This window comes from Gastrolobium bilobum, unplaced genomic scaffold, assembly GCF_033153095.1.
Source record: "Gastrolobium bilobum isolate Gb01-03AN ecotype WA unplaced genomic scaffold, APGP_CSIRO_Gbil_v1 utg10722, whole genome shotgun sequence".
Taxonomy (NCBI): Eukaryota; Viridiplantae; Streptophyta; class Magnoliopsida; order Fabales; family Fabaceae; genus Gastrolobium; species Gastrolobium bilobum.
In genome coordinates, this window is record NW_026895733.1 from 8,245 (window position 1) to 125,472 (window position 117,228).

A 117,228-nucleotide genomic window follows, 5' to 3' on the forward strand; every position below is an offset into this window, starting at 1 on the left:
TAAGAGCGTGAATTTGAGTATGATATAAGAACTTTATTAGTGATGTGATTTGTTGTCCCTCCTATAAATCATTAAAGAAGTTCGGGTTTGATATAATAGAATACCAATATCTAACCCATGTATTAAAATAAAATAAAAACATTTATCCAAATTTAGAGAAATAGAATAATTTTTAAAGATAGGAGGAGAAAAAAACAGGATAATAAACTGTATATAGTAGATAATTATAAATTACAGATATTAAAATAAAGAAATAAAGTTGTGTTTCCGTATATTTGAGCTTTGATGTTCCAAAAAGAAAAGGTATGTGCGTATTAAAAAATAGAAAATAAATTTGATTGGAACAACATTTACGAGAATGAATTATAAATCAATCCGCACGGTTTTGTTTGGTATTGCCAAAATAGAGAAGAGAAAAAAATAAGTGAAAACTTTATTATTTTATTTCTTTTATGGGATTAGTGTTTTTCATGTTGTAAGAAATAAAATTATCTCCTACAAACACATACAAGTTTGTGGGGCGATGCAAAGAGAATAGAGAGGGGAAAAAAACGTGGGCCCGCAGTCATTCAAGCTTACAAATACAAGCACTCAAGAAACCAATGAAACGAAAAAAGAAATCAAAAAGTACACATTCATTTAGTTATTCCCCACTAATCGAGAGATGATGGAGGGGTTCAAGCCCGAGAAGGAAAAACCCTAGAGAGAGAGGAAGATTCTTGGAGGAAGAAGAGCTGCTAGATCGTCGCTAGAGCAAAACTATGACAAAGTTTTGCAATAGCGTGTTTTATTTTTCTCTTATGTTTTTCCATGGATTATTTCTTCTTTTTCTCTGTTTTCTTTTATTCCATGATGAGCTAAATTGCTCCTTAGGTTGGGTGATAAAGTACTTATGTTGTACAACTATAATGGATGCCTAAACTTTGGTTTTATGAATGTTTAATTAGTTTTTCAACATGTTTGCTTATTCATATTCATGTATGCATGTTGAGAGATACATATATGATATTTAGGAGGTTAGGGCCAAGAAGTTCCTGAATCCAGACCCTTGTTGAATTGTGTGGGTTAATTAGGTGAAAAGAAGTAACTTAATTGGGTTAATTAGGTAAAAGTAGAGTAACTTGATTAATTAGGTGAAAAAGAGTAACTTAATTGGTTTGATTAGGTGAAAGAAAAGTAACTTGATTGATTAGTAAAAGACAAGTAGCTTAATTAAGTGGTGAATAGAGATATCATTCACACCAGATAGCCTTAGAACTTGAACTTAATGAATTCGATAATTAATTCGGCTATAAAGAAGTGAGAATTAGTTATTGGATATATATGTTAGGTTGGTCAAAAGCCCCAACATATCTTAGTGTTCGGTTACTAATTAAGCATTAATAGAGCATTTTTATAGCATCATTTCATTATTGTCATATCAGGGATATTAAACATGACCTATATCTCATCCATAACGTTAATACCTTAAATAACTTACTGTTTTCTTAGTTTAATTGTCTTTTATTTTATAAACTCATTCATAAAAATCAATCATTTTTCTAATTTCTTTACTTGAGTAATCTAAGCTTTATAAACTATTTTCGTGGGACGATACTTGGACTCACACATCCCTCTATTACTTGTGACACGTGCACTTGTGTATCTGTATGATTATTTTGATTGCAAAATTGCTCAACAGTTACCTTGTAGTCCTAATTTTTGATGGATTTTATGATGCAGTTCGTCAAATGTTATTTTGTGCTTGATACGTGTGGGCCTTTTCTCGCCTTAAAAACTACACCATGTTGGCCTTCCATTTTTCTAGCATTATAATATAAAACAATACGAATAGAATCAGAATTTGAACTCGTTTTTAAATATATAAACAAAAAACACAAAAGAAAGTATGAATAAGCAAGTGATAATGTATTTGAGAGAAAATAGTTTATGAGGGAGAAGAATTATGGAGAGAGTGTAGAGAGAGAAAGGTTTAAACAAGGGACGACTGGACCAATCGTGCCCAAAATAAGGCGGGTTAGGGGATGGGTCGTGCCTAATACTAAACGCAACAGGTTGGGCGTGACTCAGCTCCGTGTTGCACCTAATATTGGGCGTGACTGACTGCTCTAAATTTATAAATAAGTTAAAAAAATGCAACTTTTTTGTATTTTAAAATTTAATTTGCAATATTTAATTTTTTCTGCCTAATTTCATTAAATAAATAAATAAAATTGTGAATCTTGTTTCCAATAAATGCACTTGTCCTGACCAAAATAAAAATAAAAATGCACTTGTCCTCTTTAAAGAAATCTTAATTGTTAAGTTTATAAATAAAACGTCTTAAGCCATTAAGGCTGCGCATGACAACCATTCTAATTCTTGGCACTGTTTCTGAAAAAAATGATTTTTTTCTATTTCTGTGCTTTGGAAGAGTTCTGAGAATTAGAATTACGTTTGTTAACATATTTGTTTTTATTCCGAGAATCAGAATTACGTTTGTTAACACAATTTTTTTTTTCATTCTGCAATTTCATGTAACACAATTTCTTGTTAACCTGCAATTGGGTTTATTCAGAATTTTGCAATTGGGTTCATTCCAAATGTTTTGGGAGCGAATATTGGGTTCATTCTGCAATTTCATGTAACACATTTTTTTTTTCAGAATTACGTTTATTCCAAAAGAAAATGAGTGAATATGGAGAAAACAAGAGAGATGGAGAAAATGAGAGAAAATTACGTTTTTTCAGAATGTCCTTAACAGATGAGAAAATGAGAGAGATAGAAAACGTAGGACCAAAAGAAGATAGGACCAGATGGATGAATACCAAGTGAGAAACAGAGTAACCATTCAAAAGGGGTTGTTCTGGTACGCTGCCATAGCCAGCGAGTGAGTGATAGTGTGAGAGAAAACTGATTCTTTTTTTGTGCCCAAAATTAGAAAAACAGAAATTTTTTGATTCTTTTTTTTGTTCCCCAGCATAAAAAAAAAACCGGTTCATCCCGGGAACAAAAAAATAAACCGATTTTATCAAACGCATTTCTCATCCATTTTTGTTCCTGGGAACAGAAATTAAAAAAAAAATTCATTCCGAGAAGGTTGTCATGCACACCCTAAAATTAATGCGGGATTTGGATAATTTATATGAAGTCATAGGTTCAAACCTCAATGTCACCCTTCTACATATCATATATATGAGAATATAGTTTCTCATGTTGCATGATATAAAATTATCTCATGCACATATAAAAAAGTATGTGAGACCTATTAAGAATTTTACATTGCTGCCAACATTATAAATATATTTCTTCATCAAGAAAGTGTAGAGATAAAAACTATTATTGAACTCCAAAGGGTGGCACACTTGGTAGAAGCGAAACCTTTTCACTCTAAATCTTGATGGGGGATTAGTCTCATATTCTCCCCGATGACAATTGTCTAATGCATTATCTATTTCAATGAGAAGTTAGCTCTAGGACCGTACTTAGAGGTCAAAGTGACTAGAGGGGATTGAATGAGGATATCTTTTGGTTATAAAAAAACTATTATTCTACCTTCATTCAACATTTTAAAATGAGGAAAGACCCATTTGGGTCCCTGACAAAAAAACACGGTCCCCATATTGGTCCCTCATAAAAATAAATAAGTTTGGAGGTCCCCAACAAAGACAAAGTGGACTTACGTTAGTCCTTTCATTATTCACAATCCCACGGCGTCACTAACGGAGATGATGTGCCACGTTAGTGAGGCAACTCAGCTTCCACGTTGGACTAGAAACGTCGTCATATAGAGAACAACCTCCACGTTGTTGCATAAACCAGTAAAAACCTAAACTTACCCTTCACTTAATTGTTGTTCACTTTACCATTTCAGTGGCTTGAAAGTTCGACATCCAATGTTAAGAAGGAATTGTGAATCACTTTATGGCTATTACACTTTACCTATTTTTTGTTTTGATTCTACAACGCTTCAACACTCACAGGGAATTCGTGCTTTGCGCGCTTGGGTGTAGTACGAGGCTCTTTGTTCGGTTTAAGGTAAGTGTAGTGACTTTTGTAGAGTTTTTTTATTCCAGTGCCCATTTGTTGTTTGTGGTCCCCTGTACTTTTGTTGTGTAATGTGTGTTTTTTTGGTCCATGTTCCCTGGACAATGTGGCCCATGTTTCAGTTTAGGGTTTAAAATAAGCAACTCCCTAAAGTGAGTGGTCCCTGTTTTAGTAAAGTGCTCGAATGTTGACCCAAGTTTTAGTAAAAACCACATGCAAAGTGGACAGAGAATATTTCTTTGTCTGTTTGTTTAATTTTATTATTCCTGGGTTATTATAAATTATTTCCATTATAGTGTGTTGGGAGTTTTGGAATTCATTGGATTAAAGAATGTTATGTTTTTTTTTGTACAGATGGCTGAATATATAGTTATTGTTTATCATCATGGGGGTGTTTTAGTTAGAGATGATGATTGAGTGCTTACCTATGTAAATGGTAGAGTTGACTCGTTGCCTGAGATGGATATTGACTACGTTAATTTGCGTGACCTTGACACTCTATTTAAGTAACTTGGGTATGAAAAATGTAGAAGGATGATGTGGCTAAAGCCTGTGAACTTGATTTAGAGCAAGCTTTAAAACCTCTTAGTAAGGATTCTGATGTATGGCCATGTGTGAGGCTGCCTTAGGTAATGGCAATGAGATACATATCTATTTCAAAGACTGCATTTTGATTCCTGAGTTTGGTTCACCTGGACATGACAGTGCAGAGGATGATGTGGTTAATTCTTATGAGCATGAGAGTGCAAATGATGGATAAGGTGTTTTCTTGTGAAAATATGAGTGCAAAGGATGAAGGGGTGAATTATGAGCATGAGAGTGTAGATGATGATAAGGTGAATTCTGAACATGAGAGTGCAGAGGATGGTGGTCATTCTTCGAAATATGACAGTGCAGAGGATGATATTGCTTCTTCTGATTCATATGAAAGTGCAGAGGATGAGGCATATAAGCCTCCCCTAGGTGTAGAGGACCAAATAGATGATGAAAGAGATAAGTTTGCACATTCTGGAGAAAAGAAAAAGTTGGTAACCCAAAGAAGAAGAAGAGTAAGAAGGATGGCAGCAATGAAGACTCGGAGGAAATTGTTAATGAAGAGGAAGACCGAATGTCATTTGAAGAACATGGATATACTTATCATTCTAAGGAATTAAGGACTCCTCCTTTAAGTGATGATGATGAACCTGTGAGACCTGTATTACCAAATTTTAATGAACATTCTGCCTTTGGCCATGTTTATTTAGAACTTGGCAGGGAGTTTTTGAGTTTGGAGCTTTTTAAATGTGTTGTGAAATACCACAACATTAGTCTTGGGAAACAATTTATCTAGGTAAAGAATAAAAAGATCGGAGTAATGGCAAATGCAGTATTGAAGACTGTGAATGGATGCTATATTGTGCTTGGAACAACAAACTGAGCACATTCCAAGTAAAAATGTTTAATGAGACACATACTTGCTGCAGAGTGTTCCAGAATAAAAGGGCTACTCAATATTGGGTGGCCAAGAAATTAGAGAAAAGGATATTGACACAGCCCAATATGGAAAAGTTGAAGAAAGTTGGCAAGGCTCTTAAAAAAAGCCAAAGCCACAGTTAAAGGTTGTGAGAAGGAACAATATGGAAAATTAAGGGAATATCTTGCAGAGCTATTGAGAAGCAACCCTGGATCCACTTGTCAGATGCAAGTGATACCCCTAAGTGAACATGTCATTACTGCCATTGCTCACAAGAATGAACCTGTAGAAAATCATGTTCATCAGTGGCTCACAGTAGATGCTTTGCATGCCACTTATGAACACACACTCAACCCAGTCAATTCCCAACAGTATGGTCCTCTTGTGTGTACCTAAACCACTACCCCCACAACCGAAAAGGCAAATTGAACGTCCCAAACAGCATCGCAGAAAATATCCTAGCAAAGAGCTTATGAAGAGCAACAAGGAACTGGAAAAGTTTTATACAGTTAAGTGCTCTAAATATGGTCAAACTTGTCACTTTTCGAAGACATCTAAGGGACCTACAGTTCCATCAAAGTCAAAGAAAAAACCAGTCAATGTAACTATTCAATCAAGGCCAGAGGAAGAAATACTAATGACTCAAGGATGCCATGTACCAAAAACAAGCAGCCAGCATGCAACTACACCAGCTCCACCAAGTTCTGCACCATAAAGAGGCAGCAGCCCAGCTCCATCAAATCCAACTGAAGTTGTGTCTAATGAGACAATCATTGCAACAAGAAGTGACACCAGGGCCAGATTCATGAGCTTCATGTCTACACTAGGATTTAAGCCACCAAGGCCAGCCCCATAGAAATGAATAAAATATTGTGTAGTCAATGTGATTAGGCTATTTTTTTATATAACTTTGATATTGGTGAAATATGTAATTAGGTCTTTTTTTGTATACTTTTGGTATTGGCCATGATTAGTAGTTGTAATTAGGCCATTTTTTGGAATACTTTGGTATTGGCCCTGTGGAAATCTGTAATTAGGCCTTTTTTGTATACCTTTGGTATTGGCCATGATTAATACTTGTAATCAGGCCAGTTTTTTTGGAACATTTTGGTATTGGCGCTGTGGAAATATGTAATTAGGCCTTTTTTGTATACCTTTGGTATTGGCCATGATTAGTTCTCATTCTTCTACAATTTTTTTGGAAACTTTGGTATTGGCCTTGTTTATTTGTGTCTATTATGATGTTGTATGGAATACAGGATATTGGTGCTTCTTCTAATATATGCTTTATGTCTGTTTATCAATTGATCATGTTCACTTCTGTCTATCGTGTGCATTTCTAGAATATTGGTCAACATTGTCTGTCATGTGCACATCTATTTGTCACTTCTATCTGTTTATCAATTGATCATGTTCAAATCCATCTGTAATATGAGGTATATATATTGTCTGTGTTGTATCATATGTGTGGCATCATGAGTATCACTGTACTTCTTATCTCTCGGCAATGTATTTTCCTTTTAAATCCTCAACAATTTGTATCGGGGACAATTTCAGTCCTTGTTTTTAATCGTATAGACCTTCTTTGGTCCTCAACAAAATTACCGTGGCCCTTTTTCGTCCTTAATTAAATTGTGCAGTCTTCACACCATTAGGTATCCACACGGGAGTGGCACCATAAGTTGATTATAGCAGTGGCACACTATACCAGGGCAATGAGAATTTTGAAGACAGTAAGTGCCACCATAAATGTTTGCAAGGTGTGAGTATTATAGTGAACTTTGTGCCAATAAACATTAGGTCAAGTATATAATATATAAATATACATATATTGAACAACATTTCATTATATTTCAACTCTGGTCCTTCCATTACAATTCATTACACTTCAAAAGCAATATAACATGTAATGGTACATATACTAGCAATCTCAACAGTAGTACACTTTTTTTCATTCTAGCTTACTTCCAAGATATATACATATGATGAAGACAACAATAATGGATCCAACAAACACCCTAACACACCTACCCACATGCTTAATTTCCTTCTCCATCCTATCAAACTCTGCAAGCATCTTCATTGATAGTTCATTAATCTTTATCTGGTGCTCATTAATCTTCTTTTGCTGGTCATTCACCTCAAGCTGCAGTTCATCATTCAGCTTCATGTCCACATAGTTCAACTTGAATTCTATTTCAGTTACATTCAACTCCGGCTTATTAATTCTCCAATCTTCCAACTCCATCGTATCATTTGTAGCATCATCCACCCCTCTAAAAAAATTGCATTAAGGCTTCTTTTCCTAACACAAAATGAAACCAAGCTCATAATAACATTCAACTTATATAAAAACAAATGAACCTAACTGAAAAAAATGCTCACCTTAAAATTGGGACACCCAAAAAATGCTTTGTTTGGGTTTCTATTAGTTTTGGAGGTGAATATAACACTTGGCCTTCCACATTTACACCTTGGAACAACACTTCTTCTTTGGCTTCTAGCCCCAATTGAATTGCAAGGGCGTGAGCTCCCCATCCCAAAAGAAACATTCATCTCCTCACCTTAGATTACAAAGAACGCACAAAATATTCAGTAAACCCCAAATTGCAACGTACAGACGACGATGGAATCCCCACCTGATGTGTTTCTGTAAACCCTAAACTATTTGACGACGTTGATGGGGAGATATTGAGGGGGAAAAAAACTTCAAATTCAATTGGTTTCTACAATAACTTGGAGTTTGTTCTCTATACGATGATGTTTTTAGTCCAACGTGGAAGCTGAGTTGCCTTACTATGACACATCAACTCTGTTAGTGATGTCGTGAGATTGTGAATAACGGAAGGATTAACGTGGGTCCACTTCGTCTTTGTTGGGGGACCTCCAAACCAAATTATTTTTGTGAAAGACTAATATAAGGATCGTGTTTTTTGTCAGGGACCAAAATAAATATTTATTCTTTGAGTAAATACCCTTTTGGGTCCTTAACAAAAAACACGGTTCCCTCTTTAGTCCTTTACAAAAAAAATAGCCTCGATGTCACTAAGAATTCAAAGTGGACCCATTTAGTTGAAATCGTATTTTCTCATAAATTCAAAAAAGACCCACATTAATCTCTCAAAAAGACTAAAATGGGTTCACTTTAAATTTCTTAAGGAAGCTAATTTTTTTTTTTAAGGAAATAAAGAGGGAATCATATTTTTTTTGTCAGGGACAAAAAAAATATTTTCTCCTATTCTTTAAAATCAATTATCTAAAGCTTTTGACGTTATGTTATACTTGCACGTTTGTTTCCCTACTTTAATAAACATTTATGTTTATTTGTGAGGTAACCGTGCATTGCGTGGGGAATCAGTTACTATATTTATGGAGTAGAAATAAAGAGTATTAAATATATCTCGAAAAAGAAAGAAAGAAAAAACACTGAAACCAATAAGGATGCCAAAAGTAAAGCAATGATCGTAGATTCGTAGTTATTGGATTCGTAGTTATACGCAACTAACCACTTTATTGAAGATAACATGAAAGGACAAGACACCTGTGCCACTTTACCTTATCCCTTAACATATATATATATATATATAGGGAATGGTCATTTGACTCTAGAGTAAGATTTTTAAGTCTTACTCTTCATCTCAGCTCTTGATTTTCATTCATCCAACGGTTATAATTTAGAAAGTCATATTAATTAATTATTAATTATTTTACAAATAACAACCATTGATTTCCGTCTATTAACGGCTAAGATGAGGAGTAAGACTTAAAAGTCTTACTCTGGAGTCAAAAGAATCCTCCCTATATATATATATATATATATATATATATATATATATATATATATATGAAAATGTATCTATTCTTTTAAAGGATATAAACTTATATCATTTAGATCCTAACCGTTGATTTATGTCCATCAACGGTTATAATCTATTGGGTCAAACTTAATGGGCTAAATTTATTATTAATTAATAATAATATTGATCCAATAAATTATAACCGTTGAAAGACGAAAATCAACGGTTAAGATATAAAATGATATAAACTTATATCCTTTAAGATGACAGATGTTATTCCCATATATATATGAAAATAATTTTTTTATGTTGTAAGAAAATAATTATTTTATATTGTAAAAACGAGATTGCAAGTGGGACCCATAGGTAAGAGAAGAGATGAAAAAAAGAAGTGAGACTCATCCATCTTTAATGAATGTAGGAAATTTATGGAGAAGGTTCTATTTACAAACTATTTTCGTTTACAACTTTTTACAACCATATCTTAACCGTTGATTTCAGTCAATCAACGGTTAAGATTTTCGCAAATCAAATTTATTAATTAATTACTAATTCACAATAAATGACAACCGTAGATTGGCGGAAATCAACGGTTAAGATATGATTGTAAGAGTTTGTAAATTATTTGAGTTGTAAATATAACCCCTCCCTATATATATAGGGTTTTATAAAAGTTATGTTGTAAAAAAAGTGATTGTGTAATGTTATAGAGATTCGTTTTGCGTGCCGTAATTTTTTTTTTTGGCTTCTAAAGATGCAGACCCCACAAAATATTGTGTGTGTAGGAAATTTTTTATGGTCATGTTAAATGACAAATGCAAACCCTATATATATGAAAATAGGGAAAAAAATATACTTATCACTAAAAATGTTTACAACCTTTACAACCAACCTAATCACTGTTGATTTCCGTCAATCTAACGGTTATAATTTATAGGAAATTATTGGGTCGCATTTATTAATTAATTATTATTCTCAATAAATTAGAAATGTTAGATTGATGGAAATCAACGGTGATTAGATTGGTTGTAAAAGTTGTAAACTTTTTTGGTGGTAAGTATATCCCGTCCCATGAAAATAATAGCCTCATGTAGCATAAGAGAGTTATCTTATGCCATACATCAATAGAATTCTGTGCCAATTTTTTTTATACATTATCGACCCTACACATAAGAGTATTATCTCATGTAACATGAAATTAGTAAATCTCATATATATATATATATATATATATATATATATATATATATATAGGGAAAAAGAAGTATAATGTTGTAGGAAAGTGTTTAGGTTATGTCATAGAGATAGAAATTGTGGGACCCACACTTCTTTTCAAAAATAAAAAAGTGTAGGTCCCACAATCTCTATCTCTATAACATAACCTAAACAATTTCCTACAACATTATACTTCTATTTCCCATATATATATATATGTATGTATAATATTTCTTAAGCAGTTTGTGATATATTTATCTTCGTTCATCCAAAAAATATGTCTTTTTTATATTAATTGATTCATCTTTGAATGATTATGTTTATCTTTTTTTCTCTCTTTCTTTATATATATATATATATATATATATTTGGATAGAGATAATCATTTGTCTAATCAATTTAATTTCCTTATAAAAATAATATAATATATTTATCCAATTACACTAACTGCTATGTTACTTAATGATTCCCGAAAGGCAATAGAGTTCCCCTTAATATGCACTATTAATAAAGAAAATATTTTTTAAGTGTCTAAAGTTTATATAAATTTGAGTGAGGATATTTTAACTACCAAAAACTGTCACTACTAACTTACTAAACATCACATTATCATTGGATCAAAGAGAGAGAATGTTAAAAAAATTTTGAAGAGAGAGAAAATGTTAATCTAATGGTGATTAGATAGGTAGTAAGTTGGTAGTAGAAATTTTTGGTAGTTAGAATATCCCCCTCTATAAATATATAATAAGTTCTTTTGAAATCCTATGAAATTTGGATTATTATTTTTTTTGGTAAACAAATTTGGTTATTTTAAATGCCTAGGCATAACGCAAAAAATAGCACAGCGATACCTTTATCAAAATGTTGGAAGAGTTGTTCCCTTCATATAAATATACAGTTTATACCAAAATATTCAATAAATAGTTATGAAAGAATCTAACAAGAGAACATCGATTGAATTTATTGCTGGATTTACATTATTCAAATTCTGCTTACAAATATTCGTATTCTTTGTTTTTCATCGCAAAATATAAAAGATTTGTGGTGACTTTACATATAATAAACGGTGAAAGCAACGGATTGCTTCATTGATAATCAAATTTAATTAATCAATATAACCAAAAAACTTAATTTGGCGTATTTTTTTAGAAATAAATAATTAGGATTTGTGTTACGCGCAATAGGCAACTTTAGGCCAGACATGCACAGAAAATAATTATTTAATTTTTGTAATAAATGTATCAAGTTAGCATAGGATTTATACATGAAAAAAAATTAGTCCCAAAATTAAATTTCAGCATATTATTTTATTTCTTTATTTTTATATTATACTTATTAACCTGATTTTATAATGACATTTGAATTTTTTTAGAAACTATTCACCGCAATTTCCAGTTAAGGGTGATGGTGATGATAATGGTGAAACGAAAGAGGAATTAGTTTAGGGGGAACGATCATCTCTATTAAATTCATATAAACATATGTTTCAGACCCCAATAAAAAGAAATATAATATAGCATAAGTTCATTATCTCTCAAGCTTTTTTATCTTTATTTTTTCTCATTTATTGGAAAAACTTTGGGGATTCTTCAACTTTAATTATGTGCTGATCCATTATCATGTTATCGTAAATTAATTATTGTGAATTTTTCCTCTTAATTCTCACAAATTTTCTGACTACTAATTAAGTAAAGTCATTCTCAAATTGACAATTTTAGAATTAAACCTCTCAGACAAAATTTATCTCAGGCCATAATGTACTTCCACTTTGATCAATTATTGTTAAATATTTATTATTAAAATAATTATTTAATCATCTTTTGATGTAAAAAATTACTTAAAATTATGTAATTTAAAATAATTGAGTTAACGTCGAGTCATATATTAATTGAGCTTTTAAGACTCGATTAGTTAGGTTGACTTTGATCAGTTATTGTTAAATATTTATTATTAAAACAATTACTTAATCATCTTTTGATGTAAAATAATTACTTGAAATTATGTAATTTAAAATTAATTGAGTTAACGTCGAGTCATATATTAATTGAACTTTTAAGACTCGATCAGTTAGGTTGAAATTTATAATATATATTTCAATTATAATGTTATTATTATATAAAAATAAGTGTTAATCAGACTAAATCAAAACATTATTATTAGGGTTTGGTATTTGTCATTTTAAATGACATAAGTTATATCATTTTAGGAGAGAGATAAACACAGAAAAACGGAAATCATGGGAGAGAGAAAGTAGATGGTTTTTTTTAATTTAAAATTCAAATTTTCTGTGTCTGTATCTCTCTTGAAATGACATAACTTTCTGTTATTTAAAATGACAAACATGTAATTTTATTATATAATTTAATAACTAATTCACGTAATTATTATTTGATTGGTTGAAGTTAATTTTAATATCTTAAAAATTGAGATTATATTTATAACTTCTTTAACTTATAACCTCTTATAATTAAATTTTAAAAGTTTATTTCCGTAAATTTAATGTTCATAATATATAAATCTATTAATTAATATTATTTTTTAATAAATTATAATTATTTGACCGAAATTAATAATTAAAATGGAGAGATTCACCTACCAACAAAAAAGTTGACAACTCTTACACTACTGTTGATTTTTGTCAATCTAACGGTTATAATTTATTGAGAATTAATAAATGTGACACAATAAATGTTATTAATTCTCAAAAAATTATAACTGTTAGATTGACAAAAATAAACGGTGATTAAATTAATTATAAGAGTTGTAAATTTTTTTGGTGTTAAGTAGATTCGTTCCCTATAAAATAAAAAAGTGGAGAGAGAGAATAACGTGTCAACGGAGGTGGTGGTAGTGGCCCGAACAAAAGAAGAAGAAACGAGAAAGACAGAGAAAGAAGAGGGAAAGTAAGAGAAAAGCAAAAGGATTAGATCGGTGGTTCACCGTCTCTCTCTCTCTCTGTCTATTTCTTACACCTTCCGATTTTTTCTCTTTCTCTTTCTCTCTCTCCAATGCAATGCCCTCACTCTTTTCTCTCTCTCTCTCACCCTTTCCAACCAAACCCAGAGCTGAATAGCTGACACGATTTTCCTTCTTCTTCTTCCTCTTTTCCTTCGTCATAACCTATTTTCCTCTCTTTCATATTCAATCACGCTGATCCATTCCCAGATTTACACTCCCCTTAGGTATTCCTCCTTTTATTAACCACTTCCTTTTTAATTAGGGTTATCCTTCTGATGTCTTTTTTAATTTCATTTCATTTTTTAAAATTTGTATGGATTTATTGAGACATTTTGTCGATTCAATGCAATTCCAGGGAATCGAACCGGTGGCATTATTTAAAGAGATCTCGTCAACATGGGTATCAAGAAAGATATGAATTTGTACCTTAATTAGGGTTTTTTTTTTTTTTTTTTTTTTTTTTTTTGGGGATATTGGGTTGGTGGAGTATCTGATACTCTAATGTGGTTGGAGAACTATATATGAGTTCTGATCAGCCACTGCTTTCGGAACCAGATCTTCCAAGAGTGATTCATCACCGCCATCGGAAATCAGGATCCAGAGGCTGTATCTGCGGCAATGCTTCATTCTCATCTTCCGTCTTTGACGATGCTCTATCTCAGATCAGCGACTTTGACGTGAAGGACAGAGACCGTAACGTTGTGTTGGCTAGAGACTGTAGTTTCCACTCTGCATTTGGTAATAGCTCCTCCTCTTTCTCAGCTGATAGGGACTTCCACTCTTCTGAATCGGGGCAGTTTCCTTTGGAATGCCCCACACGCTTGGTATCATCAAGGGGTGCAATGGAACAACTGCGTGATGCAAATAGCCGTAGTGTGCCCTTTGAAATATCTGCAACTGGAACTGGAACTGGAACTGGAACTTCATCTAGAGTGCATGACAGGTTGAATAAATCTCAGAGGATTCGTCACAAAAGTGTGCATTTTGATGATGTTGCTTTACATGAAGATAGTGCTAGGCTTATCTATATCAATGATCCCAAGAAGACAAATGACAAGTATGAGTTCACTGGGAATGAGATCCGAACTAGTAAATACACCATTGTCACCTTCTTGCCCAAGAATCTCTTTATTCAGTTTCATCGGGTTGCTTATTTGTATTTCCTTGCCATCGCCTTTCTCAATCAGCTTCCTCCCCTGGCTGTGTTTGGGAGAACAGTGTCTCTTTTCCCCCTCTTGTTCGTGCTTTGCGTCACCGCTATTAAGGATGGTTATGAGGATTGGCGGAGGCACAGGTCGGACCGTAATGAAAACAACCGAGAGTCTCTGGTTCTTCAATCCGGGGATTTCCGATCGAAGAAGTGGAAAAAAATACAGGCTGGTGAGATTGTTAAGATCTTTGCCGATGAGACAATCCCAGCTGACATGGTCTTGTTGGGGACAAGTGATCAAAGTGGGCTTGCTTATATTCAGACAATGAATTTGGATGGAGAATCGAATTTGAAGACAAGGTATGCCAAGCAGGAAACAGCTTCAGCAGTTTCATCAGAAACTTGTGCTGTTTTTGGGGTTATTAGATGCGAGCAACCTAACCGGAATATTTATGAGTTCACGGCCAACATGGAGTTCAATGGAGTTAAGTGTTCCCTTAGCCAGTCAAACATTGTTCTGCGTGGTTGCCAACTGAAGAACACGGATTGGATAATTGGTGTTGTAGTTTATGCGGGACAGGAAACAAAAGCAATGATGAACAGTGCAGCTTCTCCTTCCAAGAGAAGCAGATTGGAAAGTTACATGAACAGAGAAACCCTTTGGTTGTCAGTTTTTCTTTTTATTATGTGTTTGGTCGTGGCCCTTGGGATGGGTCTTTGGCTGGTACGCCACAAGAACCAGCTTGATACCTTGCCTTACTACAGAAAAAGTTACTTCAACAATGGGCCAGATAATGGAAACAAATACAAGTATTATGGGATACCGATGGAAGTGTTTTTCTCCTTTTTGAGTTCTGTTATTGTGTTTCAGATAATGATACCGATATCTCTTTACATCACAATGGAGTTGGTTCGTTTGGGTCAGTCATACTTCATGATTGAAGACTTGGATATGTATGATGCTAGGTCTGGATCAAGGTTTCAGTGTAGATCATTAAATATAAATGAAGATTTGGGTCAAATACGCTATGTATTTTCGGACAAGACAGGAACACTAACAGAAAACAAAATGGAATTTCGGAGGGCTAGTGTATATGGGAAGAATTATGGGACCTCATTGCTTATGGCTAATAATAATACAGGTATTCAGTCTCCTCTGAAGATCATTATACTGCTTGATGATGTGGTGCAGTGGAATTATCACTTGTTATGCTATTGCAGTTTGAAATCCTTGTTACTGAAAGGCTAACTTTTATTTATGGCATTGGGGTTGTGAGAAAATTTTGATTTCTTCTGTAAATATATGAAATGCGTTAGTTTTTCCTTTTTTGACTGCCTTCATTCCTGTGATTTAGCTGATGGTTTTCTTTTCCTTGTTCAATTTCGTAATGCTCTTCTGCTTAAATGATGAAATTAGCATTCTCTTCAATAATTTCTTTTTCAATAATTTTCTATTTTGCAGCAGCAGCAGCAACTGTTATTCCTAAACGGAGATGGAAGCTCAAATCTGAAATCGCAGTTGATTCTGAATTGATGACAGTGTTGCAGAAAGACTCAAATAGAGATGAAAGGATTGCTGTTCACGAGTTTTTTCTTACGTTGGCTGCTTGTAATACTGTGATCCCTATACCTAGTGATGGTAGATTTTCCAGTTGTGGAACAAGTGAATCAATTGAAGATATAAAACATATTGACTACCAGGGAGAATCTCCTGATGAGCAAGCTCTAGTTTCTGCTGCCTCTGCATATGGATATACTCTTTTTGAGCGAACATCCGGACATATTGTTATTGATGTCAACGGTGAGAAACTCAGGTAGATAGTGACCTTCTTTTGGTGGGGGACTACATATTTTACTTTTTTCTTTAACAATGTTGGATATGTATAATTAATGAAACTGTATTATGTACATTGGATATTCTAGTACTTTGTGCATATTCTATATCTAGATTATTGAGTAACTTCATTATCTTTGTGTGGTATATAGATTGGACGTATTGGGCCTGCATGAGTTTGATAGTGTGCGAAAGAGAATGTCTGTTGTTATTCGGTTTCCCGACAATGTTGTAAAGGTGTTAGTCAAAGGTGCTGATTCTTCAATGTTTAGCATTTTAGCAAATGGCAGTGAGAGCAACGATAGCATACTACATGCAACTCAGAGCCATTTGAGTGAATATTCTTCCGAAGGTTTGCGCACTCTTGTAGTTGCCTCCAGGGATCTTTCAGATGCTGAACTTGAGGAGTGGCAAAGTAGGTATGAAGAGGCAAGCACTTCATTGACTGACAGAGCTACTAAATTGCGTCAAACAGCAGCTCTTATAGAATGCAATTTAAAGCTACTTGGAGCAACTGGAATTGAGGACAAGCTCCAAGATGGTGTACCAGAAGCCATTGAGTCCCTGCGGCAAGCTGGAATTAAGGTCTGGGTTCTTACAGGTGATAAGCAAGAGACTGCAATTTCTATTGGTCTTTCCTGCAAACTTCTCAGTGCAGATATGCAACGGATTATTATAAATGGCACTTCAGAGACTGAATGCAGAAATCTTTTGGGTGATGCTAAAGCCAAATATTGTGTGACATCTTCAAGTAGAGGGCATCAGAATCTGAAGCACAAAAGCAATGCTGCACATTGTAATCTTGATATTCCCAATGGCTCAAAGTCATTGAGTTTGCCCAAGTGGAATCCAGGAAAGGAAGAAGAAATTAATGCTCCATTGGCACTCATAATTGATGGAAACAGTTTGGTTTATATTTTGGAGAAGGAACTGGAGTCAGAGGTAAGATTATCCTTCCTCAATTGAAGTTTTTATTTGGAATACTTATGTGTATTGGACATCTAAGGATTTCTTTTGTTGTCATAGTTGTTGTAGGTGCATGTACTGGTACTTCAGATCTGAGTTGTTAAATAAAACTTCAGGGTAAATATTGACTGTTTTCCTTTTTCCTTGCAACAGCTTTTCGACCTTGCAACTTCCTGTAGGGTAGTGCTATGTTGTCGTGTTGCACCCTTGCAGAAGGCAGGAATTGTTGATTTGATAAAGAGCCGCACGGATGATATGACACTGGCCATAGGTGATGGTAAGTTCTTTATAATGACATGAAATTGCTCTTACTTTGCATTTGGATTTTCTTGGGGAATTTCATTGATGGTTGACAATAATTTGTCTATAGGTTTAGAACATCAAGCTTTGCACAAGTGTAGCCAGATGCACTTTGAAATAAGCATTGATTTGATATGAACTTAATTTTTTTTGTTTTGAATCCTTCTGACAGGGGCCAATGACGTGTCAATGATCCAAATGGCAGATGTTGGTGTTGGAATATGTGGGCAGGAAGGGCGTCAAGCAGTGATGGCATCAGATTTTGCTATGGGGCAATTTCAGTTCTTGAAAAAATTACTTCTGGTTCATGGGCACTGGAATTATCAGCGTGTTGGTTATTTAGTTCTGTACAACTTCTACCGTAATGCTGTCTTTGTATTGATGTTATTCTGGTATGTATTGTTTTCTTTGGATATTACAGTTGACTTCCTCTTGTGTTTTATATGAGCTTGACTTTCCTTTTTCCTTTCTTTCTTTCTCCCTGATCTCAGACATTTGGGCAAAAGCTTGAACTAGAAACCTGCGATTTTCATTATTTCTGCATATAATATGCTATGGACAGCTAATTGATAGAAGGATTTTTCCATATTTAGATCTTAACTTTTGTCTATACAACCCTGTCTTGTTATATTCTGGTGCCAACATGTCTGGAAATAATACATTTCTTCCTTCTGTATTCTTTTCATGTTGAAATGTGCAATATGTATAGGGTGTATGATAAATTTTTGGGCTCAAACTCAAAGATAGAAGTTATTGGGTTTTAATAATAATTACAGGTTTTATGAGATTTTATACGTTCTAATCTAGTTTCTTCCTTGTCTGTAGGTATATATTATGCACGGCTTTTTCTACAACTTCGGCATTGACGGATTGGAGTAGTGTATTCTATTCTGTGTTATACACATCTGTACCTACTATTATTGTTGGTATTCTGGACAAAGACTTGAGTCATAGGACACTCTTGCAGTATCCTAAATTGTATGGTACAGGTCACAGGCAAGAAGCATACAATATGCAATTATTTTGGATCACAATGATTGATACAGTATGGCAGAGCATTGTTCTCTTTTACACACCGTTGTTCACCTATAAGGACAGCTCAATTGATATATGGAGCATGGGCAGTTTGTGGACAATTGCAGTTGTTATCCTTGTAAATATACACCTGGCTATGGACATCAACCGTTGGGTATTAATTACTCATGTTGCTGTATGGGGATCAATAATCATTACATACGGTTGCATGGTGGTATTGGATTCTATACCTGTATTTCCCAATTACTGGTTAGTTACATGTGTTCTATTAGTATTTGGATTATAGATGAAGCAGTACTTTAGGATATAATATGACTAATGTGTCTCGAAATCTTTGCAGGACTATTTATCATTTGGCAAGGTCCCCTACATATTGGATTACAATTTTGCTTATAATAATCGTGGCATTGCTTCCTCGCTTTACTTGCAAAGTTGTTTGTCAAATCTTTTGGCCTTCTGATATCCAGATAGCTAGAGAAGCTGAGTTGGTGAGAAAAGGACATGATCATTTGCAGTCAAGGCAACAAGTTTCCAGTTAACTTGTGTTACTGATGTTTAGTGTCACTTATATAAACTAAGGAAATCTCAGTTGAAATGGCTTCCCCTGCATTTGTCGTCCACAACGCATTCTTGTGGCAGTCAGTTGTACAGATGACCAGGTAAGGGCATATCATGGTTCGTTTTTTCCATTTTTCTAATATTATTTTCTGTAAACTAGTTTTCCTTGGACGTAGTGGTTGTCTATAGCCAAGAGTTACTTAATTTTAGATTTTTAAATTGTCCATAAACTATCATAAATTAGTCCAATCTTACAAGGATATTCAACATCCCTGTCTTCATAAAAGTGGTGATTTTGATTCTGGTGCTGTAGGTTTTAGAATTTTGAGGTCCTATGCTCTTAACATAAATCTGCTAATAGAGGTAACTGTAGATCTTTGTTGAGAAAAAGCTGTTCATTGTGTTAGGTATAATACACAATTAGAACTTAGGGCTGGTTGAATAAATTATCGCTTGTGCTCTTCTGCCCTCATTTTGTTTGTATTTGGGAGTGAGCACACAATAAATGTACATGCCATTGAAAGAGGTAAGAAGTGGGATAATGGCAGTACTTAAAAGATAAGAAAGTGGAGAGAAAATAGGAGTTTATTTAAATATGGATTTTTTTTAAGAAACTGATTGGCTTGATCTAAGAAACTGATTGATTTTATTTTAACTGTCACAGGGTGTATCCTAGGCATAGATGAATCAATTTTAATTATTAGCTTGGACTCGTAATTTTGTTTACATAAACGGTAATAGATTTTCGCAATGAAAGATGGATGTGTTCCTCCAAAATGCATCTTTGAATTTAGTCAGTTTTCATACAACTTATTCTGAAGGAGGACTAATTGTCATTTGGTAGCTGCTAGTGGTCCAATAGAATTTGCTTCTTCTAGTTGAAACCTGAAACAAGGATCCTTCAATCCTACTGGGTTATGAGGGTTCGATAAAATTTGGTAATAATTAATGCAGTCTGGCGCTGGCTTGAGTTCTGTCGGCCAGTTGTCCATAGGAATCTCAATCGGCTTATTCTAGTTTGGATGATTATTGAACCTCTTTTGGCCAAGGATGGATTTTGTTGGATGCCCTGTGTGAATATCTCTCTTTTATTTTGTCAACAAAACATGTTTGCAGTTGAAGTTTTTTAACGGGCTGATGACTTAGTGATTACCACTGCATGTCACAAATCTGTGTTTTTTAGAAATTTTCATGTAATTAGGGCTTTTTATTTGTCATACAAGAGAGTATGTGTCATTATTTGTGTTTGTTTATATGTAAGGATGTGGAGGGAAGAATGTCATGCACACACTTCTACATGATTAAGATGAGTGAGTCTGTTTCCCATTAAATCTATTTGTGCTCGGTCCTGATCTTTTCTGGTCTAAATTCTCCAGATGAGTTGCAGAAGCACATTGCACTGATGTGAACAAATGCTTGGCATTCTTACATACGATTATATGGCGGGGAAGCAGCACATGGCAAGTTTATGATGCCAAGGATAGTAATTAGCTGGCCTGGCTTTTCGAATGCCTCGAGCCTGGAAGGTAAATAGGAGATAGAGGTTGGAAGAGGCTCAGACTCAGGTATCTCCATCATTTTGATGTGGGTGGAATTTTATCAGTGGAACTGTGGCCACATGATAAAGATCCATGGGTCCATAGAGGAGGGGTATGGGAGAGAGTATAGTGTAACTAAGGAGTATAATAGTTATGTAAAAGTCAGGATTGAAAACGTCCTTAAAGAATAGAATGTCTCAAGAAAAAGATAAAAATGAAAGGAAAGTAAAGTAGACGATAAAGCCACACTTGAACGCACGCCACTCAATTATTCGTTTTGCTATCTAACTAAACTACTAAAAAGCTAAAAATCTAGGCATGGAATTTTTTTTGTTTAACTAGATTCTAAAGTAATAGATATTAAAATTAAAGCACGTTCAAGCAGTAACTCGTTTAAAACATTTTTAAATTAATGCATTATTGGGGAATGACGTGTGCAAAGCACTAAATTAATCCAATTAAAATGATATTTTCTTCATCGGAAGATTGAATTATTAGTCTAATCATCCTTCAAATTAGCCTCAACTGAAAAGAAAATTTAGTTAGTCCCTGAAAAATAATGGACTTCAGTCAAATTTTATCGGAAGTTGCTTTCATTTTCTTGAATGCACTCTCTTGACTTTTGAAATATATATGACTTTTTTTTTTTTTTTTTTAAATTGTAATTAAACTGAATCTGAATGTAGATGGCTTGACTTCAATATAACGGCAAGATTGAATCTTACAACAAAAGTCTTCTGAGCAATTAGTTCACACTTATTGTTTCTTGAATTCACACAATCTAGTGACTAGCTGGTAGTTTTGACAAAAAGTATGTAGAGGTCGTGGCAAAGGTGGTCTTGAACAAATGATAGCAGCAACTTTTAATTGAGTAAATTTAAAGGGACAGAAGTAAATTTATACCAAAGAACTATTATGAGAATCAAGTCATACAAGAGAAAACGGTATAATATATGTAATTAGAAGTAAAGCACGTGTATATATCTACCCGAATCTTTTACGCAGAGGGGGCACGTGACTACATCGGGGTTCCCTAACTCGAGAGAATCTGATGATCATGTGCATAGCCATGAACGGCGGACAAGTAGTTTAAATTTAAACTTGGAATGAAATAGAAGAGTTTCTTATGTTCGACAAATTGTTATACAATAAAAAATGCGTAGATTATATCAATAAGTAATCCACTTTTTATTACATGTTGAATAAATATTTGAATTTTTACATCATACCATTATTTGTAGGGTAAGTTTGTACCAAAAGTTTTTATGTAATGTTTGTGCATAGATGATATTATGATGTGCTCTTTTTTTTTCATGTTGCTAAAAAAAAATTATCTTATCCACCCATTTTAATTATGCAATTCAGAAAATACATAGTTATAATATTAAATTTTTTTTTTATAATTATTTATTTTTTAAAATATATAATTATAATGGATGACATAAGATAATTTTTTTTCCATCAACATAAATATATGATTTTCCTATTAGGGCTTTATTAGTCTCTTTTTACATAAGATAACTATCTTATGTTATAGAGAGAAAATAAATAGGTTTCACAATTACAAAATAAAATAAAATATAAGGTGCGAAAATTATAGTGAAAGAACACAAGAGAAATTACCTTATATAAAAAAAAATAATATTTTTCTATATTGAGGTGCTAAACCGAGAATGATTGATAGCCGTGCGATGAACTGCGTTTGTGATCCTTATCCGATATTGCACTGTGCTTCAGACTCTGATCTGTTAGCTACCCTTTGCTTGTCCGTATTCCCAACTATTATATAAATTATAAAATTCCCAGCCAAGGGCAAGACCGTCTTTCCACCACCAACGTTTCGGGTGGTGACTCAATCCCCAATCAAAGAGCGCCACCTGTCACCACGACGTCACCTAGGGCTCAGCACGCTGACGTCATCCATGCTCCCGTAAGCTTCAAGACCGACGCGCGCCATCCTCCCACGCAGAAATCCCAAACCAGATAGTGCACACGTGGCACAACTTGAATCGCTGTGTGTTGCACGCGTTAAGGTGGAGATGGGAGAAGCTGATTTCGTGTTGAAGGGGCGCATGAACTTTCATGCGAAGGTTCCTGTGGAACTTCGTAGCATGTGCAAAAATTGCAACAACTTGGTTCCACGTTTGTTTTTTCCTCGTAATAAAAAGACCAACCCCATGTAAGAAAGAGTTCACATTTCAGTGTAAGTGCAGCGACAAAAACTTGTGTGACTCCAAAGAGAAGAACAAAGGAAAGGTTTGTGAGAGAATCAATTTTTTTTTTTTCCCAAAGTTCCAATTACATGGGTAGTAAAAGGGTAATTGAGGAACTACTCAGAGGGCGTGATTTGGCCAAACAGCTTAAAAGTGTCATCAACAATGGATGTGATGAAAAACTAGCAGCAACAACAACAACAACCCCATTTGCCGAACATCTTGTGAAGGAGGTGCTCATGTCCTTTTCCAATTCACTCTTGTTCTTGAACAATCCCACTTCTCAATCCCATGATATTAATCCCTCTAACTCTGAGGACTCTCAAGAGAGTAACTGCAAAACTTCCACCCTTAAGGAAAAAAGAGGGTGTTACAAAAGAAGGTAATTTTTTTCATTCTGCATCTACTTAATTACATATATGGTTTCAATAGTATTTTTTCTTCCCCTTTTTGGTTCTTTTTTTTTGGTGGGGTTATGTAAATAAGTACAAATCCTTCCCTTCTTGATTTCAGAAAACATTTTAGTTAGCTGATGCTTTTATTTTTGGAATCCCTTTTTTTATTCCTTACCTAAATTTTACTTCTCTCTGCCCAGAGAATTCAAGTTCGATTCGTTTTAACCATGATTAAATCTCAATTTGAATTAGTCTGATAATCAACTCAAAAAATTAAAATTCATAGGAATGTGCGGAGTGACCCGCTTTAAAGAAGTAATTATGATTAATATAAAAAGAATAAAATAAAAATTGAACTGTTCCTGTTAACATATATGCCTCTTTAATATGATAACCTAAGACTTTGTTATTATTTGTCCTCTAAACATGCGTACAATTGGACCCCATCAATTATTGTTCATTATATATTCACATGCAATGAAGGACTATGTTGTAATTAGGCTTGTCTGTTATTTGTTTGTTCATTTTTCTTTACTCTTTTGGTTTTAGCTTGCACCGTGAAAATGATTGTATATCCTGTTCTAATTGTTTTTGTGTTTTGGGAACTAATCATATAGTTTATCTTATCTAAAATCTGTAATTCATGTTAGCAGAAGAACTTCACAATCGTTGGAGAAGGAATCTGAAACTCCAATTGAAGATGGTCATCAATGGAGGAAGTATGGCCAAAAAGTGATCCTAAATACCAAATATCCAAGGTATAATATATATGTATATTAATTTATGAGATATGATATTGTTACTACCAATTAGTATTACTATTAATATCATTATCAGTTTGTTTCATCGTTAGATTGATTATGCTGATTATGCTGATTCAACGATTATATTTATTTCTACCTAATTACGATTCATATTTGTATTTATTTTCATCTTATGATGGTGTTTCTTCTTGATCTCTCAATATATCTTCTGAGCCTAATTGGGTTTTGTTTTGTGGACAAATTTTCAGGAACTACTACAGATGCACTCACAAATTTGATCAAAGTTGCCAAGCAACAAAACAGGTTCAGAGAATTCAAGATGATCCTCCACTTCACAGGACAACCTATTATGGAAACCACACTTGTAGAAACATGCTAAACCCTGAGATCATACTGGATCCAATTGCTTCTTCTGGCCCTTCTGTATTCCTTAGCTTTGACAACACCCTCCCTAATCCAGCCAAACAAGATTGCCCCTTTCTCTCATCTTCTTTTCCATCATCATCATCAACATCATCATCAGTGAAAAAGGAGTGTAAGGATGAGATTAACCCTCCCTCATCTTCCTCCAATGATTACTTCCTCCCTTCAGAGTTCACTTTTGATAACTCACCAAGTCATGTTATTTCTGATGTCTTATGTGATCCTGCTGAGTTTGATCAAGCCTTTGAGCCCTTTCTTGCATTTAGATGACTACTACCTATGTTTTGGTCTCTAAATCTTTTTTTTTCTTTTATAATTTACTTTAGCGAAAGTTGTGCAATGTATAGTAGTACAAGAGGAGCTAGTTGAGTGTAGGTAGCATGGGTTCTATCTATGGTTGTAAAATCTGTACTGTACTTATCCATTTTCAGTGAATGAGAGGTGAACTAGTTTGGAATTGTTCCATGGTGATTTTGCTTCACTGTTATGGAAAAATATGCCTTCTTTAAAATTAAAGCAACATGCACAATAAGGGCAGGGTAATAATGAATACATGGGTGTCTACTAAAAAATAAAATAAAAATAATAATGAGTATATGGGTAACTTGAAAAGGTTAAGGGTAGGTTCATTGCATGAAATGTGAAAGGGGGACCTAGTTAGCAAGACATGTTATCTTGTGTGTACCTTACTGTGTTGTTGTTTTGTGGAGGGGCTATGGAAACCCAAAAAGGTGATGGAGATGTCCTTTTGATGAATTTGATCACACCCCCTATCCTTAATGAGTACTTAATTAAGCACGATTATCAGGATTGGCAATTTGTACACAAAAGTACTATTAATACGACAACTTTCCCTTTGTCTCTAGATGTTGAGATTCTTGATAGGAATAACAGATCAAATTAATCTTAGTAAAAAGGATATATCTTTAGATCTATGCCTTAAAAGGCTCTTAAAGTTAGCGATGACAATTGGATTAGAATTCAATAAGTACTTACAAAATTTACTCGCAATGGAAAAGATTTTTTTGTGTACCAATGAGTTTGAATCTAGATAATTACTTGCAAAGATTTGTAAGTATGAGTGCGAATTTAAGTGTAATAATAGCTAGTTTTACCAATCTATATCCACCCACATTACTTATAATAAATATATTTATAAAATTATATAATAAAAGAGATAAATGACAATTAAACAATATGTCAAGATGTGATGCATTATCATCACTCTTTAAATGTATTATTTGCACATATCTTTCTTTTTATCTTTCTCTCACACGCATTCTTAACTATATATGTATGGCTAAATATATTATTGCACTCAAGGGGTACAACTGACCCACAATAAATGGATTGTGGTGGTAAGCAATTTCAACTACTTGAGACGAAAATAAAAGTTCAAATGGAAGGGGGAAAAACAGTTTTTTGTGGAGAGGTGGCATAACTCTCATGTTCACGTCACCAAATGAAAATTAATTTTACAGGCAATTCATTAAATGAGTTGAATATATGAAAGTTACTTGTAATTTCAGGGGAAAAAAATGGATGCAAATGTTTGGTGATTGATATGACTGTAAGAAGCAATGAAGTGATAAAGTTAGATCCTCACCAATAACCTACACTTCTAAACATGTGTATAGTGACAGAATTTTAATAAAAAAATTTTCGCAAAATTCATGACTAATTTGATTTTCTTAACAAATTCGATCACAAACCTCGTTTGCAAAAGAATTTATGATAAAAAATAATTGCACGAAAATTTCACATCAATGTCGTCGCTAAACAAATTTTTTTCTAGTAGTGCTATGTTTTATATATAACGACACGTGCTTAAAACTAGTTTTGATGGATTTGCTAAGTGACAAAGGAAATGTTTATGTTAGCCATAAGCAAATTGTCGAATCAAGTGTCAAAGGTACGTCAAGCGTAAGTTTTCATGCTAATTAATTAGTTAGACTTTTAATTAGTACTTAAGAAACTGGTTTTCACATTATGATTTGAACTTTAACCATATATCCAAATCTGTAGTCATTTTAACCACTAAATACCAAATTTTCCAACTTTGACAGACAACAAAAAAGAGTTACTTCTTTGTCATATTTACTGAGCCAACTTCTGCTCGTTAATTATTATATAAATGAAAGAAAATGCTTACACGTCAGTAACAAGTGACATCTCCTCACATCACTATAACTGAAGGAAAAATTAAAATATATAAAAAATGAAGTAGGAATAATTATAATCAAATGTGAATTTTTTTGCAGATAGATGTAATATTATTCTATATGAAAACACTTACGACTAGAAAAACTATTACTTACATATATTAAAATTAGAAAATTGAAAAAGCAACAATTAAGTTAATGTGTTAAATGTAACTTTCTAATAATATATAAAAAGCCAATACGCAAGTTTTCAATGGATAAAAAACTATATATGATATATCACTATTTAGCAATATAGAGTAATGCAAAACAGTAAAAAAAATAAATTACAGAATTCGGTGAGAATTTGTAAAATTTTAAAGAAAATTGTTAGATAAGTTAATCAAAGTGCTAGATATCACTCGCTTATTTAAGAGTAAAAAATAATGCCAATTCACAATTATTTTGCAAAACAAATTGTGGCTTTTATGTTTTCCTTAGCAATATATGAAATTTAAGTCAGAATAGTATTAATTTATGAACAAATTTAAATTGTTAAAAAAATCACGCTTCCTTTTTTATATATATATTTACATAAATCATACTTAAACGGTCATACATAAAGTTTTTGGTCTGCATAAGCTAAAGGGTTTAAAGTTTCAATCTCTAATGATGTGATCTTGTGAAAAATAAAGTATTTGTATGTCAGGTCGTTTTCTAAAGGATTTTAAGCAATGATGATTATCATCGATATTGCATAGATGATTATCATCTAATATAAATGTGAATATACTATTCATGATTAAGAGTGATCCTTCTCTTGTTGTAATAAAATATGAAGTTCATCTAATCTATAGCAATCTTCATTATTGTGGTCGCCATTTTTATCGTTATTATAACCCTATATTTCTTTGTCAAAATCCCAATTCCTGTTATTTTCATAATCATCATCACCATACAATGCCTCTTACGAAGATATAAAACGTGTTTGTTCAAAATCAAAGATAGCAATCAACAAATCAATTAATTGGTAATCTTTAGCCAACAGCACACAAACACACACACATTTATATATAGTTGAAATTTTAAGGTAAATGACTCCAAAAAGTTTATAATTATAGGGAGCATCTGATTTTGACAATGGCTATTACATATCTCTATTAGAGCTTCTTTTGCATATTTTCTTTTTCAATCTAGAAGCTACTTATAAATTAAAGTTTAAAAAAAAAAACTAAAAATTATTTGGTAATTACTCAAAATTTTTAGTTTAAAAATTATTTAAAAGCACATGTTTCAAGAAAACACAAGCACTCTTTCTATTTCAACAACTCTTCATTTCAAAAAAGTACACACAATTCAAAAAAAAGTAAATAACAGCTTCAAAAAAAACTCATCCTTGGAGCTTTTTGTTTTTAGCTTTTTTTATTATAAAAATAGAGATTTTTATTATAAGAGCTCTTCTCAAAATTTATTTGACCTAACTTTACTTATAAATAATTTTTAACTTAAAAAAAAAATCCAAACAGATTCTTAATTAAAGTCTAGATGGGTGGAGAATGTAAATAAGGTGCTTGAGATCTGACAACAATCTAAAGAATAATGACATTGTTTTAAGGAATAAATATAGTTTTTCAAAGTTGTTAATTGCATAAAATATTTGAGTGATTATTAATAGGGATTAATGTTTCTCATATTATAGGAGATAATTTTTTCTCTTACACATATAAAAAAATGTCTGAGACTCATTTTTTTCTCATCATATGACCTAGGGGTGTTCGCGGTCTGAATTGGATCGATTTTGGAAGCAAAACTCATCCGATCCAATCCCTTCGGTTTGATCATGTAATCATCCATTCGGTTTAGATTTTTTTTCAAATCCGATCCGATCCAATCCAATTTTTTTCGGTTTAGATTAGATCGGTTTTCGGTTTTTTGAAAATCCTAAAATAAGTTTCATGATTATTGTGCAAATAACATCTCTTGTATATATTGGCTTTGTAAAAAAAAAAAAAATCTGAAATACAAAAATATCAGTAAACAATACCATAGTTGATGAGACGTGACTAAGTTTTTTTTTGGGTTTAGTTGATGAGTTAATGGGTCTTGAGTTTAGAAATTTTTGGGCTATGATCGGAGAAAGAACAAGTAGGTAGAGAATAATTAATATATTGGATCGGTTTGGATTGGATCGGTTTTCATCAACTCATCCGAAAACCGATCCAATCCAATTAAAATTTGCAGTTTTCTTTCGGTTTCCAATTTTTCGGTTTTCGGTTTATTCGGTTATCGATTTTTCGGTTCGATTTTCGCGGTTTGAATCGGTTTGGATCGGTTGATGAACACCCCTAATATGACCCCACATAGTCCCTATCTATATATATATATATATATATATATATATATATATATATATGAAATAAAATTATATCATGTAATATGAAAAATATTAATTCTTTATTAATAACACTAAGTCAGAAACGTCTTTCTTGGAGAGTCATGAATATCCCATAGTCTAAAAACATCAAATTAATTTAAAAAAAAAAAAAAAAAAACATCAAATTAGTGAATTATCAGTCATGGAAAATTCTACAAATGTTAAAACAGTCTTTTCCCACAGTGTTGGAAAATATACTAATAGTAAATTAATGAAGTTATTCCCTTCAATCAATCATATACATTATGTAGAAGCCAGAATGCAGTTTTTGAAAGCCTATGAACATCTACCACCATTAGCACATTTTGTGTACTGCGAAAATATCTATTTTCTTGCTAAAAAGAAAAAAAAAAGATTTGGCAAAAAATAACCATAACGGCAAAACTAATATAAATATGTTAATATTTCCCCCCGTATTTGGTGAAGGATATAACGTACTTTTTTTTTTTTTGGTGAAGGATATAACGTACTTAATAATCTCGTAGGAAAGAAAATATTTTACTACTATCATATCATAAAAAAAGAAATAATCAGAAAAGACAACACAATGAAGTTGAAAAGATAGCAGAGTGGACATGGAGGGGCCTTTGGAATAAAAAAGAGAGACGGATAATATATATAATTATAAGATTTCAGATCTAGTTACAGAGCAACAAATATTATATAGTTATATCTAATCTTTACAAATGAATACTTGCATTTAATCATTTTAATTTATTAATCAAATAAGTAATTAAATATAAGCAAAATCAACGAGAAAATTATAAGTATGAGTTACAATGATATAAAATTATCCTCCCATAAAGTGACTTTTAGGTTGCTTTGGAAAATGTGGTCCTTGGTGAGCGGGGGATGCGCATCTTCTAAGACGTGTGAAGGGGTTCAGATCGGGATTCAAATTTCCAAATGCCATTTTTTTTTTGTTTATTTTTTTACTTCCTCGTGCTAATTAAATAGCAAATATAAGTTATCTACCAAAAAAAAAATAGCAAATAAAAGTGGGGTCTCACATTTTTTTTTAGATAGAGAAATAGTCAAAATAAATATGTCAAATCTGTACAAAAAGGACATGACAAAAAAAGATAACAATTTCTATGTGTCATTTTTTTTTTGGAAGAATAAAAAAAGAACTATTGAAAACGTGGTTGGTTGGGCCTTGCTCTCTTAATAATGTTATGTGAGTAGTGCCACTACCTACGACTATTCAAAAGCAACAATTCCCTGATGGCCATCAATCTTTAGGTATTGGTTGAAAGTTTATTTTAGAATTGATAGAAAACTGTAATTGAATATTGGAAAATATCAGTTTGATTCAGGTTTTTTTAAAAAATATTAGGTAAATGGGATAGATGGAAAAATGACTTTTGTGTTGATTTTTGGATGAAATTCACTGTTACAGAATACCACTTGAGATGTGGTATTTTGAGATAACTGGGGAAGTGAAAAAACAGGTGCAAAATTTCTTCCGAACATAGATTTTGCATATTTAAATAAATTTTCCTGGTAATATTTGGGTCAACCAAACAACTTTTTTTACATTTTCCTACCAAACTCACTTTCCAACCATTTCCCAATAAATTACATTTTCCTAGTAAAAAAAATTTCTCCCGAACCAAACACTACCTAAAGGAATAAATCTTTGGTGCTAGCACCAAAGATTCAGTACATCCCATCAATAAAAATATTACATGTTAGTAAAAGTTCTTTTTTCTCTGTCAAATTTTTTCTCTCTCCTCTGATGTGTAATGCTCTTATTAGTGGGATGCACTGAATCTTGATGCTACAGTAGCACCAAAAATTTATTCAATCTTTAGGCAATATTAGTAATGGTAGTATGGTACTGTCTTTTTCCAACAGATTTAATTATTCCTTTCAACAAATTTTTGTGTTCACATTGACGAGAGGAAAAGGTTAGTTGAATATTTTGTATTGAACCACACGATTTTGCATCTTAATTTATCTTAAATGCTTCAACCACCTTAATTTAACCATTCTTATAAAACTAATTAGTTAAGATTAATACGCTCTTTTATATGAAACACCCTTTTATTAATTAAAACGACATAATTTTTGAATAATTGTAAATAACCTTATCTAAAGTGTTTGTAGAAATATTTTTTCCATATATATATATATATAGAAAATATTTTCTCCATTTAAAGGAGAAAATTTTTCTCCTACTAGTGACTCATAGTATAAGTGGGATCTACAAAATATTTTGGAGAGAGAAAAAAATTCAAGATGGAACCCACTTATGCTATGAGTCCCTAATAGGAGAAAATATTTTCCACACACATACACACATATATATATATATATGGGATAATTTAATATTGGAAAAAATATTTGTTTACAAATTTTTTTTATAAATTTTTGTAAATTACACTGTGTCTGACCGATAATACTTCACTCAAGAGTGTATTACCGGTCGGACATAGTGTAGTTTGTAAACAAAAAGTTTGTAAATATAACCTTCCCCTTAATATTGATGTCAAACAAAAAATTTGATACTTTATCTGAGAGCCGTTATATTAAGATAGATCAATAGACATTCGATCAAGTGTCAAACTTTGTAGTGTTAAATGATTATACCCTATATGTGTGAGTGTCTGTGTGTGTGTGTTGGGGGGTACTATATTTTTACACTAGTATAAAAATAAGAAGTTTTACATCAAATTTTGATCATTGATTTGCTTGTATCTAACAGTTCAAATATTTAGTAAATCAAAGTATTAGATATAAATATGATTCATGATCAAGATGAAAAGTATAACTTATACTAGTGTAAAATGATCTTATATATATATATATATATATATATATATATATATAGAGTTATGTTTATCTCATTTTACATGAGATAAACAACTCTCCTACACACACACACAAAAATGGGTTGGGTCCCACCACTCTTTTTTCTCTTTCATATTACTCGTGGGTCCTACTTATACTTTTATTTCTACAACATGAAGTAATTTTTTTCTACAACATAAGAAAAATATATCTCATATATATAAGAATCCTTTGACACTATATATATATATATATATATATATATATATATATATATATATATATATATATATAGTGTCAAAGGATTCTTATATATATGGGAAATATTTTTCTTATTTATTGGAGATAAGTTATCTTATGTTAGTGAGACAAAATTATAAAAGGGACCCCCACAAATAATTGGAGAGAAAAAAATAGAGGCGAGACCCATTTTTGTTATGTGTACGTAGGAATTTGATTTATCTTATGTTAAATGAGATAAATATAATCTATATATATATATATATATATATATATATATATATATATGGCAGTATCCTTTGACACCGGTGTCAAACTTTGAAATTTGACATCAAATTCTATCAGTTGATTTCCGCCAATCAATGGTTATTATTTATTGGGAATCAAATTTATTAATTAATATTAATTTCCAATAAATGATAACCGTTGATTGACAGAAATCAACGGATAGAATTTGTTGTCAAATTTTAAAGTTTGACACCGGTGTCAAGGGATCTTTCCCTATATATATATATATATATATATATATATATATATATATAATATATATATATATATATATATATATATATATATATATATATATATATATATATATATATATATATATATATATATATATATATATATATATATATATATATATATATATATATATATATATATATATATATATATATATATATATATATATATATATATATATATATATATATATATATATATATATATATATATATATATATATATATATATATATATATATATATATATATATATATATATATATATATATATATATATATATATATATATATATATATATATATATATATATATATATATATATATATATATATATATATATATATATATATATATATATATATATATATATATATATATATATATATATATATATATATATATATATATATATATATATATATATATATATATATATATATATATATATATATATATATATATATATATATATATATATATATATATATATATATATATATATATATATATATATATATATATATATATATATATATATATATATATATATATATATATATATATATATATATATATATATATATATATATATATATATATATATATATATATATATATATATATATATATATATATATATATATATATATATATATATATATATATATATATATATATATATATATATATATATATATATATATATATGAGGTAGGATCCTTTGACACCGGTGTCAAATTTCAATTTTGACACCTCATCTGAGAGCCGTTAAATCAAAAAAGATCAATGGTGTCACATGCTTGTAAATCAGAGTCGTTAATATTTTTTTATATAAACGCTCTCAGATGAGGTGTCAAAGGATCCTACCTCTCTCTCTCTATATATATATATATATATATATATATATATATATATGGCTTATCATTTCTCAAGCTGCTTGAGATAATCTTATCTCCGGCTAGTAAATCATAACCGTACAAAGATGGATCAATGGTGATAAAGAAAGAGAGAGAGAAAAAAGAAGCATAACATTCAAAAGTGAATCAATTAATATAAGGAAATAAATAAATAAAACGATGTAGTTTTGGGGTTGCCGGAGATAAACTTATCTCAAGCTGCTTGAGAAATATTTTTCCCATATATATATATATTTATATATAGGGGTTTACATTTCTGCAGCTACTGTATGCGTAGCAATCAAATACTTGCCATATATATACTTGAAAGCATTAAATGCGGGGAATCATAACCATACAAAAGATGAAAGCATTAAATGAGGGAAATCATAACCATACATCTGTCGTTACTGTACACAAAGTGGCTGCAGAAATAATTTTACCATATATATATATATATATATATATAGGGAGAAGTGTTTGTCCTTTTAAATGACACAACTTATATCCTTTCACTCTCACAGAGATGTGGGACCCACACCTTTATTTTTTTTTATCCACTCTCTCTCCTCTTTTATCTATCTCTTTCTCTCACTTAAAATGACACAACTTTACATCCTTTAAAATGATACACACTTTTCCCATATATATAACACTTAAATTTGGTAGCTGCATTTCTTTTCAGTAAAGGGTTCTATTTAAAGGATAGCTAAAATTATTTATTTCTTCGAAATTTCATTGGTTCGATATGTATGTGCTTGGGGTGGTTCACCTATGTATACAAAAGCTTTAAGCCAAATTGCAAAGCTTTCTTTATCTTGGGCTTACCCTAGTTTTGGACAGACATGGCATGCTATATAGAAAGAATGTTAATGTACTTCAAGAAATTAAAAATTGAAAAGACAAAAAAAATAAAAATCTCTAAAGTTAAGGTGGGAAAACCTGGATTGACTGTAGAATTTGTTATGGCTTTAAGGAAGAGGTTCCTAATTAATAAAATAAAAATATATTAAAAACACAAATAAAAGGAAGAAAACAAATGATGTTTGTTTCATCAATCACTTATACTATATCTATGAAGAGAGAGGCGGCGACAAACAAAATCTTTCCTTGTTTCACCCACGTCTTCTTCCTACTAACTAGCTTTCACGTGTCCTTACTAAACCTTAGCGTTCAGCTAAACATTGTCTTTAAATTGTGGGCCACATACATGCATTATCCCCAAGTTAAGAACTGAATTCAAATTTCAAATACCATATATCTTAATAAAATAAGTATGCATGTAGCTTGAGTGATTTTCATCAATATATTAGTTTGAAATATGTCATTTGAGTGTAAAAACGACAAACGAAAGTTTAAATCAAATTAATAAGTACATGCAATAATCATCTTTTAATATGTTGATAAATATAATGTCTTATGAAATACATGGACCACACTACAAGAGCAATTGACCAGTTAACCCACTCTCATTCATGGGCCAAGCAGGTAATGATTGTCTTAATCACCCAATTAAATATTGATGTCATATATTTACAAAATAAATAATAAAATATTGATGTCATGTTTCATAACTTCTTTGCAAGAAAAAATAGTAACATCTTCAATCTTATGTACTTGGTAATCAACACAGTGTTTTGGTACTACAAAACTGTATTATTATTATTGCCGAGCCTGATTAGCTTTCTTCTGAATCAATTTTGGAAGCAAATTCAAAGGGTAATTGTCATATACAGAAAGGAGAATAATGACAAGGAGGTGCAGTGGGACTGGGAGTGGGATCTAACCCTCACAAAGATTAAAGTGGTAGCAAACTAATTATAACAAAACTTTAATTAGTAAGTCAAGGATATGAAAAAACACTATTATTCATGATCTAACCCTCACAAAGATTCCCACTGAATGCATTTTTGGGGAGGGGGCTGAACCTTTAGCCATCACTGTTCCCCCGCACTCCGAATTAGTCTCATAGCCGGCTCAAAGAGTCGAAGCTCGTGGGGATACCGGAGGGAGCCAACTCGTCTCAAAGAGATAGTTAGGGTTGGGTAACTCCAAAAAAAGAAAGTGAAAAAAAAAAGACTCACTATTTTAACTACCGGACGTGACTTAATTAACAAAATAACTTCTTAAACAGATTTTATTTATGATGTAAAAACCACGCACATCTCACCTAAAAGCTGAAGCTAATAAGGAAAGATTCATTAATAATTTTTTATATTCCTCTAGCACATTTTATTACATAAGAGTTCTTTGAATTTGAAATGTGAATATTGCGCAGACTTTTTTTTTTTTTCTTCCTATTTTGTGCTGACTTAATTTTACCAGAAAATAAAAGTGATAAGGATCCAACTCTAAATCTTATGATCGTGTAGGCTCTAATACTATAATACACAATTATATCACCTAAGAACTTAACCTAATAAGTGAAGCTTCGTCAATAATTTTTTTATATTTTACTAACAAACCCAGAACTGTGTAACCTTGGCCAAGCAAATGCAGAAGTGGGTATTAGTCACTTGTGATTTTTGAAGAAGAAAAAAAAACAGTATTTTTTTGGAAGAAAGCAGAAAGTAAAATCTATTGGAGGCAAAAATAAAGTTGGACTATCAATTGGAGCATCGCTTTCATCTTATACATTTATGTGTGGGTGTGTATTTTTTGGTGTAGATTTGATCTTATATTTAGGAATAATGTTCCAGCATGACTTGATGCTTTTGGGCCTTTCAGATTAGTTGCATAGACTTGAGATACCATTAACTATCAAATCATCCATAAATTCATACATGGGCTCAAATTGAACATGGCTCAAATTAGAGCAAAAATCATCTTTACCCAACCCCAATTAAAATTTCAACTCAATTTTTTAAAATCTCAACTTCTCGAGGGTATATATTGCCCTGGCTATGCTATTTTACATTGATACATTGTTTATGGCTTTGTGGGAATTTACATACAAAATCAAACTCACGCAACACACAAACCAACGCCAAGGAGGATAAAAACACTGGCACTGGACCCACCATCCATAGCATCATAGGAAGAGCAATTATGAACACCCTATTGCCAATAAGAGCTAATGTGAACCCTCTTTCTAATATACTTTGTGTATAATCCCCAGACAAGAAGTCCCCATAAGCATTCATTAGAAAATTGGCATCAATCAGAAATCCTATGGCCATAGAACTGCATAAGAAGCTAATCACCAAGCAAACTGATGCAGAGCCATACTTCAAAACAAAGACTTTATCTGACTTTGAGCCAAAAAATTCACTGCTAAAGAGATAATGGCTTGCATTGTAGGAGTTGTTGGTTAGAGCTGCCAAAGCTATGTTAACAAGAATGGTTATTGAAGCTGTGAATATGGTGGCCATAAGAGTGTTCCTCATGCTTTGCACAATCAGCATAGCCTTCTTATCATCACCCTGCACCGTTAACAAGCCAAATCTAAGGAACATTGAAGCTCCTATTACCCAATTCAATGAGAGAGCAAATTTTATTTTTGTAAAATGGGACCAAATTGTAACATATATTACTTTTTAAAAATTATCTAAGGTAAAAGTATTTTTGTCTTTGCGGCAGAAAGATTTATCTACCACAGACATATTTTTACGAGGATCCGACGTCGGATCCTGGTGAATTGTATCTGTGACAGATAATTTTTTTGCCAAAGTTGCAGAAAAATGGAACCTTATCGAACTATATTAAAAAATAAAAATATTATCTAACTATATAAAAAAATAAAAATATATATAAATTAAGGCAGGATCTTTTAACTCTAGTATAAAATTAAAAGGTCTTATTTTCCATTTCAGCCGTTTGTTTACGTTCATTTGACGGCTATAATTTATTGAATTATATATATCAAATAATTATTAATTTCAAATAAATTATAACCATCAAATGAACAAAAATCAACCGCTAAAATAAAAAATAAAACTTTTTAATCTTATCTTGAAGACAAAAAAACCTCATATAAATTTAGAAGGGACAATCATTATCTATACGCTCACAATTAAAGGTTTTTAATACTAGTGTCTAGCTCCCTCCACCACTAACCCAATTCATGAATAAGCATGTATATGCAACTAATCACACACAATGGCTACCTGATTTAAGTTGAGACCCCAAGCTGTCCTCCTTAGCTTATTGATTCCATAACTTGTATGTGAAGGTTTGTTCTTGATGGTGTGACAGAGATAGGCATGGTAACCTAGCGTAATGAAAAGACTCAAAGGGATCAATATGGTATCCATATAAACAGGCACTTCCATCTTTCTCAGTGATGAAGCAATAAATAAGAAGATTTGGCCTTAGGGGTTGGTTTGGTAACCCTGAATAAAATGAGGTGCCTTTTTATATTGGGCTCTTCTCTCAGATCGAGAATGCCATGGAAAGCAGAATGGTATATAAGAAAATGAATAATGCATTATGAGATAATTTTTAATTATAGTTATTGCCACTGCTCCTCTCTATAGTGGGAATGATATAATGGACACTAAACTTGAGTCCGTGGGGTTTGAGTCATACGGAATTCATGTATATATATACTATATGCATGCTACCTAATATGCCACAAAAGTCAAATTGAAAGCAGGGACTTAGTGACCTAATTAAATATTCACTAGCCATGGTGTTTGATTAAAAGGTGTTAGAATATACAAGCAATACATATGCGTCACAACAGGAAGGGAACAGATTATAGCATATGCTATATACACAACTTTTTTTTATATCAACGAATGACGAAAAAATAAACGATAAATAACATATGTTTTAAGATGTAAAAATATTTATTTATCATAAAATACGTGGTTATTTCATATTTGCATGTTGTTCATTGATATAAATTTAATGTACAACAAGGGTGCATATACCTTCATTTTGGATTTGATTATGGGAGAAGGTTTTTGGTGATTTCCCTGGTTCAAGTAAGCTTAACGTTTTTTTTGAAGAATCTAGAGATGGTTTTATAACTGTTGTATGCTATCCTTAAGGATAGGGCAAATTCAGAATTTTAAACGCGGAGTTTAGACAAAAGATTAAATAAATATCTTGTACAATATATATATATATATATATATATATATATATATATATATATAAGGGGTGATTCTTTTGAAATATATATATATATATATATATATATATATATATATATATATATATATATATATCTCTTTCTCTCTCTCTCTCTCTATATATATATATATATATATATATATATATATATATATATAAGGGGTGATTCTTTTGACATACTCTCCAGTCTCCACCTCAGCTGTTGATGGACGAAAATCAACGGTCGTCATTTGTAGTATAATTAATAATTAATTATTAATATGACTTCCTAAACTATAACCGTTAGATGAGCAAAAATCAACGGTTAAGATGAAGACTTGTAAGTCTTACTCTGAAGTCAATATATATATATATATATATATATATATATATATATATATATATATATATAGGGCTTATTGTTTCTCAAGTTACTTGAGATAACTTTATCTCCGGCTACTAAATTATAACCATAAAGAAGGATCGATGGTGATAAAAAAAGAGAGAGAAAAAGGGAATCATATAACCATTCAAAGGTGAATCAATTAATATAATAAAATAAATAAACAAAAAGACGTAATTTTTGGATGGATGGAGATAAATATATCTCAAGCTGCTTGCGAAATATTTTTCTCATATATATATAGGGTCTATCGGATGTCCAATAATTGTACATAAGATTTGTTAGGAATGTGGCTTCCATACTCAAGAGGGGGGGTGAATTGAGTATTACAAGATTTTCGCAAAAGCCCCCTTCTAGTTTCTAAAAAATCATTTCAAGCAAACTTTGATATGTAGAAAGCTAATCAATATATTCAGACAATCCATAATATATAATATATCACAATTATAGAACTTATACTAGCACATACAAGATATCAGAGAAGCAATTAAAGTGCTAAAAATAAAGAGTTTAGAGTTTAGAGAATTGTAAACACAATATATCCTGGTTCGGTCACCACCACTTGTGACCTACGTCCAGACTGAAGCCGCTCGATCAACTCTTTCACTAGTGGTCAAGCTTCACGGGTGCTTGACAAACCTTTACAATCTTCCAAAATTTCGGGTTCTTGGATACCTTACAATCTCCAAGTTTACGGGTACTTGGTAACCTTACAATTCACTCCAAATTTAGTTAGGTATTTGACCACCTCTCAAACAATGGGTCTCACAACCATTTCAACTCAAGAATACAAGGAGGAAAATATTTAGAAATGAATGTACACTCTCAAAGTGTGGATATACAACTTGAAGCACTATGTATGAGTATATGAATTTTCAAGATATGAGCTCAAATATGTTTGATCTTTGAAAGATATGAAAGAATATGCAAGTGATAGTGTATAAGCTCTCAAAGTATGCTTAACATGTGTAGAAATGATGTCCAATGTTTTTTAGTCATTGGGAATGCATATATAGTATTTTCATTGAAAACTAGCCGTTTATAGCCGTTGGGATCTCATTTGAAAAACTAGCCGTTTTATAGCTGTTTATAGCCGTTGGGATCATTTTTGAAAAATTATCCGTTTTATAGCCGTTGGGATCTGTTGCAGTGGTAATCGATTCCCAACTTGACAACAAGAACACTGTTTCGTATTTTGGCCATAATTTGAGTTATACTTGTCGGATTGATGTGATCTTAGTCTCGTTGGAAAGATAAAAGAGAGATCTATAACTTTTATGAAGAACGCAAGATCCAAATCCATCATATTAGATACGAAAAATTGAATGGAAGGAAGCAGTGAAATTAAGCAATAACTTTTAAGTTCAAATGTGTTCTAGCTTGCTTCCAACTACTTTTTGTGAAAGATCTTGACTTGATAAATATGTTTTGAAGTTATAAAATATGTCAAGGATCTTTTCCATGAATTTTTCAAATTTCTTTCAAGTATATAAACGTTATGATTATGCAATTTGGAAAACACATTTACTTTGAGAAAAACTTTGAGCTCATGCAATGCAATCTATCATATACCCTCACATATACTTTAAGTCTTTAAGATATATTCTAAATATGATTTTAGACTTAGCTTCATGTCTTGTGTCTTGGATCTTTTCTTGAACTTGATGCTTTGACTTGTTGAATATGACAATGCTTGACACTTTGTTGGTTTTGATCATTTTTCACCATGGTTATGATATTGAGCTTCTCTTAGATGTTGTCTATAGTTTGTTGTCTTTGATCTTGGTGTTGCTCTTCTAATTATTCCTTGTTGCTTTTGATCCAATGATCTTGCCACTTTGATATGACATTACTCTTCTTGTGTGGTTGCATCATACATCTTCAATATCCACATATGGTTGATGCTTTTTGCTCTTGATCAATGCTCTTCTTTTTTTATTGTTGCCATTTTGTTATCATCAAAGCATATCTTGTATCTACAAGATTGTGTCTAGTCACCCCTTATAACTATCTACTCTCAGGAGTACATAGTTATAATATTAAAGTTGTTTTTTCTTTTCTTTTTCTCTCCACGTCAGCCGACAAGATTTTGAAAAGTTTGTGAAGAGAGAAAAAAAATCAACTTTAATATTATAATTATCTATTCTTCAGGTTACATAGTTATAAGAGGGTGACTGGACAAAACCTTATATACAGTCACATGACAAACAATATTGCCACATATATATATATAGAGGGATCTACCAATTTTTTTTTTCATTTTTACCTTGCCTACCACTCTCCAACGCTGTTTGATCAGAATTTCAACTAACCTTTATCATTTCTTTCTACTCTTGAGATTCTGATCTAACGGTATTGGAGAGTGGTAGGCAAGATATGCATGAAAAAAGATAGGTAAAATAACCTATATATATATATATATAGGGATTTACATTTCTGCAGCTGCTGTACATGCATCAATTAAATACTTGCCATATATATACGTGAAGGCATTAAATGCGGGGAATCATAACCATGCAAAAGATAAAAATATTAAATGTGGAGAATCATAACCATACACCTGTCATTGTTGTACGTAAAATGGCTGTAGAAATGATTTTATCATATATATATATATATATAGCGTAGGATATTTTCTTACGTCGGTGTAAGACTAAGAAGTCTTATACTAAATCTAAATCATTGATTTTATTGCATTTAATGACTCAAATATCTAATAAATCAGAACCGTTAGATATAAATAGGATCAACGATCAGGATTGAGAATGTAATTTACACTGGCGTAAAATGATCCCGGCCCTATATATATAATTACATGAGATAACAAAATTTTAACTATTGCACAATAAAACAAATTTGATTCATATTCAGTAGCTATGTAGCAACGATACCGACACGGGACACGTGACACGATATGACACGACACTCCGACATGTTAATTCTAAAAAATGTTAGATTTCGACACGTTAGGACACGTTTTGATATTAAATAATATTTTTAATTTAATATTCAATAATTCAACAAAAAAATGAATCTAAACTTATAATATTCATAATTTTTGCAAAAAAAATAAGATATCCCAAATATTTATATTAAACTCAATAAAATAATAATCGTAATCTAACGAATCTAATAGTTGGAACTAAAAACTCAACGCAACACAACCTTTGAACCTTTTTTTAAATTTCTATAACGCGTGTTGGAGTGTCGGGGAGTGTCGAAGTGTCCGAGAGTGTCGGAAAGTGTCGGACACGACACGTCAGGATTTTTGAAGTATCGATGCTTCATAGTTCAGTACCATATTATAAATTATAAACACTTAATTGTTAATAGAGTCAAATATAAAATAATTATAGATACAAAACTCCATTTTTTTAGATATATGAGTTGATTTTTCCCTTACCCAACTGATTCAGTTTGAGTACTATCGGATCAATTATAGAAGGTAACTCTCCCATTGCCTCCCTTTTCAATAATTACTTTTTCATTTAAGTAAAAACAAATAACAATTTACCAATAAAATCATCGTTTAAGTGATAATTCATTTTAATTAGTAGTCGAGTTTGAATCCCGTAAATGAAAAAAATGCTCTTGAAAAAGTTGCCTCCTATATAAATCCGACAAACCAGACTTTTTTATTAATTAATAAACAGAAAAATATTTCTGCAGTTACTACAGATAAATTATCTGCATTTACTCTCAAAACGACATTATTTTGGGATTGAAATATTAAGAAATTATAATTATAAAGATTCTAATAACCTGACATAAATTAAAAATATAAAAATACTATAATGTTCGTCTCAAAATAACGTCATATTGAACTTACTACATATAATTTATCTGTAGTGATTGTAGAAAAAGTGAACTCATAATATAAACTATTAAAAAAATTATTATTTAATTCTTTAAAATTTTGAGTTGAATCGATTCTTTAGATTAGGTAAAACAATTCTTTATAAATTAATTCACGAATTTGGTGATAAGATGTGATTTTTTTATGCACTTAACCGTTATTATGTTACAACTTCGAAATAATGATAGATAACTTCGATGAGTGTTGGGGGAAATAGTGAAATGAGGTATTATTGATGAAATCGAAGCACGGGATCAATGTCAGTGTTGTGCATCTCAAATTGTCAATTAATAAGTCACAGAGGTAGGTTTTTTTTTTTTTTTTTTTCATTTAACATGGCTGTGGTATTACATCTTAATGTCGACTAGGGGTGAAACTGAGCCGGGTCGGTTTACAGGGGCCTACATCAGATCAGATCAGACTTAATATATTTTGTATAATAGGCCGGACTTGTGTCTTAAAAAAGCCTGTTTAATAAAAAAACGTAGGCCCACTTTCAAAAGGTCGAACCTATAAGCCCACAGGTCAGCCTATACTGTACTATTTATTTTAAATAAAATAAAATAGAGTAAGTATGTCTTGAAGAAAAAACAAAAGATATAAATTTAATCAATTGCAATTATTTATAACTTAATTATATTCGATTATATTTTAATAGAAATCTTATTTTATTTCTTATATAAGAGGAACCAACATCTCAATATATTAGATTGTATATATAAATATATTAAAAGATTTTTGGGAGAGTTATACTTACTACTAGCATCATGATTTGTTTGTTGGATTCATGTAGTTATTTTAATTTACATAGTATGGATTTGTTTATTGGATCTGATGAAATATATGTTATTTAGTTTGAGCATTTTGCTTTCGAAAATGACTTAAGTGCATATTGTATGAGTTTTGTTATGATTCATGATTCTGTTTGGACGTTGAAATTATGATTTTTGGTGTAGCAACTGAATTTGAGTACTTTGTAAAGTTGATTCATGGTTCTGTTTGGAAGTTAAAAATTAACAGGTTAACGGGCCAAGCCAGGCTATTTGTTTTTTTATAAACGGGCCAAACCGGGCTAACAGTTAGACTCATACTAAGTTTGGGTCAGGCCAAATTAAAATTTTTTAACGTAGACTTAGACTTTTCAGAATAAAACTTGACCCAGCCCAGCTCACTTTCATGTCTACTGGATCTAAACATGTTCCCCTTTTTTCGTGAGCATTGCCGCCCACGTCGGTCACAACAAGACTTACATTATTATTATTATTACTACTTTTTAGTTCAATTGTCAACTCCTACACAATTCTTTTTCATTTTTTTTGAGCTATTTAAAACTTGCTAACCATCTGTCCGTATGCCTAAGTACTCACTTAATATACATAGATAGAACTATTATATGCTTTTTTTTATTCTTAAAATTATTTTTTTTTGTCACTTCGCAAACGTTATTTTTATGTCGATGCATTTTAGGCAATAAAAAGAGGTTTGATGTTTGTTTTTGTTTTTTTTGATAGCCTGATATTTGTTTTTTTAAGTGAGAAAAAGAAATACACAATAAAAATCAAGAGAAAAAATAAGTTTTTTTAAAAAATTTAATTTTTTTAAAAATATTAATTTTATTTAAAATGACCATCCTTTTAAAAAATAAATATTTGTTTTCATTAAAAGAAGTTTAAAACTAATTATAAACTGAAGCTCAATAAATATATCTAAGATGTTTCAAATTTTACTTTTTGTTCAGATCGGTCCATTGTTCAAGGTTTATTCTGATATTATTTATATGTTTATTCACATTAAAAAAACAACTATACATGATTGATAATACTTTACGGGATTTATAAGAGTTATGTTGTAAGAAAAATGATTGTGTAATGTTATAGAGATTCGTTTTGCGAGCCGAGATTTCTTTTTTTTCTTTTTTCTTCAGAAAATATGGGCCTCACAAAATATTGTATGTGTAAGAAAGTTTGCAATGTCATATTAAATGACAAATGCAAACCCCTAGCATTTAAGTTGTATTTACAACCTTATTAGTTATTAAGCCTGTATAAATGCTTTAGATAACTGTTTTCACTTTATTCATCTTTGAATAAATTAAAGGTCAAGGGGCAAATTCGGTGCATAAAGTTTCTAGATTTGCAAGAGTAGAGGTGAATGTGGATTACTTTTATATTTTTACAAAAAAATTGTTGTTGGAATATTAATTCCTTCAAAACTTATGGTGATAATCATTACCTGTAAATCAAGATCCATCATACTAAATTATAAAGTAATATTAACAGAAAGGTGGAGGCATACATGTCTTCATAATAGCGGAATAACTTTGATCTCCTTTGGGGTATGCAGTGTTTCTCAATCAGATAGACTTTATCTTTATTCTTTAGTATATTGTCTCTCTTGATGAGAAAGAGAAATTAGAGTTGTTATTTGAGATATTGGAGATTATAACCCTTTATAGTGTTTTCTTTATTGTTGGGCCAGTAAACTCCTATTATACCTACTTGGCCCAACACTGATATTCACTTATTTGTCTCACACTTATTTAGGAATCTATTTGCACATCTTTATTTGATCACTTTAATTTAGCCAATATAATTATTAATATAATATGCAGCCTACAAATATATTAGGAAATATAATTTTCTAACAATCTTCTACTTGAGATACACATTGACTTGAGATAATTATATTATATATATTTAGTGCACAATTATATGCTATTTATCCTTAGATTCCTCCTCAGATACAATCTGGTCCGTCTCCTATATCAATATGAGATCATGGCAGTTTTTGTCATACTCAAGCGTAACTAAACCTTTCATGGTCATCACACCAATATATTCAAGGACATAGATCAAGTATGGATGAGTGACATGCAAATTAATTACATGCAATGCGATATCTACCATGCCTATTTCCAACTAGTCCAACTTTAGTCCTTATGAGATCAATCCTTAATTTTCTGCATACACAAAGCAGAAACACAAGTACATACAAAGGGAAAATAACATCAAAAAAATTTTTCTGTAGAAAACAAACATATAAATATTTTTACATAGGACACAACTATAAAGAACTCCAACTAAATCATAATGTCATCAAACAAAAAAAAATCCATATGAGCAGTATGCTCATGAAAGACCTTAGGCACTAAGCCTTTAGCAAGCAGATCCACAAGCATGGAGTTTGTCCCTATGTGTTCTATAGAAATCTGACCACTCTAAACTCTTTCTTTAACAACCAGAAACTTTATATCGATGTGCTTCGATTTTGAAGAGCTTTTGTTATTGTTGTAGTACAACACTGCTGACTTATTGGCATAATAAATCTTTAGTGTCTTTGCAACACCACTTACTATACGCAGCCCTGTGACAAAATTTTGCAGCCATACTCCATTGTCGGATGCCTCAAAACAAGCTACAAATTCAGCGATCATAGTAAAGGAAGCTACGAGTGTCTGCATAGCAATCTTCCAAGAAATAGCTCCTCTAGCTAACATGTAAACATAACCTGAAATGGATCTTTTACTGTCTTGGCATCCAGCAAAATCGGAGTCAGTATACCCGATGATCTCCAATTCATCTGACCTCCGATATGTGAGCATGTAATCTCTTGTTCTCTTTAAATACTGCATAACCCTCTTAGCCGCTTTCCAATGATTCACTCCTGGATTGCTCAAGTATCTGTCTAATACTCCCACTATAAATGCTATATCAGGGCGAGTACAAACCAGAGGATACATAAGGCTTCATATTGCCGAAGCATAAGGTACCTTTGTCATTTTCATCATCTCAAGCTTACCTTTGGGGCATTGACTGAGACTAAACTTATCTCCCTTAGATATGGGCATATCTTCTGATGTACAATCCTTCATGCCAAAGCTATACAAAATATTTTCAATATAGTCCTTTTGGGATAACCATAGGATACCTTGAGAGCGATCTCGAAGTATCTGTATTCTTAAGACAATTTATAAAGTAATGAACCAGACTGTGGTTACACTAATTTTTATAAATTATTGAAGTGGTTACATATGAATTGACAATTGTTGTTTGTATTTCACATGGATGGCGCCCTTATTAGTGCTTTGGTCGAGAGGTGGAGACCAAAGACACATACGTTTCATATGACGCAGGGAGAGATGACGATCACATTATAGGACATGGCTGGTATACTTGGCTTGCCTACTGACGGGCAAGTAGTACATACCACTTTGGATTGGTCTGCCAAGTGTTAGCAGGTTTTTGGTCATGCGCCCATTGTTGGCGAAGACATATTTGGTGGCGATCTACATATTCCATACCTGGATAGATTGTATGCCTATTGGGGTCCAGTTACCCAGGATCCTGATGAGGTGAGGTGTTACACTAGGATGCACATTTTGTGATTATTAGGGTCATGTTCATTTTTCCAGACATGTTAACAACTGGAGCAGCAAATGATGATGTATTACGGGGAGAATTGCAAGCAACTGACCTCATAGGTAAAACAACATCATTCGCTCTAGCAATATCCACGTACAACTCTAAGAAATCTTTTATAGACTGGTTCAAGAATTCTTCCATTACCATATCTACATCTTCGTCATCCACCACTTGCAAACTAATGTATTGTTCAGATTGCCATAATCTTGCCTTGACCAGAGTGATTGAGTGGTTATCTTCGAGACCTAAATTTTGGCGAATTTTCTGATGCAATTCAACAATTGTTGAGTTTCGCTTAATACATGATGGCATTTTCTTGCCTTCAAAAATTACACCGCGACGACCGTCCATTTTCCTACCCTTATAATATAGAACAACACAAATAAAATCAGAATTTGAACTCATTCTTAAAAATATTAAAGAAAAATACAAAACAGAATATGAATAAACAGGTAAAAAAATTTATGTAAAAGAGTATGGATTGATGATGGAGAATAGTTGTGAAGAGTGTGGAAAGAGGATAGGGGTTGAAATAGGGAAGAATTGGGGCACTCACACCCTGATTGGGCAAGTTTGCCACGCAAGTCACGCCCCCCTGTGGGGTGTGTCTCTCTCATCAAAGAAAAATTACTTAGTATTAATTACTTAAAGTTGGGATCTTTGAGGTTTTCGGGTTAAAATTTGATAACAGTTCAAAGAAAAAATTACACCGGGTGTCACTAAATGACAAAAAGCCACTTGAGTGTCATGGCAAAATCCTAAAAACAAAAGGAGACCCTCTTCCTCACCCTCATCAGCAGCCCAACAGCCCCCTCTCTCTCTATGTTTGAGTTTTCAAATTTCTCCTCCTTCTCTCTAAGATTTCACCACTTAAACTTCATCAAAATACAAAACACTTTTCACAAATCTTGTTCCTTAGCCTTGAACTTTTGAAAGCTTATGTTCTTGACCCTTGGACCCTCCATTTTCGTGGCTAAACTTTCCCATATAGCAGCTGCATATTCCTTCCTTTTATGGCAAAAAATGGTGGTTGAAGCTCCTTGTTGAAGAACACTCCTACTTTGGTCATTCTTTGAGTTTCTAGTGTAAGTTCCTTACATTTTCTTCTTGAAAAACCCTACCTTTACTCTTTTAAATTTATGTTCTTGGTTCTAAATCCTTGAATATCTTATGAAAGTGTGTTCTTGGTGAAAAAGAAGCATTCTTAGTAAGTAAAGGTTGGAGCTTGAACTAAATGAGTCATCTTGAAGAAGTAAGACTTGGATCCATGGAAAAGATGACTCCAAACCTTTTTTTCCCCACTTTTCATTTCGGCAATGATGAGATTATGATGATGATGATGTTGTAAATTATTAAAAATGGTGTCTTGATGTCTAAATGTGTTGGTAGATGTCTTAATCAAGAAAGATGAAGACTTGTTAGAGAAAGTGCCACCTTTGGTTTATGTGTGAGTTGTTCTTGAAGTTGATGAATTAAGAACCCTAAAAATCACATGTTTTGATTCTGCCCTAGCTATTAAAATGAGTGTTTAATGGTTAAAATTAATAAACATGGTACCTTTGGGGACGAAAGACTTAAAGGACTTGATTAAATAAAAAAAGTATGTCAAAAGACAAGTAAAACCCCTAATTTCACCACCTATGCATTTCGGCCATGTATGTACTCCTTAGGGTTTTATAACACCTCATAATTCTATAACATATTATTATATTTTAAAATATGGATTAAAGGGTAGGATTAGTGAAAATCCTGAATTTGGAGTCAAAATACGTAAAAAAAGTAAAACGGTAATTTGCAAAACACGTAACCCTAGGAAAGAAAATTTGAGTAGAAGGTTTCAAATGGAAAAACTAACCTTGGAAATGGATTCAGAACGAAAAATTGAGTGGTTAGGTAAGTTTCTAAAAAATTGATGAATATGAAAAATTGATGAATAATGTTTTTATCGGGTAAAAATACTGCGGTGCAGTTGCATCGTAAAATCTGCCAAATGAATTTTAAGCTCAAGGTTTCGAAATAAGTCATAAATGGTATATAAGACTGGGAATTATGATTTTTTGTAAAAATTGAATTAAATTAGGGTTTTTAGAGAAGCGTGCCCACAATGCACATAACAGCTTAAAAATGTGATTTCACCGAACGACCAGAAAACTCCGAATTCATCTGATCAAGGACAATTAAAGGACATCTGTGAATGTTAAAATTTGAGGTTTCTAAATAGTCTAAGAATTAATAGACATTTAGTAGTAAGCGAGAGATTTGAATTAATGGATGTTTCTCTCTCCTAGAACACGCCCTTTGTGGGGCATGTCTCTCTTTAAACTGTCACGCCCCCTGTGGAGCGTGTTTGAGTGCTATACATTTATAAATACATTCAAAACGACTATGTTTTTGTAATTTTTTATTAAAAAGCAATATTTAAACTTTTTTGCCTTCCCTTAAATAATATTAATAAAATTAGAGGAAAATTTTATTTACAACTTATTTTTCCTTACAGCGTCTTTCATCCATTTTTAACGTCATTATATCAAAATCAAATCAACAGTTATAAAATGACATCAAATGAGAACTATTGATTTGATTTTGATCCAACAACAATAAAAATGATTGTAAAAAGTTATAAGGAAAAATAGATGATAAGTATAATCTCTCGCATAAAACTATAAATATATAAAGGGTGAAGTATTTCTCTAGTCGCTTGAGATAAATTATCTCTAGTAACCTCTAAAATTATGTTGTTTTGAATTAATGAAGGGTGTTTATGTAATTTTAGAGAAATTAATGAAGGGTGTTTCTGTAAAACTCATATGATAAAAAAATATACAAAATTACGAAAAACCCTTCATTAATTAAAAATGACGTTGTTTTGGGGGCCATTAGAGATAATTTATCTCTAACGATTGAAGAAATACTTCACCTATATATAAAAAGGATTTGTTTTTTTTTTGTAATCAATGCAGATAATTTATCTGCACTGAGCCCAAAACGATATTGTTTCGGGACGAAAATTAATTTATTTTTATAATTTTAATTTATTTCAGAATTATAATAATTTTTATTATAATTTAAATTTTTTTAATTCTAAAATGACATTATTTTGAAAATAAATAATTTATCTACGGTGTAATTTTTTTTTTTATATATATAAAAATATGTTTAACGTTATCTCTTAAGAATAACCGCCCCTAAGAATAATTTAAGAAAAAATAACTTTAAAAATATGGATAGACCAAAAAAGCAAACCTCTTCTCTGCATTTGTTTTATCTTAGTAGATGATTCCAAATACCGTTGAACGTAACTAACGGAAACATTTATACCATTTATTTCGATGCTTTTCCTTTGTTACGCATGAATGTGCTGACCCAGAACACCATAAACCTTCATAGACAAGAAAAGCCACATATTTTGGCTTCAAGTTTTTTTCTTTCTAAACAGAAGAGGTTTATACTTTGTAGCAGGGCAAGAAGATGAGCATAAAGCTGAGTTTTTTGCTGTGTGTTTGGATTTTTCTGTTGGGGTCTTGTTTGGGTGAGTTTGTGGTGGAGAAGAACAGTTTGAAACTCAGTTCTCCGGAAAAATTGAAGGGTACTTATGTTATTGAAGACAGTGGGTGATATTATATCACTAACAGATTTGAACCCATGTATAAAGCAGAGGAGGTAGATGATCAGGATTATCACTGTGTAATTAAAAATAATAAAAACAGACTTACTTGTCAGTGGCAGAATGATGAAACAGACAGAATGAAAGGATGAATATATGCAGTATAAGAGGAATTAAATCCGAGCCCACAGAACGTGTCTCCTTAAGACAATTTGCCCCCTCACTGATGCCTAAGGTTGATGGACACTTGTCTCCCAGGATAGAACGGATTTCGTCTGAAGAATGGTGGCACTACCAATCAACAGCCCAAACGAACACAACAAAATGCCAGAGGAAGTCACACCGGAGGATGAACAACAGTATGCAAAACCGGAAGAAGAAAAATTCCGGCAGAGTTTAAGTGCAGGAAAAAACTGGATAGATTTCTGAAGGTGTCAGTGTCTATAAATAGACACTGACCGGTCACGATGAACAGTCGTCGGCGGCGAACGGGTGCGACCGGCGAACGGTAAATTTTTTTGGACAAAATATTAAAAAATAATTTAATAAAAAATTATTTTTTTATTACACACTATGAACCGAACCGAACCGATCCGAGCCGGCCGGACGGCGGCGGCGCGTGGTGAACCAATGCTCACCTAGCTCTCCCCCTACATAAAACATGTAGTGACCCAAGGGCCAATCTAAGAGAGGGAAGTGGAAGCTTATATACTCTCCCATTTCCTACTAATTGTCCAATGTGGGACTTGTTGAAACCCACACACCTCTTCATCTTCCCTTTTTCTCTTTTCTTTATTAACCCACTTCTTATTCATAACCAATGGATCATTGTACATTAATTCATTCATTAATTCCAACAACTTACGAATCTGCAATTGTGAATTTTGGGGTCCTTAAGTATGGAGGAACCATGATTGGCTCTGTTATGTACCCAAAGGTGAATCAGAAGGGATGCAGTAACTTCAATGATGTCAGTGCTTCGTTTAAGTTCAAGCCAGGTGGATTCCCCACCTTTCTTCTTGTTGATCGTGGAGGTAAGCTTCTTATTAGTACTCTTAAAAGTCTTCAATTTGTGAAAATCTCAGGGAAGGAAAAAAAAGGTGTTTTTGTTTAGTGGTTGGTTGATTGCATAACATGGGTTTTTAAGGAGGTAAACTTGTACTGAGCTACTGTTTCATGTTCTTTTTTCCGTAAATATATTATGTTTTGGAATTGCTTTCTTTTCTTTTATGCTACTTATGGCATGACATGGAGATTATTCAATTAATTGAATAGCCGTTTTTATAATAACTTGGAGTATTCTGGTTTTAACTTAATTAGTAGGTCTTCCCTATATGATGTAATAAGTTCACTGGAACTTGCTGCAAAAGATTTGGTAAATGTTGCGTTCAATGTTCAGGTCAAGGATGCGGGGTTTATCTTTATTATACAATAATATAAATCGTTAAAAAGCACTCGCCCCTCATCTAGTCACTTAAGTTTTTGAATTGAATTGATTTTTTTACATAGTATCAGAGCCTCAAGCCCAATGGACTCTCGTGTGAGGAAGCATATTAAAGAACAATATAAATCATTAAAAAGCCCTCATCCATTAAGCATTAGTTCTCTACAATGTTAAATCTCTTAATTATTTATTTGGGGTGTGGGTGATGGGAGTAGAGATAGCAAGTACACTATTGAAGTAGAACCACCAAATTTCTGGTTTGGTTACCTATTTTATCTAAGATTATATGGTTCCAAACTGAGGATATATCAATGCATAGGTTGTTACCAACACACACCCCCGCAAAAATGGCTCAAGGATGTAAAAATTTTCTCTGGTCATTTTGGTAGATTGCTACTTCACTATAAAGGCTTGGAATGCACAGAATGGTGGAGCAGCAGCTATTCTTGTAGCTGAGATGACAGGGCAGAAACATTGATCACCATGGACACTCCTGAAGCAGGGAATGCTTTAAATGATGATTATGTGGAAAAGATTAGTATTCCTTCTGCACTTATCAGCAAATCCTTGGGGGATAGCATCAAGGAGGCTCTCTCTAATGGGGAGACAGTTAACATAAATCTTGATTGGAGAGAGGCTCTTCCGCATCCTGACGAGAGAGTTGAGTATGAGTTATGGACAAATAGCAATGATGAGTGCGGGCCGAATTGTGACAGTCAAATTAATTTTCTGAAGAGTTTTAAAGGGGCAGCTCAGCTACTTGAGCAGAAAGGGTTCACTCAGTTTACCCCTCACTATGTAACTTGGTATTGCCCAGAAGCATTTCTGTTAAGCAAACGGTGCAAGTCTCAGTGTATAAACAAGGGAAGGTACTGTGGTGCTCCAGATCCTGAGCAAGATTTCAGTAAAGGGTATGATGGCAAAGATGTTGTTGTTCAAAAGTTACGCCAAGCTTGCTTCTTTAAAGTGGCGAATGAAAGTGGAAAGCCTTGGCAATGGTGGGACTATGTGACTGACTTTTCAATTCGTTGCCCCATGAGAAAGAATAATTTCACAGAAGAATGCTCAGATCAAGTTATTAAGTCTCTTGGTAGGTTGAGCATTTCATGTTTCTTTGCATACACTTTGCAACAGGCTTGCGTTTTTCTTTGGTGTTTGATTTTGAATGGCTAGCAAAAATTTGGCCAAGAAAAATCATATAATGCCTTTTAATTTCACACAATATATTCATATAATTTTCTGGTTTCAATTTTCTTCTCTCTTTTTTCTTTTTTAATAATTTTGCATTCCTGGAATTTTCCTGTTCTTTCAAATGCTGAAGCTTTGGTGTAAATATGGAACAAAACCAAAGTTGTATCCGCAGTTAAAGAAATATCACAGCCATTTTCACAAACCCAACAAAAGAATCATGTACCAGCTATACTCTATATACATATATATTTATAAACTTAATTGACCTGTTTTGGTTTTCTCAAATGTTCTGGAAAAAATGGTTTATCACAACATTCTAAGAAGATATATATATATATATATATATATATATATATATATATATATATATATCTCCTCCCCTTTTTCTCCCATTTACTTTACAGGTGTTGATCTGAAGAAGATCAAAGACTGTGTTGGGGATCCTCATGCAGATGTTGAAAACCCTGTTCTTAAGGCTGACCAGGATGCACAGGTTGGTTTTCTAAAATGCAAAACTTTTTAATGGTATTCTTGTGGGCTTGTTCTTTCAATTATGGCATTCTGTTGTGTCATGATTGTATTGCATTTGTTCCAACTTTGTTTTCAGATTGGCAAAGGCTCTCGTGGTGATGTTACTATATTGCCTACTCTTGTTATAAACAACAGACAGTATAGAGGTCTGAGGCAACTTTTCTAGATGTCTTGACAGCTATTTCAATGTATTCTACTTTATAATTTTTGTTTTTTACTGCTTTCAGGTAAGTTATCAAGAGCAGCAGTTCTCAAGGCAATATGTGAAGGTTTTCAAGAGACCACTGAACCATCTATTTGCTTAACTTCAGGTCCTTATTGAATCCTAGGAGGCAAATGACTCATTGAAGTTGAATCTTGTTCAGAAGCTAATGGTTGTGTTGATTATTCTTTGCAGACATGGAAACAAAAGAGTGTTTGGAAAACAATGGTGGTTGTTGGCAGGACAAATCTTCTAACATTACTGCATGCAGGGTACTTGGTTAATTTAACTTTGTCAGACACATTATTTGAAAAGTTTTATTATATTTTTACTTCATGTGGGTTCCGGTTCTTCTGGTTTTAACCATCTGCATAGGTTTTTTCTAATTATAGGACACTTTCCGAGGAAGAGTATGTGAGTGCCCTATTGTACAAAATGTGAAGTTTTTTGGTGATGGATATACCCACTGTGAAGGTAAATTGGTTTTTAGAATTCAGAGTAATTGCTCCATCGTCCTTTCTACATATTTCAAAATCCATTTCTGCCAAAGAAAGAGCACAAACAGAAAATATTTAGGTTCCCCAAGACTAATGAGTCTTTCAATATAACTTCCAAACAAAACACGAATCATCATCATCATTATCATCCCACCAAATTGATGCTTGTGGTTTTTATTTGTCAAATGTCAAGTTTTTCTTTGGGGAGAAGCTTGTCAGGTTCAGACTAGCATTTTTAAACCAAAGTTGAAAATTCTAGTGCGTTTACTATTCCAAACTCACTGAGTAGTTCATTATCTTGATTGTGTTGTAGATACTCTTTGCATGACTACTGAGTTTTGAGGTCATATTTATCTGTGTATAGTTTCTTAAGATCTCTACATTTTATTTCGGCCTTTTCTAATTATCTATTTAGATATATTTTTTTGCATAGGTATTGAGATTAGTAGAATGATTTATTAATTTATTTTTCACTCTTGTGATATCATATAAATGCAGGTAAATATACTGCATCAGTGGCCAGCGGGGGTTTTATTTGGATGATTATTCTCGTAATGGTTGCTGCTGGTGGAGGATATGTATTTTACAAGTACAGAATCCAGGTATGCCTTTTAATATACTAATGGCTCAAGTGGCTTTCCTTTTTTTTTTTTTTAAAGAGTCTTGTTTGTTATTGCCAACATTACCATTTTGGGCATTGTCAGCCTAATATTGTTTGTTAATTTTTTTTAAAATAATTTTGGCAGAGTTATATGGATTCGGACACACGAGCAATTATGGCCAAATACATGCCGTTGGATAATCAACCTGAGATCTCTAATCAAGTTCACCATGATATCTAGAACTTCTTGCTAATATATTCCCCCCGGTTACACCTCTCTCCAAGCGGATAATTTTTATTTTTATTTTTTGGTATATAGCTTTGTAAATTTTAAACCATAAGTAGTCGAGACATTATGCTTTGACTTCTGCGGTAGTAAAAGTATCTCGGTAGGATTATATTGACAAATTTTTTTTTTACAAACTTATAAATTACATTATGTTTGACCGGTAATACACTACTCAAAAGTGTATTACTGATCAAATATAATGTAATTTGTATAAGTTTATAAACAAAAAAATTTGTAAATATAATCTTGCTCAAAGTATCTATATGGAATTTGATGTCCTTTTGTGCTCTTTTAGCTTCACCATATTCTCTTCAACTAGGGACCTTACACTATTATTGCTGATATATATATATATATATGTATGTATAGTAGGATCCTTTGAGATCGGTGTTAAATTTAAAGTTTGACATCTTATCTGAAAGCCCGTAGATAAAAAAAGATCAACGACTTTAATTTGTAAGCATGTGACACCATTATTTTTTTTATCTAATGACTCTCAGATGAAGTGTCAAAAGATCCTACGCACTATATATATATATATAATAATAATAATAATCCCATCTTTATTTTTTTTTCCTATAAACCAGGGGTGGACCCACGGGGTGCTAGGGTAGGCGGCCGCCCCCTGAAAATTTGAAATTTTTTTTTAACATAAGTATAATGCAAGAAACTTCCATTTTTTCTCTCCATTAATGTGAAGTTGTGTTCTCCACCGCAAAGAGTTTATATAGCTTCTTTATATTCTCAGGTCCTATATCTATTGAAACCCCTCTAACTCTGATTGCAGTTTCAACTTACAATTTCAACTTGTATTATGCTTAGATGTTAGCACAAATCTTCCCTTCCATGAATAAAAATAAGAAGTCCGAGAGTCTTATGAAAGAATGAACCTTATTCTTTCGATTCCTCTCCTTTTCTGATGATTCGTGACAGAGAGAGAAGTGAGGGGCATAAGAGTTTTGGTGATTGTGCTTCTTGACAATCTGTCTCTTCTAAATTATCTTTGGCTTTTTTTTTCTTGTTGGGCTAACAGTGAGTGAATAGAAAAAGAGGTTAAGAAATAAGAGGGGTCTGCTTTAAATTATCTATTTAGATTATAGTAATTAGTACATATTTTTTGTGAAATGTAAACCTTTGCTCTATTCTCTTTTTCTTTGTTTTCTTTGCATAAAAAATGTTCATTTAAAGGTTGAAAATGTATAGTTTTTTCAAATTGATAGTAGATTTTACGGTGACATCTTCCACCTCTCTCTCTGTCTCCTTCTTTCTCTCTGTAACAAGTTAAAAGAGATATTTATGAGTTATGTTCTCTGGATTGAGGTTTTGGCCTCCCACATATTGTGGTTGAAAAGAGGAACAAATATTTAATTTTTCGTATTTTGACTTCTCATATATTATGTTTGAAGAGAGAAACAAATTTTTAAATTTTAGCCCCCTACAGAAAAAGTTCTTGGGTCCGCGAGTGCTATAAACATAGACGTATTTTTATAATTTAGATACTAATATGCCTTCAAAAAACCCCTCATATAATGCATATATTTTATCTTATCGTTTAAATATTAATATACTTCTATATCATTTTTTCATTCCCTTGTAAGGTAAATATTTACCTTTCGGATTTAAATATTATATGTTTTTATTGAAATTTTGTATCCTTGTGTGATTTAAATATTCATCTTGTGTATAAAATTATTAGTACGGATTTCTTACGAAGTTTTCATCTGTATGTATTTACCCATGATTTAGATATTAATATAATTTTATACAAAATTTCCATTCATATGATGTAAACATTTATCTTGCGGTTTAGAAATTTATTTTTTATGTAAAGTTTCTACCATAGTGTGATGTAAATATTGACTCCTATAACTAAATGATGATAGTTTAGTTGGTGTATGAAAACTGAGCAAGTGTGGATATGAACATATATTCAATCATCTTCAATATCATTTTTGAAAGGGTTTAAAATATTAATCTTGTATTCACTTGGAGTAAAATTACTTTCCATGAAAAATACTTGTGACGTATTAAAAAATATATATATTGGCTCTTATAGTTTAAATATTAATACGGTTTCTGTAAACATTTCATCCCTATGTAATTCAAATAATTATAGTTTAAATATCATGCACATAACCATTACTTATTTATGTTACAACTTCAAAATAGTGATAGATAACTCTAATGACGGTGAGAGGGGGCAAATTGAATGTTAGTGAAATGAGAGGTATCATTGATGAAATCGAAGCACGTGATCAATGTTGTTCATCTCAAATTGTCTACTAATAAATTTTTTTTTTTTTTTGTTTGTCTTTAACATGGCTCACTCTGGATCTAAACATGCTCCTCTCTTTTTTTGCGAGCATTGCCGCCCACGTCGGTCACAAGAGACCTTACATTATTATTATTACTATTATTATAATCATTTTTTATTTCAATTGTCAACTTCTACAAAATTCATTTTCATTTTTTGTTGTTGAAAATTTTAAAACTTGCTAACCATCTGTCCGTATCCCCAAGTACTTATTTAATATACATAGACCTATTACAATCTTGCACCAGTACCATTTTTTTTCCTTCTTAAAATTAATTTTTTTGGTGTCACATCATAAACATAATTTTTATGCCGATGCATTTTAGCCTTTTAGGCAATATAAAAAGAAGTTTAAAACTAATTATACACTGAAACTCAATAAATAATCTATTATCTAATTTTACTTTTTTTAGAGATTGATCTATGGTTCACTGTTTATTCTGATATTATTTACAAGTTTATTCATATAAATAAAGGACAAGTTGCATATACATCAACACTATGGGTCTCATCATTTAGGAGAGAAAAAAAATTGAAATGGACTTCACATTTTTTTGAGTTAGCTGGAATGTCTTATTGCATTATGTAACATAATACTTATATATTGCATAAATAAAAGCTACTATACATTATTAATAATACTTTACAGCATTTAAGTTGTATTTACAAATTATAAGGGGTGTAAATGGGTCATGCAGCCTAATAGGGATCATTAGGCCAAATTTGATCTATTATATATAATTAAATAGAGGATTCGCTTTTTCTACAGTCAATGTAGATAGCTTATCTATAGTCAGCCCAAAACGATGTCGTTTTGAGACGGAAATCAAGGTATTTTTGTAATTATAATTTATTTTAGGGTTATAATAGTCTTTTTCATTATAATTTTTTAATTTTTTAACTCAAAACGACGTCGTTTTGGGACATTCATTTTAGAAACAATAAAGCCTTAAATAGAACATACCAAGATTTTTTAAAAAGCCAATTTAAAAAGCATGTCATAATTTTTTATTTTATTTTTACATATTAGCCCTATAAGTTACAAGTCAGTCTATAGCATATTATTTATTTTAAATAAAATAAATAAAATTATTATTTTAATAATTTTAAATAATAAAATATTATTATTTTAATTTTAATAAACTTAAATAAGCTAACAAGCTTAGTCTAATATTTTTGTTTTTTAAATATAAGTCAGACTAAATTTATAATTTGAGTCTATACAAAATTAATAAACCAGATTAGGCTAAAAATATTTTGTAGAGACTTATCTTATTTAAGTTAAAGTCGTACTTGATATACACCCCTATACTCACGTCCCTATTAAGCGTGTTACATGATTTAGATAACTTTTTTTGGTTTTATTCCACTTTGAACAAATTAGAGTAAAAAAAAATAAGTGTTCATAATTCCTTCCTGGTTTGCGTTTGAGGTTTGGATAAGGCTTATAATTGTTTATTTTTGCCCTGTAAATTCCAGGCTCGGAAATATATATATATATATGGGAAAATATTTTCTCATGTCGTAGGACAGTTGTTTTCTTTTATTAGTAATCTTTCAATTTTCGTGTAATTTTTTTTTTAATAGATGTAGGCCCCACATAAGATGTGTTTACAACATGAGAAAATTTTCTCCTACCACTTGAGAAAATCGAAACCATATATACATAGAATCATTTGACATTAAAATTTAACACTAAATTTGACCATTAATTTCTGTCAATTAATGATTATCATTTATTGGAAATCAAACTTATTAATTAACTATTAATTTCCAATAAATGATAACCGTTGATTAACGAAAGTTAACGGATCAGATGACAAATTTTAAGTTTTTTTTTTTTTTTCGAATCAAAAATTTTAAGTTTGACACCAGTGTCAAAGTATCATATCTCTCTATATATATATGTGGTTATATTTTTCTTATGTTGTATAGGAGAAATAAATTTTTTATGCATATAAAAGAGGGATAGGTCCCATTTCTCATCTTCTCTATATATCTCACTTGTAATTTTTTATTATTATATGAGATAACTATTTTCTATAATATAATTTTTTTTCCATATATATATATATATATATATATATTTTATATAAGTTATATTTTTAATTTTTTTTCGATATTTCAGTTGTTAGATACAAATAAAAATTATATTATACATTAATTCAGTTCTGAATTCGAATATTATTTGATTCAATCAGAATTTAATTATAGATTTAACTTATGAAATCAAGTAAAACACGACTCAAATATATTGTCAATTCAATCTTCATTTAGATTTTAAAACGTTGAGACGTCGATCCATCGTTCAACACGTAGCACACATAACACAAACTTTGATTCACAGAAGTTATAAAAAAAAAAAAAAAAAAAATCATTTGGTGCTGTTGTGATCTAACGACTAACATTAACTAAATTATGTGTTTTTTAAAATATTTTATCGTAAAAATAAATAAATTGAAGAGTTAAAGAATCTTAGGTGGTGTCTGGTATGCGACATTTTTTTGGATTTTCGAGAAATTGAATTTTTTAAAATTTTAATTTTCAGATATTATTATAAACTGAATGTAAAAATTATATTTTTAAAAATTGAGATTTCAAGAAAAAAAAAATTCTCTGGTACCAAACGCCTCCTAAGATCCTGTGCAGTTTTAATTAATTCAAGTGCATAGGATCCTTCACGGTCTTCCCACTTAGCACACAAGTATGGCTTCTTCCTATTTTATATGGCAAAATAATTGCGTACTGTTTCGAAATTCCATTTCTTTATTTAAATAGAATATATTATAGGGGTTTATTAGTCTCAAGTAACGGGAAAAAAAAATTTGTTCCTGCACACTCATTCAAAAGCAGGACCTATCAGGTGAGAGGAAAAAAACAAAAAAAGAGAGAGTAGCTCACTTATCGATGTGAGGGCAGGAGACAGTATGATTTTGCTGTTACTTGAGATAAATAAAACCCTATATTAAAATACATAAATAAGTTTCAATTTTTTTAAAATATTCAAAATTATATCCTTACCAAATAAATTTTTAAAATTATGTTTTAAATTGATTATCAATATTAGTGGTCGGTGGCTAGTAACATTGGTGCGTGGTGGCGGCGGCAGCTAATGCAGTGGGTGACCGATTGAATTGATGGTGGTATTAGTTGCGGGACAGGTGGCAATGTGTTGTGGTGATAGCTCCATCAGTGACAATTGTAGCGATTGATTGACAACAACGATGGTTGGTGCCTAGTGGTTAGTGTGGAATCAAGGTGATGATGTGAATGCTACGCACTCAAAGCTGATATAGTTGATGATGCCACGAGACCCTAAGTTTTGATGATAATAAACAAGTTTCTCAAGAGTTATAGAGAAACAATATTCAAAAAGAATCAAAATGTATGTGAAAGCAATACGAAAGACAAGGGCTCAAATGGCAAAATCAAGGTTCAAGTCTCAAAGCATAAAGCTAAGTCTAAGATCACATTAGAATACATATTTAGGACATAGAACATATATGTAAAGATGTATAGTATATAGCATTGCATGAGCTCAAGTCATTCATATCATTGCATAATCAAAAATGTGTAAAAACCTTAGTTCAACATGTCAAAATTACATTGGAAGGTCCTTAACATGATCTGTGGACACAAACACATCTACATAGTCCAATTATATGTGCTCACAAAATTGGAATCATCTTTGAATTAAAGGAAATGGAATTTTGACATTGCCTAGAGAAAGAAAGCACGTTTTCATGGTTTGATCCCTAAAAATTGGACAGAGATTGCCTTCAAGTGTTTTGAACCCACAAACACCTTTCTCAAGTACAATTACATATGCTCAGTATGTTAAAATTGGTTAGGAATTGAAAGGAAGTGAGTTACATGTTCTTTTTTGTCACATGTCTAGTTTACTCTGGGAAACCAGAATATTTACTCGAGTAAATTATTTACTTAGGGAAAACAAGGGATTTACTCGGGGAAACCCTAAAGAACAATTTACTCAGGGAAGACTCGATATTTACTCGAGTAAATACTTTCCAAAAAGGTGAATAACAGCTAAAAACGATTAGTTTTTGTTGGAGATGCCACTATATATACTTGTTGCTACAGTAATAAATGTTGAACCAACACACATCAATTATTGAACTATTATTACTCCTTCAAACTCATTATTGCTCATTGGTTACATACTTTGATCATTACATATTCTTGAGTTCATCTTTGATTTAAAGCTATACACCTATTAGTTCTTTAACTTATATAACTTGTATAATTTACACAACTTGTAATTTGTATAATTTAAAGCTATACACCTATTAGTTCTTCAAATTGAGAGGGGAGTGAACCTTTTGTACCTGAGAGATTACCAAATTTCTAATCAAATATGTATTGAAAGTTGTAAGGCACCAAGCGCCCGAAGTTTTAGAAGATTGTAGTGGTTTATCAAGCACCCGTGAAGCTTGATAGTTAGTGAAAAAGATTGATCAAGCAGCTTCAGTCTGGACATAGGTCACGGTGGTGGTGACCGAATTAGGATACATCTAGTTTGCAATTTCCCTAACCTTGAATTCTTTACCTTTGTCTTGAAATTGTATTTTTAGATTATATTTATTTATTCACTAGCTTATATTTATTGATTACACACTAGTACCTACACTTAGAATATTCCTTGTGAAATAATTTAATTGGAGAAATATTATTTAAAACATCAAAGGAGGAACTTTGCGAAAAGATTTTATAAAATTCAATGCACCCCCTTTTGAGTATTGAAGCCACTTGTCCAACAGTTAGGAGTGCTGGTGGCCAGTGGCAATAGTGGCGATGGTGTTAGTTTTTGTTGCGATGGCAGCATGTAAGAGTGGTTAGTGAAAGAAGTGGTAGTGGTGGCAACACTGACGCTGACAAGTGGCAATTGTAGTGGCTAATTGAAGGCGGTGGATGGTGGTAGTGGTGACAGTGACAATTGGTGCTTGGTGGTTAGGGGTGGTGGTGACAGTGGTAGCGATGGTGATGCTGGTGAGTGGGGGCAATTGTAAGGACTGAACGATGGTGGCGAGTGGTTGTAGCCGGTGACAATGGTGGTGGTTGGTAGCACATTGTGATGGCTGGTGGCGATGGTGGTGGTGGTGTTCATCAACCGATCCAAACTGATTCAAAACATGATTATCAAACCAAAAAATTGATAACCGAATTAACTGAAAATCAAAAAATTGAAAACCGAAAAAAATCGTATATTTTAATTGGATTGGATTGATTTTCGATTTGGTTGGTGAAAACCAATTAAATCCAAATTGATCCAATGTATTATGTATTTATATGTTTGAAATTGAAGATGTAAGTTGCTATTTTTTAATTTCAATTGTTCATGTATTTATTTTAAATTTGTTGTTGCTTCAAGTCTTGAACCTTCTCTTAATCTCTTAGGGCTTGTTTGATGGACATGATAAGGAGGATAAGATAAGAAATGTTATAATATCCTGTCCTTATCCATTGCTCGGTGAACCAAAGAGATACGATAAGCAAATATTGTTGGCTCTTTTTTTCATATCTGCAATAGGATAAATTAGAGGGGTCTCGGGTTAGGAATGGAAAGAATAGGATAGCAAATGTCACATCCCGCTCATTCCAATTATAACCCTATATTCTTCCCATACGAACATTATTGGGCATGTGAAGGACAGCCCTTACCACCGACCAACTGCCACCGCCATCGCTGGTGGCCATCAGCCACTTCTATTACTACCTACTAGGAGTGTTCTCGGTCTGGATTTGATCAATTTTGAAGCAAAAATCATCTGATCTAATCCTTTCAGTTTGATCATTTAATCATCCTTCGGTTTAAATTTTGTTCAAATCCGATCAAATCCAATTTTATTGGACTTAGATTGTATCGATTTTTGATTTTTCAAAAAATCTAAATTTTCAGCCATATAAATCACTATCTATATCAAAATGAAGCTATACAAAAGTTATAAAATACTGGAAAATGTTAAATTGTTAAAACAATTTTATTAAATAGTTTCATATTGTATTTTCAAAATTTATTTTTTATTGAATTATTAAATTGAAGGAGTTTTATGATTTAATATAGCTAAAATCAATTGTTAAAGGATATTAGTATTTGAAATAATTCAATCATATGATCGTTAAAAGATAACTTAAGAATTAATGAAAGAAAAAAAATCAACTGACTAATATAAAATATGAATAAATCATAATAATAATAACAATAAAATCATTGGAAAAGTTATAATTACTATTTTTTTTCTTACTACTTGTTACTATCAAATTTTAACCGTTGATTTCTGTCAATCTAATGGTTATAATTTATTGGATCACATTTATTAATTAATTATTAATTCTAATAAATTATAGCCGTTAGATTGACGAAAATCAACGGTTAAGATTTGATAGTAACAACTAATAAGAAAAAAAGGTATTAAGTATTAAGTATTAACTATAACCTCTCCATAAAATCATATATAAAAGAGTTTAGTGTTTGTCATTTTAAATGACACAAGTTATGTTATTTTAGGAGATAGATAGACACAGAAAAAACAGAAATCATGAGAGAGAGAGAAAGTGGGTGGTTTTTTTAATTTAAAATTCAAATTTCCTGTGTCTGTATCTCTCTTAAAATGACATAACTTTCTGTTATTTAAAATGACAAACACAAACCCTATATAAAAATAGGGGAAAAATATGTGTCATTTTAAAAATGTAAAGTTGTGTCATCTTAAGAGAGAGAAAGAGATAGATAAAGGAAGAAAGAGGGTTGACAAAAAAATAAATAAAAGTGTAAGTCCCACCTCTTTGTGAAAGTGAAAGGATATAATTGTGTCATTTTAGATGATAAACAATTTTTCCGAAAAAATATGTTTAACTTTATCTCTGACGAATAATTTAAGAAAAAAATGTGGATAGTCCGAAAATGCAAACCTCTTCTCTGCATTTGTTTTTTTCTTAGGCGACGATTCCAAATACCGTTGAACGTAACGAACACGTTTATACCATTTATTTCGATGCTTTTCCTTTGTTACGCATCAATGTGTTGACCCAGAACAACATAAACCTTCATAGACGAGAAAAGCCACATTTTTTGGCTTCAATTTTGATTTTCCTGATCTGGGTCTCCTTCTTTAGTGACAGTTGCTGCATTAATTGCACTTTGAATTTCAGTTTATTTTGTTGATCTGGATCATCTTTCTCTTCTGCAACAGAAGAGGTTTATACTTTGTAGCGGGGAGAAAAGATGAGCATAAAGCTGAGTTTTTTGCTGTGTGTTTGGATTTTGCTGTTGGGGTGTTGTTTGGGTAAGTTTGTGGTGGAGAAGAACAGTTTGAAACTCAGTTCTCCGGAAAAATTGAAGGGTAATTATGAATGTGCTATTGGGAATTTTGGGGTACCTAAGTATGGAGGAACCATGATTGGCTCTGTGATGTACCCAAAGGTGAATCAGAAGGGATGCAGTAACTTCAGTGATGTTAGTGCTTCGTTTCAGTCCAAGCCAGGAGGCTTCCCCACCTTTCTTCTTGTTGATCGTGGAGGTGAGATTCTTAATAGTCCTTTTAAAGTCTTCAATTAGTGGAAATCTCAGGAAAGGAGACAAAAAAAAAAGTCAAAGTTTTTGTTTAGTGGTTGCTTGATTGCATAACATGGGTTTTTAAGGTGGTAAACTTGTACTGAGTTACTGTTTCAAGTTCCATGCTGTATTTTGATTATGGTAATTTTTTATTTTTTTTTGGTTAAATATATTGTGTTTTGGAATTGCTTTCTTTTCTTTTATGCTACTTATGGCCTGACATGGAGATTATTCAATTAACTGAATAGCCGTTTTTATAATAACTTGGAGCATTTTGGTTTTAACTTAATTAGTAGGTCTTCCGGATATGATGTAATAAGTTCACTGGAACTTGCTGCAAAAGATTTGCTAAACGTTGCGTTCAATGTTCAGGTCAAGGATGCAGAGTTTATGTTAAGTCTCTTATTTATTTATTTGGGGTGTGGATGATGGGAGTTGATATAGCAAGTACTCTATTGAAGTAGAAACACAAAAAAAAGGGACATGTTTTCTGGTTTGGTTACCTATTTTATCTTAGATTATATGGTTCCATAATGAGGATATGTCAATGCATAGGTTGTTACAAACACACACCCACGCAAAAATGGCTCCTGGATGTAAATTTTTTTCTCTGATCATTTCTGTAGATTGCTACTTCACTGTGAAGGCTTGGAATGCACAGAATGGTGGAGCAGCAGCTATTCTTGTAGCTGATGACAGGGCAGAAACATTGATCACCATGGACACTCCTGAAGCAGGGAATGCTTTAAATGATGATTATGTGGAAAAGATTAGTATTCCTTCTGCGCTTATCAGCAAATCCTTGGGGGATAGCATCAAGGAGGCTCTCTCTAATGGGGAGACAGTTAACATAAATCTTGATTGGAGAGAGGCTCTTCCGCATCCTGACGAGAGAGTTGAGTATGAGTTATGGACAAATAGCAATGATGAGTGCGGGCAAAAGTGTGACAGTCAAATTAATTTTCTGAAGGGTTTTAAAGGGGCAGCTCAGCTACTTGAGCAGAAAGGGTTCACTCAGTTTACCCCTCACTATATAACTTGGTTTTGCCCAGAAGCATTCCTCTTAAGCAAACAGTGCAAGTCTCAGTGTATAAACAATGGAAGGTACTGTGCTCCAGATCCTGAGCAAGATTTCAGCAAAGGGTATGATGGCAAAGATGTTGTTGTTCAAAACTTACGCCAAGCTTGCTTCTTTAAAGTGGCGAATGAAAGTGGAAAACCTTGGCAATGGTGGGACTATGTAACTGACTTTGCAATTCGTTGCCCCATGGGAAGGAATAATTTCACAGAAGAATGCTCAGATCAAGTTATTAGGTCTCTTGGTAGGTTGAGCATTTCATGTTTCTTTGCATACACTTTGCAACTGGCTTGTGTTTTTCTTTGGTGTTTGATTTTGAATGGCTGGCAAAAATTTGGCCAAGTCAGCAGCAAGAAAAATCATATAATGCTTTTAATTTCACACAATATGTTCATATAATTTCCTGGTTTCAGTTTTTTTCTCTTTTCTCTTTTTTCTTTTTTAATAATTTTGCATCCCTGGAACTTCCCTGTTCTTTCAAATGCTGAAGCTTTGGTGTAAATATGGAAAAAAAACCAAAGTTATATCTGCACTTAAAAGAAATATCACTGCCATTTTCACAAACCCAACAAAAGAATCGTGTACCCATCTATACTCTATATTTTTTTTAATCTTTTTGCATAAACTTAATTAACTTGTTTTTGGTTATCTCAAATGTTCTGGAAAAAATGGTTTACCACATCATTCTATTCTAAGAAGACATATATATCTGTCTCCCCTTTTTCTCCCATTTACTTTACAGGTGTTGATCTGAAGAAGATCAAAGACTGTGTTGGGGATCCTCATGCAGATGTTGAAAACCCTGTTCTTAAGGCTGAACAAGATGCACAGGTTGGTTTTCTAAAATGCAAAACTTTTTAATGGCATTCTTGTGGGCTTGTTCTTTCAATTATGTCATTCTGTTGTGTCATGATTGTATTGCATTTGTTCCAACTTTGTTTTCAGATTGGCAAAGGCTCTCGTGGTGATGTTACTATACTGCCTACTCTTGTTATAAACAACAGACAGTATAGAGGTCTGAGGCAACTTTTCTAGATGTCTTGACAGCTATTTCAATGTATTCTATTTTATAATTTTTGTTTCTTACTGCTTTCAGGTAAGTTATCAAGAGCAGCAGTTCTCAAGGCAATATGTGCAGGTTTTCAAGAGACCACTGAACCATCTATTTGCTTAACTCCAGGTCCTTATTTCATTACCTTTTTCGCGAAAAAATGCATCAGGAAATCTTTTGATCTTTATAAAATCATAGGGGTATTGGCAACTGACTCAATGAAATTTAATCTTGTTCAGAAGCTAATGGTTTTGTTGATTATTCTTTGCAGACATGGAAACAAATGAGTGTTTGGAAAACAATGGTGGTTGTTGGCAGGACAAATCTTCTAACATTACTGCATGCAGGGTATTTGGTTAACTGAACTTTGTCAGACACATTATTTGAAAAGTTTTATTAGATTTTTACTTCGTGTGCGTTCTGGTTCTTCTGGTTCAACCATCTGCATATGTTTTTCTAATTATAGGACACTTTCCGAGGAAGAGTATGTGAGTGCCCTATTGTACAAAATGTGAAGTTTTTTGGTGATGGATATACCCACTGTGAAGGTAAATTAGTTTTTCGAATTCAGAGAAATTGCTCCATTCTCCATTCTACATATTTTAAAATCCATTTCTGCCAAAGAAAGAGCACAAACAGAAAATGTATAGGTTTCCCAAGACTAATGAGTCTTTCAATATAACTTCAAAAAATAACACGAATCATCATCATCATCCCACCAAATTATGCTTATGGTTTATATTTCTGCCTATACTAATGTTTTCTATCTGTAACTGTCATCCTACCTAATTTCTGTATTGTCCTTGTAGTGTTTGTGTTAGGGAGGGTGGGAAGTTTCTATTTATGTTAATTTCAATTTTTTTTTCTTGTTTCAATTTAACTGTGAATTTGAATTTCTTAACAGCTTCAGGAGCCTTGAGGTGTGACATCAATAATGGAGGTTGTTGGAAGGAAGCCCAAGGTGGCAGGGTTTACTCTGCTTGTCTTGTAAGTTGTCTTGTTCATCCTTTTGGTTATGAATGGTGGGAGTAAGAGTATAAGATCCATATGCTAGATATTAACTATCATTTGTTTCCTTCTTTGATAACTGATAATGCAGGATGACTATAGAAAAGGTTGTGAGTGTCCACCTGGGTTCAGAGGTGATGGTGTCCAGTCATGTGAAGGTACTTGCTGTTCTAACTTTGGTGATTATTCTAGTGTCCAGTGAATAACAAACACACATCAGAGAGAGTAACTTCTCTTAGTGGACTAATGCAGAATGATTGAATGTGATCTTGATTCTTGCAATTGTTAATAATCATGCTGCTATTAGCTATTCTGAAGTATGATATTGGATTTTCTATGTTTCTTGTTCTGATTATGTTGCAGATATTGATGAGTGCAAAGAGAAATCAGCCTGCCAGTGCCCTGAGTGCAAATGCAAAAATACCTGGGGGAGTTATGAGTGCAGATGCAGTAGTGGTTTGTTCTATTCGCGAGAAAATGACATCTGTATTGGTGAGGCTTTTTTTAGTTTTACTATCTCTTTATGTGCCACTTTCAAAACTGCCTTGCTAAATGGTTAGTTTTTTGTATTATCATTTAAATTAATAGATGACTCTTAATGGAAAACAAGACTTTACACATGTCACTTGATAATGCTCCTATGGCATTTCTTTTTCTATCTGTCAAATGTGGAGTTTTTGTTCAGACTAGCATTTTTAAACCAAAGTTGAAAATTCTAGTGCGTTTACTATTCCAAACTCAGTGAGTGGTTCATTATCTTGATTGTGTTGTAGATACTCCTTGCATGACTAGTGAGTTTTGAGGTTATGTTTATCTGTGTATAGTTTCTTAAGATCTCTACATTTTATTTCGGCCTTTTCTAAGTATCTACGTAGATATATATATATATATATATATATATATATATATATATATATATATATATATATTTTGCATAGCTATTGAGATTAGTAGAATAATTTATTTTTCACTGTTGTGATATCATATAAATGCAGGTAAATATACAGCTTCAGTGGCCAGCGTGGGTTTTATTTGGATGATTATTCTCGTAATGGTCGCTGCTGCTGCTGGAGGATATGTATTTTACAAGTACAGAATCCAGGTATGCCTTTTAATATACTAATGCCACATTGACCTCAAATGGCCGGAAGAGTGACTATGCAAAAAAATTTACCAAACTGCCACGCCAACAGTAAATTTTACCAAAATGCCACGCGGCATATTTCGCTACACTGTGTGGTGAAATATGTTTGCAAGTAATTCGCTACACAGTGTAGCGAAATATGCCATGTCAGGCTCCACAGTCAGAAAAAATGACACGTGTCAAGCAGGTAGAATTCAAGCATAATTCGCTACACAGTGTAGCGAATTTCTGCCTGCTTGACACGTGTCATTTTTTGCTGACTGTGTATCCTGACATGACATATTTCGCTACACTGTGTAGCGAATTACTTGCAAACATATTTCGCTACACAGTGTAGCGAAATATGCCGCGTGGCATTTTGGCAAAATTTACTGTTGACATGGCAGTCTTGTAAATTTTTTTGCCAAGTGTGACAAAATGGTCACTCTTCCCAAATGGCTTTACTTTTTCTTTTTTTCAAGAATCTTGTTTGTTATTGCCAACATTACATGCCCCATTTTGGGCATTGTCATCTTAATATTGTTTGTTAATTTTTTTCAGAGATATATGGATTCGGAGATACGGGCAATTATGGCCCAATACATGCCGTTGGATAATCAACCTGAGATCTCTAATCAAGTTCACCATGATATCTAGAACTTCTTGCTAATGTATTCTTTTTTTTTTTTTCCCTCTTACACCTTTCTCTCCAAGCGGATAATTTTTATTTTTTTGGTATATAGCTTTGTAAATTTTAAACCATAAGTAGTTGTGACAGTATGCTCTGACTTCTGAGGTAATAAAAGTATCATCTATATGGAATTTTATGTCCTTTTCTCCTCTTTTAGCTCCTCCAAGTTTCACCATATTCTGTTCAACTAGGGACCTTAAGGACTACTTATTGTGTCACTGCTGAGGTTTTGTTAAAGAATTAATGGAGGGCCTAAAGTTTTTGGAAAAAGTGAGAATCATATTGAGATTGTTAGCAAACTGGCTTTATTGAAGAGGAAAACGATGCAAAAAATTGTGCCTTTCAAGGGGTTATATACTTGCCTTTCAACTTAAGATTTGAATTACCCAACTTAGGTTTAGAAAATTAAATTCCAAACTCTTCCTTTGGAGATAAGTAACACAATCGTCTCAAAGGACAAGTCACTAAAGACATGTACAGTTAGGGTACAAGACCATTAACCTCAAATATAGTTTTTCTATTTTCCACATAATCGGTATAAAAAAATTTAGATGTGTGCCCAAGATTCGTGCAATTTATCTTCAGTACATTTCAAAATCGTTTTGACCTTACACACAACATTTTAAAAAAGTAAGACATAAATATTTAAAAATTATATTTATTAAATTATTAATTAACTTTTAGATGTTCTTTGCACCAGAGTTGTTCTGATTAAGTTACAAATTTTTTAAAATATATATATAATTTGACTGATAGCGCCTTTTTTTTTTTGTATACAATGATAGCGCCTTTAATTCAACAGCAAATGTTGCAAAAAGTTTTTCTGAAAGGTTATTTGATAATATCATATTAATTTTATTTTGTACCCATATTGAACAAATTTCTTGAGCACAAACTTAACTCCTTCAAGCCACTGGGAATGTACTAGTCCTGAAAGACTTGGATAATTAGCATGAGTTTATAGGTTATAACCTCAATGCTATCATTATATATATAAACTTTAACTTCACTCATTTATAAAAAGATTTATGAATGCAATTTGGCAATAGTCTGTACTGTTCAACTGTTAAAGAAGCTAAAGGGAAATTACCCTTTTTGTTTGAAACAGAAGAAACATTAATAGAATACTTGTTTTAATCCATAAGAGTTTGAATTTCCCTTCCTTGTGGGATGAAGAATGCATGGAGCTAGTATGATTTTTTTTTATTTTAATGTTTTTTTTATGCAAGTTGAAGGCAAAGCTCTCAACACCTGACTTGTATAATAGAAACTGTCCCCAAGCCACAATCTGAAGGCTTACAAGGATTTAGAGAGGTCAATGAGAAATTAAAAAATATAGAGAAATAAAACCATTTCGTAATATCCCACCTCCAAGAGAGGTCATTCATAATATGACATTTAGTATTTTTCTGACAAAAACATACATGAAAGTACATGTGACATTATATTTAGATTTTCCAAGCTCGTTTTTTCCATGCATGAAACCATAACCCGCAGCAGTGAATCTTTGGTCCTCATGACTCAGCCCGTGAATAACTATATCAAAGAAATAAATTATCATCAAAATTTACTCTAACCATCTTCACGCAGATCTTCAACTTTTTTATTTGACACTGAGTAGCAAATAGAAATCAATTACATTGACACTACAAAAAAAGGTCTACATCTTGAAAAGACCATCTTTCTCTTATATGTTCACCTGAACATTTTTTTATATTAGAATATAATATCTATGAGTATGAACTTTAATTGGCTAACCTTATCACTGAACTAGTTTTCTCCTCCACTTTCCAAGTTTGAGCCCTTTTGTTGTTTAGGTTCCAGTAACATTCTATAGACATAAAATGCCACTACCGCACCACTGCAGATGTACAAAGTTGTTACATAACAAAACATTAATTGCAGTGAAAAATCAAAGCATTGGACCAAAGAATGGGAATGTGCCCAATAACATTCCATTTCAAAGCTGCATTTCCACAGATTAAGTAGAAACCTAAGATTAGCCGAGTATTCCATTTGGGTCTTTTGCAAGAACAATTATAGTTTATATGTTTCTGACAGAATTACAATTTTTCAAAATTCCGAATTTGCAATTTAGCAATTATTTGTTAGATTATTTGGTTTAAACTTATCTTCCCCTTAAGCTTTTAGTTGTTTTCAAGCTTCCAGACTACTAAGGAATTAGTTAGGTAGATGAATATGTCACCTATTATAACTCAATGTCATGAGGGACATCACTGTTCATAGCATTAATAAAATCTGGTTATTCAACCCTGTTTAAGTTTTGCTAAACATGAAAAAACAGCAAGTGACTGAGATTATTTGTAAAGGCTAGGGTGGGGGAAAAAAGCTAGTGCAACAATAACTCTAAAATGAAGATAAATAAGGTCATATATAAGTTAAAGAAAAATAAAGTTTCACGAACCTGATCAAGACAGTGAAATAAGACGATCCCTGGGAAAAAGAAAACAGGAACAGAACTATCATAAGTTTGCAAATTAAATGAGTTCTTTCTATTGGGATGAAATTAGATTAATTTTGATAAATATTCGAAGAATGTCTCACTTTGCTTATCTCCCGCAGAAACAATATACTTGCTATTGCTGCAAGTCCAACAATTTAAAATAAGCTTCAAGATCGAGAAACAAACCAATAAACATAATTGAAAAGAAAAATAAAAATCAACAAATTAGATTTTGAAAAAAAATGTTGAGGTTGAAAGAAGGAAACATCATGTCATCATCTCGAAAAGTACAATGTAAGTCTCATTAAAATGTGAAGAATGCTTTGTTTCTTCTTTGATTATAACAATTTGCTTAGTATTTAAAATATTGTGGACAAAAACAAATCAAAGCAGATTAAGGCATCAATCATATAGAAAAACAAGATTTAAACCCTTAATTATGCAACAGTTCAGTGACAAAAGTGCAAGTCAGCATTATAATGGTTCAATATGCTAGGGGTAATTGGTGTTTCCAACCCATGCTCTATTATTTACAAAAAACAACAAAACAAAAAAGCTCGAATGAGTATAAAAAAAGAATTTGGAATTCCCCAAATACAAATAAGTCAACTGTAAGATGCAGCATTTTTTGTTACATGCGAGCATATGACCTTACCTGCTTGGCCCTTCAAAGCTAGAGGAGAGGAATGTCCTTTTTTATATGATCTCAGACTTGAAATGCTTAAAGCCAAGAGGACACCACCTAAAATCACCCCAAACCTTATGGCTGCAATACTTCCTGTAACCATAAAGTTAAGGAAGCCACCAAGGGAAAGTATCAAACCTGCAAAGAATAGGAATATCACATAAATATTAAACTAGGTATATGGGAGCAGAAAGGAGGCAATAAAATCTTCCCAGTCAGCATAATAGAAGTCATATCATTACACTTTGGACATGTCTATTAAACAATTTAATGAGATGACATCTGTATGATACTGATATTGAGGCCCAACAAACCGGCCTCATTACATTGGCCCAACGTCTAGAAAGATTCCAACAACATCAGTCCTTATATATTTATATATATATATATCCTCATCAGATGCCACCACATCCCTACAAGTGATGATGGCAAATCATCTGTCCTCCTCAATCTATATATAGCAACTTTTCCCCAAGGTATGAAGAAATACGAGTAAACCCTCAATTTAGTCCTTGAAAGATATAAGGCCGTTCATGTCAGTCTCTTAAGGATGAAAATTACCACATATGTCACTGAAATATGCATTTCATCAGTCACCTGATGCCATAAACTTAAGGACTAATTTGAACTACCGAATGCATATTTCAAGGACTTATGTGATAATTTCCATTTCTCAGATATTAATATGATCAATCTTTGAGAAACTAATTTGGCTATTTATTTGAAGAAATAATCCATGCTATCTCATTTACTCTCTTTAAGTTAGACACAAGCTAGCTTGAGGATGGAGTCCTTTTCCCTCATTTTGCAAGTCCCTCACCGCAAGACAGTGTCAGCTACTAGAACAACATCTATATCAGGGAATCAGGGATTATCTTACATACAAATGCCTTTTAACATAGTTTCTGCAATATGTTAGAAAACAGACCTAGAAGAGGTGTAAAATTCAGAAAAATATTCTCCCATTCTAAAAATTGACCACACAACATAAATAGTTTTCATACCATAAGGTACACCAACATAGAAGTCCCTAACTCCAGATATTTTGTTGAGATCATCAGTTGGGGAGGTAAATGTCTCAACGATGTCCTTCACCTCAGGTGAATTCTCAGCAGCTGTGGACAAATACTCTTTGCCTTCTATTGCTGCCACACTCAAATCATGCCTTGCCTTATCTGCTTGTACCTTCAACTGTTCCGTGGTATCTTTCAAAATGACAATAGCCTTCTTAGAATACAATTCATATGCTTCTTGAGAAATTCCTTGAAACTTAATGGCTTGTTCCCTGAAGGTATCCAGAGCCTGCTTCCATGCTTCCTGTGACTCTTCAGAACCAATGTAGGGTTCCGCATCCTTCCCCTTCTCCACTTCAATTTCACCATTTTCCTATACAGTTCCCAATCCACATTAGAAATTCAAGAATATTGAATGAAACCAACCAACCAACTAACTAACTAACTAACCAACCAACTAACTTTCAGCTGCGGAACGTTGAAATTTGAAACGTGCATTGATTGAACAATGGCGTTTCAAGTTTCAACTACGCCACCCCCAGTTCACAAACCGAATAAAGCTCGTTACTTTTTCATCTTACCGAGTCTTGGTGCTTTGCTGCGAAAGCGAGGGTTAATGGGCTTCGTCGATTCAGGGGAAGAAAGCACGCACCAACCCCATTTGGGGAAACGGCGTTAACAGAGACTCTGAAAGCGCGAGGTTTAAGTAAAGGGTCGAATTTGACACAATGGGCAAGCCTGTTGAATGGCAATGAAACATGGGTTTGTGTGAGTTTAGGGTTTAAAACCGAAACCGAATCCATGGTGAAACTCATCGAGGCCCTGTGATCCAGAACGAGAGAGAGTGGAGTTGAAGGAAGGCGATGGCGAAGCTTACGAGAAGTTGGTGAGGATTAGAAGCTTTGCAGGAAGGGGAAGGAATCAAAGTCAAAAGGAATTTATAGAAACAAAGAAGGGAGGGCAAGTGTTTGTGAAAAGTCCTAAACCACCAGAATGTGTTTTTTGCTTATTTGCTTGGGAATGGAACTCGTCCTGAGACTGTGACCCTGACACCTACCTATTCATCATCGAACAATTTCTTTGATCCGTTAGTCCCAATCCCTCAAGCTGAATGGTCTTAATAATAATAGTTAAAATTTTGATTTATTAGTATAAAATAGTTAAAATTTTGATTTATTAGTATAATTTTATAAGTTATTTTTTCATCAAAATAATTTTGCTAATATTTCAAATATTTTTATATTTTTATGATTTTTTTTACGTTATAATTTTTTATTTTACATAAACTCTCAATTTTAACTACGTTATTCCTAGGTCCAAAAAAATTTGGTTAAATTTATCGTCAGTATATTATTCATGTTGCATTATATCGGAACAGTGACCATTGTGTCATTGTTGGCAAAAAAAATTACCAGACTGTCACGCTAACAGTAAATTTTGCCAAAATGCCATGTGGCTGTGTAGCGAAATATGTGTGTAAATAATTCGCTACACAGTGCAGCAAAATATGCCACGTCAGAACCAAAAGTGCCACGTGTCAAACAGGGAGAATTTCTCTACACAGTGTAGCGAAATTCTCCGTTTGACACGTGACATTTTTGGTTCTGTGCATTCTGACGTGGCATATTTCGCTATACTGTGTAGCAAATTATTTGCACACATATTTCGCTACACAGTGTAGCAAAATATGCCACATGACATTTTGGTAAAATTTACTGTTAGCATGACAGTCCGGTAAATTTTTTTGCCAACAGTGACACTTTGGTCATTGTTCCCATTATATCATGCCATAGATTTATTAATGAGAAAAGTAAGAAAGAGAAAAATGAATTTCATTGATTTTTTTATATGTATATAATATAAAATTATCTCATATAACATGATAAAATTATTTTCATAAAAATAAAATTTTTCAAAATTATTATTTTCATTTCCAAGCTCAAATTTAAAATATATAATTAAGAAGAATAAAAGTTCCTTACCAATTGTTGATTATACATTAATAATTAATGCATAAGTAATTAATTAATATTTTTAGTCATTAAATAATATACGCTTGTTATTAATTATTTGCGTTAATCATTGGATAAAAATATATATGAAATGTTATATATGTATTATTTTCGTTTTACTTTTTTCTCTTTAGTATTTTCGCACTTCTTAATAGTTTTTTGTTTAATAACAAAAATGTAAAGTCAGCTGCTAAATCAATAATCACGTTAAAAATATAAAATCTTATTTTGAGCAATTGAGTCTTGCTTGTTTCCTTCCTTCCCTCAAATACCGATTTTTTTAGTGTTACGTTACGGTAGCAGTAGCACTCGAGTATTGCTCCTCTTTGCCAAATAAGGAAAATTTAATCACATTTAAATCCAAATGATTTTGGCTATTTTCTTTTGAATCTTCACTTTGTTTTTTTTGGATGAATATTGGTACATCTGATGCAGAGAAAAAGCTCTCATCAAATACAATCATAGTGAAAGTGTGCGTGTAAATATGCTTTCTCTTTATAACTTCTTATTCCAATCCATCAAATCAAAATGGACCGGCATATTCTTTGCCCAAAATCCTTGCAAAAGGAATTATATAGAGTGAGAGAGAGAAGGGACACCCTAAATTTAAAGAAAGAATTGCAATTGTAATTGAGGAGGCTTTATATGTTCAACTCAAGTTGTGGATCGGTTATATTGGTTCAGTTTAATAGGTAGGTTATTTAGTCTCATATAAGAGATTATTTCTCTACATTCTAAAGTGAGATTTTTAGATTCTCATTGTAGAGAATCTCATTCTTATGACACAGTTCACATCTCACGTTTCAAGTGAGTGTGTTTGTCTCACATACAATGGGGTCCATTATGACAAAACAGTTATGACTCACTTTTTCATTTATTATTGGAGAATTTCCCCCACTTATATACACTCATTTCCTGTCATTGATTATGTAGCTTCTACACATTGTTTTCTAAGCTACTACTTTATATCAAAATATTACCTCAAAGTCATCATACACTCACATATTTAGTAGCGGAACCACTTGGTTCTTAGGTAGTGCTTTGACACTAGCTGATTTTTAAAAATATTACATATTTACTTTAAAAATTATGATATATCTTTGGTATTGGTTAGATTTTTAAAAATAATATAATATCGATACTAATTGAATTTTACTAATTGAATCTTTTGGTACTGACTGAATCTTGTCTCTGGCTCCGTCGTTGCACACATTCTCGCTTTGCTCTTAGCATACGATTGAGATATCACCTACATGACTCTCCATAGTGTTTTGATTCGTATGATCATTGTATCTTATATAACTATTATATTATTACACCCCATGGAGAAAAACAATCTAATCTCACCACTTAAACAATTCAAGTCAGAGGGAAGAATAATTGAGATTTCATTACGAATAACCACAAGTTACATTATAGTGGGTTCTGAATTGAATTTGCAATTTTAGTTAGGCTTATTTCTTGGGACTGGAATAGCCCTCCTAGAATTAAAACATTCATCTGGCTGTTATTTTTTATTTTATTTTTTTTGGTAAAGTGGAGGGCCTAGCCCAGAAGAATTAAATTGAAAGCTGATGCATGTCAAAAGAATCATGCTACATCAGCAGAAAGCTACGAAATTCTTTCCAAAAAGGAAAAATACTAGTAGGGGGAGAGGAATACACATTCAACTCTCCACCCCTACCTTTCCAACCTAAAGAAGCTAATCTGTCAGCACAGGAATTAAATTCTCTCGGAACATACTCAAAATAAACATGTTCCAAGGAATGAACAATACTTCTAATCTTCCTAACTAACAGGGAACTACCATCTGTTTCAGTTGAGGAGTTAATACAAAAAATAGCTTCCTTGCTATCACAGCCGATCCATACTTCCTTGAAATTCAGATCCTTCACTACTTGAAGACCCTGCCAAATTCCCCAAAGCTCAGCTTCAAGGCAAGAACAGCTGCCAATATTGAGAGAGAAGCCAGATAATCATCTGGCTGTTATTAGGAAACAATCTTCTGACTAATATGGAACGTGCGAGGAGACATATGTCCGACGATACTTCTTCCCCTAGGTGCAACTTCCCCTTTGAAGATTATTGCCATATCTTCAGAAATTGTCACTGGGCTAGGGAGACTTGGACAAGACTGGGCCATTCGGTTAACAACCAACAAGGAGGAAGTGACAAGTTCCAGGTTTGGATTCATCGCAACTTGGGAGGTAAATATCGAGCCAGTAGCACCTTCTTTGGTGTAACCTGTTGGCTTATGTGGTTGGCGTGAAACAAATTAGTTTTTGAGAATGCTAGTCCAACCCAGAGTGTGTGGCTCATCGTGTTTGGGCCTGCATGGAATCGGACTAGTTGCGAAGCGATGAACCAATTGATATATCCCAAAAAAAGCAAACCTAAGCTTATAACCTAATTATCAAACACGACTGAAGAAGAAAAACCAACCAATTGGGGGTGAATGAGTACACATGCATTGGACGTCAACAGTTAAAAAAAAAAAAATGAAGACCAATAAAACTAGTATTCACTTGCTTCATATGACAATACCAATTTTTTGGAATTCTTTGCATTGGCATGCAATTTTAAGAAAGGAAAGACTTGGTGTATCGATTTTGTTTCGAGTTTATATTCGCTAGAAACACAAACTCTTACGAACCATGATCGATGGGTTGGCTCTTCGAGACTTTCGAGACTTATTTATAGAGTCATTTTAAATCCTTATTTTGAGAGAATCTTTCACCCCATGTGTAACTCTCATCCTACACGTTGGAGTAATGTTGCCTTAGGCACAACAGTAAGTATATTCATGGAGAATATTTTTCCACTTGAATATATCTCTTCATCCATCGAAGAGCTATCTTACATCTATTACATTTATGAGTTATTACTTTACTAACATATAAAGTCTACGTACACAATTACACCATTCCCTTTTTCTCAATCACCTCTGAGATATATACCATTATTTTCTCACAGAGTTTTGATCCATACACTATATCTAAGTGCATTATTATACCCTCTCAAGGGATATATACACACCTAGGCTCAACACATTAGCCGCTCATAAACCTTTTTTAATATTTCTTTTTCTCGTTAGCAAATTTTGATTAAATTTAGCTTATAAGTTAAAGTAAATTTCTTTTAGTAATGTGTAGGTTTTTTTAATTAAAAATATTTATTTTTTCTAAAAATTTACTGACTTTAATAAGCTTTGCTTTAAGAAAAATTAACGGAAGAGTAATTTTGTCCCTCATGAAAATGAGAATTTTTTATTTTATTAGGAAACTAATACCTTTAATAATTAGTGATCGATATTTAATTGTTTTTTTTTTTCAGTTATTTGGAATATAACTAGAATGTTATTACTTTCCATGACTTCTTATGTTTAAGAATAATCTTTATTTTTTATTTTCAAAAACATCATCCTAACTCATATATATATATGGAGGTAGGATCCTTTGACACCAGTGTCAAATTTAAAATTTGACGCCTTATCTGAGAGCCATTAGATTAAAAAAAAATCAACGACTCTGATTTGTAAGCATGTGATACCATTGATCTTTTTTGATCTAATGACTCTCAGATGAGGTGTCAAATTTTAAATTTGACACTAGTGTCAAAGGATCCTACCTCTATATATATATATATATATATATATATATATATAACATGAAAAACCCCGCACACACACAAAAATGAAATTTTTTTCTCGTTTATTGGATAAAGGTCCATAAGAGCTGGCCCATTGGTTCAATATAAAGGGGGAACTGATCGCAACAAGAGCTATACATGTTACTTTTGTTCTGTAAAGACTTAAAATAAATAGGACACTAGACGCAGTATAGGCTAACAAAAAAATAAAAAAAGTTGCATGGGCCTATAATCATATGTTTATTTTGGGTCTATAAACTCTTTAAGCTATTCATTTCTTTTATTTTCATTTTCAGACATAAAGAGATTGATGCATGTTTCTCGGTTACTTGGATCCTGTGCCATTTAAACACACCAACTCCAAATAAACAAAATTTAAAACTTAAAACCCTTTTAAAATCACAAGCATGTGAATGTGAATTTGATGATGTGAATTCAACATTCAACAAGCACAATGGAAAGCGTAGCTCTTAGTTAGTCACATATTTGCTTGCCTTCTAAGGCAAATAGCAAAATGAGTCAATTTATGGAGCAACATTGGGTATACAAAGTCAAATCAAAGGAAAGGCCCAAGAGCAAACAGCTTGAACCCATTTGAATAAGAACTAGGTGGGTGTTTGAAAGTTTGAATCTTGAAGCTTCAAAACAAGCATTACAAAACAAAGATGCCCAAAAAGAATATGGCTGACTCTAGTGTTTGTGTTACCTTCTTGGCTTGAAATTTTTCCTAAAGTGGTCTGATTGGGACGTCTATGGCTACAACTATGGTGTAATGTTGACAAATACATTTCACCAATCTAAGCTTCTGATGTAACACAATTCAATTTTATTTTGATACTAGAAATTGTAAATGCAATTAGTTATGATCATATAGTTTTGTAAAAACTAGCACATTTTCCAAGTCAATGTCACATTAAAAAAAAGGAAATTAGAGAAAGGGAGTTTGATGCTCATTGCAGCAAGTAATGTGGAGACATCATTTGGTTGGTTCTTTTTTATTCTTTTCAAAGGTATCCTTGTCTCCTCGGGCAATAAATTGTTCCCATGAGACATCAATGTGTTTTTATTTCAACTCTGAATTTTCTGAATAAGGGAGGGCCATCTTTTATTCTATTTTATTCTTTGAAATTATGAATTCTTGCACAACCATTCAATGGCAATTATGGTCACGGTTGGATTTTGTTAATAAAAAAATAGTAATAAATGATAACTAGAATTACAATAAAATGTAATTTCAATAACAAATAATACTACAATACTATAGGTGGGAATTCTAAAATTATTACACTTTTCTCAAACAATAAACATAAATTCATTTTGGTGACTAAACAAATAAATGATTATTTGGCTTAATTTTGCTTTTTAATGATAATAATTAAAGAAACATGCTTTCAGATTAATCTTGAATGATTATATATACTTGAAATCATGAATGGTTATGTTACAATGACATTATGCTGTACAACTTGGTTTGATAATGATGTTGTCATTTTCACAGGAAATCGTGTATACAGGTGGTGGGAGTGGGAGGACACTTTTGTATAAGAAATTTTATTTATTATTATAAAAACATTGGTAAAAAAAAAAAAAAAAACCTTGAATAGTTGAATTCAAACAAATGTGCAGGTGCATACACAACAACACATTATGATTTTGGTTTTGACCATTATAATGAAGCCATACAAACTTAAAGAGGAGTATGACAAATTTTTTATTTTATATTATTTAATATTTATTATATCACATTAATGGTACAATTAAACTTAAAGTGATAACAATTAAATTAATAACAATTAAATTAATAACAATTAAATAAAAAAACAAGAATACAGCAACATACCATAGAAAAAGCTTCTCTGATACACACACACACTCTTTCTCTGTCTTTGACGTTAGAAGCTTTAAATGCTTCACTTTACTTTCTCTGACACAAACCAGAAGGCATAGAAGACTTGGAATAGAAACACTATTATTTATGCTTTTCTATCTCACACACTCTCTTCACTCTTCACACTACCAACCCACACCACACACACCCTGAGAACTTTAATGGCTTCTCCACCCCCGAGGCTTCCTCTTACTATCATTTCTTTATAGACCCTTCACTCCTTGCGTTTCTTTCGCCGCTTTCCAAGCTAATCAAATATCAAAAAATCAAATTTTTGCTTCTTTTCATTCCATTAGAAAGCTCAAAGTCATAACAAAACCTTTCTCTCTTATTTCCTTAACAAAATTTTCATTGTTCTACCAAAAGATAAAATCTTTGTTCCAACTTCAAAGTGGGAACGGAACACATTCCCACTCTCCATTCGTTTGTTTCTTTGTGTTACTTAGTTTTGCTCCTTTCGTTTGAAATTCTGAACAGTTAAAAACCAAAAGTGAATTTCCTTAATTCTCACATGGTTTTTGTCTAATCCTTTTGTTTCTTTCCCCCCTTTTGTTTCTTTCTACTCTTACTCTTTTTGTTTATATCCTTTGAGATTTGGATACTTGCAACTTCTGCTTCCATTGCTTGTCCTATCTACCGTTACTGTGCCTCTTGCTGAGAAGAGTGGCTTGGTTTGGTGGCGCATATGATGTGCTTTGTTTGGAGCTACCATCCTTTTTCTGAAAGCAAGTGATAGTGTTCTTGTTAAGGGATTGAGCTTTGTGGAAATTCATGAGGAGGGGCTGCTTTTGAAGTTTGAACACTTCCCTTTATTTCTAAATATACTCACTTTGGTGAAGATGATGCAATTAAGCTTATGCCTATTGTTTCTTATTCTTTTTGGTCCAGTCCTGCCAGTGCTCTCTGTGGACCCTGGTTTCAACGATGATGTGTTTGGGTTGATTGTGTTCAAAGCTGGTTTGGAAGACCCAAAGCATAAACTCTCTTCTTGGAATGAAGATGATAACAGTCCCTGCAATTGGGAAGGTGTTAAATGTGATCCTGCAACCAATAGGGTCTCTGCTCTTGTCCTTGATGGGTTCTCTCTTTCTGGGCATGTTGATAGAGGCCTATTGAGATTGCAGTTCCTTCAAATTCTCTCACTTTCTGGGAACAACTTCACAGGGCCCATAAACCCTGATCTTCCTCGCCTTGGGGGTTTGCAAGTTGTTGACTTGAGTGACAACAACCTCTCTGGGTCAATCCCAGAAGGGTTTTTCCAGCAATGTGGATCTCTAAGAACTGTTTCCTTTGCAAAGAATAACCTTACAGGTAAGATTCCTGATTCTTTGAGTTATTGCTCCACATTGGCAACTGTTAACTTCTCCTCTAATCAACTTGATGGGGAATTGCCATCTGTGGTGTGGTTCTTGAGGGGACTACAGTCACTTGATCTGTCAAATAACTTGCTTGAGGGAGAGATTCCTGAAGGAATTCAGAATCTGTATGATTTGAGGGAGTTGAGTCTACAGAATAACCACTTTACTGGTAGGCTTCCTGGGGATATTGGGGGCTGCTTACTTTTGAAATCACTTGATTTGAGTGATAATTTTCTCTCTGGAGAACTTCCTGAGTCAATGCAAAGACTCACTTCATGCACATCACTCAGATTGCAGGGTAATTCATTCACAGGAGGCATTCCTGATTGGATTGGACAACTGAAAAATCTAGAGATATTGGATCTTTCTGCAAATAGGTTTTCTGGTTGGATTCCAAAATCATTAGGAAATCTAGACTCACTGCATAGATTGAATTTATCCAGGAATCAGTTCACAGGAAACTTGCCTGGTTCAATGACAAATTGCACTAAGCTTTTGGCTCTTGACATCAGCCATAACAAGTTGGAAGGGCATCTTCCTTCATGGATTTTTAGGCTGGGTTTACAAAGTATCTCTCTTTCTGGGAACAGCTTCATTAAGGGAAATTATCCTTCACTTAAGTCCACATCTGCATCTTATCATGGTCTTGAGGTTTTGGATTTGTCCTCCAATGCATTTTCTGGTGAAATTCCGTCTGGGATTGAGGGTCTTAGTAGCCTGCAAGTGTTAAATATGTCCACCAACAATATCTCTGGTTCTATTCCTGTTGGTATAGGAGAACTTAAATCTTTATACATTATTGACTTAAGTGAGAACAAGCTTAATGGAAGCATTCCTATTGAAATAGAAGGGGCAATTTCACTCAGTGAACTGAGGCTACAAAAGAACTCCCTAGGTGGGAGAATTCCTGTTCAAATTGAGAAGTGTTCATCTCTAACATTTTTGTAAGCTCTCTAATATCATAGTTCATGCTTTATTCTTTATAACATAATGTGACTGATTTGTTTTTACAAATTAAAAATCTTTCCACGCTTCTGTTAAAAGTAATTGTGAAAATTGGCATCTCTGGTTAAAGAGTCTACATTTTTTTTTTTCTAATTACTTTTCTGTTTGTGCATTTCAATTGCATTGTACAGGATTCTTTCTCACAACAAGCTTACTGGTTCAATCCCTGCAGCCATTGTAAATCTAACCAATCTTCAGTATGTAGATTTGTCATGGAATGAACTCTCTGGAAGTTTACCCAAGGAGCTTGCAAATCTTTCCCATCTTTTCTCATTTATTGTATCCTATAACCACCTTCAAGGTGAGTTACCAGTGGGTGGCTTCTTCAACACCATTTCCCCCTCATCTGTCTCCGGTAATCCATTGTTGTGTGGTTCTATTGTCAACCACTCATGCCCTTCTGTTCATCCCAAACCTATTGTCTTAAATCCCAATTCTTCTGGTTCCAACTCCAGCATTTCCTCACAAAATCATCATCATAGGATCATACTCAGTATCTCTGCTCTTATTGCTATTGGAGCAGCTGCTTTTATTGCCATTGGTGTGGTGGCTATTACTGTCCTAAATATGCGTGTGCGTTCTTCAATGGCGCGTTCTGCTGCTCCATTTGCCTTCTCTGGTGGTGAGGACTACAGCTGTTCGCCAGCAAATGATCCAAACTATGGCAAGCTTGTCATGTTTGATGGTGATGCAGACTTTGCTGATGGAGCCCATAATCTTCTTAATAAAGAAAGTGAAATAGGTCGTGGTGGATTTGGAGTTGTTTATCGCACTTTCCTTCGAGATGGACATGCTGTTGCAATCAAGAAGCTTACAGTCTCAAGTTTGATCAAGTCCCAAGAAGACTTTGAGAGGGAAGTTAAAAAGCTTGGGAAGATAAGGCACCAGAATCTTGTAGCACTTGAAGGTTATTACTGGACTTCATCCTTGCAGCTTCTCATTTATGAGTATCTATCAAGAGGGAGTTTGCATAAGCTCCTACATGATGATAATAGCAAAAATGTCTTCTCTTGGGGTCAAAGGTTCAAGATTATTCTTGGCATGGCAAAAGGATTGGCCCATTTGCACCAAATGAACATAATCCACTATAATCTTAAATCAACCAATGTTCTGATTGATAGTTCTGGTGAGCCAAAAGTAGGAGATTTTGGCTTGGTGAAACTGTTACCAATGCTAGACCATTGTGTTTTGAGCAGCAAAATTCAAAGTGCACTTGGATACATGGCTCCTGAGTTTGCTTGCCGCACTGTTAAGATAACTGAGAAATGTGATGTATATGGTTTTGGGATCCTGGTTCTGGAGATAGTGACAGGAAAAAAACCTGTGGAATATATGGAGGATGATGTGGTTGTTCTCTGTGACATGGTGAGAGGTGCTTTGGAGGAAGGAACTGTGGAGCAATGTGTTGATGGTAGGTTACTTGGTAATTTTGCTGCTGAGGAAGCAATTCCTGTGATAAAGTTGGGGTTAATTTGTGCATCACAAGTGCCATCAAACCGTCCAGATATGGATGAAGTAGTCAACATATTAGAGTTAATCCAATGCCCTTCAGAAGGACAAGAAGAATTAGAATGAATTTTGTTGCAATGTTTGAGAAACAGCACATATTGCAGTACCTGGTGAAGAACAATCCAGTTTAAAGCTATACATGCAAAGAATATTCAGTCATATTTTTCCCTACTTTGGTTTGTTCAAGTTGTTGAAATTTTCTTTTTCTTTTTTTCTCTTCTTTCTTTTATTTTTGTTCATCTCATGTTGTATTACTGGATTTTTCTTCACCAGTTCCACAGCTGATACAATGATATCTCTTAACCATACCTTTTCATTCAAGGTGTCAAATTGCATTTTTGAATTTTATTTATTGCATTTTTATGGTTTCCTTTCTTGCTAATTGACATTGAACTTGTGTTTTTTTTTTTTTTTTTGCTGTAAAAGGAAGGTTCATTCAATTAGGACACTCATGAGCCTCCACACTTAAGTTGTAAAAGAATTATTTGTTTTTAGAGACACTAAAACTTGAGATTAAGAATAACCAAAAGAAAAAGTGAATAAAGCTATGATGTACGGCGCAGAGTATAATTAGATCAAAATGTGAGCCATGACCACAGATAATGCAGCAAAGAAAAAAGGTAAAGGGAAAAAGCACTTGCTTGCTTTATTGACACTTTAAACCTCAAAACTAGTATTTTTGTTTCTCTTAGTAAAACGTAGGACACACTAAGGGAATGTGCACTTTATGAAGAGACAATAATAGTTTACTTACAGTTTGTGCTAGCCAATTTAATAATTAACGCTTGCATATGAAGTAAATATATTGTTATTGCTTAAAATAAATAGCTGTAGGACTGCCACACAACACAACCTTATCAAATAGGCTTCTTAGACATCATCAAAGCGCATCACAAGATGTCCTTAAAAGCACCACCAACTAAAAAAGCTTTTTCAAATGGTAACATTTGGTGCAGGACATGCATGATTGCCATGTTCCAACAATGTGAACTGTTTCTTATTGCGGTCTAATTGAAAGGGCCAAAAAAAAATAAAAACACTTTAATAATCAGAAATAATGTTTTATGTAGGTTATTGATTTATGTTCACGCTACCATATTGATTTACGTCTGCATGTAAAACAGTAAATGACCCTACAGAATATTATCATCACCATTGAAAAGATGGATACCTACAATTAACCTACGTATAAGCTAAAATATATTGATTTTTGCTTCATGCGAAAAAGTTATCAACTAATTCAGTTGGTAAGATTTTTTGTTGAGTGCAAGAGTGACAATCAAATACCCAAGTGTGGTCAGTTGGTAGCATGAGGACTGAGTGGTGTGAGAGGACTTCGGTTCGAATTCCACTAACATCATCTGGGGAGGGGCATAAGTACAGTAATTTTTGGACTCGCACCCGAACTCTGGATTAGTCTCATAGGCAACTCAAAGAGTCGAACCTGTGGAGATACTAGAGGGTTCTGATTCGCTTTAAAGAAATAATTAGAATCAGTTTAAAAAAAAAAAAGAGTGACAATCAAATGTTACCTTTGTCATAAAGAAAAAGATTCAAGTGAACAAGAGCATATATCATTTTTGTCTAACATACTTGATGCAAAAAAAGTGGAGGTTTCTAACTTCTAATGTGTCTAAATTACTTACAATACTATTTTATGCTAACATTGTTTTTTGTGCATTATTAATAAGCTCTTAGTAAACAAAAATAATAATAACTGGCAGAAGAACCAAATGAATAACATGAAGTTTGATGCAGAAGCTTGCAATAGCTAGGTAATCAATGTGTCCAATTAAATAATTTTTGATCCCACATTCCCATTCAGGCACTCCCACATTTGGGTTTTACTTTATGGAGACACAATGACACTGTAGCTTCAATAAGGCACTCCCCCTCTAATAATAATTATTGGGTGTCTATGACTTTTGCCTACGCACGCGTAAGTGAGAGGAAAAAGAGCCCAAGAGTGACATATATGCATTTAAGCTTTCCAATGATTTATGATGACATGTATATTTAAAGGGAATATAATTTTTTTATGTTACATGATATAAATTTATCTTATATAATACATATAAAAATATATGGGATCTATCACGAAAAAAAAGAGAGAAAAAAAAGTAAATCTCACTCATTTTTTATATGTTACATAAAATAAATTATCTTATGCAATATGAATAATTATATTTTGATGTTTAAAACCACTTTTGGATCGGCAAAATCTCTTTAGACTAGAGCATGGGCTTTCTTTAATGATAAATCATTTAAAAATATAGTTTATATTCATCTTCTCTTATTCCTTGTTTCCTACTAAAAATAAAATTCAATTTCAAGTACTTATATTAGTTTATCAATTAAATCACGGAAAAGTTTGTGTCATTTTAAATGATATAAGTTATATCATTCATAAACACAAAGATGTGAATCCCACTAAAAATAATTTTACTGTGTCTATAAAATAACACAACTTGTGTCATTTAAAATGACATACATTTTTCTCTTTAAATCTATTAGAATTTTTGTAACATTTCCTTCAAAAATGTATCATTTAGTACATAAAATATAACGTTTTATGACAGCGGGTTCACCTGGGGTGGGGAATTTCACACCATCAACTCTTTTTCATTCATTCATTCATTTTATTTTATTTTGGCATTTTTTATTTTACTATTTTATAAGTACTCCAGACACATTACACCAGGTTTATTTCTTTAAATATTATATATACCTTCAATAATATTAAAGTAAGTTAAATGCTTTGTGCATATATTAAAGAAAAATAAAATAACCCAACACACTAACCAAACAATAACTAAAACTAGCCATATCATAGTTCTCCTGTTCCCTAAAACTAAGTCATGAACCCAGAAACAGTACAGTAGTATGAAAAGTGGACTCACATCACCAGTCAACACCCAACCACCTCTACAAAGAGAGAATAGCCTCCTCAAGGTAGCCAAATAAAAACAAAGTTTTCATTTTTGGGGTCACAAGAATATAGTGTATATATGGATTTGATCTCAAAAATATAATTTACCTCCTATGTTTCATTTACAGATTCCTTTGTCTCTCGTTTGGGCTAGGGCATTCACTATTACATGTTCAACATCAACAATCCAATGTGTTAATACTATTACACTTTCTCTTTTCTTTTTAGTTGTCCCTTGCTGGGACACACAAGTTAAGCCCCAGCACAGCAACATTTGTCATATCCCTTCTTCTAAATCTCCCCCCAATTGTGATTTTTCACCTTGCTTTCTGCTTCCACCTCCTCCAACTTTGAGGCTAATATCCATTCCCTTGTTTCTTTTCCCTTCTGATAACTAATCATCCCAGTTATTTTCCCATCCATCTTTGTTTGAAGATCTTGAAGTAAGGCCATTTGCTGAGATACTTCCTGCATGTACTGATGGTGACTTCACCGCCACATTGTCATCCCAATCATCATCCCATCCCTGATCCCAACCTTCAGCTGATTCCACATTGGTAGCTGAAACAGACTCCGGCAATCCCATTTCAAGCTCTTGATATGGGACCTCGTCATGCCGCTTCTTCCTGAACATGCAGCAAGCCCATGTCCCTCCAAAGACTACCACTGTCACTATGAGGAAATAGGCACCGTTTACTGGTGTTAAAATTTTGTCATAAGAAGGAAGACGCAGAAAAAAATTCGCTTCGGGTATGCGAGTAACCGTGTGAAGAACACAATCCCCTTTTCCAGCATTTAAAGTCAGTTGGGTACTTTCCCTGCTAGTTTGTGTGATATTGACCTGAAAAACAGGAGTGCAAAAACAGTAAGGCAATTGCAGATCCGATATGTACTCAAGAGTCAAGACTACAGTAAAAAACTTTTGGTCATCATTGTATTTCTTATGAAACCAAACATCTAACAAAATACTGAGCACACAAGCTTGACCAGATGGCCTTTGAGACTGTAAGCACAAATAACAGGAGATAGTGCATCTATATGAAAGACCGCCCCACTTACCCCAGCCAAATACACAGGAAGGAGCAAGAAGTAGGTGCTTCATGTAGTGATGGAAGGGTGACAAAAGAAGTGGTGGAACAGAAATTGACTTGATTTCTAGACCTAACAATTTAACTTATGACAAGGTTTGTAAATGAATTCCTTTCTTATGGTAACTGTACCCATACAAACATTTTGATCAGAATTTATTTATGAAAAATTTAATTCCATAATTTCAATGGTCCAACAGTGTAACCATAAGTTTGTATGGATTGAACAGAATGAACTGAAAGGAAAAATAAAGAAAGGAACAGCCGAACCCTAATTTGAATGGATTATAGTATTGGAGAGAAGGAAAACAAATGGAGTGATGTGTTTCTTAGGAACACTATACTTTCAGCCTTCTTCCATCTGGATAGAATTTGAATGAGATTTAGCAGACGTTCAGTTTCCCCTGCCAACAACAAGTAACAAAAAAAAAAAAATCATTCCCCGTTAAACCCGACTAGCGAGTGTGGGGTAGAGGAAATCCTTGTACGCAGCCTTACCCTTGCATAATTGCAAAGAGGCTGTTTTCTGGATTCGAACGCATCACCTTTCAGTCATGAAGGAACAATAAATAACAAAGGTTTTAAAAAAAATGAACAGTTAGAATGGTAAAAAATTATAAAATCCCTTGCCCTCACTTCTCAGTCTTCTATGTTCCAAGACTAGTATCTGATTCTCATCCTTAACCTAAGATAAATGGAGGAAAGATCATCAGTGTCCTTTCCATTCTATTCCATAACTTAATAACTCTCACATTTCTTTCTGTTCCATACATCCAAATGAACTGTATGATTCTGAAATTTTATACCTCAGTGGGTCCTGGAAATGATGAAATTGATTCACTAGTAGTCTATTTTTTATTAAAAACTGTTTGTAAAATGCTTGCTGACAATTTTTAACAAATTATATTTTGTTTGTCCAAAATAATGTTATGTTTTGTTTGACTCACAAAATAAACCCTAAACCCTAAAAAACTAAAATTGAGAGCAAGCTTGGAGCAATGGTAAAGTTGCTCCTTTGTGACTGAAGGTCATGAGTTCGAATCCGGGAAATAGTCTCTTTGCAAATATACAAGGATAAAACTGTGTACATGGATTGCCCTCACCCCACCCTCGCTAGTCGGGGTTTAATGGGGTGTGGTTTCAGTTTCTTTCACAAAATAAACAATGAGTTGAGACAGTGGCAAGGAAGCAGTACATCTCAGAGGTTTATGCTTAAGTTTGAACAGGAAGCAGGTATGAAGAAGAAAATAGCACCTTGATACATAAATAATAACATCAATTAAAATAAAAATCTCAGCTTATGAAAAAATGACTGATACCTTTTCCGTGTTATTTTTGCCAACTTCTACGTCTCCAAGGTTACTTTCAAATTCATTACGAAGCTTCACTTTGATGGTGCCATCTCCTCTATTTTGAAGAAGAACAACCAAGTATTTGGGATCTGGTGGTTTTTACAATGAATAAAAATGCAAATCAGTTCATATTGTTGACTGTTGTTGAACCAAGTATTACTACAATAGCAAAAGTAATTGAATTATGAGTTTTTTATTATACCAATAAGGAGGTTTTTCCAGTACCCTTCCTTTTTACAAGGGTGGCTGGTACACCTTAACAATTAGTGGTTAATATTTCTCCAAGTGCCCCACTTACTTGAAATATAAGTACAGCAATTATATTTGTATTTATATTTCAATTAAATGGTAAACATGACTAAATATTAGTTACGAACTGCTAAAGGTACCAGTACCCTCATGTAAACAAAGGTCACAGAAGGAATCTCCTATCAATAGACAACATCTAAATAGAGAAGTGTACACAGCACTATTTCTTGCTCTGTTTCTTCACATGCTGAAGCCACAAATCCACACAAAACTAACAGTCAGTTCTGGAAGCAAGCTGGATCAGATGGACTGGTTCAACAGGTTGAACTAGGAACTAGCCAATATAGTAGTTTAGTCTCTATCTCATGCAATAATTTCTTAAACCAAGGTGAACCGGACATAGTAATCCACTAATCCTGATCTGGCCTCTTAATCGTAGGATTGGTCGCAGTTCATGAACTAGCTCCACTTTTTAAAAGGAATTCTAGGTTAAAAAGATGTATTTCTACCCAAACCCGTTGGCACAGATGGAAGGAGTCTGTGTTCCCTTAACCAGTGGTCTCGAGTTCGAGCCCTGGGTATGGAAAAAACGGATTGGGTAGAGCTACCCCCGAAAGGGTCCGATCGATGCTCGAAAAGGGATTAGTCTCACCCCCGACGGGGGTGGGCATACCTTTTAGTTTACTCAAAAAAAAAAGATGTATTTCTAGTTTAGTAGCAACAATGAACCCCTTTTTTTAATAAAAGATATTTATGAACACAGAGAAGGAAGTTCAAAGGGAAAGGAGGATAAGAAATACTCCTTAAAATAAAATAAAAGAAAACAAGAAGGATCAAAAGGCACCAATGTAGTAAAAGCTATCCAATCCCTCAACATATCTGTAAAGGATAACCCTCTAAAAAGACCAGATGCTTTACACTGAATGGAAACCAAAACCCTAATCTTGTCCTACAGTAGCTGCTTGACTAAAGATGAGAGACTTACACTCCACCCAAATGCACCAAAGTGTAGCAAATATTGCACACTGCCACAAAAAATTATCTTCATTGCTTCTACCAAAACCAGAATAAAAAATTAGGCCAAGAACTTAGGACCTATGAAACACGCACATAGACACGGACACCGGATATGACACAGATACAATGTCCAAAATATAGGACACCAGGACACGGTACTGTATGTGTGTGACTGTGTGCAAGTCAAATAAAATTAAGTATGAGCAACATGACAAAAGATCTAAATTGAGAACCAAGATTTGCATATTCACCTTCTCAAAACACCTTGCTAAGCTTTATATTTTCCCTATGATAACGAGCCTCACCAAAAAAATACTAAGAGCCATCATTATACAAAGGAAACACTTTGTGTCTTTACAAAAAGATTCCAAAACAAGAAAATGAACTATATCTTTAACATTTAATCAATTCACGTACAACCAGAAAAATAAGACAGGATCTAGTCTCATCTAAGTCCTTTCACCCCCTAATTGACCATCATCATTGAAAAAGACAGCCTCTAACTCCAGTTGATCAAGTGAAAAATTAGCAACTTCAACAATTCCAAATGTAAGTCTACGTACAAAGATTGTTCTCACCCCTACTCTCAGAAGTTGGAGTTTGATGGAGAGTGGTTTAAAAGTTAGCTTTTGAAAATTATTTAAAAAAAAGAGAGAATTTTTGAAAATGCAACATAACACACTTGATTAATTAAGCAGTGGTCACTCACTAACCACTCTTTGAACCCTGTTAACTAATTGAGTAGTTGATTGTCTTAAAGTGCAACATCAACATCAACAATCCCAAACTAATTGGGGTCGGTAGTTGATGAACACAAATGAAAAATATGCAGGGATTTAAAAGAGAAAAGTAAAAAAAGATAAAAAATATTAAAAATAAAATAATAAAATATATATATAAGTATAAAAGGAACAATAAAAATAAGAGGGGTGTAGGAAAATAAAATAAAATAAATAAATAGATAAATAAATAAGAAAAAAAAAAGATGGGGAAGGGGAAAAGAGATAAAGTAAAAAAGAAGGGGAAAAAAAGAAGCGAAGGGAGATGAAGAGAAAAAGACTAAAAGGGACCATCTGGAACATAGGAATAACAATAGGTCAAACTCTCCACCATGCTTATAGTTTTTCTCTATTCCGTCCTAAGGCATACTGAACTACTAAAAATAGGAATAACTTTAATTGTCTTAAAGTGCAAATACTAAAAATTCCTTTCTTGTAATTTTCACTACATGATCTAAAAATTCTAAAAAGTTCTAACTAATAGTTGACTCACCGAACTACAAGTTTTGTAAAACTTTAAGAAATGAATAACTAGGAACAATTGGGCCAGTTTTAAAATCCTGTTGTTTGAAAAACTAGTTCTTAATCTTACATAGATAGCTTCTATGTCAAAACTAGTTCATATTTACTAATCATTTTTATTTATAAATAAAATGTTCCCTTAATTATCTTCCCCTTTTAAAATTTCTATAAAAAAAAAAGTCACCTAGATTTACTTACCAATATTTGTAGTTAAACTAGTTCAAAATCAAATTTTAGACAAACTAAGAACTATTTTGAACAGATTCAATTTTACAAATATTTATGAAACTAGGTCTAAAATTTGCCAAACACTACCATAAGAATCAAAATTGTTCATATAGATACATTGTTCAAAGCCAGTTTGTTAATGGAACAATAAAAAGAACACAATAAAATTCTGAAGCAGTGAGAAACTAGAAACCAAGTTAAATTCAATAATTTAATTTCAGCTGCATTTGTGTTCTTGGAATCGAAGTTGTTCTTTTCTGAAAATTGTCCAATAAATGGCAGAAACAAATGTTGAACTTTATATTCCATTTTCTTGCTGTTTTTTGTTTTCTTAACAAAGTAGAATCAAGAGCTTTGACATCAAACACACAGACCTGGCAACAACATTCCCGTTGTTGCACACTCAACTCAACAACCCCAAAATTTCTAACCAAGTTACCAAAAACTTTGTCCAAGAGTTATCTTTCAGTCTATAGTATTGCCCTATGTTGAGTAACTTTATTAGTAGCATTCAATTTTCAACCACAATTAATTTTCTCTTAACTGCATATTCTAAATTGGAAAATTCAGTTACCTTGACACTACTGATTTGGAAAATGGCATCTAACTAGAATTTCAGACCATCCAAAGACTAAGCAGTTTAATATGGTCTTCCTGAACTAAGCAAACATTTATCATAGAAGCAATTCCTCCTTGGTTTCTATATCAGTATTTCCATTGAAGATATAAATATCCTTCTACTCCGAGTTAGCAGTTATTAACACAAAGAACAACCAACAAAAGTTGCACTAAAACATTATAACAAAAAAAAAAACACACAAACGAAACAAATCATTGATTTCTGAGACTTAATGAAATAACCAAAAGCAATGGTGAATACCAAATTTGGAAATGCAAGCAAGCATGTCCCCATCATCTGTGCATTTATTCAGCCCGTCACAAGTCTCATTGGTGTTAGATTGAGAAACAATTAACCCATTTTTTTTCTTCTCTTCTTCCTGATTCTTGCCACCATCATCTTTTTTGGTTACAGGAGGTGCACTAGTACGAGGATCAGTATTATTGGGCTCCTTTTGATGATCAGTCCCATTCTCCACTTTGGTCAAAGGTTGTGGTGGAACTGGGGAAACAGTATCATTATTGGTAGAAGGTGTATTCTCTTTGTTCTTTATTGTTTCACCAACAGGGTTTGGATCAGGTTTCTTCTCACTTGGCGGTGGAGAATCCTTTGGCGGTGGAGAATCCTAAAGGAGAGAACTTTATTCAACCATCGTAAGAAAAATAAAATAAAAATAAAAATGGAATCAATTTTTTCAAAGCAATGAAGCATAAGGGGTAAAAGAGAGAGAAAAACTCACCTGTGTTGTTTGAGTTTTGTTATCTTTTGGATCCAAAGCAACCAACTTTCTAAGCTCCCAAACAAAGGAAGCATCAGAAGAATCAAACACAATCAGAGACAACAACATAAGTGCCAGTAACACGTGTCTTCCCATTGTGACCGAGTTTCAACACCCTCAAGTTGATACCTTTAATAAAAAAAACTTGCTGGGAACGTGGAAGGAAAAATACCCAGAAACAAAATATTAAGAGAAATCCAAAGAAGAAAAAATTGGATTAAAAAAAAAACAAAGATTTGAAGTTAAGGCGGTGGAAACAAGTGGGGTTGCAGAGAAGGGATGGAATCAAAAGCGGTGAAATTTATGGGTTTTTTTTGTTCGGATTCGGATTGGAACGAAGACTTTCAGTTTCAGAATTGGGATTTGATTGAAAAACGAAAGAGGGGAAGACTTAACACCAAGTCTGCTTCGACAGAAGCGAGAGAGACAGAGAGAGAAACGAAACGAAGAACGCGAGAATTGCATCTTCGGCCGGGTTAATGATAGCAATGGGCCTTGTTTTGGGCTTAAGGATTAATTAGTTCTAAAATGAACTAATATTTTAAAAAAAGTTTGGTGTTTGTTATTTTAAATTACATAAGTTATGTCATTTTAGGAGAGAGATAGACACAGAAAAATGGAAATCATGAGAGAGAGAAAGTGAGTGTTTTTTTATAATTTAAAATTTAAATAAAAAAAAATTATGTGTCTGTCTCTCTCTTAAAATGACAAAACCTTATATCATTTAAAATGACAAACACTTCTCTCTTTAGAAATATAATAAAAAATAAATAAAGGTGTAATTATTCATCCTCAGTCTATTGATAAAAGATTATTTTATACAAATTTCACAAATCAATTAGATATTAGACTCAATAATACATTAATGGGCTTTATTATTTTCCGGTTGAAAATGAAAATAAGAGATTTTTGTAGCTGACTTAAAAATGGTGTAGGGTCTATTTGATTTTTTATTTTTATTTTTTTCAAGTGGGATTTGATTTGTGTCTGGTGCAGTGGAGGAGATATCTCTTTTCCTGTAAGAGGAGGCTAATAAAACACTACATTAATTTGAAGAATCATTTACAACTATTTTTTTTTTTGGGTAAAATTAAAACTATATAATTTATTAGATCATAATTTGGATCAACTTAATTTTTTTAGTCTCCAAAAAAAAACTTAATTTTTTAATAACTCATGAAAGAATAAATTGAGGATATGTAATATCTATATATATTTTATATGGTAAAATCATATCTAAAGTTGTTGTACGTACAACAATAACAGGGGTAAGGTTATGATTCCTCACATTTAATGCTTTCATCTTTTGTATGGTTATTATTTCCTACATTAAATGTTTTAACTTATATATAGGAAAAATTTGTCACTACTACATGTAAAGTGGCTGCAGAAAAAATGAAAAACCCATTTTATATTACTATTAGTTTCCATATATATAGATTAAAGCATTTAATGTAGGGAATCATAACTATACAAAATGTGAACGCATTAAATGTGGAAAATCATAACCATACATCTGTCATTGCTGCACGTACAACAACTTTAGAAATGATTATATATATATAGGGGCATGTTATATTTACAAACTTTTTGTTTACAAACTACACTAAGTACGACCGGTCATACTTTAATCATGTAGTGTACGACCGATTGTACTTAGTGTAATTTGCAAAAACAATTTGTAAACGAATAATATCCCTTAATTTATTTTGGATAGGCTAAATCATACAGAACCACCTCAAACTTATATGTGTTTTCAAAAAACCACCTTATACTTTGAATTGAGTCAACAAACCCTCTTATACTTTAACATTAAATCAATTAAACATATTTAATAATTTTATGACAACAATACCCTTTGCCATCAATCTGCTACTAGCCATTGCTACTCTTGGCAAGGGAATTTTCTTCTGTACTACTTTGGGTACAACATTTTCCTAAATAGGAAAAATTTAATACCATTTGAATCCAAGTCTTTTCTCATAATTCCTTGCAAATCCAATTTTTTTCTTATTTTATAAGTGATGTACGGTGCAGCAGTAGCATCGAAAGTTTTTTCCTTGACAAGACCTACTAAACTAATTTCTTGTCAACGATCTCTATATCGGGCAAATTAGAAGGCTTTACTCACAAATATTTGCCTCTCGAGAACATAATAGGCTGCATTTCTTCTTGTCAGCATTGCATCCTTCATTTTCCGTAGAAAAAATCCTTCGAAATAGATGGAAGATTCTTCTTCGTCCATGTTACTTTCCTTGATATATTGCCTATCGAAATGCAACGTCCTTTTTCTGTTTTTCCATTATAAAACAAGGGTTTAGTGTGTGTCATTCAAAATGATACAAGTTGTGTTTTTAGTGATTTACACAGAGTACGACCAGTCGTACTATGTGTAATTCTGAAAAGTTATTTTTTTTCACTTTACACGTCAGCGATGTGACTGGAGAGAGAAAAAAAAAAAACTTTTTAATTTTACACAAAGTATGACCGGTCGTACTTTGTGTAAAACACCTAAAATTTGTCTGTGCTTTTTTCTTTTGTTTTATTTTTTTTATATCGATTAACATTGTACTTTCCAGGCTGCAAGAAAATCTGCTCCAACAACCGGTGGAGTTAAGAAGCCTCATCGATACCGCCCTGGAACTGTTGCCCTACAGTAAATCTTTTACCGGATTTCAACGTTCTTTTTGTTTTTCAAGGGAGAGGGAGAGGAGAGGAAGAGACTCGTAGACCTGCATAGACGTGAGATAGAACGTGGTTGGAGTATTATATTGGAGTATTTTGAACCATTGATGAAAAGATTAATCTAACGATAGTTAAAAGGTTGTCAGAGTTTGAAAGTTTTTTGGGTTGTAAATATAACCTCTCCAGGGCAGGTGTATATATATATATATATATATATATATATATATATATAATAAATTACCCAATCAATTTATGTGCTTGATGGTTTTAATATTTCATTTTTTAGAATATGATTTTAAGATGTTTTAAATTAGTTATGCCTCGGATTCCTTTTTGTTTGATGTTATAATTCGTCTCAGTTAAGTTTGGTTTCTGTATGAACTTTTGGTTGGGCCATTTTGTTGTTTAATTGTTATTTGAGGGTTGGTTTAGGCGAGCAGGAAGACATTGTTAAGCTTCAGAAAAATAGTATATGAATTTAATAACATAATTAAGACACAAAAGTGGATGGTAGAAACATAAATCGTAAAAATAACGCGAAACGTAAAGTTTCTACTACTTAAGGTCAAGATACAAAATTTTATATATATCAGAAAAATATTTCTGCACTTACTGCAGATAAATTATCTGCATTTACTCTCAAAACGACATCGTTTTGGGATTAAAATATTAAAAAATTATAATTATAAAGACTATAATAACCCTGAAATAAATTAAAATTACAAAAACACAATGATTTTCGTCCCAAAATGACGTCGTCGTATTGGGCTTATTTCAAATAACTTATCTGCAGTAACTGCAGAAAAAGCAAATCTTATATATATATATATATATATATATATATATATATATATATATATATATATATATATATATATATATCACATAAGTCACCACTCAAAATTTAATGAATAACTTCATATTTAAAAGATATAAGTCACATAATTATATAATAACTTCATATTTAAAAGATATAAGTCACATAATTATATAAGACATAAGTCTAAAAATACAAAAAGAGAAAATTGAGTTTAAAAAAAATATTGAAAAATATTGAGTTTAAGTAAAAACACAAAAACTTACATTTTTATCATTTTTACGTTTCTACGCGGCGTTTCTATCCGTTTTTACTTGTGTTTTGACACGCTTTAAACTGCGTTTAGGGGTGAAACTAGGTCGGGTCGGCCTACAGGGGCCTACAGCTCGGCCTACGACAGGCCAAACCTGATCTAATATATTTCGTAAAATAGGCCGGGCTAGAGCCTTGAAAAAGCTTGTGTAATAAAAAAGCCGTAGGCCAACTTTCATAAGGCCTGGCCTATAAGCCTACATGCCGGCTTATATTGTATTATTTATTTTAAATAAAATAAAATAGAATAAGTATACCTTTAAGAAAAAATAAGAGATATAAATTTAATCAATTGCAATTATTTATAACTTAATTATATTCGATTATATTTTAATAGAAATCTAACTTTATTTCTTATGTAGGAGAAATCAACATCTCAGCATATTAGATTGTGTATATGAATATATTAAAAGATTTTTGGGAGAGGTTATACTTACTACAAGCATCATGGTGTGTTTGTTGGATTCATGTAGTTATTTTAATTTACATAGTATGGATTTATTTGTTGAATCTGATAAAATATATGTTATTTAGTTTTAACATTTTGCTTTTGAAAGTGACTTAAATGCAAATTGTATGAGTTTTGTTGTGATTCATGATTCTGTTTGGATATTGAAATTATAAGTTTTGGTTTAGCAACAGAATTTGAGTATTTTGTAAAGTTGATTCATGATTATGCTTGGAAGTTAAAAGTTAACAGGCTAACGGGTTAGGCCAGACTATTTGTTTTTTTATAAACGGGCCAAGTCAGGCTAACAATTAAACTCATACTAGGCTTGGGTCAGGTCAAATTGAATTTTTTTTGTGTAGACTTGAACTTTTCGGGGCAAAATTTGGGCCAGACGAGTCCACTTTCACCCCTATGCGTTTCTACCGTTTTTAAGTTAATTTTTGACAATAATGATCCCAGCTCTTCGATAGGGACTAGAGCTACCACTTAAACAAAGCTCGAGAGGCCATTTTACTTTTTTACGATAGAAGGGAGAAAATAAACCTTAAATGGAATATCGGAATCAAATCATTATTCATGTTCTTTTATGAAACTTATATGGCACATAAGCTTCCTAAAAAGAAACATGCAGGACGAAACATAAGTTCCTTCAAGCAAGAAAGAATAAAGTGTTGCATATTGTAGCTTCCGGATCACAATTGTATTAATCCTGAACATATCCCACTAACTTTGTCTACGCAATTTAAATTTCGCAATAAGCAGTGGGCCAAAAGTAAATAAATAAAGTTTAAAATTTTTAATCTAGATGCCTAATTAGTAATTACACTAGAACAAGATAAATTAAAATCAAATACCAAACATGAATTATAACCTCACTGAAAATATTGTTTTCGAAATATGACAGAAAAATGATGAACCTGATACTTTGTTTAGATAAGGACTCCTCCCCGAATCTTAAAGTTAACAAAAGGATAGAGAAAGTGGTACTATATATGAGTAAAAATTGAACCCTTTAAGCCTCCAATGTTACATTCCTCAAACCTCAACTATATAAAGATAGTGAAAATGATATTGTGACAACAACTTGTGTAAAACAATAACCAGTGGTGGAAATGTCAGTGATTCAAACAAGATTTGGAGACAAAGAGAGCACTCTATTGGATGAGTTTGAGAGGATGTCCTTTGAGGCACATATGGCACAGCTGAATAGAGCCATGCTGGGGCGAAGCCTTTCAGAACCAGGGTTACCAAGGTCCCAGTCACGACTCTTTAACATGGCTCCAATACCAATGGTGACTCATGTGATGCATGGACATCCTCATCGTGGTCATGGATCAGGATTTCACAAGTTGTTAAAGAAATTGCTTAAACCTATTCTTGGCAAGAAGAGAAGAGGAAGAAAAAATAATGTCCCAGATGATGCTAAGGACCTACTGTTTTGCAAGGCCTTCAGCAATTCACTACGGTTCTGATCAATGTCCAAGTTTTTCCCATTATGTATTATCTATCTATTATGTATCACGTTATTATAATATATTTTTTTGTTACTAAATTTTTAAAAGTTTTATATGATATTGGAATCTCTATTATACTATGTGTAAAGTCCTCATAGCACAATGAAAATGCACGAAGACAACTTATGCAAATCGTGATTAAGAGTCTTTTTCAAATATATAGGTAAATAAATTTGGACACTTGTGCTAATTATATTTTGAGTCATGATTTTTGCACATATAACATCATTTTTAGTGATGTTTGTAGTAGGAAGGCACTATTCATATTTATTTTATATGAAATGTTTGAGGCACGTGCTGAACGTGCGGTTTATCACTGGTTATAATTAATATGAATATGAAAGAAGAGCTCATCAGCAAAATAAACATGTTGCCGAGGAACTTACATTTCAATTAGGCCCACCAAGTCTATAAAACTTATTTATGCTTATAATTTTCTTTCGAGAGAAATACAATTTTTAATGTACACTCACTTAATACATTAAACTTTAAGATAATTGATTATTGACGGTTAAGAGTTTGACTCTTAGCCTACCAAAAGAAGAAGAAGAGAGTTTGACTCTTATTGCTCTCAAATTTTAACACAAGGTATAATATACCTTTGCATTTTAAAGTATTTTCATTTTATAATTTGAAATTTTAAGATAGTCATTAAAATCATCTTCCCCTGCTCAAGTGCCCGAACATTAATTTTTATGCAAACTCATCCATAAATTATTTGTTTATTTTTTCGAGATTTTTTTACTTATTCATAGATTAATTAATTAATTTAGTCGAGCGGATAGGACAACAAAATTCTCTTTAACAAATTTTTATCACATCTGCATAGATTCAAGATCACTAATTAAACTAAAACAACCCCTTCAAATTAATTTACTTGGTGGTTAGTTGACTCATGTTCGTAATATTGCCTTACACATTAAAAAAATATTACTTTCTTGTAATATTTGTAGAGATTAATATTTTTCATAGTTTATAGAAAATAATACACACATAAAAATATGTGAGACTCATATATATGAGATCATGTGATGAGAAAAGAGAAAAAAAAAACATAAATTCACATATTTTTATATATGTATAAGAGATAATACTATACGAGAAATATTATTCTCGGATTTGTATTTTCCAAAATAAACCAAATTAATATTGTTACGTCGTGAAAATAAGTTTAGTGACAAATATGAAACGACGTCATTTCCCATCATTGATTGGCATTATTGCAATCCAGTGTGTATATCAGCAAATGAAATGCCAAATCCACCTTAAGACACAGACAAGAAGAAACTCTTCATCTTTCAGAGACCAGAGCTCATAATCATGGCTTCTACCATTCCCACATGCTACCAAGTTTTTCAACCTTGTTCACTAAATACCTCTCTTTTCACCAACTTTGCCACCAAAAGCAACAATGATAATAACATTAATATCCGACCTAGTAAGCTAACTGGTCTAAGGACACTCTCTTTCTCTTCTATTAACCCTTCAGATGAACAAGTATCCATAAAAAAGACAACAAATGACCTGAATTTTAAGGATAAAACCACTAGATTTCGAGTCAAAGGTCTTGTCAACAGGATTAAAGCATTATCCTCTTCCAACAGAAAAACTGAGATGCTACAAAACCTAGAGAAAGATGCTGAATTTCAAACTATATCAGATTTCAATCACCTTCTCATGGCTCTAGTCATTGCACAAGAGCCTGATGTTTGTCTCAGGATCTTCAAAAAGTTACCATCTTTTCAACTTGTGCCAGATTGTTGCACCTACTCCATCATGATAAGGTGCTACTGTGAGAAAAATGATATGGATGAAGCTAAAAGAGCTTTGGACACAATCCTGGAAAAAGGGTTTCTACCAAATGATGCAACCATCACTGTTCTCATAAATTCCCTTTGCAAAAGGGGGAGAGTGAAGAAGGCTTTGGAGGTTTTTGAGCTCATGGGCACAATGGGTTGCAAGCCCAGTGTTAAAGCACAAAACTGCTTGATGAAGGGGTTGTGTTATGTGGGGAAGGTGGAAGAAGCATTGGAGATGTTGATGGGTATGAAGGAAACCTTGTTGGAGCCTGATGTTTATTCTTATAATGCTGTAATGGATGGGTTATGTAAAGTGGGTCGTTCAGATGAAGCAATGGAGTTGCTCAATGAAGCTGTTGGAATGGGATTGATACCCAATGTGGTCACCTTCAACACTTTGATTCAAGGATATTCTAGGGAGGGGAGATCAATGGAGGGTGTTGCTGTTTTGAACCTGATGAAGAAGCATGAGTGTGTTCCTGATTGTATTACTTACAACACTGTGTTACATGGGTTGTTAAAATGGAATGAGGTTCTAGCAGCCCTTTGGATTTACAAGGAAATGGTGAGACTTGGGTTTGAAGTGGAGGTGAGGATGATGGGGACTCTGGTGAGACGTTTGTGTAAAAGGTCATGGAAGGAAAGAGGTCTGCTTCAAGATGCAGTTGAAGTGTTTGAGAAAATGAAAGAGAGGGATTCAGTGGTTGACCATAGGACACTTGAGGTGATGGTCCAGGCACTGTGTGTGGGAAAGAAGTTTGAGGAGGCTTTGGCAAATTTGAATTATATGGTTAGATTGGGCTATTCTCCTGAACCAATTACCTTTGCTGAAGTGATTCAAGGCCTTTGTGCTACGGGAAGAGTGGATGAGGCAGTGTCAACTTTGCTCCTTTTGAGTGCAAATGGAGGAATTCCCAATAGAATTTATTATGACGTGTTAATCAAAGAACTCAATGCACAAGGGAGATTATCTTGTGCTTCCAAGATGTTTGGTGCTGCACTGAAGCAAGGTCTTCTTCCCAGAAGGGAACCTCTGCTGTGTAAATGTTATGAAGAGGGAGGAACTGTAAGCTAACCAAGGGGAGTTAGTCAGCACAAGCCAGATTAGAGATTCTGACATTGAAATTCAATTATAATATACCACTAAGTGAATGAAGAATTTCGTGTAAATGGTAATAAGGTTTGGGAACGGGAAGAAAGGAGCAAGCTATGATTGGAGTATTCAGATGAGAAGCTAGGAATTTTATCTTAGAGGCCAAGACCAAGTTGTGTTCAATGTTATGTTAAGGTGCATTGATTTGGTTTTTTGGTTGACTACCATGCACAAATTGTATTGGTTAATTCTTTCCTTCTCTTCATCCCGAGGAACACAGGAACAAAGGCTAAATTCCACTTTTTACTTAAAAATGAAAAGGGTTACATAATCGCTGGCCTTCTGATGAGACCAAAATTTTATGTACTAAGATCATGCTGAAGAACAATACTGCAAGAGCTTCAGTTTTGCAAATAAAATACAGCACGATTTTAACTCGATGTTATTATGCACATAGCCAATTTGCTAAGGTTAATATTACATAAGCTGGCATGTTATGAACTTAATCCATCTGCATTGGTAAGATTTTCTCAAAATTGAAAAAAAAAAAAAAAAAAACCCAAAAGAAATAACAATTCTTTGGATTTCAACTACAAAACTTTGAGGTGGAATTTTAAGCCCGACTCATGTACTGCCCAGTTCTTGTATCAACATTTATTTCGTCTCCTACATTTACAAAGAGCGGAACATTGACAACAGCCCCAGTGTCAAGTGTTGCTGGCTTTGATCCACCTGTCAATCAAATTTCATCTTCAGAGGCTCAATAAGTTAAACAAGGGAATGAAAGAAAAAAAAATGACAGTATAAAGTAGGAGACCAAAGAGTAAAAACCATAATAGGATAAATAGGCAAGAAGGGAAATCCTAGTCACGATTTCATCATCCCTCAAAAGATCTAGAAAGATCATAATGGGAATCATCATCTAGCACATGATTTGATCATTTTAGTGTAATAGTGAACTTTCTGGGCTCCATATATGGTTGGCAGTTTGGTCAAATAGAGATTCGCAGTATAAACAAAATGGCATCACCTTGGGTCGTGTCGCCCTTAAGTCCGGGATCCACATCAACTACTTTAAGCTTGACTGTGACAGGGAGATCAATATCAATAACCTGAAAATATCAAGAGAAAAATTGCTAAACAAGATCAATAGCTGTAACTGTCCAATGTTATACTTTATAATACCATACTGCCAATCGGAAAAAGCACCTCTTCAATGAGTTTGTGTCTAAAGTGAGCAAGAATACATTTTAGGGCATTAAGATCGCGATGCACTTAAAATTAAATTAAGGATAGATACACCCTTACTCATTTTAGAGACAAACTCAATTTAAAGAAGCCTTGTGCCTACCAATCTATGCATAAGCAAGAATCCCATTCACTATGCAAGCACACTTGAAACCATTAACTATTACAAGAACACACCTTGGAAAAGATCAATGTTTGGAGTAACCAATTAACCTATTCAACAGCAGTCTAGATAAAACACCATTTGGGAAAAAGAAAAACTTAAAAGGTGTATATTTTATCAAAATATATGAGCCAACAACATGTATTTACCATAGCAGATCATTAAGAATTTCAGAAAAGCATGCAGTCTTTGTATAAAAGTGATAGTACCATTAGAGGAGATACAACCATATAAATTTAGAGCAATGTTTTTCTCATGTTACATGAGATAGTATTGTCTTATGTAGAGACATAATTGGGTGGGTCCCACAATTAAAAAAAGAAAAAAAGAAAAAAAAATACTGGCTCGGATTTCGATGGGTGTATAACATAAGATAAGGTTTCTCATGTAACATAAGAAAAATATTTCCCATAAATTTAAAGACATCTAAATGAAATAAAAACTATGGAATCTGCAAAACAGTAGTTTTATACATTAGCAACTATGCATCAACACATTCCTTCCTTCCTTGGGACAAATTATATTGCAATTAATTATTTCCCCCTTATTTATGAATATCAAAATTATATCAATTTGAATTTTCAAGAACCTGAGGCCGCTTCTTGTCCTAGAACATAGTTCACGAGATTTATCATTACTTGTCTACAAAAATAAAAGTTTGAGATAGTGAAAAAACAGTAATAAATTATGAGAGATTGACAAGGTTACTTTTCCATTCCATAACAGTAAATTGCAGTCCATTCCCTCTTTCAGCCACTTTGTTCTGTCTCCAACGTCTGATTCACCCACTCGAAACTCCTCATAAGTATTCTGATAAAATTAAAACACCACAAGTTAAACATAGAGGCTACGACAAAACTCAGTACATAATTCTTATTTATCTAATTACTAGTACTAAAAGGAAAAGTGTTATTGGAAAAGAGAATATAAACCTAATAAGGATAACTCTTCATTATAGTGATGGACTAGTGGGCATACATTATGTCTAGCGCCAAAAAAAAATTATTATATCCATAATTAGTTAGATTATATAGTTATGGATTCCAGATAATACCAAGTCCATGAAGACAAATTGAACACCATCTTTATATGTGAACTGCTTTGTTTCCTTGACTATATCTGCTTCCTCAATCTGTCAAAAGGAAAAGAACAGATAAAATGGAAACAAAAAAACCCAGACAATGTAAGCCTCGATCAGAAATTAGAAGCAACATATAATTAGAGAGACAGGACTCTTATAAGTTATAATGCTTCACATGTCATACCATTATTGTAGACTCTTTTGCTACTCACACCTCTTAGACACGAGTTGATTGCCTTAGCGATTCACAAGGAAACCCCAGAATAAATATATTTGTCTGAACCCGGTGGGATGACATAAAGGATACAGCCCAATAAACCCAGGGGCATGGAGAGAACCATCAGCCATTCTTGTACGCATATTTTATAAGACAAACAGCAGAAACCCTTCAGACCAAGTTGCACAGTACTTATATAATAATGGTGGATTGATCCACTCATCAGCAGAGAGACTGAGCTGTGCAAATTAACCGAACTGAACTGTATTTGTCTGAACCAGTTTTGAGAACCAAATGGTTTTATAAACCAGTTTAAAAATTGAACTAAACCAAAAGATCTTATTTGGAAAACCTGTTCAGAACAGGTTCGAAACCGGTTCACGGTTTGCATACCAAAACAGGTTATGAACCTGTTCGGAAAAAATAACAAAAATTCAGAAAATTAAAACAGTTCAATTCGATTCAACAAAAAAATTGACCCGGGTCAAACCATGTCCACCCTTAGCAAAGAGCTCAATTAGGCTTGGCAAATTGTGTCTGTTTCGCCCTAGGATACTTGGGACGGGTTAGGGTTGTTTGCCAGTGCAGGACAGATTGTGTATGGGTTTAGATTCTATCTGCCCCACACCAGGTAAATGAAAAATAAATTAATTTTACCACTAGTTATCCATGTTATTAGCTTTAAAGATGTCTTCATTCATTTGGCTCAACTTTAAATAGAGATTGTGAATGTATTCAATCATATGTATATCAATTATAAGAGATGACCGTCAAATTTTTAAGAATATGATTGATTATGGAATTAGAACACGGATTTAAATACTTTCATCTATACAGATTCAGAATTTAGTCACAAGATCTGCAGAGTTAATATGAGCCGCAGAGGCGGTAAGAAGCTAATTTGGGAACATGGGGCAAACCGTGCCTCTACCAAGCCTAACCTTAATGAATGAGAATATACTCCTATATCACTAAAGCTTGCTATGTAATTGATACCCCCAATTATCCTCAGTAATCTTGAAAAAGGTAACTAACAAAGTGAATTAGTCATGCAAGTAGACTTTAGAGACAGAAAACTTGAAATTTGCAAGCAAAGTAAAGCTGAAGGTTTACTCTACTTATACAATGAATCTAGTAATCCAGGAAATGCAGTGAATAAACAAAAGGGCTTGCAGTTTAGGATGCATTACCGAGCTTCCAGCTCTAAACGTTTTCTCAACTGTGTTCCCTGTAATATAATTCTTCATTTTGGTCCTCACAAATGCTGCCCCTTTTCCGGGTTTGACATGAAGAAACTCTAAAGGAAGCAACTTGAGTTATTCATAAGCTGAAATTGTAATCTTAGACCTTAGACACAGTAAAAAAAAACATACCTAAGACACGCCAAGGAGAACCATCGACTTTGATGCTGATACCCACCTTGATGTCGTTGCTAGTCAAGGCGTAAATCCCTGAAAGAAACACAAAAGTTACAAACTTGTGCAAGAAGAACGGATAATTGGAAGTGGAAATGAAGGAAGAGACTCACTGAGAAATCGAGTTGTAGTAGAAGAAGAAGAAGGGGTTCGCATTGAAAGAAGAGAAGGGTTTGATGGGAATGAAGAGGAGGAGGCGCTGAAACTCAGCATTGAAGAAGAAAAAACTGAGAGGTTCAGCTTCAAGGTTGCAGTTCCCGCCACCATTGTTGTCGTTGGGAAGTGGAAAATGCTTCTTTTCTTACATAAAGATAAGGAGAGCTTCTTCTTCTTCACCTTCTAGCGACTTTGGTTCAATTCAGGTATTTCAAAAAAAAAAAGATAAATTTATATGTTTTATAATTTTTACATATAAAACGGTAAATAGAATAATTTGATAATAATTTCTTTTTTATATGAGGCAGAAATTTGGACCATTCATCTTTGTACAAATTATTGTACAAGTTGCTTATTTTGATAATATTTTTAAGAATATTACGTCCAAGAATTTTCTTTTTCAAGTTTTTTTTTTTACAAACAAAAGTAGAGATATAAATGGGTTAATCAGCCTAACAAGAGCCTATGGCTCAACTTATTATATCTACTCCAAAAAAGAAATTATTTAAAAAATATGTCTTAAGCTTTTTATAAACGCAACTTATAAGTTTACAAATATTATATTATTCATTTTAAATAAAATAAAAAATTATTATTTTAATAATTTTGAATAATAAAATAATATTATTTTAATTATTAAATGACTAACAGGCTAAAACACACTAATAGACCTAGATCAAAATTTTTATTTTTAAATTTTTTAAATATAGAATAGACCAGATTTATAATTTTGATCTACATCAATTTAACAACCCAAGCTAGATTTAAACTATTTTACACATATTTAATTTATTTAAGTCAATACCTAGCCCGACCAGCCTATTTACATGAGTAATAAAAAGCAATAATTAATGTTTAAAATCAGTGAAACTTTTGTGCATTTGAAAAAAAAGGAAAAAACAGGTGTCGTGCTGCAATTGTTTTTTTGGCACAATAAAAAGACAGAAAACTAATAAAAAAATCTTTTTATCTAATTAATATAAATTAATTTTACTGAATATGAGAGATTGATTGTACCACATTGCATCATTTCTTAGACGTAGTAAACATTCAACCGTACTCAAATTAACTTATGGATAAATCAGTAAAAAAAATTTAAAAAAATCCTTGTCTTTATGTGCATATATTTTATTCCATTCTTATTATTAATTTTTAATTAATTGCTATAATTCAGCATTTTTTTTCCTCTGTATTTGCACTCTTCGTTCACTCATCATTCTATAAAAAAGTTTTCTTGTTTGTAGAAGCACTTTTCCTTTTAAACCAAAGGACAAAACCGTTTATTTTTTTATTTTTTTAAAATTATATTTTTACTTTGTAAGTTACATTCATTTTTTTCTTTATACAACAAAATTTAATTTAATTTCTAACAAAATTTATCCAAAATATTTAATTTTGTCATAATATTAAGAAATTGACATAGAAGTGTGATAATTTAAATATTTTTAAATTATCACACTTCCTAAAAAATAATATTATCGGAATGTCACACTTCATCTAGCTGGCAATCCGAGTCTCTCTCTCAGACGAGCAGAGTGATTCTGTCTCAATCTGTGTTATCTACTATGTCGTATTACTTCATGTAAAGCAATATGATTCCTAAAGCTGTCTGTAATGAATTGGAACAGCTTCAAGGAGCCTTTATATGGGGTGATACATAAAGGAAGAAACATATGCATCTTATTGGTTGGGACACAATTACAAGACCAAAAGCAGATGGAGGGTTGGGGTTGAGAAAATTACAAGTCATGAATGAAGCTTTCTTGGGAAAACTAGTTTTGAATTTTGTTAATGATACTGATCAGCTTTGGGTGAAGGTATTAAAAGCTAAGTACACAAATTCATCCAATACTCAAACTGATTTAACTTGGAAGAATGGAAATTCCCGTCTTTGGAAATTTATGTGTGATGTTTGGAATAAGCTTAAACCCAAGCTGGTCTGGGATGTGGGTGATGGATCTTCTGTTCTTTTTTGGGAGGACCATTGGGTGAACATTGGGAAAAAAACTTGCAAACAGAGCTATTACTCAAGTTTCCCCAACAGAGGCTGGTAAGAGAGTAATTGATTATGTTACTCATGATGAAACTTGGGATTGTGAGATTATATCTAATTTTCTTCCTGATGATTGTGTTCAAATTATTAGAAGCATGCTGCCTCCTCATGAATCTAATGGTAGGGACAGAAAATGGTGGAATTTAGTTGGATCAGATGAAATTTCTGTGAAAAATATTTATTTTATATTGCTAAATCAAAATAGTTCTAATGGTATTGATAGAAAATTCTGGTCAGCCATTTGGAAATTTAAAAGGGCCCAATCCGATAAGTTTGTTCCTTTGGAAGACTGCTCATCATCGCCTATCAACTAGGAGCTTCCTGGCAAACTTTAGATTGTGTCCTCCTAGTTGTCATATTTGTAAATTTCATGAGGAATACATTATTCATATGGCACGTGACTGTCCAAAGATTAAAAAAGTTTGGTCTGATCTTTTAAGGCCAAATTTGATAAATGATTTCTTTGATACTGATTTAGATTCTTGGCTTTCCTTGAATATTCAAAATGTATCTATTTTGTGCTTTGATGCCCCCTGGTCATTGTTTTTTGATGTTACTGTTTGGTTAGCTTGGCAGTGGAGAAACAATCAGGTGCATGGTGTGGAAAATAACGGGAAAGCATACAAGGTGCAGTCCGTAGGGAGTCTATTCGTGAGTATACTCAAGCCTGGATAACTTCTAAGGGGACAAAGCTGGCCAAGAATTACATTTTTGTTCCTATTAGATGGTTACCTCCGGACACAGGTTGGGAGAAATTAAACACAGATGGTGCATCCAAGAGTGTTGGCAGGCAGGGGTGCTGCCTGTGGAGGAATTATAAGAGATGAAAATGAGTATTGGATAGAAGGGTTTGCTTACTATATTTGCCATTGTTCAGCTTTTGTTGCAGAATTATGAGGCGTCCTCAAGGGTCTTGAATTTGCTTGGGCTAGAGATTGCAGACGCTGCATCCTAAAAAGTGATTCAAGCTCAGTTATCATTTTGCTCTCCAGCAGTGGAAGAGCAGCTCGAGAGTCTCACTTAGTGACTCGAATTCGAGCATGGTTACAAAAGAATTGGAAGTTCACCTGGTTCATGTTTTTAGAGAAGAAAATAGTTGTGCAAATTGGCTTTCTAAATATCCTTTAGACTATCATGTTGAGAATATTTTTTGTATTTTTTCAAACCCTCCCTCTGATATTTGACCTTTGTATTTGGTTGATTTGTCTTTGTCTTGTAATTTCAGAATAATTTTATTGAATTGATCTCTTTGGAGTGTTGTTGTTAACTCCCTTAGATTACCAAAAAAAAATATTGTTATAATATTTTTTTAAAATTAGATTATTGGAATGTCACACTTCCTAAAAAATAATGCCCCATCACCGAAATTGCTATTACGTAAACGAAGTGCATATGCATCTAATGTTATTTTTAGCTCATGCTTCAATTTCATGTGTAACTGTACGTTCCAGGAATTGGCAATGATTGTTTCACAGATTTCAATTACTGAAAAAGCCTAATGGATTAGGGACATCAAAGGCAAAAAATGTCAGTAAACTGTGGTGCATGTCTCTCCCTAACCAATTTGTTCGGTATTAGAGAATCGTAGTGATATATGTATGATATGCACTCAAAGATATATTAGAGTTAGGTTATGTTGCACCGACACTGACATGGGATACGACATGACACGATACTCTAACACGTTAATTTTAAAAAATGTTAAATTTCGACATGTTATGACACATTTTGATATTATATAATATTTTTAATTTATGTAGTGTATATTATATTTAATATTCAATAATTTAACAAAAAAGTAAAGCTAAAATTATAATACTCATCAATTTTGTAAAGAAACATAAAATATCTCAAATATTTGATTTAAACTCAATAAAATAGTAATCGTAATTCAACGAATTTAATAGTTGGAACTCAGAATGCAACGCAACGTAATCTTTGAACTTTTTTTTAGTCTTTGTAACGAGTTTTGGAGTGTCGGGAAGTATCGGACACGATAAGTCAGAAATTTTGAAGTGTCGGAGCTTCATTGGAGTTAGGTATCTAAATTGGCTTATAATTAATACTCAAATCACTCCGCACAAGGAATAGTAATTAGAGGCAACAGTGTAAAACATCTCCAATTTTGCCAGGGCCCAAGTGTCACCATATTTTACCCAAGTGCCCTAAGTCAACTCTTGCTGCAGGCTTAGAGGCAAATGCATGCATGACATCCCCGATTCATGTTGCAAGGACAGCTGCTGAAGGACGGGGAAGGAATCAGTTACTTCCCCGTTATTGGCCTAGGATTACTTATCAAGAGTTACAGCAAATATATGGAGAGTATCCATCATTTTTCTGAATTTTTAATTATTGGCAAGATATTTTATGTTATTTTTTGCACGATTACTCTTTACCTTGGAAGAAGAATTTTTTTTTATATTTTTTTAACCATAATCCATGATACGTTCAAGTTCAAATTCCACAATTACGCCACTGTTTGAGAAGATTCTTAGGAGTGTTTGGTAGAGGTTTTTGGGAGGGATGTCTAGACAACTTAAAATGGGTTTTGTTCTTGTCTACTTTTGGTAGAAGAATTCACAAAATTTAGGTATGTAAAGAAGCTTGAGATACATCACCCCAAAAGCTAGCGCAAAAGGTGAGAGTGTCCAAGGCCTTATAAAGGCCACATTAGTTGCTCACACAATCAATGTGGAACTATATATCTCAACACATTAGTTGCTCACACAATCAATGTGGAACTATATATCTCAACACGCTTCCTCACGCAAGAGCCCTTTGGGCTAGAAGCGTGGAATTGCACAGACCCAATTTTTTGTTTACCTTTTTGTGCTTTTTTTTATTTTAATTCCACTTGAAAGTGGGAGGCGGTGACGGTCGAACTTGTGACCTTGTAGTCACTCAAGCTCTGATACCATGTAAAGAACCTTGGATACACCACCCCAAAAGCTAACTCAAAGGGTGAGAGTGCCCAAGGCCTTATAAAGACCACATTAATTGCTCACACAATTAATGTGGGACTATATATCTCAATAAGGTAGGAGACTTGTTTATCCAGCCAACCTGTTTTGTGTGCAAAATTTTATTGAAAGCATTGTTCCAAAAAACCATATTCATGATGGTATTTTGGGTTTTGCCTGGGAAAAAAAAGTTGAACAATTTGCTGACAAAATTGTCCCTGATTTCAACTCTCTTTTTAAGTCATACGTCTCCTCCAATGGGACAGAAAAATTTAACACTGTTCTTTTTTCTCGATTGAAACCATTCCAATTCATTTTACAAACAACAATTCATATATGTATGCAAACAGCATTAACAACTTTCAAATATTTTACAAGGTTATTTCAGTCATTTTAATTCATTTTTTCATCAATCTTTTTTCTTCAACCAAACATATATTCAGAAAATTTAATCCAATTTTTCTGGTAATATTTTTACTTACCAAACAACTTTTTATACATTTTCCTACCAAACTCACTTTCCAACCATTTCCGTTTCAATTACATTTTCCTAGTATTCAAAAAATTTCTCTCTAACGAAACGCTCCCTTAGTGCAAGTGATGCTGGTCGAATTGGTCACTTGGTTCTTCCAAAAGCATATGCTGAAGTAAGTTTGAGTAACTAAGCAGTTGAATTTACATCTGTCATTGCCATTTTATCTTAACCAATAATTCCATTCTTACCCAAAGTTTTATTTTTTATTTTTATTTGTATGAATTTTTCTATAATTTGTAAGAACTGAAAGAGTTAGGCATTTTGCAGGCATATTTTCCTCCTATTTCTCAACCAGATGGCATTCCTTTACGAATGCAAGATGTGAAAGGCAAAAAATGGGTGTTTCAAATTAGGTTTTGGCCCAATAATAACAGCAGGATGTATGTTTTAGAAGGTGTAACACCATGCATTCAGTCTATGCAATTGCAAGCTGGAGATACTGGTATATTTTGCCGAGGATTACTTAGTTTTATAAATTACAAATTCTAAGAATACATACCCCACATGTAATTGTTTTTGTTTTCTTTCTTAATGTATTTTCCACACTATGTAGCATTGGCTAAATTTTGATATTATCATATTTCTTCGATTTTTTTTTTTTTTTCAAACCATCATCATCTATGCAATTTCTTGCTGAAGATGGTAACTAATTATACCTAGCTGATATGCTGCTGTAAGATACCGACTGCAAATAATTTTCCTTAAGCCTTGTGCTTTTTTCCTCCTTTATCTCCTTTATCTTTTACTGCATTTGTCTCTGTTAATGTGTATCTGGTTTCTTTTAATATCAAATTGAGCTTTCATCTTGTCATTTTGCTGTTAAATTGCTGGGTTCCATCAACTTGTAATTACTATTCATGCAGGAACTTCCTGTCTCTGGGAAGACTAGTATATTCGCAGTCCGCTCAAATGGGAAAGATAAACATGTGTTAGTATTTGTGCTAGTTATTGCAAGTGTCAGGTTTTTACTTCTTTTATATTTGTATTAAGCTTCTTACTTTTCTCCAACTTGCGTGTGGTGCTAACAGAGCAGCTTATATATACTTTTCTTAGGACTTTGATTGAACCACAGGATAAATGAGCAATGGACAGTGTGATAATTGCTCAAAATGGAGAAAGTTGTCAGTTGATATGACTATTTTGTCATGCTTGGCCAAAATATTTACCAGACTGCCACGCCAATAGTAAATTTTTCCAGAATGTCACGTGGCATAATTCGCTACACTGTGCAGCGAATTATGCTTGCAAGCATAATTCGCTGCACAGTGTAGCGAATTATGCCGCGTGACATTCTGAAAAAATTTACTGTTGACGTGGCAGTTTAATAAATATTTTGGCCACGCATGTCAAAATGATCACCGCTCCATATACTTCTTCCCTCTAAGTGGACATGTGTGGAGAATTTATGGGATCGGAGCAGGTGAGTTTAAGACTTTAGTGCCATGCAGTTGTTAACAAATCTTGTTCTTGGTAAGATCTTTAAGCTTCTGCTATGCCGTCATCAGGTGTTCATGTTCTGCTCCTAATGAATTGACCCCAAGGGAGCTGGATAATCTTCTGAAAATGAATAAGGGTATTTATCCATTTCTTGAGTTCCTTTAAATAACATGGTGTTTTATAGTTACTGCCAATCAAGAGATTCGGGTAGGAAATAGTTTCATCCTCTTAAGTTTACATTATTAGTACATCTGAATGTTGCTGTTGTTCTGGTCTTGAAGCTGGTGTATAAAACAGACAAGTTATTACTTGATTAAGAAACCAGGCTAACCACCTTCCAATATATGAATTTGTGATGTTTTCGTAATTGTATTACGCAATTTGTAACAGTTGTTTGATTGGAGTTTTTAGAATTTTCCGAACCTTTTAAAAGGACTTTGATCTAAATGGCATGAAGACCTGGTTTTTGACGGAACATAATGATGTGGTTTGATCCATGCAACCAACCCCACCAAATGGGAAAAGGCTTTTTTGTTTGTTATGTGTTGTCGGGACTTAGGTTTTCTAAGAGATAGTAGTTGATTAGGGTTATCAAATAGGTTTCCTTTTTGAACTTGTACTAATTTGGTAAACATAGATAGGAAGGTTAGTATTTTTATATTAACATGCTTTACTAAAGCAGTCAAACATGACAAAATTTTGCTGGATAGTAATGATTTTATTCTATGAAGGTTCTATTTTCTACACCGGCCTAGTAGTCTAGTACCTTAACCTGTTTTAGTTAAATTATCTATAATCACAAATTATGCTTCATGATCAAAGATGGTGAATTGGTGACTATTAAAAATGCATAGTGACGAGATTTTACTCCTAAATTCTAGATAATTGATACTTCAGACATTATTCTGGTATAGAATTCAATAAACAAAGAATGGCTGCAAGCCATGAGCCAATTCTGGAGCATGAATCTTCTGGACTAGATGCTTTGGCAAATGCTGCAATACTTGGATGTTGAATTTCCCTCGAAGTCAGTAAGCTATTTATGCGGGGAAGTTTTGTGTTTTGGGTTGGAAGAAAGCATCTGCAAATTTTTTTTGTATAATACATCTTTTCTGTATATATTTATGTCGGTTGCTATTATACAACTATTTTATTTCTTTATCATATGCGATTAGTTTAAATAGCCATTGTTTGTTGTCTTTATGTTATTGGGTGTAAGGGAAAGAGAGGGTTTGGTGTCTAAGTAAGTGACAAGTCATTTCAAAATACTTGGAATGGCTAAAGTCCGAATGATATGCGATGTGCATAATAATAGTTAATTGTCACATTCCTGAATTGTTATTCTAAGTTTCTAACTATAGACAAAATATTAATAATAATAATAATTGTATTACGCACCTACCCTATACATCTGTTTTTGGCGCAAATGCTTCCAAAAGCAGGTTTGGTTCCTTTTTTTTCCCTCTTTAAAATTTAAAAGAAGATTGAACTGGTAGTAAACATCCTCTGTCATCACTAAACGAATTTTTATAATCATATTTTTAAGAAAAACATTTA

General features: G+C 32.8%; 9 protein-coding genes and 1 pseudogene across 14 annotated transcripts; 6 read left to right on the forward strand and 4 right to left on the reverse strand.

Moving 5' to 3' along the window:
* The first annotated feature begins 13,357 nt into the window (after positions 1-13,357).
* LOC133295166 (phospholipid-transporting ATPase 1-like) lies at positions 13,358-21,531 on the forward strand. 2 transcript variants are annotated; one of them, XM_061493963.1, is made up of 9 exons: positions 13,358-13,673; positions 13,805-15,741; positions 16,062-16,413; positions 16,586-17,375; positions 17,553-17,676; positions 17,872-18,091; positions 18,525-18,983; positions 19,075-19,393; positions 20,669-21,531. In XM_061493963.1, the coding sequence occupies exons 2-8, from the start codon at positions 13,971-13,973 to the stop codon at positions 19,271-19,273; spliced, it is 3,915 nt and encodes a 1,304-aa protein (XP_061349947.1). In that variant the 5' UTR covers positions 13,358-13,673; positions 13,805-13,970; the 3' UTR covers positions 19,274-19,393; positions 20,669-21,531. The 2 variants fall into 2 exon arrangements, with proteins under 2 accessions (XP_061349947.1, XP_061349951.1); XM_061493967.1 differs by having other exon boundaries at positions 16,065-16,413.
* A 1,514-nt stretch (positions 21,532-23,045) lies between these two features.
* On the forward strand, positions 23,046-25,088 carry LOC133295178 (WRKY DNA-binding transcription factor 70-like). Its single transcript, XM_061493977.1, has 3 exons — positions 23,046-23,425; positions 24,092-24,196; positions 24,451-25,088. The coding sequence occupies exons 1-3, from the start codon at positions 23,133-23,135 to the stop codon at positions 24,893-24,895; spliced, it is 843 nt and encodes a 280-aa protein (XP_061349961.1). The 5' UTR covers positions 23,046-23,132; the 3' UTR covers positions 24,896-25,088.
* Positions 25,089-36,563: 11,475 nt separating this feature from the next.
* LOC133295100 (uncharacterized) lies at positions 36,564-37,928 on the reverse strand. The gene is made up of 2 exons (XM_061493900.1): positions 37,764-37,928; positions 36,564-37,079 (listed from the first exon to the last, which is right to left on the reverse strand). The coding sequence occupies exons 1-2, from the start codon at positions 37,926-37,928 to the stop codon at positions 36,564-36,566; spliced, it is 681 nt and encodes a 226-aa protein (XP_061349884.1).
* A 12,935-nt stretch (positions 37,929-50,863) lies between these two features.
* LOC133295111 (vacuolar-sorting receptor 1-like) lies at positions 50,864-55,206 on the forward strand (annotated as a pseudogene).
* A 9,900-nt stretch (positions 55,207-65,106) lies between these two features.
* On the forward strand, positions 65,107-70,715 carry LOC133295075 (vacuolar-sorting receptor 1-like). Of its 5 annotated transcripts, none has more exons than XM_061493874.1 (12): positions 65,107-65,606; positions 66,268-66,963; positions 67,462-67,550; positions 67,665-67,734; positions 67,816-67,899; positions 68,042-68,118; positions 68,237-68,318; positions 68,675-68,757; positions 68,870-68,936; positions 69,142-69,285; positions 69,774-69,880; positions 70,463-70,715. In XM_061493874.1, exons 1-12 carry the CDS (start codon positions 65,312-65,314, stop codon positions 70,556-70,558), a joined length of 1,890 nt encoding a protein of 629 aa, XP_061349858.1. In that variant the 5' UTR covers positions 65,107-65,311; the 3' UTR covers positions 70,559-70,715. The 5 variants fall into 5 exon arrangements, with proteins under 5 accessions (XP_061349858.1, XP_061349867.1, XP_061349850.1 ...); XM_061493883.1 differs by having other exon boundaries at positions 69,142-69,271; positions 69,769-69,880; XM_061493866.1 differs by having other exon boundaries at positions 69,142-69,270.
* Positions 70,716-71,993: 1,278 nt separating this feature from the next.
* LOC133295157 (protein FATTY ACID EXPORT 3, chloroplastic) lies at positions 71,994-75,846 on the reverse strand. The gene is made up of 7 exons (XM_061493958.1): positions 75,336-75,846; positions 74,746-75,127; positions 73,712-73,879; positions 73,158-73,195; positions 73,018-73,046; positions 72,351-72,453; positions 71,994-72,128 (listed from the first exon to the last, which is right to left on the reverse strand). The coding sequence occupies exons 1-6, from the start codon at positions 75,567-75,569 to the stop codon at positions 72,363-72,365; spliced, it is 942 nt and encodes a 313-aa protein (XP_061349942.1). The 5' UTR covers positions 75,570-75,846; the 3' UTR covers positions 71,994-72,128; positions 72,351-72,362.
* Positions 75,847-83,087: 7,241 nt separating this feature from the next.
* On the forward strand, positions 83,088-86,349 carry LOC133295183 (leucine-rich repeat receptor-like protein kinase PXC2). The gene is made up of 2 exons (XM_061493982.1): positions 83,088-84,604; positions 84,797-86,349. Exons 1-2 carry the CDS (start codon positions 83,142-83,144, stop codon positions 86,238-86,240), a joined length of 2,907 nt encoding a protein of 968 aa, XP_061349966.1. The 5' UTR covers positions 83,088-83,141; the 3' UTR covers positions 86,241-86,349.
* Positions 86,350-89,086: 2,737 nt separating this feature from the next.
* LOC133295188 (uncharacterized) lies at positions 89,087-96,159 on the reverse strand. The gene is made up of 4 exons (XM_061493988.1): positions 95,697-96,159; positions 95,219-95,582; positions 91,511-91,632; positions 89,087-89,944 (listed from the first exon to the last, which is right to left on the reverse strand). Exons 1-4 carry the CDS (start codon positions 95,829-95,831, stop codon positions 89,498-89,500), a joined length of 1,068 nt encoding a protein of 355 aa, XP_061349972.1. The 5' UTR covers positions 95,832-96,159; the 3' UTR covers positions 89,087-89,497.
* Positions 96,160-102,834: 6,675 nt separating this feature from the next.
* On the forward strand, positions 102,835-104,526 carry LOC133295066 (pentatricopeptide repeat-containing protein At5g64320, mitochondrial-like). Its single transcript, XM_061493854.1, has one exon. The coding sequence runs from the start codon at positions 102,835-102,837 to the stop codon at positions 104,386-104,388; it is 1,554 nt and encodes a 517-aa protein (XP_061349838.1). The 3' UTR covers positions 104,389-104,526.
* A 284-nt stretch (positions 104,527-104,810) lies between these two features.
* LOC133295133 (uncharacterized) lies at positions 104,811-108,882 on the reverse strand. The gene is made up of 7 exons (XM_061493933.1): positions 108,644-108,882; positions 108,489-108,566; positions 108,306-108,412; positions 106,872-106,949; positions 106,526-106,627; positions 105,437-105,518; positions 104,811-105,138 (listed from the first exon to the last, which is right to left on the reverse strand). Exons 1-7 carry the CDS (start codon positions 108,795-108,797, stop codon positions 105,020-105,022), a joined length of 720 nt encoding a protein of 239 aa, XP_061349917.1. The 5' UTR covers positions 108,798-108,882; the 3' UTR covers positions 104,811-105,019.
* Between the last annotated feature and the right edge of the window lie 8,346 nt (positions 108,883-117,228).

What these genes read in the sequence shown, in the direction of transcription:
- LOC133295100 (XM_061493900.1), bottom strand. Translation starts at nt 37,928, where the DNA reads ATGGAAGTGCCTGTTTATATGGATACCATATTGATCCCTTTGAGTCTT. An exon ending in GGGGTCTCAACTTAAATCAG is followed by an intron (nt 37,080 to 37,763) that starts GTAGCCATTGTG and finishes TTAACGGTGCAG; the next exon opens with GGTGATGATAAGAAGGCTAT.
- LOC133295188 (XM_061493988.1), bottom strand. Translation starts at nt 95,831, where the DNA reads ATGGGAAGACACGTGTTACTGGCACTTATGTTGTTGTCTCTGATTGTG. An exon ending in TGCTTGCATTTCCAAATTTG is followed by an intron (nt 91,633 to 95,218) that starts GTATTCACCATT and finishes AAAAACCACCAG; the next exon opens with ATCCCAAATACTTGGTTGTT. An exon ending in GCAAAAATAACACGGAAAAG is followed by an intron (nt 89,945 to 91,510) that starts GTATCAGTCATT and finishes CCTGTTTTTCAG; the next exon opens with GTCAATATCACACAAACTAG.
- LOC133295157 (XM_061493958.1), bottom strand. Translation starts at nt 75,569, where the DNA reads ATGAGTTTCACCATGGATTCGGTTTCGGTTTTAAACCCTAAACTCACA. An exon ending in CTATGTTGGTGTACCTTATG is followed by an intron (nt 73,880 to 74,745) that starts GTATGAAAACTA and finishes TATTCTTTGCAG; the next exon opens with GTTTGATACTTTCCCTTGGT. An exon ending in TATTTCACTGTCTTGATCAG is followed by an intron (nt 72,454 to 73,017) that starts GTTCGTGAAACT and finishes GTACATCTGCAG; the next exon opens with TGGTGCGGTAGTGGCATTTT.
- LOC133295075 (XM_061493874.1), top strand. Translation starts at nt 65,312, where the DNA reads ATGAGCATAAAGCTGAGTTTTTTGCTGTGTGTTTGGATTTTGCTGTTG. An exon ending in TCTTCTTGTTGATCGTGGAG is followed by an intron (nt 65,607 to 66,267) that starts GTGAGATTCTTA and finishes TCATTTCTGTAG; the next exon opens with ATTGCTACTTCACTGTGAAG. An exon ending in TCAAGTTATTAGGTCTCTTG is followed by an intron (nt 66,964 to 67,461) that starts GTAGGTTGAGCA and finishes TTTACTTTACAG; the next exon opens with GTGTTGATCTGAAGAAGATC.
- LOC133295066 (XM_061493854.1), top strand. Translation starts at nt 102,835, where the DNA reads ATGGCTTCTACCATTCCCACATGCTACCAAGTTTTTCAACCTTGTTCA.
- LOC133295178 (XM_061493977.1), top strand. Translation starts at nt 23,133, where the DNA reads ATGGGTAGTAAAAGGGTAATTGAGGAACTACTCAGAGGGCGTGATTTG. An exon ending in AGAGGGTGTTACAAAAGAAG is followed by an intron (nt 23,426 to 24,091) that starts GTAATTTTTTTC and finishes TCATGTTAGCAG; the next exon opens with AAGAACTTCACAATCGTTGG. An exon ending in CTAAATACCAAATATCCAAG is followed by an intron (nt 24,197 to 24,450) that starts GTATAATATATA and finishes ACAAATTTTCAG; the next exon opens with GAACTACTACAGATGCACTC.
- LOC133295183 (XM_061493982.1), top strand. Translation starts at nt 83,142, where the DNA reads ATGATGCAATTAAGCTTATGCCTATTGTTTCTTATTCTTTTTGGTCCA. An exon ending in TGTTCATCTCTAACATTTTT is followed by an intron (nt 84,605 to 84,796) that starts GTAAGCTCTCTA and finishes TGCATTGTACAG; the next exon opens with GATTCTTTCTCACAACAAGC.
- LOC133295133 (XM_061493933.1), bottom strand. Translation starts at nt 108,797, where the DNA reads ATGGTGGCGGGAACTGCAACCTTGAAGCTGAACCTCTCAGTTTTTTCT. An exon ending in TACTGTTATGGAATGGAAAA is followed by an intron (nt 105,519 to 106,525) that starts GTAACCTTGTCA and finishes TGATATTTTCAG; the next exon opens with GTTATTGATATTGATCTCCC. An exon ending in TAAGGGCGACACGACCCAAG is followed by an intron (nt 105,139 to 105,436) that starts GTGATGCCATTT and finishes TTTGATTGACAG; the next exon opens with GTGGATCAAAGCCAGCAACA.
- LOC133295166 (XM_061493963.1), top strand. Translation starts at nt 13,971, where the DNA reads ATGAGTTCTGATCAGCCACTGCTTTCGGAACCAGATCTTCCAAGAGTG. An exon ending in AGAAGGAACTGGAGTCAGAG is followed by an intron (nt 17,376 to 17,552) that starts GTAAGATTATCC and finishes TCCTTGCAACAG; the next exon opens with CTTTTCGACCTTGCAACTTC. An exon ending in CCTGTATTTCCCAATTACTG is followed by an intron (nt 18,984 to 19,074) that starts GTTAGTTACATG and finishes AAATCTTTGCAG; the next exon opens with GACTATTTATCATTTGGCAA.